The sequence below is a fragment of the Hyaloscypha bicolor genome, assembly GCF_002865645.1.
Source record: "Hyaloscypha bicolor E unplaced genomic scaffold K444scaffold_190, whole genome shotgun sequence".
In the NCBI taxonomy this organism is placed as follows: Eukaryota; Fungi; Ascomycota; class Leotiomycetes; order Helotiales; family Hyaloscyphaceae; genus Hyaloscypha; species Hyaloscypha bicolor.
In genome coordinates this window covers 34,614-150,028 of record NW_020194692.1, presented here as the reverse complement: position 1 = coordinate 150,028, position 115,415 = coordinate 34,614, and the positions used below count along the sequence as shown (strand labels likewise).

General features: G+C 48.4%; 42 protein-coding genes across 42 annotated transcripts; 20 read left to right on the top strand and 22 right to left on the bottom strand.

Annotated features, from left to right (window-relative positions):
* Window positions 1-1,137: 1,137 nt before the first annotated feature.
* K444DRAFT_577291 (acetyl-CoA synthetase-like protein) lies at window positions 1,138-3,712 on the bottom strand. Its single transcript, XM_024877567.1, has 5 exons — window positions 3,270-3,712; window positions 3,063-3,218; window positions 1,861-3,013; window positions 1,673-1,810; window positions 1,138-1,549 (listed from the first exon to the last, which is right to left on the bottom strand). Exons 1-5 carry the CDS (start codon window positions 3,520-3,522, stop codon window positions 1,381-1,383), a joined length of 1,869 nt encoding a protein of 622 aa, XP_024726460.1. The 5' UTR covers window positions 3,523-3,712; the 3' UTR covers window positions 1,138-1,380.
* A 187-nt stretch (window positions 3,713-3,899) lies between these two features.
* On the top strand, window positions 3,900-5,588 carry K444DRAFT_605024 (putative peroxisomal 3-ketoacyl-CoA thiolase). The gene is made up of 4 exons (XM_024878837.1): window positions 3,900-4,065; window positions 4,116-4,211; window positions 4,256-5,169; window positions 5,219-5,588. Exons 1-4 carry the CDS (start codon window positions 3,964-3,966, stop codon window positions 5,367-5,369), a joined length of 1,263 nt encoding a protein of 420 aa, XP_024726459.1. The 5' UTR covers window positions 3,900-3,963; the 3' UTR covers window positions 5,370-5,588.
* A 1,885-nt stretch (window positions 5,589-7,473) lies between these two features.
* Window positions 7,474-9,201, bottom strand: K444DRAFT_648828 (carboxylesterase; the record flags this gene model as incomplete). Its single annotated transcript, XM_024885513.1, has 1 exon — window positions 7,474-9,201. One exon carries the CDS (start codon window positions 9,199-9,201, stop codon window positions 7,474-7,476), a length of 1,728 nt encoding a protein of 575 aa, XP_024726458.1.
* A 2,230-nt stretch (window positions 9,202-11,431) lies between these two features.
* On the bottom strand, window positions 11,432-13,046 carry K444DRAFT_670785 (uncharacterized protein). The gene is made up of 3 exons (XM_024887673.1): window positions 12,990-13,046; window positions 12,467-12,938; window positions 11,432-12,417 (listed from the first exon to the last, which is right to left on the bottom strand). Exons 1-3 carry the CDS (start codon window positions 13,035-13,037, stop codon window positions 11,621-11,623), a joined length of 1,317 nt encoding a protein of 438 aa, XP_024726457.1. The 5' UTR covers window positions 13,038-13,046; the 3' UTR covers window positions 11,432-11,620.
* Window positions 13,047-13,611: 565 nt separating this feature from the next.
* Window positions 13,612-17,294, bottom strand: K444DRAFT_577286 (phosphatidylinositol 4-kinase-like protein PIK1). Its single transcript, XM_024877566.1, has 5 exons — window positions 17,054-17,294; window positions 16,812-16,998; window positions 14,298-16,755; window positions 14,046-14,250; window positions 13,612-14,000 (listed from the first exon to the last, which is right to left on the bottom strand). The coding sequence occupies exons 1-5, from the start codon at window positions 17,131-17,133 to the stop codon at window positions 13,961-13,963; spliced, it is 2,970 nt and encodes a 989-aa protein (XP_024726456.1). The 5' UTR covers window positions 17,134-17,294; the 3' UTR covers window positions 13,612-13,960.
* Window positions 17,295-17,651: 357 nt separating this feature from the next.
* K444DRAFT_605019 (uncharacterized protein) lies at window positions 17,652-18,895 on the bottom strand. The gene is made up of 2 exons (XM_024878836.1): window positions 18,661-18,895; window positions 17,652-18,610 (listed from the first exon to the last, which is right to left on the bottom strand). Exons 1-2 carry the CDS (start codon window positions 18,739-18,741, stop codon window positions 17,786-17,788), a joined length of 906 nt encoding a protein of 301 aa, XP_024726455.1. The 5' UTR covers window positions 18,742-18,895; the 3' UTR covers window positions 17,652-17,785.
* A 713-nt stretch (window positions 18,896-19,608) lies between these two features.
* K444DRAFT_290364 (uncharacterized protein) lies at window positions 19,609-20,574 on the top strand. Its single transcript, XM_024871648.1, has 3 exons — window positions 19,609-19,756; window positions 19,863-19,908; window positions 19,962-20,574. The coding sequence occupies exons 1-3, from the start codon at window positions 19,702-19,704 to the stop codon at window positions 20,383-20,385; spliced, it is 525 nt and encodes a 174-aa protein (XP_024726454.1). The 5' UTR covers window positions 19,609-19,701; the 3' UTR covers window positions 20,386-20,574.
* Window positions 20,575-21,073: 499 nt separating this feature from the next.
* Window positions 21,074-22,650, top strand: K444DRAFT_290391 (uncharacterized protein). The gene is made up of 3 exons (XM_024871649.1): window positions 21,074-21,653; window positions 21,723-21,869; window positions 21,918-22,650. Exons 1-3 carry the CDS (start codon window positions 21,467-21,469, stop codon window positions 22,463-22,465), a joined length of 882 nt encoding a protein of 293 aa, XP_024726453.1. The 5' UTR covers window positions 21,074-21,466; the 3' UTR covers window positions 22,466-22,650.
* Window positions 22,651-23,066: 416 nt separating this feature from the next.
* Window positions 23,067-24,508, bottom strand: K444DRAFT_622628 (NAD(P)-binding protein). The gene is made up of 3 exons (XM_024882138.1): window positions 23,759-24,508; window positions 23,331-23,708; window positions 23,067-23,281 (listed from the first exon to the last, which is right to left on the bottom strand). Exons 1-3 carry the CDS (start codon window positions 24,401-24,403, stop codon window positions 23,225-23,227), a joined length of 1,080 nt encoding a protein of 359 aa, XP_024726452.1. The 5' UTR covers window positions 24,404-24,508; the 3' UTR covers window positions 23,067-23,224.
* A 450-nt stretch (window positions 24,509-24,958) lies between these two features.
* Window positions 24,959-26,137, bottom strand: K444DRAFT_622627 (uncharacterized protein). Its single transcript, XM_024882137.1, has 2 exons — window positions 25,385-26,137; window positions 24,959-25,316 (listed from the first exon to the last, which is right to left on the bottom strand). Exons 1-2 carry the CDS (start codon window positions 25,889-25,891, stop codon window positions 25,167-25,169), a joined length of 657 nt encoding a protein of 218 aa, XP_024726451.1. The 5' UTR covers window positions 25,892-26,137; the 3' UTR covers window positions 24,959-25,166.
* A 432-nt stretch (window positions 26,138-26,569) lies between these two features.
* Window positions 26,570-31,759, bottom strand: K444DRAFT_670779 (DUF1709-domain-containing protein). The gene is made up of 6 exons (XM_024887672.1): window positions 31,481-31,759; window positions 31,278-31,397; window positions 28,757-31,213; window positions 28,267-28,639; window positions 27,487-28,220; window positions 26,570-27,434 (listed from the first exon to the last, which is right to left on the bottom strand). Exons 1-6 carry the CDS (start codon window positions 31,499-31,501, stop codon window positions 26,979-26,981), a joined length of 4,161 nt encoding a protein of 1,386 aa, XP_024726450.1. The 5' UTR covers window positions 31,502-31,759; the 3' UTR covers window positions 26,570-26,978.
* Window positions 31,760-33,590: 1,831 nt separating this feature from the next.
* On the top strand, window positions 33,591-34,645 carry K444DRAFT_622624 (uncharacterized protein). The gene is made up of 2 exons (XM_024882136.1): window positions 33,591-33,825; window positions 33,965-34,645. The coding sequence occupies exons 1-2, from the start codon at window positions 33,640-33,642 to the stop codon at window positions 34,280-34,282; spliced, it is 504 nt and encodes a 167-aa protein (XP_024726449.1). The 5' UTR covers window positions 33,591-33,639; the 3' UTR covers window positions 34,283-34,645.
* A 604-nt stretch (window positions 34,646-35,249) lies between these two features.
* Window positions 35,250-35,819, bottom strand: K444DRAFT_290293 (uncharacterized protein). Its single transcript, XM_024871647.1, has one exon. The coding sequence runs from the start codon at window positions 35,667-35,669 to the stop codon at window positions 35,364-35,366; it is 306 nt and encodes a 101-aa protein (XP_024726448.1). The 5' UTR covers window positions 35,670-35,819; the 3' UTR covers window positions 35,250-35,363.
* Window positions 35,820-35,970: 151 nt separating this feature from the next.
* K444DRAFT_638583 (uncharacterized protein) lies at window positions 35,971-38,270 on the bottom strand (the record flags this gene model as incomplete). The annotated part of the gene is made up of 3 exons (XM_024884280.1): window positions 35,971-37,289; window positions 37,340-37,402; window positions 37,451-38,270. The coding sequence occupies 3 exons, from the start codon at window positions 38,268-38,270 to the stop codon at window positions 35,971-35,973; spliced, it is 2,202 nt and encodes a 733-aa protein (XP_024726447.1).
* A 228-nt stretch (window positions 38,271-38,498) lies between these two features.
* K444DRAFT_670777 (uncharacterized protein) lies at window positions 38,499-40,390 on the bottom strand. The gene is made up of 3 exons (XM_024887671.1): window positions 40,186-40,390; window positions 40,085-40,135; window positions 38,499-39,984 (listed from the first exon to the last, which is right to left on the bottom strand). The coding sequence occupies exons 1-3, from the start codon at window positions 40,242-40,244 to the stop codon at window positions 38,991-38,993; spliced, it is 1,104 nt and encodes a 367-aa protein (XP_024726446.1). The 5' UTR covers window positions 40,245-40,390; the 3' UTR covers window positions 38,499-38,990.
* A 763-nt stretch (window positions 40,391-41,153) lies between these two features.
* K444DRAFT_638581 (ubiquitin C-terminal hydrolase-like protein) lies at window positions 41,154-49,367 on the top strand (the record flags this gene model as incomplete). The annotated part of the gene is made up of 14 exons (XM_024884279.1): window positions 41,154-41,796; window positions 41,847-42,006; window positions 42,057-44,754; window positions 44,806-44,964; window positions 45,016-45,166; window positions 45,215-45,512; window positions 45,569-45,788; window positions 45,837-45,943; window positions 45,992-46,212; window positions 46,262-46,828; window positions 46,874-46,925; window positions 46,979-49,113; window positions 49,167-49,223; window positions 49,273-49,367. 14 exons carry the CDS (start codon window positions 41,154-41,156, stop codon window positions 49,365-49,367), a joined length of 7,563 nt encoding a protein of 2,520 aa, XP_024726445.1.
* Window positions 49,368-50,288: 921 nt separating this feature from the next.
* K444DRAFT_670775 (cytochrome P450) lies at window positions 50,289-52,513 on the top strand. The gene is made up of 9 exons (XM_024887670.1): window positions 50,289-50,480; window positions 50,550-50,717; window positions 50,770-51,140; window positions 51,185-51,409; window positions 51,477-51,594; window positions 51,651-51,884; window positions 51,941-52,107; window positions 52,159-52,206; window positions 52,252-52,513. Exons 1-9 carry the CDS (start codon window positions 50,412-50,414, stop codon window positions 52,358-52,360), a joined length of 1,509 nt encoding a protein of 502 aa, XP_024726444.1. The 5' UTR covers window positions 50,289-50,411; the 3' UTR covers window positions 52,361-52,513.
* Window positions 52,514-52,600: 87 nt separating this feature from the next.
* K444DRAFT_648821 (uncharacterized protein) lies at window positions 52,601-53,421 on the bottom strand (the record flags this gene model as incomplete). Its single annotated transcript, XM_024885512.1, has 3 exons — window positions 52,601-52,733; window positions 52,798-53,209; window positions 53,352-53,421. The coding sequence occupies 3 exons, from the start codon at window positions 53,419-53,421 to the stop codon at window positions 52,601-52,603; spliced, it is 615 nt and encodes a 204-aa protein (XP_024726443.1).
* A 1,349-nt stretch (window positions 53,422-54,770) lies between these two features.
* Window positions 54,771-56,079, top strand: K444DRAFT_290007 (NAD(P)-binding protein). The gene is made up of 3 exons (XM_024871644.1): window positions 54,771-55,466; window positions 55,517-55,644; window positions 55,696-56,079. Exons 1-3 carry the CDS (start codon window positions 55,016-55,018, stop codon window positions 55,831-55,833), a joined length of 717 nt encoding a protein of 238 aa, XP_024726442.1. The 5' UTR covers window positions 54,771-55,015; the 3' UTR covers window positions 55,834-56,079.
* Window positions 56,080-56,656: 577 nt separating this feature from the next.
* K444DRAFT_290074 (uncharacterized protein) lies at window positions 56,657-57,958 on the bottom strand. Its single transcript, XM_024871645.1, has 2 exons — window positions 57,705-57,958; window positions 56,657-57,650 (listed from the first exon to the last, which is right to left on the bottom strand). Exons 1-2 carry the CDS (start codon window positions 57,746-57,748, stop codon window positions 56,753-56,755), a joined length of 942 nt encoding a protein of 313 aa, XP_024726441.1. The 5' UTR covers window positions 57,749-57,958; the 3' UTR covers window positions 56,657-56,752.
* K444DRAFT_290092 (uncharacterized protein) lies at window positions 57,659-58,252 on the bottom strand. The gene has a single exon (XM_024871646.1). The coding sequence runs from the start codon at window positions 58,163-58,165 to the stop codon at window positions 57,785-57,787; it is 381 nt and encodes a 126-aa protein (XP_024726440.1). The 5' UTR covers window positions 58,166-58,252; the 3' UTR covers window positions 57,659-57,784.
* Window positions 58,253-60,898: 2,646 nt separating this feature from the next.
* Window positions 60,899-62,745, top strand: K444DRAFT_670771 (uncharacterized protein). Its single transcript, XM_024887669.1, has 2 exons — window positions 60,899-61,689; window positions 61,768-62,745. The coding sequence occupies exons 1-2, from the start codon at window positions 61,298-61,300 to the stop codon at window positions 62,510-62,512; spliced, it is 1,137 nt and encodes a 378-aa protein (XP_024726439.1). The 5' UTR covers window positions 60,899-61,297; the 3' UTR covers window positions 62,513-62,745.
* Window positions 62,746-63,133: 388 nt separating this feature from the next.
* Window positions 63,134-63,816, top strand: K444DRAFT_289979 (uncharacterized protein). The gene has a single exon (XM_024871643.1). The coding sequence runs from the start codon at window positions 63,347-63,349 to the stop codon at window positions 63,755-63,757; it is 411 nt and encodes a 136-aa protein (XP_024726438.1). The 5' UTR covers window positions 63,134-63,346; the 3' UTR covers window positions 63,758-63,816.
* Window positions 63,817-65,804: 1,988 nt separating this feature from the next.
* On the bottom strand, window positions 65,805-67,951 carry K444DRAFT_289970 (uncharacterized protein). The gene is made up of 5 exons (XM_024871642.1): window positions 67,620-67,951; window positions 67,505-67,567; window positions 66,853-67,398; window positions 66,012-66,805; window positions 65,805-65,931 (listed from the first exon to the last, which is right to left on the bottom strand). The coding sequence occupies exons 1-5, from the start codon at window positions 67,716-67,718 to the stop codon at window positions 65,901-65,903; spliced, it is 1,533 nt and encodes a 510-aa protein (XP_024726437.1). The 5' UTR covers window positions 67,719-67,951; the 3' UTR covers window positions 65,805-65,900.
* Window positions 67,952-69,507: 1,556 nt separating this feature from the next.
* Window positions 69,508-70,321, bottom strand: K444DRAFT_548844 (uncharacterized protein; the record flags this gene model as incomplete). Its single annotated transcript, XM_024876403.1, has 2 exons — window positions 69,508-69,827; window positions 69,898-70,321. 2 exons carry the CDS (start codon window positions 70,319-70,321, stop codon window positions 69,508-69,510), a joined length of 744 nt encoding a protein of 247 aa, XP_024726436.1.
* Window positions 70,322-70,857: 536 nt separating this feature from the next.
* On the bottom strand, window positions 70,858-73,768 carry K444DRAFT_670768 (small oligopeptide transporter-like protein; the record flags this gene model as incomplete). The annotated part of the gene is made up of 7 exons (XM_024887668.1): window positions 70,858-71,459; window positions 71,510-71,678; window positions 71,724-71,775; window positions 71,827-72,010; window positions 72,088-72,890; window positions 72,944-73,499; window positions 73,552-73,768. The coding sequence occupies 7 exons, from the start codon at window positions 73,766-73,768 to the stop codon at window positions 70,972-70,974; spliced, it is 2,469 nt and encodes an 822-aa protein (XP_024726435.1). The 3' UTR covers window positions 70,858-70,971.
* Window positions 73,769-74,850: 1,082 nt separating this feature from the next.
* K444DRAFT_648817 (3-oxoacyl-synth) lies at window positions 74,851-76,254 on the top strand (the record flags this gene model as incomplete). Its single annotated transcript, XM_024885511.1, has 3 exons — window positions 74,851-75,255; window positions 75,309-76,031; window positions 76,096-76,254. 3 exons carry the CDS (start codon window positions 74,851-74,853, stop codon window positions 76,252-76,254), a joined length of 1,287 nt encoding a protein of 428 aa, XP_024726434.1.
* A 1,844-nt stretch (window positions 76,255-78,098) lies between these two features.
* Window positions 78,099-78,977, top strand: K444DRAFT_670766 (uncharacterized protein; the record flags this gene model as incomplete). Its single annotated transcript, XM_024887667.1, has 3 exons — window positions 78,099-78,161; window positions 78,213-78,311; window positions 78,366-78,977. 3 exons carry the CDS (start codon window positions 78,099-78,101, stop codon window positions 78,837-78,839), a joined length of 636 nt encoding a protein of 211 aa, XP_024726433.1. The 3' UTR covers window positions 78,840-78,977.
* A 1,878-nt stretch (window positions 78,978-80,855) lies between these two features.
* K444DRAFT_622604 (phytanoyl-dioxygenase family protein) lies at window positions 80,856-82,521 on the bottom strand. The gene is made up of 6 exons (XM_024882135.1): window positions 82,418-82,521; window positions 81,999-82,346; window positions 81,861-81,951; window positions 81,689-81,800; window positions 81,309-81,641; window positions 80,856-81,204 (listed from the first exon to the last, which is right to left on the bottom strand). Exons 2-6 carry the CDS (start codon window positions 82,249-82,251, stop codon window positions 81,010-81,012), a joined length of 984 nt encoding a protein of 327 aa, XP_024726432.1. The 5' UTR covers window positions 82,252-82,346; window positions 82,418-82,521; the 3' UTR covers window positions 80,856-81,009.
* Window positions 82,522-82,577: 56 nt separating this feature from the next.
* K444DRAFT_622603 (uracil permease-like protein) lies at window positions 82,578-84,765 on the top strand. Its single transcript, XM_024882134.1, has 4 exons — window positions 82,578-82,987; window positions 83,035-83,315; window positions 83,373-84,203; window positions 84,266-84,765. Exons 1-4 carry the CDS (start codon window positions 82,794-82,796, stop codon window positions 84,709-84,711), a joined length of 1,752 nt encoding a protein of 583 aa, XP_024726431.1. The 5' UTR covers window positions 82,578-82,793; the 3' UTR covers window positions 84,712-84,765.
* An 880-nt stretch (window positions 84,766-85,645) lies between these two features.
* On the top strand, window positions 85,646-86,958 carry K444DRAFT_622601 (uncharacterized protein). The gene is made up of 3 exons (XM_024882133.1): window positions 85,646-85,761; window positions 85,809-86,172; window positions 86,229-86,958. Exons 1-3 carry the CDS (start codon window positions 85,696-85,698, stop codon window positions 86,756-86,758), a joined length of 960 nt encoding a protein of 319 aa, XP_024726430.1. The 5' UTR covers window positions 85,646-85,695; the 3' UTR covers window positions 86,759-86,958.
* A 4,972-nt stretch (window positions 86,959-91,930) lies between these two features.
* Window positions 91,931-92,566, bottom strand: K444DRAFT_549009 (uncharacterized protein; the record flags this gene model as incomplete). Its single annotated transcript, XM_024876416.1, has 2 exons — window positions 91,931-92,380; window positions 92,429-92,566. The coding sequence occupies 2 exons, from the start codon at window positions 92,564-92,566 to the stop codon at window positions 91,931-91,933; spliced, it is 588 nt and encodes a 195-aa protein (XP_024726429.1).
* Window positions 92,567-93,231: 665 nt separating this feature from the next.
* K444DRAFT_289804 (uncharacterized protein) lies at window positions 93,232-95,336 on the top strand. The gene is made up of 2 exons (XM_024871641.1): window positions 93,232-94,626; window positions 94,677-95,336. The coding sequence occupies exons 1-2, from the start codon at window positions 93,422-93,424 to the stop codon at window positions 95,110-95,112; spliced, it is 1,641 nt and encodes a 546-aa protein (XP_024726428.1). The 5' UTR covers window positions 93,232-93,421; the 3' UTR covers window positions 95,113-95,336.
* Window positions 95,337-96,221: 885 nt separating this feature from the next.
* On the top strand, window positions 96,222-97,432 carry K444DRAFT_549030 (mitochondrial carrier; the record flags this gene model as incomplete). The annotated part of the gene is made up of 5 exons (XM_024876420.1): window positions 96,222-96,288; window positions 96,356-96,403; window positions 96,461-96,709; window positions 96,761-97,220; window positions 97,279-97,432. The coding sequence occupies 5 exons, from the start codon at window positions 96,222-96,224 to the stop codon at window positions 97,430-97,432; spliced, it is 978 nt and encodes a 325-aa protein (XP_024726427.1).
* Window positions 97,433-97,701: 269 nt separating this feature from the next.
* K444DRAFT_648812 (actin depolymerizing protein) lies at window positions 97,702-98,802 on the bottom strand (the record flags this gene model as incomplete). Its single annotated transcript, XM_024885510.1, has 3 exons — window positions 97,702-98,085; window positions 98,137-98,726; window positions 98,784-98,802. 3 exons carry the CDS (start codon window positions 98,800-98,802, stop codon window positions 97,702-97,704), a joined length of 993 nt encoding a protein of 330 aa, XP_024726426.1.
* A 153-nt stretch (window positions 98,803-98,955) lies between these two features.
* Window positions 98,956-99,897, top strand: K444DRAFT_622593 (uncharacterized protein). The gene is made up of 3 exons (XM_024882132.1): window positions 98,956-99,050; window positions 99,253-99,395; window positions 99,445-99,897. Exons 1-3 carry the CDS (start codon window positions 99,014-99,016, stop codon window positions 99,622-99,624), a joined length of 360 nt encoding a protein of 119 aa, XP_024726425.1. The 5' UTR covers window positions 98,956-99,013; the 3' UTR covers window positions 99,625-99,897.
* A 164-nt stretch (window positions 99,898-100,061) lies between these two features.
* K444DRAFT_670757 (Nucleotidyltransferase) lies at window positions 100,062-101,987 on the bottom strand (the record flags this gene model as incomplete). Its single annotated transcript, XM_024887666.1, has 1 exon — window positions 100,062-101,987. One exon carries the CDS (start codon window positions 101,985-101,987, stop codon window positions 100,062-100,064), a length of 1,926 nt encoding a protein of 641 aa, XP_024726424.1.
* Window positions 101,988-102,474: 487 nt separating this feature from the next.
* K444DRAFT_638558 (uncharacterized protein) lies at window positions 102,475-103,748 on the bottom strand (the record flags this gene model as incomplete). Its single annotated transcript, XM_024884278.1, has 2 exons — window positions 102,475-103,615; window positions 103,669-103,748. 2 exons carry the CDS (start codon window positions 103,746-103,748, stop codon window positions 102,475-102,477), a joined length of 1,221 nt encoding a protein of 406 aa, XP_024726423.1.
* Window positions 103,749-104,389: 641 nt separating this feature from the next.
* K444DRAFT_548931 (pseudouridine synthase) lies at window positions 104,390-106,320 on the top strand (the record flags this gene model as incomplete). Its single annotated transcript, XM_024876406.1, has 3 exons — window positions 104,390-104,610; window positions 104,658-106,109; window positions 106,164-106,320. 3 exons carry the CDS (start codon window positions 104,390-104,392, stop codon window positions 106,318-106,320), a joined length of 1,830 nt encoding a protein of 609 aa, XP_024726422.1.
* An 887-nt stretch (window positions 106,321-107,207) lies between these two features.
* On the top strand, window positions 107,208-108,325 carry K444DRAFT_622587 (membrane-associated proteins in eicosanoid and glutathione metabolism). Its single transcript, XM_024882131.1, has 3 exons — window positions 107,208-107,344; window positions 107,391-107,711; window positions 107,764-108,325. The coding sequence occupies exons 1-3, from the start codon at window positions 107,313-107,315 to the stop codon at window positions 107,852-107,854; spliced, it is 444 nt and encodes a 147-aa protein (XP_024726421.1). The 5' UTR covers window positions 107,208-107,312; the 3' UTR covers window positions 107,855-108,325.
* A 656-nt stretch (window positions 108,326-108,981) lies between these two features.
* K444DRAFT_622585 (uncharacterized protein) lies at window positions 108,982-111,451 on the top strand. Its single transcript, XM_024882130.1, has 3 exons — window positions 108,982-110,556; window positions 110,611-111,063; window positions 111,112-111,451. The coding sequence occupies exons 1-3, from the start codon at window positions 109,089-109,091 to the stop codon at window positions 111,276-111,278; spliced, it is 2,088 nt and encodes a 695-aa protein (XP_024726420.1). The 5' UTR covers window positions 108,982-109,088; the 3' UTR covers window positions 111,279-111,451.
* Window positions 111,432-112,611, top strand: K444DRAFT_548987 (uncharacterized protein; the record flags this gene model as incomplete). Its single annotated transcript, XM_024876411.1, has 2 exons — window positions 111,432-112,174; window positions 112,224-112,611. 2 exons carry the CDS (start codon window positions 111,432-111,434, stop codon window positions 112,609-112,611), a joined length of 1,131 nt encoding a protein of 376 aa, XP_024726419.1.
* Window positions 112,612-115,415: the final 2,804 nt, after the last annotated feature.

The window sequence follows — 115,415 nt, the reverse complement described above, 5'->3', positions numbered from 1 at the left end:
AGTGATAACTCCTTTGTAAGTACAGAGGCGAAGCCCTGGAAAGGTGGAATAGCCCTTGTCGAAGGCGTAAATGCTGCTTTTAGGGGAACGGCCTGGAATATAGGGTCTTGTAGCGAGTTTGCTATCTTGATCTGTACGCTAGAGGGTTTAAAAGTCCCCCAATGCTCTGTATTCCCGATACTTTGTGCCGCGATCTCCGTGGTGAGTGGATAATTGGGCTGAGGCCATCGAGATGGCGTGGTGAGGATAGACTTCTTGACCTGCTTTAGCAGGCGGCGCAAGGCGAGGAGAGGGTATCGTGTCCAGCTAGGTACGAAGATTGCGGCATAAAGTGACGGGATTACAGGGCATTTACACTCGCATAGGGGTGTTAGCGGACTCCAGGGTGTGGCTTAAGGTACTGCGCCTGCTATAAGCCTTGTAACTCTAGGCCTGAACCCCTAAAACAAGGGCTGTGAGACATTTCCAAGGTGGTGGAAAATCTTCAAGGGTTATGGTGTTGCTGGCGGAGCAACCGTAGCGCTGGGGCGCTGTGAGAGAGCTATTATAGGACCCTTTAGCGAGTCTGCCCCTGTAAGTACAGGGGATATGCCTTCTAAAGGTGTGGTACCCCTTGTTTATAGTTTATAGCGTGCTTATAGGAGAGTAGCCTGGAAATATAGGGGACTTTAGTGGGTGAGTGTAGTAGAAAGTGGCCTGAAAGTGGACTTGCGGTACAAATGCCCTGTAATCCCGTCACTTTATGCCGCAATCTTCGTAAGCGTGGGCGGGGTGCAAGGGAGAGAGGGAGCGAAGCGACGGAGCAACGCTTGGGTTCAGATGTGTGGCTATCGAATGAGATGTGCTCTTTGGTGTGTGGTATTGGATCGATGACCTCAGGGTAGACAAATACGGTACAGTACTTGTGTAGTCCAGAGTGAAATAAAATAAAATACTTGCTATTCCCTACTCGAGCCCTTCGAACTGGAGAGCTGACTTTGAGTGTGGGGGAAGAGAGGAGATAGATCGGCCTTGTTGATCTATGCTGCTAGAACATACTAACACTCCGGAACCTTAGGGAAGGGTAATGAACACAACTGTTCACATTCCCTGGGCAGACCGTCTTGTTTGAACTTTCCAATTTTAGGGGCAACTCCTCACGTGATTCTTTGTTGATTTCAATACAAGGTCTAGAAGCCAGACGAGGGTCACTATTCTACACATCCATTTCTCAAGATCTCCTCTATTTAACTGTTGAAGAACCGCCGTCAGGTCCTGCAATCCATCGCTCTTATCGACACAATGCGAAGACGTCAACCCTCACGAAAAGGAGAAAAATCCGGCTAATAGGGCCTCATCCTGCGCCTTCTCTTCTCTCACTCTCACCTCTTCCCCTTCCCCTCACAACTTTGCCCTCCCACTCTCAATACCACCCCAAGCGACCTCATCCAGAGGCCTGTAAGTTTGCCCATCAAGCCAGTACAACTTATCCGTCCCTGCTTCGGCTTGCTTCCAAGATTTCTTGATCAAGTCGTTCTTGGACTTTTTGAAGGTTGCGTTGGCTTCGATTCTAGTTTGCTGTTGTCAGCCTTTGTTTATTTTGAAGGGTGAGGGTTGTGGTCTCAAGCTCGCAGGGGAAAGGGGTAGGAGAGCGAGAGAAAAGGCGTGGGAAAGAGAAATGGGGCCGACATACTCTTTCGTAACTCGAATAAGACGGGGCATGGCATAGCCTGGGAGACCGGTCTTCTTGAGGCTCACGTAGAGGTCTTTCATGAACAGGCCTTCTGGGGCATCGATTGTTAGGGCTGCGGCTCCTGCTTGGCCGTCGTAGCTATTCGTGTCAGCAACTACTTTTCAGATCTGTTCAAGAGGAGGAATTACCTAGCAAGTTTCACCCCATAAACAACCGCATCCTGCACCCCCACCAACTTGGCAATATGATCTCTCACCTCGCCCGCGCTAACATTCTCGCCCTTCCATCTGAAAGTATCACCCATCCGATCGTGAAACCTCACCCACCCACTCGGCTCCATCACCACCAGATCCCCCATCTTCTGCCACATGTCCCCTTTCGTGAAAACATCAGACAGGAGCTTCTCGTTCGTCGCTTTCGCGTTATTCAGATACTCCGTCAACAGCGCTCTACTCTTTACTCTCCCAATAGCCTCTCCTGGCTCGCCCAGTCCAACCTTTTCACAGAATCCAGTAGTAGGATGACGCCAAGGTTCTCCAGTCGACTCGTCAACTTTAATGATAAAGGTATCAGTCTCCATATACCGCCTTATCGGCCCTGCAAAGCCTACCTTCCCCGCTCCCCACGCACCAGAACCCATATTATCAAACTTTGCAAGGCCTTCCGTGGAGCGGTAAAACTCTCGAATCTCAGGGATATTGAACCGTTCTTTGAATTTCTCCCATATCTCGCCGCGGAGACCGTTCCCGGCTGCAACGATACAGTTATGTGCTTTATCATAAGGGCCCGGAGGACTGGTGACGAGATACCGACATAGTTCGCCGACGTAGAGGATACGTGTGGCTTTGCATTCCGTTACGTCTTTGAAGAATCTTGATGAGGAGAATTTCCTTGCGAGGCACAAAGTCCCAGAGGCTCCGAGGGAGGCGCAGATTCCGGTGAAGAATGCTGTGCCGTGGAAGAGAGGGAGGGGTGAGTACGTCCGGAGAGGGAAGTACTTCTTTGGGTTTGACATGTCCCGCGAGGTGGGCGTGGCAGTTACGCACATTTGGTGGTTGCGTATTGCGCAGGCTTTGGGCTTGCCTGTTGTTCCGGAGGTGAAGATTAGAGCGGAGAGGTCACGGGGTGTTGCTTTTGCCGGGAGTGAGATGGTCGCTGGCGTGGGAAGGTCGTTAGAGGTGAGGTAGGTGATGGACGTATTTGGTAGGGGGGAAATGCCATCAAAGTTTCCTAGGTTGAGAGTGAAGTGTCGTCTGTCTCCCACGACGAAACTGGCAAGGTCGGGGGTGGAGATGATGGTGTTGGCTGTTGAGACCTCGAGACAGTATTTCAGTGTGTCGTCTATTCGAAAATCAGTTTGAGATGCTGTTGAAAACGATCCAGGACACACCTCTCAGGTTGATATTGATCAATCCAGCAACAGCACTCAGCTTCGATAAAGCCAAGACGGTGATATACATCTCTGGCGAATTCGTCGTAAACACCGCAACACTCTCTCCTTTCTTGATCCCTTCGGCTTCCAAGAAAGCAGCAAGTCGATCGACATCTAAAAGTCATTAATATCCCATATTCTACGGAAAATCGGATGAAGGCTCACCTTTCTTCAACTCCCCATAGCTCCAAGTCTTTCCCTCAAACCAAAGCGCCTCAACCTCCGGACTTACCCTCACAAACATATGATAAATCGTCACCGTATCCCCCAACGCCTCAATCAAAGCCCCCAATCGCTTCCCCCAAGCACGATCATGTTGCAAATTCCTTACATCGATGCCAACCGACCACTTCGCATTCAGGTACGCCCCGGCCGCCAACGCGGCACTAGTTCCTACAACGGCCGTAACGGGATCCATGTCTCTCTCTATGTCAACAACCCGAATGCGTCAAATCACGAGTCAACTTTCAACTCAGCCAACAACGTATGATCAATCAGCAGAAAAGAGGGGAGGGGAAGCCGAGGACCAGATATTTCTCAGCGCTCGGCAATCTCGTAAGCGGGCCTCGGGCGGCGGTTATGATTTTGAGTTACTTTGCAATTTCAAAAGTGAGTTATTGACTGCCGTGTATTTTAACCGCGAAAGATGCAGGCTGCTGGTTGGTGAGGTGGGACGGGCAGGGGAGGCGAGGCCCCACATGTGGGCGAAACACCGGGATCAAGTGGGGGTGTGGGGATGAGGATTTATGCGGCGACGACGTCTGTCTTTCTTCTGTATAATATTTTTGTTGTTTTCGTCCATTCGTCTTTTTGATTGAAAAATTGAGGTTCTTTTGTGGATTTTGTAGTAATAGCAAATATGGCAGCTACGCAACGACTCTCTTCCGTGCTTGCACACCTCAATCCCCTCTCAGAATCAACCGGACGGGCAAAGCTCCTCCAGAAGAATCCAGATGATATCGTGCGTCCCCTTTCTCTCCTAAGGTAGATAACTCCAGCTAAAGGAACCAGGTAATCACCTACGCAGCACGAACATCTCTCACAAAAGCCAAAAAGGGTGCTCTTAAAGACACGCCCATTGACGACCTGCTCATCGCCCTGCTAACCGTACGTTTCCTCCCCCTTCCTTTCTCTCAAACTAACACCCCCAGATCGTCCGCGAGCAATCCAACCTCGATCCCTCCCTCGTCGAAGATGTTTGTCTCGGCAACGTCCTCGCCCCTGGCCAAGGCTACATGGCACGCTCTTCCGTCCTCGCAGCTGGCTATCCCGTAACTACCGCCGCCAGTGTAGCAAACCGCTTTTGTTCCTCCGGTCTCCTCGCCGTCCAACAAATCGCCAACCAGATCCTCGCCGGTTCCATCGAAGTCGGGATCGCCATCGGCGCAGAATCCATGTCCACATGCCCCGACGACGGAGCCCCAGTCCTCAGTAAAAAGATAACCGAGCATGCTCTCGCAGGCCAGAATCTCCAGCCTATGGGGCAAACGAGCGAGAATGTTGCCGCACAGTTTGGGATTACCAGGGAGATGCAGGATGCGTTTGCGGCGAGGAGTTTCCAGCGTGCGGAACGGGCGCAGAAGGAGGGGTGGAGTAAGGATGAGGTTGTGCCGATTAAGGTGACGGTTAAGGACCCGAAGACGGGGGAGCCGAAGGAGGTCCTGGCGGATAGGGATGATGGTGTTAGGTATGGTACGACGAAAGAGAGTCTGGGTAAGATCCGAGCTGCGTTCCCGCAGTGGAAACCTAGTGCCACGACGGGCGGCAACGCGAGTCAGATCACGGACGGTGCAGCTGCTGTTCTGTTGATGAAGAGAAGTAAGGCGGAGGAATTGGGACAGAAGATTTTGGGGAAGTTCGTAGCGGCCACGATTGTTGGGCTGGAGCCGAGGATCATGGGTATTGGGCCTAGTTATGCGATTCCCAAGATTCTTGGGAAAACGGGATTGAAGGTGGAGGATGTGGATGTCTTTGAGATTAATGAGGCGTTTGCTAGTATGGGGGTTTATTGTGTGGAGAAGCTGGGGCTGGATCCTGAGAAGGTTAACCCGAGGGGCGGTGCGATGTAAGTGCCCCTTCAGGAATGTTGTTGTGCAGGGCTGACTTTCTTGCAGTGCTCTGGGACACCCGTTGGGCTGCACGGGGGCTCGCCAAGTTGTTACTGCTCTCTCGGAGCTGCGGAGACAGAATAAGAGGATAGCAGTGACGTCGATGTGTGTGGGAACAGGAATGGGTATGGCAGGTGTCTTCGTCTCGGAACACTGAAGGTGTTAGGGGAGAAGTTGATGCGTTGGATAGATCGACGCTGAGGGGGTGTACAGTATGTATTCCACAAAGAGTTATTATCCACGAGATCTCGTTCTGCACAACGCCCCAGCCAGCTGCGGGATGTTTTCAACTGCTTCCCGCAAAAGTCGTTGTCTTTTCCATTCTGAAGTAACAAGGAATACATGCTCTCGGCAATAGTTAATTATCCGTTCTTTGATCCCTTCAATCTCAATATCCCTCGGGTTAAGAGGTACCTACCTTGCGTAAGTTCAAGAGAGTGTGTCACGTGGTTTTATTCTTCGCTCAGCATCCTCCTCGAACGTTTTCTGGTTGCACTTCTTATTAAGAGGTATTAGAATTCAAAAGACACTTCTTTGTTGGAACCTTCTCCGGCAAGGAAAGTTCCTGCTTTGATGACAACATCTCAGCACCAAGGTCAGATCTGCCTCTCACAAGCAAAACTACAAATAAGACACTGCACAATATATACTTGATCACAAGGCATGGTTGCCTGCCATGCTGCCTGCCATTATGGAGGTATAAGCAATGCCCCCTTGAATATCTATTTCTCGACGAAGAGAGAAGCACATAGGCCAATGGCACTTGCCTCGTAACAAAGATGATTGTTCCTTGACTTGAGGCAGTTCTTCATTTTCTCACGAAGTGACAACAAGATTAGAGATGGCAGCAACTCTAAATCTGAGAGCAAATATAGAGTCTCTATAAGATTCTTGAGCCCTTGGACGGACTTATCTGCAAGTTGAAACATGAAATTCGTGGGCTTGGCTTTGTTTCACATTGGCATCTCGGAAAATAAAACACTACTACTTTCATAAAGCAATATGCGATGAGCTTTTTGTGGTGAGAGAACGCAGTGCTTTTGATTGTTTAATGTTAGTGGAAGGGAGATGTTATATACATGGGCGGAAACGAATCTAGGTATTCACTTAGTCTCGTCGCGACTCAGGACCGTGGAAGGAGTCATTCTATGCATGGGCAGACAATGAATCCAATTAGGCAGTGACTTAGAATTTTCACCACCTGGGATAGTGCAAGGCAATTCACTAACACAATTACCATTTTCAAAGACAATACTCTTCCTAGATATGAAGAGTGGTATACATTTTCCAACCTGTATACTATGTGAACAAAACTGAGTTCTTCTCTGGCGATACTCATTCTCGAAATTTTTAACCTTAATGAGAACGGCGTTCCAGGCAAAGGTTCCAGGTTACTAAGTAGACCCGCCGCTTTCCATTATCTGAAAGCAGTCTCTGGTCCTTTAAAGCTTCAGTGAAGTCTAAAATAACAGCAGTGTCTAGTTTGACAACAAATACAAAGTTCAATCTCTATTAGACCTACGAAGGTCGCGGTCAAAAGTCTGGAGACTACAGCGTCCAAGGGCTATACTTCCCTGTAATCTTTCCTGTCGCACGCTAAAAGTCACTAAAATTATAGGCTTTTCAGCCTATAAGGTGCCCGGAAGCGTCCTTGTTGATTTGCGCACACACCACGTCACGTCTTAATACCGGTAGCGTAACACTCGCTAAAGGAGCCTATAAGTCCCTGGGGTTTTAGCGACTTGCTCCCTGTACTACATGGGGATGCCCTGTAATCTCCAGACTTTTTTGACCGCGGCCTTCGTACAGCTTTTTTTTTCTTATTTCTAATACGATAGAAGATAACCTTACAACACTTGCATACATGATTCTCCGCATTTCACAAATCTTCACCACCCAAATTTTCCAACCCCATCTACTTGGAATGTCTTTATCTTTTGTATCAAGTCAGTGAAAGGTGCTCCTTTTACACATGGGCGGAAACCGAATACATGGAAGGCATTGGCCTGGCATCATTGCGAGGCATGACGTTGCATGGACAGCCTGTAATCCCAGCCTAGGCTCGAGGTCAGACAATTCACTTCTGCCTCATTCTCCTTCCGTATTGCACAAGTTCAGTTGCACGATCATCAACTTCAAGGCCAATGCATTCTCAATAATTGAATAATGAAATACCCACTCCAACCTTTGCATTTTGACTTCGAGGATTGACCCATTGGCCCGAATACAACCTCACCTATAATTCAACATGCTTCTCAAGCTCAGTATACGGGCCACTTGGTAAACCATTCCTTTACAAACGCAATGTTTGACGAGTTCGCAACTGGTATGACCTCAAAAGCATCACCCAGCTCCATCGTCACAGCACTATCCGCAGTACTCGCAGGCCAAGCCACCAATCCGTCTCCATTCGGATCTCCATTCTTTATAAAATTCGCCCAGTAACTCGACATCGTATCCGCAATCACATAATCTTCCGCCGTCCACGGTGAATTTGTCCCGTACAAGTTGTTGAAAGCATAGTTGATCTCGCTCATGTGGTATGCTCCACGACTTTGCCCCGGAGGCGCATGGGTCCAGTAATATGTGTACGCTGTGAAATTGCCTGTATTGCTAGAGAAGTTTTGGGAGCCAGAAGTGTACTCGCTTGCCCAGAGCCAGGTGCCGGTCCGGCTTTGGTCGCGGTAGAAAGCATTGCTGGAGTTGTCTGCGCTGGTAGAGCTGTTGCCAGCAGGGTAGAGAGCGAGGAACTCGTCTGCAAGACCAACACTACCGAAATCTAATTGATTAATGGAAGTGTAGTTTGCTACACTGAGTCCGGGACTGGGACTTGCACCACTCTCGTCTTTGTTGTTTCCGGTGAGTACTGGGACGATAGAATGATTTCCCGAAGACAGGAGGGACTGGTATGTTGCCGGGAGGACATAGCCATCTAGAACTGGGCGAAACAGGGGAGGTTCCATGTAATTAGAATTGTTCTGAAAGACTGTGCCAACATAGGTCGTGTCACTTAGGCTCCCAGATGACAGGAAAGCCTCAACAGGCAGGTCTCGAGCTTCGTTTATGCTGCTGACGTTCAGCGTTGTGATGTAAGCCGCGCCTTGCGTTTCTGCTTCAGCTAGTTGGCGATAGCTTTGAGCGAGACTTCCAATAAGAGGATCAGAAGGGTAACGGACGCCGCTTTCTGCAATGACTTGAGTGAAGAGACCAGCTGCAAGCGGGCTATTGAGGTGTTCGATGACTGAAGCTGCGCCCGCGGACTGACCTCCAATGGTAATTCGGGTGGGATCGCCACCAAAGGCAGCACAGTTCTCAATTGTCCAGTGGAGAGATGCTTGCTGGTCAACGAGGCCATAATTACCAGATGTGCCGCTAGATGAGTTGGCACTCAACTCTGGGTGTGCAAGGAATCCAAGAGCTCCAAGACGATAGTTCATGCTGACAACAACAACTCCTTTGGCTGCAAGTCCAGCACCATCGTAGATAGAATCGCTGGAGGCACCACCTGCAAATCTTCCTCCATAGATCCAGACGTATACAGGATACTGGCTGTTGGTGGCATTTGGCAGCACCCCTGCGCCAACCGTGCTGGAGTAGACGTCGTTGAGTGTTGCATTTTCTGGCGTCCATACGTTGAGATAGAGACAGTCTTCACTGTAGTTGCCGACGCCTGGCTGTGGGCAGGGTAAACTGAACTGAGTGGCATCTCGAGTGTCATTCCATGGGACTGGATGTGGGGGATGTTTCCAGCGATATTGGCCCGTGGGTGCAGCAGCATAGGGAACGCCCTTGAAATTGTAGACCGAGTTTACATACTGTGAGCGATTGCCTTGGAGTGTTCCGTACCCATGAATAGAGACAGTGGGCTCATCAACGAAGGTGGTGGATGAGGGAGTAGGAGTTGAGGTCGAAGTTGATTGAGCAGCACAGACGATGGTGTAACAAAGGGAGGCGAGAAGGCTTGCGCCTGACGCAAGTGAGACTTTCATCTTGTGAACCTTGAGTAGTAAATATGAGAATGAGGGGGCACCTACACTTCCACAAGATACATTGTTCTTGGGCAATATATACAATTGCGAACACTTCGGTCCCGAGAGCAAAATTATCTTCATTGTTGCCCCGCAGAAACTGTCTATCACCCGGAGGCGATGACGACTGTCTCTTTTAAAAACTCCAAAGGTGGAGACCGTGGAGACCGTGGAGACCGCGGAGCCGGCTTGTGGTGGACGGTGGAAACTAGGTACAGTTTCCCCAGCTTATTGAAGGTGGCATCTATACTTCTGCCAAGATCTTGCTGCGGATCCAGGGGAACCCTTGCAAGGGCCGCGTCACACTCTCTGCAAACCGATTTCTGCACTCAGGGTACCTTCCATGCTGCATGTTTCAAGAACGCTGATCTTCTTGACATTTTCTTGAGTGTATAAAAAGAAACATACCATTCAACGGAGCCCACCAACCCCTATTCAGTCCCCGGCCATTTTCGCTTAGCAAAGACACACTTAGACCACTTCAAGAATACTTCGACAAATTCTTATCAATTAACTTTCTTTCTATGAATTGAGCTCTCACAGGCATTTTGGTTCCAATGCCATGTCTCATCTGAATTCAAGTGTGGCCATTCATTGCCAGATTCTAAGTGTTCAGAGTGTGAAAATGGGCAATAAGCGATGTTGAAGCGAGGAGCTCGGAACCTGGACGTTAGCGTCAGCGTCCCCTCCTTGTACCTATTGCCCGATATCAATCGGGGGCTAGCACACAGATCTCACGTCTTCCCCCTTAAATGTGAAGAGTCGTTGCTCACGTGACGTAAAATATATATAATATGCTGGGTTTAATACTCCGCCGAGGGTGGACAAGTTGTCGGCTAGCAGGCTTCTAGGATTCTCGGCCTGACTTTGAGAATTTCGGACCTTCCTTGAAGCTTCTCGCCCTGGATTTGATATCACCATGTGTCCCGTCAGAAGTGGAGAGAAGTGGAGAATCACGGGCTATAGTCGATTCAAAATGGACATGTGACCTGTGACAGCATTTACGGAATTGACAGCCGTGGAAAAATGATAGTAATAGCAGTGCGATTCGAAGTGAATTCTTCTAATCAGAATCCTACTTCCTTTAAATACCGTATTCACATCCAAAAACAGCAAAAAAATATCCTAAAAATGCCCGTGCTTGCAGAAGAACTATGGACCCCTACTCATCTCGCAAACTTACTGCCGCTCATGGTGTCGATAAATAAGCCGACGGAGAGAGTCAAAGGAAACGCAGCTGCCTTCAGAAGAGAAATCCCTCTGAAATCTGCCGAAATGGGCTAGAGCTACCATACCTACAAAATTGGCAAGGTCATGGAATTCAACAACGGTAGATGTTTGTAGAGAATCTAATAGCAAAAGTGAGTTGAAGAGACTCAATACAGGACATCGAGAAAGTGACATCTGCATAGATTTAATCCTACCTCTTTCTTTAAGTCACTTTTTAGCACAGTGGCAAAAATTCTCGGAATATTAAAACAGACTTCCTTGTCCACGTCACATAACCTATCTCTCTGTAGTCGTCGTCGTCGTCGTCGTCATCGCCAATGATAACTTGCCATCACAAGCTGTCCAGCTAGCGATCCCATCAAAACTTCCTCCTACAACCCACAATCAACAGAAGGAAGCAAATTCAGCTTTTAGTCTTCTCCTAGTTAAGAAATACCTCTCTCTCGTTTTCAAAGCAAGGGGGTTAAGACTCAATGTCCTGGAAGCAGATAGAACATTCAGACGCCTTTTCCTGGCAGCTTGCGAGTTTGCGGCAAGGGAAGAGAAATGACAGCCACACAATATCGGACGACAAACCGATCTCTGATAACAAGAACATGTCACATCCTCCTATTTAGTGTACTAATAACCGCCGGATCATTGAACCACAAATCTGTATTTCAGAAAGGCAGAAATTATTCCCGCACCGACTTTCACTTGACTAATATCCCGATCTTGGATATTATATAATTTTGGTTGGGGACAGCGAGTACCTGGTGATAGCAGCCAGCGAAGGTCGTTAGAAGAGCAACTTCACCCATAATTTAACCATTTGACACATTTTAGGAAGGCCGAGATATATTGTAACACGTCAAAGATTTGACAGATAGGAAAGGTCAAGGGATATTCATAAAGATCATCGCATTTGCTGCCTGTAAAGAATCTATGTACCTGCCCCTCATAAACCATTTCCGTTTGTTATGAAGGTGCCGCCCATTCCTGCTTAAGGCAGGTAAAGCTGCTTCATGCATCGTTTATTCGTAATTTCGCATCCATTGTCCTACTAACGCCGTGCGCAATGCAATGGGTTGTAAAATACCGCATTATTCATTAACTTGAGAGAGAGAAAGAGGCAAAGGAAGGGTCAACATCCCCAAAGCAGAGAAGAAAATCAATAAGCGAAGCCTCTGGCAGAGTCCAAATCAGCCCAGATTTGTCCCTCCTCAAGACCACCCATCTCAACCTCGCCTCCCTCACCAGCAACCTCGGTGGAGGAAACCTGCTCTGCAGCAACTTCGTTGGAAGAAGCGACAGGACCAAGTCCCTTGGCAAGGGTATTAGCATGGCCATCATTGAGATCGAGAGGGGTCATGTCGCCAGAGTATTGGAGACGAGGATGATGGCCATTGGATTTGATAGAAGTGTTGGTTAATGTACCGATACCATCAGAGGAAGAGTAGTCATGGGTGAGACCTGGGGCGAATTCGGAAGTTCCTTGAGCATGAGCAGACATGCCAGAGCCATGTTGGGGGCCAGAGCCGGAGTAGTGGGAGTTGATGGGTGGGACGTAAGACTCACGGGTCGAGCGGCTGCGGGAGGAGCTGCCCTGACCATGATGATCTCCTGAACCTCGAGGAGACTCCACACTAACGTTCTGGAAGGCTGCAATAGCAGCAGCGCCACGAAGACCTCCAAGAAAGGCTTGTTGGCGTGCTTCAGGGTTGGCCCATTGGAATTTGCCTGCGGAACGGACATTGGCCGGGAGAACATTGAACGAGTCAAGCTTTGTCTGGACGGTTTTGTCGCTTGCCGTGGTGGGGGCGTCTCCTTGATCTGCTTCATCGATGACATACTTATCAGACAAAGTATTTTGCTGCTGGCTACGCCATTTTCGCGCAGGGAGCTTCAGATTCCGACCACCACGAGCATCGCCAAGGGGCCCACCTTGGTTCTGTTTCTCAATTTCCTCTGTCTGTTTGTTAGCTATCTTCATTGTTAAATGTGGGGAGAGACATACCAGCAAGCTCCCGCTCAGCATCAACACTCGCAAGCAGAGCCAAACCCAACCTAGCGCGGCGTTTGTTCTCAACGGCCTTGCGTCTCCACTGGTTCCACTCCGAGATACTGCCATCGAAATCAAGAGAACTAGGCACCCCAATGTAGTTCTTCCCGGTCTCAGCATTTTGGCCCAAACTTCTCTGCCAAGCAAGCCTCAAAGCCCTGGTAACCCGACCACCATATTGTCTCTCAGCCAAGCCCCCTTTGCCAACAATAGCCTTATGCTTGAGAACGAGGTGATTGAGCATACGCGTAACTTCCTTCTTGTGGATATCGTGCTCATAGTCGGTACCATGGAGGGCGTCGTTGAGGGTGGTTGCGAAGGTCAGATAGGCATTTCTCTTTGCTGTGTTGGGATCTTCCGATCTCTTGACCTTGCCATGACCTTCGAGGTGAACACCTTTTGTGATGAGGCAGAGCATGGTGTGCATCTGTGATGTCTTTGTCAGTAATAATCTGTAAAGGAGAGTGGATAGACTTGCCTCGAAGTCGGTCCACTCATGGTCCATGTAGTTGCGGATGGGAGGCATGGTGGCTTTTCTTGTTCGGCAGTCTTGTCTGATAGATCGAGGGGCATCGATGAGGTGTCGGTGACAATGTTGCTTGTGAAAAGGAATCAAGACGCGCCGATGACCGGGGATGGATGACGGATGGGGGAGATCGATGCAGGCTGTCACACGGTGGATTGAGAGAGTATCTTTAACGCGAGATCGAGGGTTGTAAAAGCGAGGAAGGATTCGGAAGGCGAGGAGAAGGTTGCGGTATAAATAGAGCCGCCTCGAGGGTGACGTCGAGGCTGGCTTTGTTGGCGCGTGAGTGGCAACGAGGTCGTTAACCAAAACAAAGCGTCTCCGTTGCGCAAAATTGATACGAATGGTATTCTGAACACTTCGAAATGACTAGAAATTGAGATGGTGATTAAAGATGAACCCTTTGTATTCCTTCGGATAGTGGCGTTGAGGTTGTGCAACTGTGAAGAGCGATGTTGGCTCCAGCTGGAAGGGCAACAGGACTGGAAATTACGGAAGCGATGTTGGTGCCTTCCTCGTTGACCGAAATTCACTAATTCATAAATTTGAGACCAGATATCAGATGAAAGCAATTGCCGTTTTGGGACTGAGAACTCAGCTCAGACGCACTTGCTACCCCTGGTTGAGAAACACTGCCAGGTCACGTTTCTGATGGAGGTCCTAGTCGCTTCAAAGTTTCAAGACAATCACTTTAAAGCCCACAACACGTTCGAAGTAAAGACAAGGTGAAATTCTTCAATGATTCATAATCATTCGACATGGTTTGCAATGCAGTCCACTCACCGGACTATCCCCACAGACGCCAGACAAATCGAGATCTCCCTCCTGATTATCTCATGCTCCCGGATCCTATCAGCCAGTGTAAATGCAAGATATCCAACGCCGCCAAGATGCATTCCAGTTCTTAACAGAGCAACAACCGCCTAGTATATACCTTGACTACGGTATTGAAATGTATCGTATCTGGCAATGTCAGCAATGGAACGAATGACAAGGAGTTGGACTTACAATCGTGTGTAGTAGCTCCCTAAAGACTTCCCTATCAAGTCCGTCTCGACATATTGCTCGGCCTCATCAGCGCTGAGCTGGAGTTGAAACCTTTGGCGCAGGCTGTTCGTGGCTTGTTGGACGCCATATTGAAAGCATGGCATCTTCGATTCGCGGCCCATAATGTGGACAAGATCGATTAAACTATCAGCTGACCGCCGCAACGCTAGGTCAGGTCAGCAAAGTGCAGCAATCATGGCTGGAGAAATTTACCCTGGAAAGCTTGCTTGCATAATTTCTTGTATTCCGCAAAATCCTGTGAGTTCACACCTCCCAGAACATCCACATAATCTTGAGTCAGCTTGAATGGAGCTGCTTCAAAGCCAACAGAGCCTGGAGAGTTTGAAAGCATGAATCCGAAGTCAATATGAATGATATGTCCTTCATTATCAATGAGTACATTTCCGTTGTGCCGATCTTTGAGTTGAAGAATGTACGAGATGATGCTGTAAGCTGCGAGAGATCTCTTGAACGCGTCGACGGCCGCTCTGTAGGCATCGCTTTCCGGAGCTCCAAAAGCCTTGACGAAATGGTCTTTCAAAGTAGCGATTCGTCTACGAGGGTTCTGTCCAGATTCGATGGTGGCCAGGGTCAAACTACGCTTAAGCGAATGCAGCGAAACACCATTCGTGATGGTTTCGATCAGGCCAGAGGACTCTCCAGTAACCAAAATCCGCATTCGCTTGATCCAAACTGGAGTCTGAGCCTCTTGCCAGATCTTGTCACAGACACGAATCAACTGGCAAGCAAATGCTTCTTGCCGGAGATCCGCTCCAGTCTTAACAATAACGCTCAAAACATCCCAATTCTTCATCCAGCCATAGGGTGATGACTTCCGTATTCGTTCCTTCTTCATGTTCCATGCTTCGCCAAAGGTAGCAGCACTAGGATCGTCTCGATCCCCTTTTCTCTGTACACCGCCAGTCTTCTGGTCGTTCTCCATTCGAGCTGCTCCAGCACCACTATTCAAGGCCGACTCAGATGCAGCCTCTTCCTCGATATCTTCAGGGCCGATATTCGCGGCCACTGCGTTAGCGTTTGCTATGATCGTATCGAACGTGGGTGCGGTGGCGGTATCATCCACGTCGAAGCTCTGCTCCTCCATGCTCTGCATGCTGGCAATAATCTTCGCTCGAATCGCAGCAACTTCCTGTTTGGGTCGCTTTCCACTTGTTGAATCGAGCTGAGCCAGCATTTGTGAAGCAGTCCGCATATGTGTCGCCAAAGCAGAAAAGTCAGGCTGATCCGCTGTACTTGATCTACCAATATTTGGGAATGTAGGTTTCCGCCCAGGACTGCTAGATCTTGACGTCGACGCCCCTGAAGTTCTTGGTGTAGCAAGACCAGAAAGAGTCGTTAAAGCTGCACCACCACTGGAAAGCCGCGGTGGATGCGAAGGTGGAGCGTTCTCCTTTTGTGGAGGAGTATCATCCATTGCCTTTACTAGGGGGGAGCTTCCAAGGTCTCCAGAAACAGGTTCAAAGACACTGTCTTGAGCAGCTTCTACGGACTTTGTGGTTCCATTCGAGTCATGTACTGATTCCGAGAGGTCAAAAATACGTCTTCGGCCGGAGCCTTGCTCTGATAAAAGTTTGGCTAGTAATGCCTCATTGTCGCTCGTCGTTGGATCAAAAGAAAAGTCCTCTCTTAACACCTCCACCATGAGCAGATATGGCACTTTTTCTGCACTGTTCAGAACAGTTGCTTCAGCTGGGTTCAGTCGAACAATACGATGATGTCGACTCTTCCCAGGGGCTCCATCCACCAGAGTTGCTGGGCAAATGACCGGAATATCAACCTCGGCTGGTAGGTCCTGCGCAATCAAAGCAAGTTCAGCACGTAAAGCACTGAGTCTTGCAGGCTTGGGGACAATCACTAAACGATTCGAGATATCCTCCAGGGCTGTAATAAACTGAGTCTCGCATCGGAAGTAATTCTGTCTCAATAATTTGACCTTTTGTGCATCAGTCAGGGCAGAGGGAGTTAGTGGTCTAACGGGATGGGTAGGCCTTCGATGTACTAATTCGGGGGGTCGTCTGGGAAGACCAGCAGTCGCAGGTGTAGCAGGTCTTGTAGCCGAAATTCTCGGGGAGCGAGCATCTGGTAAAGGCAGAGATGAAGAACTCAATCGCGGGTCGGCAGCCTCCAGGTCGAGGCGGGGAGGGCGTGGCCGAGCCTCCAGAGGTCGTCTCCGACTTGTCGCACCAGTCCCAGAAGATTGCGATCTTGTGAGAGACACTGCTCGCGCTGATTTTGGGCGCGAATCTGCTGGTCCCGCCCCATTTGCAGGAGCGCTTGTGATCCTTCCTGCATCCCTAGCTCTTCTTGTCCGTGTCGATCCAGGCGTGGTGGTATTACTCCGAACAACCTTCTGCTGCGTCTGGCTTGCATCTGATATGACATCCCCCTGTGGCTGAGGCTTCCGCGCCTGAGCTATAGCCAATGGTCCCGCCCATTTTGGGAGAAATGGCACTGCGACACTGGCCAGCACAAAGCTGGCAAGAACCGTGACAGGCAGCACATTCTCCTTTATCTTCTCATGCCTTGCAGGTTCCGCAAGCCCGAACACAATATGCTGAACCTTGTTGTAAATCCTCCTACATGTCTTGAATGCCTCCGATTGGGGGTTCGATGAGAGATCGTGGAGATATGTTTGGAAGAGCCAAAATGTCTGTTCCCCTATTGTCAGCATTTCGGCGCCTCACTCCGGACACTCGCGGAACCCACAAGCAACGCCGCGTTCACTGATTCCTCGCACAGGTCCAGTATGAATTCCTCCAATGCCATAGACTCATTGTTGACGCTGATGATGAGATGGCATAGCTGCGGCAGGAAGAATTCGATTTCTTCGTAGGTAAATTGGCGGAGCTTCTGGCAGAGGATATAATGGATGCCCACATGATCGGCATAGCGTCTAGAGCTGGGGCATCAGCTTTAAATCCATGAAGAGATAGGGAATAGCTTCTTACGAGAGGTAGGCTACCGAAAGGAACGGGTTCTGGTTGAAGACATCACTCTCAAGGAACCGCTTCAGAAGCTCCCATGACATGGCGGCACCGGGCGGTTATAGAAGGCGTGGGGCTTGAGGCGTAATGCCCCAAATGGTCTCGACATCAACAGGATTGTTGAGTGTCGTTTATCATGGCTGCTGGGGCCATGTAGCGCGGTAGCGTTCGAGTGAAGTTGCCAAGTTGATTTTCTTAGCTTGGCTGTATTCTCGTCCATCCAACACGAAGTGAGACCCGAACTTAAGGTTAAATTGTTTCGGATCACGTAATTGGACAGCAAAATCCACGACTCCACAAGCCGCTGCATACCTTAGTTGGTGGTTTGAATACTGTGCTCTACATCCGTCTATTCTTTATTAAGAGATGAGAAATCGAATTTGGCAAGTTTCACAGTTCGATGGCTTCTCGACGCTTCGTCTTGATTTTAGCTTTTCGAATCAGCCAAAATCACAACAAGTTTGACTTCAGATCATCAGATCTGAAACCCAGTCAGGGCTTTTCAGCCTCAAGGTTCGATCATACATCGGGAAAGATCAGCGTGACAGCCACATTTAATACAGGTTGAAGTAAATTCGTGAAATCTTGAGTAAAAAAAGTCGCAAATGATTCTTGGCTCTATACAAATACAATGCTTCACAAAAGAGACACCCAAATGCCTTCCCAACCCCTGAAATTAACGCCGAAATCTCGTCTCTAAAACTCAGCAACATATGCATTCTCCTTAAACATATCCCCAACCAGTTTCTTATCGTCCAATAATCCCCGTCTCCGTGCACTACTCCTCAAAGCGCCCCTATTAGCATCCAACAACGGACTGATCCACTTCTCCTTAACCTCCCCACCGACCAACTCCCCATCCTTCTTCAAATACGTCGTCTTCCCAAGCAAAGTCGGCTGGAAATTAATATAAACACCCTCCCACATCCCCTTGTCCGCCTCATACACCTCATGCATGAATCCAATGTAATCATGGTGCTTCAGCGTCGATTCCCACCATTTCCAGGCTTCGCGGTGTGCTGGCCCATGTGCGTATTTATGCACATCTTCGATTGATCGCCAGTACGAAATGAGAATGAATTCGATAGCGCCGTTCGCATCCGTTCTTTGAACGGAAGTCTGTCCAAGAAATCCAGAATCCTGAGTCGGATCACTCTCCAGCTCCTTCGTCATCTTCCGCAATAGACCTCCCACGTAGGAGAAATCAGGCGCGAAGATACCGAGGGGGTGGTTACTCTTTGCTCCGAGTAAGAGGATGGCAACCTTCTCTTTCCCCGGACCGGCGAAGTTGCCGTTGCGGTCCATGACTTGGGCAGTAGATTTCTTGGGGATGCGGCCCTTGAGATAGGGGTTTGGGATAATGTTGTAGGTTATTAGCATGGTGTGGGTGAGGCGCAGGACGAGGAGGGTGATGGCTGGGGAGAGAGCATAGGTTTTGGGAATGGGGAGGAGGGCGAGGAGGGTTTGAAAAGCGGCGCCGATAAGGAGGAGCGTGCTGAGGGAGAAGTTGCCATGAAGTGCCTGTTGAGATCAGTTTGGATGATGCGAGAAATGGATTCGAGTGAACTTACGGTGAAAAGTGCTGTTGCCGAGCTGAAGTTGACTCCGCTCGGTCGAGTAGGAGATGGGGAAATGAGAGGTTTGAAGTCCATCCTGAAATTTGGAGGCAGAATTGAAGTATACAATTGAATGGAGGGGATTGAGGGGTAAAGTTCGTCAACGCTCACTTGAAGACAATGAATGAGAAAAACGCTGATTGAATGTTCGATTGCTGTGGAATGTGAGATGTGAAGGTGTGAAATAATGAGAAGTCAAAGAACTGCAAGATACTTATATAAAAATTAAGGAAGTTGACAGGCCTCTCACAATATGGTCCGTGCCGCGTACTACGCCTTGCAGGATCAACGAATTGTCCCGATGTGAGGGAGGGTTCATTGAGGGTTTACGGCCGAGATGGGCATTAGTGGGGTTGGTGTGAAACCGTACAGCACAGCTTTTAGTGCCGAAGAGACGGGAACAAGTTGCGCAAAGGACTTCACGAAGCGATGAATTTCGCACGTTTACGGACGAAAGACGGATGAATCATGGCGCGGGCCATTTGTTAGGCGCGCAGTCGCATTCGCGAAACCACCAAAAAACCTGAAGCCACAATGACATAACCAAGCAACCCTCGAGGCGAAGATGCCTTTGTGGCGGGAGGCACTAGCTCCCGATTGGTCTGGTTCCAGCTGAAGCTGTGAAACTATGCTTGCCTAATGCTGTGCGTGGGACAACCTGCACGAACAACCTCCAACTAATCGCTTCCTCCGCGATCTCCTGGGTCTTATCCGTCGTCTGGGTATTGCGAATTTCCGGATGCCATATCCAATCATTTCCTTCTCTCTCTGCAGACGGCTGTACTGATGCAACGCTCCATTCTCCTTAAAAAGGGTGCAAGGCACGATTACCCCAAAGGACGCGGTATCTCCAAGGAATGAGTGGCTGAAGAGTCCGAATCTGACGCTTCCCTTCCCCTGGGGAAGGCAGCCGTATCCCAACTGGCTTTTTCCAGTTGGGCCTCAGCCTCGCAGCCCCTTCGTATCCATCGCAGCAGGGCCGGATGACCATCCAAGATGCATAACCTCCGCAAGACTTGTGGTTGTCCTAGTATTCCGTCGATTCTCAAAGGTAGGCTTATCTCTCATCTCTCAGAGTACCATTTTCATAGTTCAGAACGTTTTTTTGGGATGCCTTCAGTGGTTCCCCATCTCAGCACCGAGGATGACCTCTAAAGCATCAACAATTCCTACGCCAATTTCTGTCTCAATAAGTGAAGCATGGTATTTCCTCCGTCCAACTGCGCACGATACGAGAAGCTAACGCTTCCAAATAGGGACAATGACGAAGGAGTTTTCTGGAACACCTTCATTGTCGAAGTTGCGACTCCCCCACAGCCAGGCCACGCCACTATTAGGACCGCAACAGACGAGACTCTGTTTGTCATTGAGTCAGGATATCCAAGCATCGATGGAACCACATATAGCTTCACTTATTACAACCCCTACCGGTTTTCTCTCTCTATTAGTATCATTGTATCAATTCGAATGGTAGTAGTGCATGCTTTTCCTGCTCTTGTTCTTGATGCTGCTGGTAAAAGGATGACTAATCAGCCCCTTTTCTTCTGGTGCTTGTTGCCCGACCTCGCCGACGACATCTCTCTTCCAACCTCAATCTCAAAACCTTATGCGACTGCACAACCAACGCATAATGCGCCAATTGATAGGAGTGGATGCCGCGGGCATCCTGTTATAATATGAGCGAGCTCTCCAATACCTCGCGAACAATTCGACCTCGATTGCTATCCACGATGAAACCGGGGTCCTGCGAGGCAGACAGAGTCGAGAGACACACACAAAGACCATGGACATAGGGCGCCTGGAGCCGCAATCTCGGAAAAATTGGCCAGGAGATGGAGATATCAACACGATATATTGCCTTGATATTGATAGCGGGATTGGGAAGGATACCCCTGGCGTCACGTATGGGAGAAGAACCCAGCGCGATCCCAAGCCAGAATCTTCTCTTTGCTTTTCAATGCTCTTTCCATACATTACAAGATGGTTCCCCTTTCCTCGAGTTACTGTGCTTGCTTTGTCTTACCCTACCCTATCACCGCTTGTTGCTTTATTGTGCTCTCAAAAATTTACGTGCCTTGTTATAAACTCTTGATTAATTCTCTCAAACCTCTTGCATTGCCTTCCCTCCCTTCGATACTCGCAGAGAGCGAAGAAAGAAACTAGCTTACAAAAGTTTGGCAAAAAAAAAAGTGCGCATTCAGATGAGGAAAATGGCAAAACTCTGCTACCAAGCCCGAATGGTTGGAAGTGAGCTAAATACAGCATGATCTGGTTTTGTTCGATCTCTGCAAAGGAGATAGGGCGACTAAGTTGATAGTTCTTTCTGCTTTGTAGCCCTGCCACTAAAGGCGGAACTCCTCTTTTTATGTTTTGTTTAAACTCTGGCTTTCGATCCCTGTCAGTTGTTAGTCACGATTAATGGAAAGGGTTCCTTATTTGTGTATATAAGACCCTCTTTTGCGAGGCTGCCGAGCCGGAATAGCCTCACTTCCGACCGCCGGGCAGAAATTTAAGGGATGGTCTCTCCACCTTTCGATTCTGGGCCAACAAAGTCGTTCAGTTCTTGCTCCTGTGCTCCTCCTTTTTATGATGCTACGCCTCCATCGCCTTAAACCTACGAGCTCAGGCCGAACTCAGAGCCACGAGATGAGATCGTGCAGATATAACACCAACATGTGGGTAGTTCCCTCTATTCACGGTACACCTTTCTACCTCATCCACCTTGAATCGCATATCAAGAGACGCTGTAGATGGCACGATCATGACTCTGTCTTGCGCAGGAACTGGGCATTGTGAATCACTGGATGCCCTTGAATCAGAGCACATGGAAAGACTCGGGATATTTATGAGGTCGAACACTGGCCCACATCGATTCATGTCCTCCACCCTTATCATCGAGCCTACAACCTACTCTGCTCTTTGCACAGTTTACCTTGAAACAATCCAAAGTATTCTGAACCTTCTCCTCACACCTCTTTCGATCCAGTCCACAAGCTTATTTACCACCATGGCCTCAGCTCAGAGTCAGCAATCTACGGACTCAGAAATAAGTCCACAGGCCGGCCCTTACTTAGAGTGCTCCCGTGTTGATGTCGAGTCAGAGAGTATTGAAGCCCAAGACGAGCAATACAAAGAGCTCGATTTCTGCGCCATCCCAATACACAGTTTGTTCTCACCCCCATCCGTTGACCTCCCCCAACTAACAGCCACAGTCCTCACTACGGCACAAAAATACTTCCTCGAAACCGCCCCCGAACCCGGAAAAATAATATCCATAAACCTAGTCTCTGTCGACGAACCAGTCAAGATCAATCTCTCCGACCTTCAATTTCTCGAAGTCCTTGCTATCCCGGAACATGTCTTGTTGCCATTGCAAGAATATTTCCTTAATCGACGCGCAAACCCGAAGGATTATCCGAAGTACGTTGGGGTTAGGATCACACAGGAAGATGCGAGGCTTTATGATAATGTTTTGAGCTGCTGCTCGCGGGGGTGTGCTCATGAGCTATCCAAGGAAGTTGAGTCTGAGATGGAGGCTAAAGAGGCGTTTCGTGAATCACATCTGGAAGATCCTGATGGGACCACCGAACATGAGTCCAGCGAGGAGCATCAAAGAGAGGCTCCCGCGAATACCGAGTCAGTCTGCTCAACACACCGCCGGGGTAGTGATAATGTCGACGTGGATAGGGAGGAAGATGGATCGTCAGAGGAGAATTCCGAAGACGGGGTTTGGATCATTGGTTTAGGAGCATCTGGTTGATTTTGACAAGCAACCGGTTTGGATTGGGTTGACAAATCCGAGCAATCTTTTTTCACTCTTTTCCCTAAAACTGAGTCGTCCCATGTTGACACAGTCTTTCACAGTCCAGTTACAAATCGCGTGGGCATATGGTCACTGATATTTTACTACGATTTCTTTCAATTTTAGTGTCCTCAATCTCCTTTGGCATTTTCTTGTCATTCATGCCTGCCCCTCTGAGAGTAACAAGTCGGGTTATTGTACAACAATTCCCATTGTCTCTCTGTCTGTGTAAATTTCACAGTCTCCGTTTACACGAGCTTAAGAGGATGAGCCTCCAAGCACTCTTCCAAAGTGGACAGTCTGCCTTTAGCGTTCTCCACAGCCCAAGCAATCAAATCCGCAGAATCCGGGCCAAAGTATCCGAAACTCAGGGGTTGAGGGGACTGAAAGGCACCTTGACTGAGGTAATTAATATGGATGGCTGTATGAACAACAGGGCCAAGGTAGAAATCAGATGGTTCGGTGTACTTTTCATGAAGCTAGGTGTTAAACCAAAGCTTTCGGGTCGCTACGAAGTCAAAAGTCTTTCTCACAGTCGGTGCAAGTGTAGACCCCTTACAGTATTTTCACTTCGTATTGATGATTTTAGGCAAAAGCTTATATTTTCCATGAACTGGACGATTATAGACGGAGCAAAGTGGCTGAAATTTGAAGGTCGACTGGATGGTATTATGGACAAAAATTTGAAGAGAAAAGAGATCATTCATTCGTTAGTCCTCACATCTTCACAACAACCTTCCCCCGCGCATGCTTGCTCAGCATAATGTCATACGCCTACAGCGCAAGTCAGCACAGAACACCTCCTAATTCCATCAAAACATACCTTCAAAGCATCCTCCAAATCCCAACACGAATCAATCGGCACCTTCATCCCCTCCGCAGCTAAACGAGCAACCCTCTCCATCCCAGGCAAATCCGGGAAGCCCTTGGCAGTCAAGTACGGTCGATCCACACCACCAAGCCAGGTCGGTAACCACATATTGCTTATCGTAATACCAATAGTACTCACTATACCGATGAAGTTGTAGTCCTTCGGAGTCGTGCCAACAGTCACGAAAGGCTTTCCTTTCTTCAAGTACTTTGGGCAATGGAGCCACAGGTCCTGGACTCCACGGCAATCCAGAATGGCATCGAAAGGCTCTGCGCCGAACTTAGACTCCAGGTATTTCCAGACAGGAGCATGTTCCTGGTAATCAATGACCTTCCCAAACTTCAGCAAAAGTCATCAAGAACAAGGGAGATCAAGCCCACCTCATCTGCACCCAGTCCCTTTACCATCTCCAAATTCCTCCCCGAGCAAACACCTACCACCATCCCCTCATCACCAACAGCACCCTTCGCCATCTGCACAACCAAACTGCCAATCCCGCCACTCGCCCCATTAACAAGAACCCTTTCGCCCCTCTTCACCTTCGCCAGATCCATACAACTCGTCGCCGTGACACCCGTAATCGGCAACCCCGCCGCCTCCTCAAAAGACACATTGCTCGGCTTCAATACCAGATTCTCAGCTGGTACAGCAACATACTCCGCCAACGCCCCCTTCCCACCCATCACATGCTGGCTCATCGGCACCGTCCCAAACACTGCTGTCCCAGGCACCAGTTCTCGTGAAACCGGCACAGACTTGGAGGTTTTGATCACGGTGCCCGAGAAGTCCATGTCTGGGATTGAGGGCTTGGTCCGGAAGGGCATGGGGACCATGCGGGTTATGATCGAACCGCCGGGGTTTAGGGATGCATGGGAGATTTTTACGAGGACATCGGTGGGGGCGGCGAGGATGGGGATAGGGAGGCTGTGGGAAAGACGGAGGATGGCGGATGGGAGGCCTGATGCGGTATGGGTGAAGGCTTTCATTGTGCCGGCTGGGCTGGGCTGGTCGTTGGAGGATTCCATGGTGTTTGCTAACGAAGCTTGTAGACTTCGAATGAACTTGCGAAAATGAGTTGATGTGAGTTTTTAGAGGATGACATACAATGGAGGAATTAAATGGTGGTTGGATAATGGTGCAACTGTGAATGTGAAAGGTGGCATGTTTTCATAAGGCTGCCTTGCTGGGCGCTTTCCAGCCACTCATGTGACCGGCTCAACCCAAACACTTCATCAGACTGCCATCAACCGACGGTCAGTTCATCCCAAATCGAGTGAGTGCCATCGAGTTTCGAATGTATTTTTATTCAACATATTGAATTCCACGTCATTGTTTTGTGGACAATGAGAATTGGATTTCGAACACAGGATGCTGATCACGTGTCTCCTTTGGTTGAAGACTTCAACATTTCTGTCGGTGATCTCATACAAAGGCCTTCCATGGACTTGTAATGAAAGAGTTTAGTTCCAAACTTACTTTTAAGTTATATTGAGATTTCGAAAAGAATGGCACATTAATCTTGGTAAGGAGGACAACACCAATCCGTTCAAATGATATGGACGTGAAATATAAAAGGGCAAATGAATTTGACTTCGAGTCTTTGTAGATTTGATCCATTTGCATGTAAGACATATATCGTAGTTAGGTTAGTAGAGAAGATGCCCACCCAAATTAATATGTACTCCCTCAGAAACTCTACTCAATACACCCATCTCACAAATCTCCTTTCCTTCTACACTTACTCAATCTTTCAACCTTTCTTTCGCTCCCCATTCTCCATCTCAAACCTCACAAAAAGGCCAGCATCCCCAGCAACCCCGCCAGAAGCCCGCCACTCACGATCTCACTCCTCTTCTTCCCATCACTCGAGCCGGGCAGCAGTGTCGGACCTATGCTACTTGTGGGCGTCGGTCCAGTCCTGCTCACAACCGTTGTACCCTACACTATCATTAGCTCCCTTCCCCTCAAAACTTCCCCCTTGCCCCTTTTCTTCATTCTTCACTCACCGTAATAGTAGTCGTGCCACCCCCCGGCAACTGCGCCGTACAACTCGGCTTCTTGGTACACGTAAACGGCCCATTGCCACCAGACCAAGTCGTCTTCTGTCCTGAGCACGTGCAAGTCGCCGGACACGCCGTCAGCGTCGTGATACCCGTGACCGTCGTCGTGACCGTCGTGTTACTGTAGCTATACGGCGGAGACATCAGGCACGGTGGATGCACGGTAATGTACGAGACCGGGCATTTCGTCGAGGGACAAGTGGTGACGCACTCGTCGGCCGTGAAGATGGAATCGCAGCCGCAGGACTGCGTGATAGTTCTGAGCTCGAGGCACTCTAGGGTCGCGCACCCGTCCGGGAGTGTGATGGATTCCGTGCAAGCTGGTGGGTTGGTTTGGGTTATCGTGTAGCAGGTTCCGGTTGGCCGTGTGGTGATGCTGGTCCCTGAAAACTTGTCCCAGGCAAAGGTGCTGCTGGCGAGCACCGCAATGGTAGCGAGTATAGAGAATTGCATGCTCGGTCTGATGTTTGACTCAAGAGCCTTGACTTCTTTCTTTTGTATACGATATCAGTAACGAGTGATTGTTTGTTCAAAGGCGGATTCGAGCGGGCTGTATCGTGGCAGGATCAGGTTTAATGCTCTTGCGCCGCATGGCCCGATCCTGCACGATGTGCTGACTTCGAGCTACGAAGTGGGATTGGAACCTCTTGGTGGTCATCATCGGAGAGATTCAATGTTTCCTCGTATCGAAGGGTCTTGGTGGCACACGACAACGAGTTAACCTTCTGATGTCAGAAACAGTTGCGGGGTAGTATACCCAATCAGTGGGGCGTGTGGGTACGAGGTGGTGTGCCACGAGGTGGCCCACTGCGAATTATGCATAAATGCAACCCTGAAGCTTCCCTGGAACATTGCATGAGATGCTTGCAGCTGGGCCAATCGACCCAAGCAAAGTTCGTATTTGAGGAGGGGGGACGGCATGGCTGAAAATTATTCTGTAGATTCGTACGAAATAAGTGACTCTGGTGTGAGAATGAACTAACCTTGGTAAGATTTTCTCCTTCTTACGCGACACCAGGACAATAACAAATCCTTTCTCCTGTCCAATTGGTGGAGAATGTCTGCTCGGAAATATACCCCCTGGGTGGGTTATTTCTGAACGGCATCAAATGCGAAGTCTGTGTTCGAGGTGAGAAAATCAATTGCACTTGCGCACCGAATAGTTTAATGCTTTCATTATCCTTCCTCATCGTCCAGTATACAAGAACAGACCAATCCATTCCTTAACCCAAACAACAAGAAAGCAAGTAATTACGCCTCAAACGCACCCTATAGCACAATACGACACCATGACTTCTCTCTTTCTCACCGCCTTGTGAAACTCTTCAATCTACTTTGACAAAGAACATATCCCTCAAGGAATGTTGTGTATGTAAATAGACGCCGCCAGGGCTGGAAGACAAGCTGACTGCGAAGTCCATATCATATAAAGCCGGACGGGGGCCTGGAGCCATGATCGAAGAGAAAACGTTGAAACAACATCGTGGATCGTAAGCCATGCCGACATTATTCATCAAAAATCAATCGTTGCCGTCTCAATTCAAATAATCATGCTCTTTGTCCGTTGATGATTTCTTGACGTCTTTCGGGCAGTTCCTGGCTCGTTTCTTCTTCTCAAGCTCTCCTCGCGCTTGAGGACCAAGTTACACCAACCCCCCTTCGCATTTTCTCCCTCTTTACCAACGCAAGCATCGAGAACTTTCATCCAGCCTTCTTTGTCAGTTGCTGTATCGGCGTAGAAATCGATGACCTCGCCATTGTTGAAGCGAATACGGAAGCCTTCTTCGACGAACATGTAGCCTTCCTCTTCTTCTGCGAAACCAGACTTGCGTCGCTTACCTCCTTTTCCACTGGTCTCTTTCTGAGTAAGAGCGCGACGATCGTCAATGAGCTTGGAAGCATTGGCAAGATTGATTGTGGCACGAGGCTGCCGGGTAGACTCGTGGTAAGCGGTGAGCTTGCTTCCAACGAGCTTGAAGTAGCGACGGCGCCAGTACTGATTAAGTGTTAGTAGGAACTTTCTGGCTCGAGGCTCATTCCGAACTTACAGGACAATCACCACCCTGCTGACTCAAGTGGCCTTCCCAATTCCGTGCAAGCGCCAGCTCGGCCTCCTTCATCTCTCGAATGCAGGAGTTCATGCTCTTTGGCATGTCACCATCAGTAGCACCCTTGGGCTTGGGGACGAACAAAAGTTGTAGTTCAAGCTTTGCCACCTTGTAAGGAGCTCGTCGTTGGACGACAGTATTTCCACGCTTGCTCTTGACGCTGGACGCATGATTGGCTTCTTCAGTCGCCCATTCGTTGAAGCAGGCAACATCGACAACGTAAGGACGTCCGTAGCAGCGAGCCTCGTGATCTTTGAGACAGACATATGATCGACCAAAGCTTCCATCCTCAGCAGCCAGCGGTGATAGCAAATCCCAAGCTGTGGGCTGAACAGAAATTCTCTTCGCTACTGCGTCTTGCTGTTTCTGTTGAGCAATTCGCTGCTGTTCTTCCTTCTGCCTCATTTCCAGCTCCTTCCGCTTCTTCGGTGATGCAAAAACGCGGCTGAAGGTAGATGCTTTGCTTGACTTATGAGACTTTGTTGGAGACTCAGGCACACGCTTTGGGGCCGGCTTCACCAGCTTGGCGTTGAGAGTCAACTGGAACTCAAGCTCATTGGGAACAACAAGTTCAAATTCTTGGCCAATTGGGGCATTTCTTCCAAGCTCCAACCATGCTGTAGTGACACAGTGCACGCCGTTATCCAGGGTCAAACTGAACCACGATTGTTCATCTAGAAATGTCAGTCACTATCAAGGCTGGGTTGCATCTATACATACTCTTTGGTAAAGGCAAGTCAAGGTCTTTCACCCCAATCACTTTCACGAAAAGTCGTCCTCGTTCAGCACCCTCTTCTGGAACAGGTTCGGCAACGCTGGCTTCCTCGGTCACTATCCCCAGTCCAGTGACGTTGCTGTCTTGACCAGGCATTGGAGGCATTGGGCCAGATGCAGGTTTCTTGCGAGGACTTGACCTATCACGCATGCTGTTCTTGCGCATCTGGCCGTTCCATGGCTCGACTGTCCAAGACTGTGGACGATCCTTCTTCACAGGAGAATTACCGCACGAGCGAGTGAAGCGGTTGTCATCTCCAGTATCGATGTCACTGCTCGCTACCACGAGCTTGGTATTCTGTCTCATTAAATATCCGCGCTGTTTTCGAGGAGTTATGTTAGCATATACTTGATACAGAGGAATGTCGCTGGAGCTAGACGCTTGTCCATTGTTGTTGAAGCAAGTCGAATTTGAAGAAGATAGGTCAAACACAACCTTTTGGGTTTCGATCACCCGGTCGAAATCTTGATCAAGACTCAGACCGAGATCGTTGCCAATGTCCAGAGTCAAGGATCTTTTCTTGAAGCTTGAATGTCTCTCAACTCCTCCTTCGTCGTTTGGAGATTCTTCGAATTCTCGTTCCACGCTGAGAGGGCGGTTGCGATGGCGTTCTGGAATCGGAGGGACGGAAGGTTTCTCGCCACTGACATTGCGCCTTAACTCTCGCATGGCCATGAGATCTGATGGTGTAGCTGATGGACGCGTCTTCAGTTTCGAGCCAGAAGACGCTTTGATTGTTGCAATTTGCTCAGGAATGCTTGGAGAGTCACGGGCAGGAGATGGCTCGAAATTGTGACGAATCACGGAGTCTGGAGTCCCAACTTCAAATTCGTCATCTTCCTCAGGGCCCCAACCAGATCCATCATATTCAGGTCTTGATGTTGGCATTGGTCGTTCCTCCGGTGTTTCTGGACGCTGCAAGTATGCTTGCGCGTGAGACATATTGGGTGCCTCGTTCGACTGAGCACCTTTCGGTAGGGGTGGAGAAGGCGTCATGTATGATTGCAAGCTCAAGCCAAAGTCATTGTTAGTCAGAAAGCCAGTGAATTCTGGGAGTGAGCCTCTATTTCCAGTTTTGACGGGATCTTCTGATGAGTTCTGCTGTGGGCTGTTCTGGCGCGGGGTTGGTGGGCCATCATCCTCAGAAGCACTGTTCGATTGCAATTGTGCAACTGGGTTTGAAGGCGTCGAATCGGAGTACCGTCTATCAGTGTCATCTTCGCCATCTTGTTGATTGTAATCCTCAAGTCGCGACTCTGTGCGTTGATACATATCCGGAATAGAATAGACGTCAACCTCATCTTCGTCCTCTTCTCCTGGGTCCCGCTTGATGATTACGCTGTCGTCATTCTCGAGAATGGATTGGTCCTCAGTAGAAGGGATAGGAGTATCAGGATCCAGAGGCAGTTGTCGCTCAGGGCTTGAGCTGGGCATGGGAGATGAGAAGTTGTATTCCGAATCCCGGGGAAATGCGTCAGAGCCACCATTGACCTTGCGCAAGATAGACTCTCTCGAAATGCGAGGAGGTAGTTGGTACGTGCCTAAATCAGGAAGATCATCCAGGGTGTCTTCATCTTCGTGGATATTGATGGGTTCCCGTTCAGGGGTGGCACTGCTTCGCTCCTTCGGACCTCCGCGTCTCATACGGCGTTCTCGCTGCTTTTCCGCCTCTGTCTTCGGCTTGTCCTCATCTTGGATCATCATCAAGCGGAGTCTCTCTTCCAAGGACATTTTCCCACCACTCATGCCTTGGATATCAGACTTGCTGACTGAAGCTGCTGGTGGAGGGGAAGGCAAGTTCCTTGGGGAGTTAGTGGCCCGTTCTGCAGCCGCAGAAAGACCAACCGAGGAAGCAGAGCCACTGCGTTTACGCTGGCTCATACCGGGTAGAGGTGGCAGAGGTCTATTTTCTGCTGAATTGGTGCGAGTTGTTGCAGGTCTTCCTGTGGCAGACGATGGTCGAACATCCGGCATTGGGCTCCCTTCAGGTCCACTGAATGGGTCTTCAAGTTTCCCTGACATGGTCGCATTGTTATGCTCAGGAGTAGCATGTCTCCAATCATCGGGTCCAACAACGGGTGTTTTATCCGTATCCTCAAGTGATGCATCAAAACTATCATCTTCCTCGACCGAATCACCACGGTTGTAGCTGTCCTCGTCTTCATCCTCACCAGAATCATAGCTATTTTCGCGTGACCCGGTGCCAATAGATGACATATCTGGCGTAGCCATCTCGTACTCGTTGACTTGAGGAGGGGCTGCATCGAAGGTGACGCTCTTGGCATGTCGGTGAAGAGTTCGGCCAGGTGGCAATTGGCGCTCATCGCCTGAAGGGTCCTCGTTCCACGCCCCATTCTCTGAATCAAAGCTGGACTTGCCATTGAATCGTCCCGTAGCTAGTGATGATTTTGTGGGGGAGATTTGGTCTTTGCTGGGTGAGTGTAACCCGTTTGCGGTGCTGCCCTTGAGTGGGGTTTGTGTGGGACTATAAAGTGGGATGTGGCTCTTGCTCTCATTTCTGTGGTGACCGAAAGGATTTCCGCGCTCTGCTGAACGCAGCCCGTCAAATCCCGCTCCCCCATACGCATTTCCTTGTAGCTGCTTTGCGAGAGGTCGTTCGATTGCCGGCACCGATGTTGGGTCATACTCTTGCTTCTGTTCGCGGGCGAACATATTGCTATTCTTGACTCGTGAAGCTCGCTGCAGTCGTTCGATCGAGGATCTTCGGGTGGGAGACGGCGATGTTTCTCTGCCAGCAAACAAGTTCTCCGAGTTAAATCGATTGGGCGTTGTTGGTTCGCGGCCTTGCCAGAAGAGTCGTGGTGAGGAAGCGCTCTCCGAATTGAACGGGGACGACTGAAACGGGGATGAGTCCGTGTTGAGAACCATCTTCTGCGTGGTCAAAATTAGCATTTAAATCTCCGAAGGCTGACGATTGACGATTGACGAGTCCTACCTTTGTGGCTTGATTGTAACTGGGCGAGTTTCTCCTCTTCTCAGTAGGCGCAAGCTCAGACAGAGGTCGCGGAAGCTTCGTGGGCGATGGAGTTCCCTTCTGGATGCGCAGAGGATGAACCTGTTAGTAGTCAGTCACCCCTTCGAGGGAGCACGACAGGCTGTTTATTCAAAGTAAACAACCCGCAGCCATTGGATTCTCACCGGCTGCGAAGGCGAAGCCATCTTTGCGGCTGCTCTGCCAGCTGTACTTCTCTAGGCCCTGAGACACAGATCTGTTATTCTTAGAATAGGTGTCGCTCGATGTAGTATGGCATGGAAAGACGGCTGCAGTGTTGACCTTGCAACGCGAGGAATGCGCGTCAAGTAGCGAGTGGAGGAAAGGCAATCGCAATGAATTCAAAGTATCTTCAAAAGTCACTGCTGCGCAAGAAGTGCACAGTAAAAGCGGAAGAGAATGGCGCTCAGCAAATGCTGGTGACGGTGGTGATATGTGCGAAGTTATGACCAGTTGTGGACGAGCGGGCTTTGATGAGGGTTGTTTGGGGCTCCACGCGTTGCCTGTAGCAACCACTAGCGTTGGCGCAATCTGAAACCTCGTTTCCGCACGTGAACATGGCTCGAGAATCTTCAAGTCTCTTGATATCAGGCTAAAACTTGTCAAGCTGGCCCTGTTCGGGTCCTGTTTAGCTTTTTTAGTTGCCTCCTTCAAGGCTGTAGATGGCCTCACGCCACACCCAGTGTGCCTTGTTTGCAAAGCCCCTGATTTCTGCTCATTTCTTTGCTGCTGAGGAGGTAAGTCGAGCAAGTCCAGTTGTCTTGCAAGACCAAATGAGAGTTACGAGTGTTTATGATCAGGGCACCACCTCGCTAAGGTCAATTTGGGCGTAATGTCACTTTCTAGTCTGTCTGCAGGTGTTGATATCGGCCCGGCAATGCTGCATCCATGAAGACTACCCAGGTACAGCAGCACTAGCTTAAGCGCAACGAGAAGGGTATGCTGACCCTTCTCAAAAGTGATCCGCCCACGCTTTCCAATGCTTTCAAAACCCTTCTCCCCGCCGCAAAATCGGCGCTCATATTCATCCGACGCTCAATTCTGTCAACCAAAGTTTATTCGAGGCAACGAGCATCAAAGGGAATTTAACAAAGATCAAACAACTGCATTCAAAGTAAAAGCTGCTTCTGGAAGTACAATGAGTGTACGAACGCAGACGAAACTTTTCCCCCCCTCTTAGCAATCTCTCATCTCATTGTCCTTCTCCACCTCACTTCTCAAGCTCAGCATCTCAAGAGTACATTTAGGACCAAGCAAACCCATGCTTCTCCCTCTGATAAGCTCGCAGTTTCTTGAGACGGCAATATCTCTTTCCACCTTTGTTGGAATAGCCTGCCCCGTTATCGCAATGGTACTTAATGCCAAGATGAACCGACTGCTAGTGTCGTTTGAGATCGCTACGGGGAGCAAATGTTTCTGTGCATAATGGGCGCGGTGCACGCTGGGGAGCAGGAACATTCATCAGGGAGCTGAGCGTTCTGCCTGAGATTATGCAGGGGTATAGTTGCGGCTGCATCATGGTTTGAGCTGGCATCAGAGATGGATTGTAGAAACCGAAGCTATTTGTGAGTAGCTAGGCTATTAAGTGTCGTTGGTCAGTCAAGGTAGTTAGAAGGCGCAATGGCTGGATCGCCCGAACTTTCCTGGGCATTCAAGCAATTCGCGATGAAGCTTGAGAGAATGGCTTCCTGCTCCGAAGGATTACTACCGACGGTGAACTCCCTCTGGTGGCCGATGGAAAGTGTGGACATGCGGTCTGGCAAAGTAATTCGAGGCCATATGGGAGTCTCGTCTTGCAATTCGCGATGATCTGATTCGAGAATATCTGGATCGCAGCTTCCGTCTCCCTTCTGAATATCTCCATGTGGAGGATTCTGTAAAGGACTATTGGTAGCATGAGAACTCGACGAGAGGAGATTAACAGCACCCGCAAAACCTGGACTTTCATTGCCGATAGCGTATGGCAATATTGCTCCATATTCGTGACCAAATTGACATAGAGCTTGGTTGTTCGGTTCGTCCTGTGCGGCTGGGGCTCTCTCTCCAGTTCGGAGGACATTGCTCACCGCAGCGGCATCCAGAAGTGGTATGGCGCTCGGCGAGAGATTGTAAATCGAGGCCCTTTATCTAATAAGTAAATTAAAAGGGTAGGGGACTCATCAGGCTTCAGCTGAGCCATGGAGTCCCACGTGATAATGAGTTTCATTGGCCGAGGGTTGCTGAAAGAATGAGGCAGGCGACACCAGTGAAGGCGGTGGCGAGGGTGAGGGTGAGGGCAAGGGCATGGGCATAGTGCCAGTCAGCTATGGCTTTCGAGCCAATGTGCGTGTGGAGTTCATGCCGGGTGTCTTGGTTGGAGGTAACCTATGAGTGGACAAAGGTCGAACTTTCAAATGAATCCCGAGGGGGGAAGGAGGCCTACTTGTACTGGAGCCCGCACATTTGGTTGGGTTCCTCCACAACCTTGTTTTGTGCTCGGGTCAGGAAAGGAGTAAGCTTGCTTCCGGATTTCTCCCTGTTTCATTCCCTTCTCATCAGCACAGTCACACATTCACCGTTGAGACATTACAAATTCAAAGCGTCGTTCTGTCAATCTCAACGATCAACTCATACTAAGATCATCCTACTAGTCACAGCTTCAAAATACTCCCTGGGACAGAGTCGAGGTGGGCAAATACGCAACGTACCACAATACACTGGTCAAAGAGCTTCCCAACCGTAGTTTCAGGTCCACCTCCACCATATATATGCAGCTAGGGCACGGGCAAGAGGTTTTCAAGAAAATGTTCCCCGGCGTTGTGGGCTCCGGTCAGTATTTTCTACTCCTCATACCTGACCAGGATCTCATTATTTTCCAACGGCCACCAAAAGCATCACATTCGCCCAGCAAAATGTCATCAGTGCAACAAAGGCTTCCCAACTCGGAAGGATCTTGCGAGGCACGATAACAGCGTACACAACACCACTATCAAGTACTTCTATCCTCTCGACTTTTGCCAGGACTCGTTGAAGCCCGAAAAGTTGCGTTGCCGGACGCTCGGGTGGAGTAGGAAAGATCATTGGCGGAAACACATGAGATCTGAACATCATGCTACTGAGGATCAGTTGAAAATACACTAGAGCAGTGGGATCTCGATGGCGGTTTTAAAGGACGGGGTGTGGCGTCTTGCCTTACCGCACAGCAAGGTACCTGATGAATCGATATCTGCGGAGCAACTCACTGAGCTTGAACGACAACGTTTCTCTCAAATTTTATAGCTTCGAAGAGTCATTGTTAGAATCACTCTTTGCCCTGTGAACAAGTTCGGAAGAAGTTAGATGATATTTCATCATGCAATTAAACTCTTTTTCAAACTATCAAGAACAATTCCCAGCATCCCTGTCAATTTCCATTTGCAGTTCAATCTGAATCATTCCTCGCCCCTTCCCTGCCATAAAGAACCTTAAGGTCAACAACCACATCCCCTTCCTTCCTAACTGAAAGCCGTCAGAAAGCCTCTCGCCCCATACGATCAACAAACAAAAGTCTTCGGGAAATGAATCATTGTCTGCCCCGAAGACGCCGCGTGAAACGATCGGCATTTGCGATATATCAGCGTCGTTCCCGAGGAACTTATTAGTTTAGAATGAGGCTCCTATGCAATGAATTGAGGCGACTAGGAAATTATTTTCAAATATCTCCTGTTCCTTCTCTAATATGTTATTTTGCATCAGATCTTTCACGAGTGTGAGAAGAGGTATCGTGTGATACCTTGATAAAAGCTAACGTCTAATGAGGGCGGTGTAAAATGATGACGTGAGGGGTCTTTGATGAGGGGTGCACAAGTCTGTGTTATTTGGCAGAGGAAAGGGTGAAATGAAAATACTGCAATTGTTGTGTAAGTTACTGGCTTGAAGCCCGAATCTCTTGTTTCCGTCTCAATGAAGTTTGGGTCATCGGACATTTATTTTATGTGTCTTGATTCATTGCTATCAGAGTGCTGAGCTAGTTACATCCCCCTCTGGCCACAGCTATCTGACTCTCATGTCTCATCGCCATGCTCGCCATTTTTGGAAAAGAAAAGAAAAGGCAGCAGGGTATTCGCAGCATGTGCGTGCAATCGACGGGAAATTTGCAAGCAATTCCGCCACACCATGCGTGAACATTGCATCCGTGACCGAACTCCCATAAATGCATGCAATTGGTAGAGAGAAAACCTGCAGATCCTCCGTGACGTGCGCGAACATGCATCCAGGATGAATACCGAACGCCGACCAATGCGTGAAAGTATGCAAGCTTTTGGCGTCCGCAACGCCATGCTCATGAATGAAAAACAGAAAGAAGATAAACACCATTTATTGATCGGTCAGCAACGCAAAAGATGCTTTTGTTGCAGAATGAAAAGCTGCCAGAAGATCAGAAGCGAATAATAGTGACCGCGAGAACACCCAAAGTTTTCACTGCGGCACTGTCTTAGTCGTATCCGATCTGCATCGACAAAATATGTGCATTGGTACTGTACAAGAAGAGTTGTCGAGCTCGAAAATATCAGCCGCTGATAAAAGCGAAGGCTGAGACGATGCTCGATATTCCCCTTGCAAAACCCACTTTTGATTGTCAGTAAATTCTTCTGTGGAATGGCAGAAAAACTTGCTTTCAGTGAGCCCACCGAGAGTCCTTCAGGTATTGGACCTTGTCCTCCTTCTTTGGTGGAGCGTTTTCAGTTGGCCGGCCTGGAATGGTTCGGTTGACACCCTGTGGAGCATTCCGGAGGTGTGGTGGACCGTAACCAGCAGGTTGAGGTCGCTGAACAGGTTGCAAAGGCTGAGCAGGTTGAGCAAGAGTGCTACCACTCCTAGAAACCTGCATGAGCTCCTGTGTCACACGATTGTTGAACTCAGCGACATTGAAGGGAGCAGCAAAAGGCTGAGCTTGTGGAGGAATAGTGGAGTTTGGCCAGCCACTGCCTGGAGTCGCATGGGTTTGGTTGATTTGCGTATTGTTGTACGAGAAGCCGCCTGGAGCGGTCTCGGACAAGGGTTGTCTGCCAGTCTCGAATGGGCGGTTGGATGTAGAAATTTGGGCATGGCCCTGAGACTGACGACCAGAGGCAGTAGCGGGTGCATTTGGTGCATTCCAACTTGGCGTAGCCCATTGAGAATCCGCCAGAGATGGCATTGCATTTAACACCTGGTTCATAGGATCATTTGAGAGGTTGAGCTCACCGACTGGTGTGTCCAGTAAGGAATTGCCGCCAGTCATCTCAACATCCGACGTAGATTGTGATGGAATCCGAGTATGGCCAGAAGTAGGGGCAAGAGTATCAGGATTCTGGGCAGGAACTCCATTATCCCAACCACCGTTGTTCGCAGGAATAGGTTGAGCCGCAGCTATAGTTTGCTGACCCCATCCAGAAGCAGCCTGAGCCTTCTGAACAGGAGCAGTAGGAGCCGTACCCCAACAAAAGCCACCTTGAGTCGGAGTTGTGTTACTAAAATCACCCGTGTTGGATGGAGGAACTGGGGCCGATCCGAAACCAGCAGCCTGAGTCAGAGTTCCGCTGCCAGAACCAGCATCCAGTTGCAATTGAGCCCATCGAGTTGTGCCCGCAGTATCCCATCCACCGCCAGTTTTAGCAAGAGTGGGCTGAGATTGAAACGCAGTCTGTTGAACAGAGGCTCCCCATCCAGAAGTTGTCGGTGCTGAAGGTGCCGGAGTAGCAGAGAACGCGAAAGCAAAACCGTTTGATTGAGCCGTGTCAACAGCAGGTGCCCATCGAGACTCGAAGAGCATTGGCTGCGCATTTGCGGTATTATTGGTCATGCTTGTGTTACCAGCCATGTCGGGCGCATCAACAGACGAGTTCGCCTCGGTGCCTTGCTTTTTGTTGCTGACCAAGTTGAGCCAGTTTTGTTGATCGACATCCGCCTGACGGCGTACGGGAACAGGGGCGAGGGTGGAACCAGGACTTGTCACTGTATCAAGTCAGTACAGAATGGGTGGCAAGACAAGATCATCAACATACTGTTGATAAGATGAGAAGGATGAGCAGGAATCGACATGCCATCGGAAGTGATCTCCAAGTATGCTGGAGGTTGTTAGAAGAAGTAGGATCCAGGTTGGAGGGAGAACTTACGACGACCTGTCATCTTGGAGATATCCTCGAGAGCCTTGCGGCAGGAATCCTGACGAAGATGTGCCGGAATGAATGGCTTCGAAGGATCATCAGGGCTCCAGTTGCTGACAATACGTACACGACCTGGTGGGGTCGGAATGCGACTGACTGAATTTTGACCTGGCTCGACATTCTGCGAAGTTTGGAAAACTGGAGCTGGCTGTTGCTGGAACGTTGGTGGGGTCGATTGAGGATCTTGCGTAACCTGGCCTTGCTCGACATTTTGCAATGGTTGGAAGGTAGGAACTCGCTGCTCCTGAAGCTTTGGCGGGCTTGGCTGAGAACATTGGGTGGTCAAGATGGAGCTGCGAGTCGGAGATCTGCTGCGAGACTTGGGAGGAGTTGCTACAGAGTTCAAGGGACCGATAGTATGACTACCCAAAGTACCGGCTCCACTGTCGTCCAACTTGGCCCATCGGGTCTTGGAGACATCGACGCGGCCTCGAAGATGAACTGGAGCTGCTTCTCGAGCAGTCGGCTTTGCAATTGGCAATGGAGTGCTTGGTCCAACGCTGTAAGAGGCTCCGCCACCATATCCAGCACCGCTGCCAGAGCGAGGAGTGCTGGACGCGCTATAGCTTCCACCGCGGCCTGGTGAAATACCAGATCCAAGGCCACGGTTGAGACCACTGCCGCGAGAACGAAGGGGACGGGACTTGTTCCCAGCCTGAGTCAAACCTGCATTGAAGGACTTGATTTCGTCTAATTGTGCCTGGGTCACCCCTTGGGGAAGACCTCTAGGGCCGCCAAAGCCACCACCTCCACCGCTGAATGAAGCCATAATGGCGTAGATCGATCAAGATGCGTGGATGCGTGGATTGAAAGTGATGTAGGGTTGAACGCAATTCAGGGGATGCAGAAGGTGCGAAGGGAGGGTGGAGTGTTGAAAAAAGAGTGCTGAAGGAGGAAGGTGTTGGGATGGAAAGGTTGTTATGGGGGAAATTTTGTAATTGAAAGGAAAAGCGTGGAAGGGTGATATCGGCGGCTTGATGTGACAAAACAGTGAACCGCCAGATCCTCCGAATGGCTTCAGAACAATGGGATCCGCTTTTCTGACTAAACCTAAATTCGAGTGACCTTATTTGCTGATTTCAAAGAGGGGTAGTTGAGGCTAGCGGGGATGTTTGGTCAAAACGGTCTGATGGGCTGTTGTTGACATCGCCAACTTGCCTCTTTAGTTGAGACTATCAGCACCTCAGCACGATTGGGGCAGCACAACAAAGGCAAGGCAAGGCAAGGCAAGGCAAGGCAAGGCAAAATTGAAAGGCCTCTATGATGGCAATGACCAATTGACATTCATCTTTGATCTCAACTGGTCTCTTCAACGCACCGAAGTGTCAATTCAAAGGTGAACACGTGCCTCGCACGTGCAAGTCACGGGACTGCTTCACTTTGAGCAGACACCTCATGGCCAATGTTCAATGACTGCAGGAAGAGATTCAAGTAAAGAGGAGCCGATTTCTATTAGTCCATATTGTTCGTTGATGCCTGAGAAAGCCCCTCAAGCTGACTTCTCCACTTTCTTTGCTGCTACATGTACAAAGCTCTCGATAGCATTGATCTTCAGAGGCAGATACTCAGACTTCTTTGCCTCTTCTAGCCAGGGTATCTCTATAACAGGCACACACTCTCGAGCAAGATCTACAAGCGACTTAGAATGTGGAGCACCATCCAGTATACCAATGAAAGAGACTCTGGGAAGAGCAAGAGCTTCGGAGAGTCGGGCCTCGCAGCCCTTTGGGAGTTGGACAAGTCTCGTGACCGGTAGCTCCGGATTTGCAAGAGACGCAGTGGTAACGAGTTGAGGTAGATGCGCACGTAAAATTGGTGGCTGCGATGCTTGAGTGACGAAAATGGCAGAGAAATGACGATGAACATCCTCAACGAGAAGCTCCTTTGCAGTCTCGCCTATATCTTCAGAAGCTGGAAGCTGCGTAGTGTCGCTCTTCTCGCTCTTTTCCTCGGAGATGGAGGATTGCATGTTCTGAGCAGCAAGTTCCGGAGGCTTTTCAGCGTCGTTCAAAGCTTGATGCTTCGCTCCCGACGCCAGAGGGTGCGAAGTTTGGCCACCAGTTCTCTTTTCGCTCTTTTCTGCAGAGGAGCCAGGCGATATATATTGGCCAGCACCATTGAGGGGCTTTTCAGAGATATTTAAACCCTCGGCATTTGCTTCAGATGCGGGACGCTGGGAGACTTGACCAGCATCGATCTTGCTCTCAGCTGCTGGCTTCGGAGACTGTGGACCTCGACCAGCATCATTCTTCTCGCAGTCAACGTTTCTCAACGCCTTTGACTTCTGCGACAAGGTTTCTAGACTTCGAGTAATACTGTTCAAGCCAACCACAACAAATGAAGAAATTTCTAGTGGCGGAGGTCTCGGAAAATCCGATTCCTCTCCTTTCAACTTGTCTTCCTTCCTCTTCCGCTTCTTACTTCTCTTGCCTTTCGATGGCGTGGTGTTGGTTGTTTGGTATTGGCCAATCGGTGATAAGAGGCTGTGAAACACTGGTCAGACTATCTGGTCTTCTTTGATAGATGAATAAACAATGACTGTGCCATTGTGGGTCGATGCTGGGGATGGAATGTTCTATGTACCTGCAGAGAAGCTCTAGGATCATGTCCTGGTTCTGGGGCGAGATTTCGGGCCTAAAACACGTTAATTTCACGTTCTATAATCAACTATTGTGTCAACATACCATTTTATCTCTGTGAAAGGGGATTCAGACTGAAAGATGGTCTTTGGTTTAGTGGCCATGGCTGGATGACGCAGGCAGCAGGTTGCCGATCGGCGAAATTTATTTTCGGCAGGCTTTCGTTTGTGGAGTGGACCTAGGTAAATGGGACCAGGACATCACGAAGTATCAGGGCAGACTTCAATTGATTTCCCCTTAAAGAATTGAGAGTGTAGTCTTCGATGGTGTGTCGCTTTCTTATGTTTGCCCTGGCACGACATCCGATAACATCCGCCAATAATTTATGGCGATTCGGTGCATCAATTGATCGTCTCGGCATCACCTCCACCAAGCGGCACTCCTCAATATCCCAAGCCAAGTTGGACATTTCAAATACTCCCTATCTTATATTCCTCTACGTTATCACACGTTCAATAGACCACTGCTCTCTTTAAATATCATGCATATTCTAGAATATTAAAGACCTCTGCCCAAGTACGATAGACAAATGTCCGACTTTGATAATCAATGCTGCTTTGTATGTCCATCTTGCAGCCTGGAAGTCTCTTGTCTGGTTTGCTCGCTTACCTGTTTGACAGCCCCGCCTTACCCCTTTGCGTTAGCGTCGATGTTAGTCGGTAACGCGTTGAGTTCGTGGAGGGGGAAGCTCTTCGATAAGCAATTCTGAAGTCGAGAGCTTCACAACCCATCTTCAAAATTGTCCTGGATGCTTCCATGCAGCTGGCCTGGCCACACCCCCAGAATTACTTCTAGATCTGCATCTGCCATCTGCACACCTACCAAAGGGCTCCTCTGACACCAGATACCCCTCCAAAAGCTTCTCCGACCTTTTCCCTCTCGCCTAAAACCCGTCAACCTCATGGGCTTCCTCACCTTATGCCATCCCTCTTGATCAGCTTCTGAGCTCTTCAGCTGCAGGGCTATTACTGCTCACGACACTCCCCGAAGCAGTTGCCTAGCGTACCTGCCAAATGGATGAGGCTCGGCGAGAACGTGCGATTTCCTCAGAGCCTTGCTCAGGACGCCCAAACCCCTTCGACGACGTCACCGAGCAAGTTTCGCGAAAACGACAGCGAGTCTCCAACGGAGGATCACGGAGTCGGTCGGTGGACACAGCTCGGGATACGGACGTTGTGCCGGATTCAATGTTGCTGCGAGAAGAAAATCCCAAGGCTGAAGCTGACCCTCCTCCTTCCACCCCTACGCGAGAGCCTTCCGAACAACCACCTACAGAGCCAACCTCGAGTCGAGTCACCATAAACCTGCGAACCAACCGACCTCTCGAAGCCATACCCTCCTCTCCGCCATCTCCGTCAACTCCCTCCAAGATGGTACATGCGGCAGACGATGCTGGTACCCGCATCAGCGTTGAATCAGAGAGCGATGCACTATCCACTATCCCACCAATAGAAACTCCATCATCTTCTGCATCCCCAATAGGAAGTCCACAAGTTGAGCTTGTCGATGATTTGGAGTTCATCAACGATGACCCGCCGGTGGCCATCATCAACGATGATCCTGTCTATCTCGATCCTATGTTAAACTTCCCATACAATGCTGAAGGAGAAACACTGGCCAATACGATCGGTAGACTTGCTAGATTTCTTCAATATGGTACGTGGATCCAATACCAATATGTAACCTACAATTATTGACTTCCGCAGATGCGATTGATGACGATATAGCCTTTTGCAAGATCCGTGATTGGATTGAGCAATACCTACTTGCGAACCAAGATCTCGAGTCGTTCTATCGAACGTATGCTAAGCATCGGGAATTCTGGGGTGTCCTTCCGGATTTAATATGGGCTTTGAGTTATCGCAGGTGAGCCTCCTTCTTCCTAGTCCTCCGGAATCTCTTGCTGACTTCTTAAGCCGCTTCTTTGGAGACTTCCTTCGTAAGAGCCGCGAGAGTCGCCAGGCGCTGACTGAAATGCTCTGCCAATTTGCTCGACTTGCTGGTAAATTTTTGGCCATGGATGTCCGAACATTGGAGTACTATGCGCGGGCGAACAATGATCAGGAGCCGGATCTTGGATCTCGTGTCTACCTTTGCGCCTTCAGCTTTCTGCTCCGAAAAGAGGAACATTCGCACATTGGCCGCAATCTCGAGACGCATTACTCGTGGAATTGGGATGATGATGCTGCTCTGATGTCCGACAGCTTTCAGACCGAAGGAGGCACCATCTTGGCTCTGACTAAGCTCGTCCGAGGGCAGTTGAACTTTATGTCACGCAATCCAAAGGTGGTTGACACCTTCACCGATCCTTGTCGAATCGCTTGCAAGCTCTTTATTGATGCAGCTGCGAATATCGAGGATGGAGATCAACAACACCCACAAATCAACCAAGCTGCTCGGCAAAAGATATCCCAAGGGTACGACTTTTACACCCTTATGTCCGCTGGTCTGGAGACCATAATTGATAAACACGTTACCTTCCTGAGCCAAGATGCTGCGGCTGCTCACTTGTATAACCTACCACTCTTCTTGAAGGTTGCCATAAGCCAGGAAGTTTCCGCAGCCCGCGACCTCCTTGAGACCAAGCGACGTCAGCATACTATGCTAGTTCGAAAACAATTTCCAACGGTCATATCCAAAGAATGGAAGTTCACCATATTGAAGAAGCTTATCACTTCAGCGCAAATGCAGTTGCGTGTGATTGGGGTCACAACAATGTGTTCGGATTTGCTCGAGTTATATCAACGCAACAAGGGACCGGATCCAAGTTCCAGCCCAATACTCCTGTATTTTGCTGAATTTGTCCTTGAAAATCAACTTGTTGACTACATTGTTGGCATTGGATCTCACCCAGAAATCATCAATGAGAGTAACAACATCCTCGGGTTCTTGATTGTCACAAAGACCTACAAGTCGGCTCAGACCGATAAGATCTGGCAGACTGTCATGACCAGCCAGGATCCTAGAGTGGTAGAGGCTATCCTGCGAATGGTCATGCGTTGCCTGAACTTATACGATTATCGCTCTCTCCTCTACCTTTGCAAGAAGGTGTGCGATGTCCCCATTGAGTCCTTCACTGTTCCGATGCGGGAGTTTAGTCAAAACCTATTCAAAGATCTTGTGGTTAAAGCGATGTCCGATCAAGTTCATTATCTTGGAGCTCCGCCTTACGATTTGTGTGTACGACTCATCCGCGAGTCCTCGATCATCTCCCCCGAATGCCCCACAGGATATCCTGAGATACAAGCCTTTGCAGCTAGCCGATTGCGAGAGCTGCTTCAGCAGGGTCCAGGACCTGAAGCTCGCACTGCTATCTATCTCAGCTGCCTAGAGGATATCTCGAGTAGAACCCCTACGGCACCGGGAAGCATATGCGTTATCAATGCACTTCTCCGGCAAAATAATCCAGACCTGCGAAGACTGTGCAACGACCACAGCCTAACACAACTGGTGGTTGAGGAATTGGAGTCTGCTGTTGCCGCAGATCGTCATTCTACGGCGAGAAACAGCCCTGCTGGCAATGCCCGCCGTGAATTACTGATGTCTCTCATTATTCACGAACCAGCCACAATTAATCCAGATCTTGGCAAACGACTCTGGAACGTTCTCGTCAGCAGCGGATCGAAGTCTATTATCGAGCGCAATTCATCTTGGTTAATTCTCAATAGCGCGACAAAGAAATCCTCGACCAAAAACGTCTTCATTGCGTCGTGCTACCGGGACTACCTCCCAAAACTCCCTCCACATTGCTTTACCACCGGAGCTCTGGATTTTGCAAGAGAAGCCATAGTTGCTTGGCTAGACGAGATCCGACCTGACTTTATTGCAGAAGACCGGACCTTTGAATCTCAGGCACTGGAGCAACTTTGGCGCATGATCTTGACCGCCCCACCAAACACCATTGATGCGGCTGCCATCAACATTCTTGTGGAGGTCTACGTCGACCATTCACTCATTTTGGCATTGCCACGAGCAAAAGCAAGAAGCATCCATCTAGCGTTGGTTGATCGTTGTTTGGATCAGTTGAAGACAGCTGCTTCTAAGTTGAAGACTTTCAGTGATGGCGCATCGAGTGGATCCGATGAGGGAATGGTGATTGTGGCATCAGAAGACCAATTTCAGGAGCAGGAGAAGATTTTTGCCCGATCGTTGGCCGTATTGCGAGAGTTTTTACGTGCCTACCAATCCAAGCCGCAGTTTGCTACTCCTAAAGCAAGATCGCTGACGACAATTACGACGACCGACGTCGCAGGCGAACCTCTGACTGTTAAGTATCAATCCTTTGATGGCAACAAACACACAGAGGTCAAGAGTTTGACACTCGGAAAGTTGAATACAGCTGCAGCTCTATTCGCTAGTCTCCAAAAGGTCACCGGATTCAAGAACTACAAAGTATACTGCGGTGGCAAGGAATTTGACCCCGACGAAATCGAAGTATGCAAGTCTTTGGATGATCTCAACCTGAACGGTCTCGTCCTTATCCAGCGCCGCGAAGACTCGGATGGAATCCCAATCCACCTTAATGGGACGAAGCCAACTCTCGAAAACGAGATTATGAAGCACTTTGATGACTTATGGGGCTATCTCAGCATGCATGAAAAGGTGGCTCAAGAGGTACGATTACATCTTCCACCCCTCCTACAACATACTAACTCTTTGCCGAAGATTTACTACTTCTTGGTCAAATTCCCAGTCTACGAACGATTGCTGAGAGATTTTGACACCGACACACTACATTCTGAAATCTTCCCGCTCGGCCAACCATTCAAGTCTCTCTATGCAATCCATGCGCTGAAGGAGTATATTGTTGGCCAGACGCAAAAGGTTAGTTCTGCATACTTGCGTCAGCTAGGACAACTAGCTAATTTCAAATAGGGAAGTGTGAATGAGACTGCACTTACGAGAGCTGTTTCCCTGATTGTTGCCGCACTCTCAGATCGAGATGTCTTAGATCATTGTGCCAGTGACGACTTGAGGGATTGTCTTGCCCTGCACCTCATTGACTGCCTTGTCCACTTTCTGAAGGGTATATGAACCCAGAAATACTTCGATACAGTGTGCTAATCATGTGTAGAACCCATACCACCAGCATCCATTGCTCCCTATCTGAACGAAATTCTTCTTCAACGCCTCTTACAATTATTGCACGATGCAAAGGGGATTCAATCGTCACAGAATTCGGTACATCTGACCTGGAGAGCATTTGAAGCAATCCTAGAAGCTTCTATTCATAATCCAGAGCTTTGGGGTCACTTTGCTTCACATCTCGGCAGCAACACATTGCTGCGGGAGCTTCTTTTGGAAGATCCTCGTCCTCTCATCAGAAAGAGCGTTGCTAAGCATATCATGAGCAAATGCACCTTCAGTCCGAGGTAAGATCCGGATTTTTATTAAGTCTCTACTTTGGCGGCAACTAATACATTTCCAGTCTCGCTCAAGTCTCCACGACAAGCTTTGTGGTTGCTTTCTGGCCAATGATTGAGTCATTGATCATCGAAGCCGTTCTATACCCGTACCAGTGTGAAGAAATTTTCAGCCTAGCCCACACATTATTCAAGAGACTTGCCGAAACTTCAACCGACTTCCTGGATCTGGAGGATTGTGTAAAGCAGTGGGGTGGTTTGTTACTGAATCACAACTGCCAAGAGGTCGGCAACCCTATCTCGTACTTGTCGATTCTACTGACTATTTTGCAGAGTGTTGGCCATCCGGAAAGCATTGATTTGGTGGCCCAAGGACTTGCAAATCTCTTGTTCGATGCAACAGCCCTGGCGAAGACCTCCCAGAAGCTTATGTCCTGCAGGTAAATTTCTCAAGCCGAACCATAGGTTGCACGAGCTGACATTAGTAGCACAATCGGAAGTGCTTTGTTTCGCCACCACCTTTTCCCTGATCTCTCAGTGGACGAGGACGAGGACGACATCATTGTCCCAAGAATTCCTCTCCTCAACCCACTGACTAGGCGCACATTGACGGAAACCATCTTCTATCTAGTGAAGGATGACGAAGCACAGTACAGAAACATCCTGGTACAGTTGGCGGTACTAGTTCCGTATGCTGCGATTGAGGATGGTATGTCACTCCTCATCATATGGTTTGTACATTGCTGATAATCCAACAGGCCCTTATGTTTACGACTTGGGCTTCCAATTTGACCGAAGCAAAGCTATCAGATCTCATACCGGTTATGTTGGTCTCCGCAACCTCTCGAACACGTGCTACCTCAATTCCCTCTTCACACAGCTCTTCATGAATATCCCCTTCCGGGATTTCATGCTGAATGCTCATGTGGCTGACGGTGGAGCATCTCAAAAGCTTCTTTCCGAAACACAAAACCTATTCAGCTACATGCAAAATAGTTATCGACGATTTGTTGACCCCGCAAACCTTGCCAACTCTATTCGAACCTATGAGGAAACTCAAATTGATGTTACTGTCCAGATGGATGTGGACGAATTCTATAATTTGCTCTTTGATCGCTGGGAGAGTCAAATATTGGCTCCAGATGCAAAGCGCAAATTTAGATCTTTCTATGGCGGCCAGCTTGTGCAACAGGTCAAGTCGAAGGAATGCTCGCACATCTCTGAACGTTTGGAACCGTTCTCCGCTATTCAATGTGACATCAAGGGGAAGAGCAGTCTTCAAGAAAGTCTTCAAGCTTATGTCGATGGTGAGATCATGGAAGGAGGTGAGAATTCCCGGATGATTGTTTGAAAACAAACTAATGGTTTAGATAACAAATACAAATGTTCTGGCTGTGACCGCCACGTCGATGCCGTTAAGAGGTACCTATCATTTTTGGTCTTTCAAGTTCACCAAAGCTAATTTAATTCGATAGGGCATGTCTGAAAGACATTCCAGACAATCTGATCTTCCATTTGAAGCGATTCGACTTTAATCTACGAACTCTCCAACGCAGCAAGATCAATGACCATTTCTCCTTCCCAACGAAGATTGACATGAGGCCTTACAAAGTGGAGCACCTGATGGACAATCCCGAGGAGACGCCAGAAGATATCTTTGAGCTAGTGGGCATCCTTGTTCATTCTGGAACCGCAGAGTCAGGTCACTATTATTCTTTCATCCGCGAGAGACCATCAAACGGAGTCAAGGAGAATTGGATTGAGTTCAATGATGACTGTGTCACCCCGTGGGACCCGAATCAGATGGAGAATAGTTGCTTTGGAGGTCCAGACTACCGCGGCCCCGTCGACGGAGGCAACATCCAGTACGACAAGAGCTGGAGTGCATACATGTTGTTCTACCAGCGATCTTCGGAGCTTGCAGTACAGAAGCAAGGCTTGGAACGCTCAGGATTGGCAAGTCCGTTACGCTTACCAATACCCTCTCGACTGTCCAATCACATCGCTATGGAGAACGAGCTTTTGATGCGCAAGTACTGTCTATACGATCCGTCACATGCCAACTTTGTTACGAAGATGCTCTCCCATGTCAAACAGATCAATGGTGGTCAATGCTCTCAATCGCATACTCTGGAAAAGCTCGCTTTGACTGCTTCGCTCAATCACCTAGATCAAGTCATCGCTCGAACCAAGGATCTTCCGGATTTTCCAACTTTCATGGTAGCACTACGTCACATCTGTCATCAATGCGCAGAATGCAGCCGCGACTATCTAGAGTGGTACTGTGATCTTCCCGAGACTCTTCGTATGTTACTTCTCCGAAACCCTGATGCCTTAGTCCGGAACGAAATCGCTGCATCGATTATTGCCGCTCTGAACAAAGTCAATGCGGATGCGCCGTACGCATATGGCTTTGGCGATGATGACGAGGTAGACGCCGATGAATTGGAAGGAAGCGACCCACAATTGATCCAGCGGGTTGTGAAAGCCGTCAACAGACTTTGGGACATATTCCACTCCAATTGTCGTGCTTGGCCCGAGTACTTTGGCCTCCTCGCTAGTATCGCTAAGATGGGAAAGTGCGAAGCGACTCTGCTTTTAGATGCTGGCTACCTTCGCCGCACACTAGAGATGGTCAGTGCAGACGTGCAGTTGCCAATCAGCCCTCAGTATTCGAGGATGCTCAATATCATCTCTAAGCGGATTGCGACACGCCCAGTGTCATTCGAGAGTGTGATTACACTTCTATACAGGCTCGTCGATACTTGCGATGCCTCGATTGACACCGTTGCCGATGACGATGACCGAATTGATATTGCGATGAATAACATGCCGATTCCACTTTCGGTCAGTGAGCGCCATTTGCTGCTGCAGCACTGGACAAGAAATAATGCCCACATCGTGGTCGAAAAGCTTGTCCAAATCCATCAGAATGACTATGATACAGAGGCTCTCATCATTGCCCTTCTTGATTGGCCGGAGTCGTTGGACCTCAACATCTTCGCAGCCATCACCCATGGCATCAGAAGAACTGTCTCTTCAGCTCCTTGTGGCCCCTTCCTCAAAGCAGCTCTGACCTATTGTCAACACTCGAGAGAGCCTAGAGCTCTCGTAAACATGGTTATGCATGTTACCAAGGTTGCGACTCATCTTGACAACACAGAGGGGAAGGAGTTTCTACAATTCTTCAAGGAGGTCATGCAACTGCAGTACGATCATAGCGATATGGAGAAAGAGGAAGTCTACAGGTTCTTTCTTGAGCAGGCCACCCAGTGGGGCCCGGGTCTGCTGACGTACTACGATACTATCGTTCGGGCTGACACGGAGGACTTCCTTCAGGAGTTCATACTCAGGCCTACCTCTGACGCTATCGAAATCACAGTGTTGGAGGACGAAAACGAGGGCGAAAAGATCAAGGTGATGATGCAAGTTGGTCAAAAATTGGGAGTTGCATGTCTTGATTACCTGCAAAACACCTATGTTCAACCACGTCAAACGGTGGTCAGAGCAATGCTGGCAAATATCCAGACTGTGATCGAGGCTTGCCAAGAGTTCTTCGATTTCGACAGCAAGGATAACCTGACACGTCGATTCGCTGAGATGTCTGTCTGTAAGTTGTTCAGCCACCCTTTCTCTTCCAAATTGTAGCTGACGACTATCTAGCTGTTCTTCCAGCGATCAAGAAGATTATGGTTGAGGAGGCTGATGAGGAGGTTTCTGGTAAGCATATCCGCATACCCAACTTGTTAACTACCGCTAATTGTTGCAGACTGGGACGGCTCAGAAGGAGACTACGACGGTTCATCCGAGCCCATGGACAGTGTCGCCGAACTCGGCCCAGCTGACGACGATGCAGCACTATGATATCTCTTCACTCGCAACGAATTTACGACTTTGCTTTGCTTCTCGTGGTTTTGCTTGGCGTCGGCAGCGAATGGGGAATCAAAACATAAACTGGCTTGGACGCCTGGGGATAGCTCTGGCGCAAAAAAGGCGTACTTTATGGCATGCGGGCGTACTTTGGGATTGCTAATTATTCTGCCTACGCGGCTTTTCTTTGCATTTATGACTTCTTTGATTGGTGCGGGCAAGATTGGTATGAGTTTGGCATATTCTCATCGAGAGCAATGGGCAAACTGGTGGGCTTTGCTGAGGGTTTTCTCAAGAATACTTGATTATGCAATTCGGACTAGATGGGGCGTTATCTTGCTTTCGTGCGCCAGACTGGCAGTAGGCGGCACGAACCAAATGAGAATCAAGTGCCACCTGAACTCCTTTCCCTGTCCCCAGGTGATGCTCCACTTCTGTCTAGCGGTGAGAGCCGAGTCTTTCCACCGCAGGAACTTTCCACATTTAAACTGCTTATGGGAATCAAGATCGCTCATAAATTAAAGGTTCTAGATCAATAAACACTGACAAATCCACGATAAATGCTTTGCAGTCAGTGTCACTCACGGGTTTCTCTTCCCCTTCTGGAGAGTAGCAATTCTCAACGATGCCCTTCTCGCATATTGCGAAACTCCATCATCACCAAATAACGAAGCTTCGGCACAGGAGATCCCTCGGGGCAACTTGTTTGGTTTGAGAATTCCACCTTTGAATCGCAACAGTCAATGCCCTCATTCGGCAACTGCTCGAACTCCTTGGGACCCGCAGCTTGCGTCGCGGAGTCAGCACTAGACACGGCAAACCACCTATCGGACTGTTTTCGCTTTTAAACACCGATAGGATACGAATTACCGCGTTTCAATTTCACGATCGAGCACGACGTATATACTTCCAGGGGCGCCGACCCCGTAGCTCAAATTCAGTGCTGATGTGGTGCAACGGAGATCCTGATAACCAGGTCATTCCTCGAAACGAGATCTGAACTTCTTCGACCATTGACACACTTTCGCTATCTTCAACATGGCGTCTATTTCCTTTCAACCCCGATCCCTGTCAGTTGTGCAGGTAGGACAATATCTGGCTGGGTTGGTAAGGGTTCCCCGAAACTTGGAACATCATCGATCGAAAAGACGAAAAGCCATACTAACAGAGTTTTAGACAGCCGTTTGCATCCTGACGGTCGTAGTATACAGACTTCATTTCCATCCAATATCCAAATATCCTGGCCCAAAGTTATGGGCAGCAACAGCGCTCCCTTCCGCATACTATGCTATTGTAGGTGCAAAGGCTTCCAAAATGTCGGAACTGCACAATCAATACGGGCCAGTGAGCTCCCCATTCTCTGAACTAAAGTTTTTCAAATCTCAAATCCTTTCAGATCGTGCGAGTCGGTCCGTACGAATTATCCTACGTCAGCGAGGTCGCCGAGAGGGATATATATAGCTCTCACCGAGCTTCGGGAGGCAAACAGCTTGGCAAATATAAATTTACACCACCGAGTCGTATTGGCGGAATCTTCAACAACCCAAATGACGCCGACCATTCTAGGCTTCGAAAGATTCTCGGAGTTGCGTTCAGCGACAAGGCCGTTCGGGAGCGAGAACCCTTCTTGCAGGACTACACTACGCTCTTCATCAAAAGATTAAAAGAACAACCAGTTGGGAAACCAATTGACATGACCTGGTGGCTGGGTTGTATTGGCTTCGATACGGTGGCACATCTCACTTTCGGAGATTCATTCCACGCCCTGTGAGTATCAACCCCACTCCAAAATGACAATGCTGACTTGGAAGTCAAACCACTACACTTCCAGAAATAGCATCTCAAAACCATGATCTCCTCGTAACCTCAGCCAGGCGAGCAGCGCTAGGCCCATTCTTCTTGGGCAGGCAACTGTACAAGTGTTTTGGGGAGCCTCCCAGTTTTCCTATCCGGAGGAAGATCTTCGCAGGACTGTTCGAGGGTCATGAAGCCAGGCGAAACGCAGGCAAGAAGGGTGAAAATGAAGTCGAGGATTTGTAGGTTTCAATCTCCTTCGTAGACTGCGAAGGTGGAAAGGTTAGAGCCGACGCTGACTGAAATCAGGGTCTCTATCATGTCCAAAAAGATCGGCAGTCAGAAGGGCCTCAGTCAAGGTGAGATGGCAGTTGTCAGCAACGACCTCAACATTGCCGGGAGCGATACGTCTGCTTCTGCTCTCTCTGTAAGACACGGATTGCCCCTTGTGATTTGACACCTTAACACTAACCAACTCTCCAGGCTATGATCTACCATCTCCTCCAGAACCCTTCAAAGCTTCAGATCCTAACCAAGGAAATACGCTCCTCCTTCAAAACCGAAGAGGAAATCAAGGGCCCAGCAATAAACAACCTCAAATACCTAAACGCTGTCATCAACGAGTCTATGAGACTCAGCCACCCCGCACCAGAAACGACCAGGAGAATCACAAATCCTGGCGGGAACACGATCTGCGGTGACCACATTCCGGGAGATGTATGTGCTCCCTCTCAAGAATCAAATTCATGCTGTTTGCTGAAGAGTGTTGATAGATTCGAGTCGGCGTCTACAGATATGCAGCAGGACACTACGCACCAGCATGGAAAGACGTCGAGTTCTTCGTTCCTGAGCGCTGGCTAGGAGACAAGGAGTACGAAGGCGATAATCTTGGTCTTGTCAACCCGTTTGCCATAGGGCCGCGGAATTGCATCGGACAGATGTGAGAGTCCTCATTTCTAATGTTGAACGAGAAGCTGACTTGGTGGAATAGTTTTGCGATGGTTTATATGAGGCTTGTTCTTGGAAGGCTGTTCTGGAAGTGAGTGCCCCGAGGAGTGGGAACGGGAGGAGCTGACTGTGACAGTTTTGATCTTGAGCTTTGCGTAGAGAGCAAGAACTGGCTTGATATGAAGATGTATTCGTTGATTATTGACAAGGCACCTCTTTTCGTTAAGCTGAAGTCCGTCAGGTGATGCGAAATAGACCCCTTGATCATCGGAAATGCACCAGGGCATAGAAGTTCTGGGAGTCATACTTGTTCTACTCCTCGATCGAATACACACGAACAAAGAGGAGATAGTCTCGAAAGAATAGAAAAAAGAGTTAGAAAATATCTATATCGCACCGAGAATTTTTCCAGTTCCCTTGTTCGTGAGTCCCGCTCAACTTCTGTTCTTGCACTTACGCCGGACTCCACATGCATCTTCAAATTCTTACACAGGAGGAGGCACCGCGTCCGCAGCAGGTATGGAGCCCATCACGCCGCCCTTGCAGTTAGCAGCAGGGACGTTCTTCTCTGCCTTCGCTGCTGCAGATTTGTATGCTGCGAGTGTTTCGTTTCCATTTCTGTTGAGTTTCATTAGATTATTTGTACGAGGGGGGATGATCGGGAGGGAGGGAAGCGACGCACGCATTAACAGCCATCACCATCCCCAACTGACAGTGCGGGCCCTGCGCACAATAAATGAATATCGACTTCGTATCATTCACCGGGACATCAAACGTCGTGACCGTGCTTGCACCAGCCGTCACCGGCACGAAGCCGCTATGGATCCCAGCCGCGGTCGGGTCTGATGCTTGGATCGGCTGGCATGGCTCCGCGAACGTGGATTGCGTGACGGTGTGGTTTATCTGCGAGAACTGGAACTGCAGGATGTCGCCTGGGTTTGCTTTTACGTCGGCGGGTACGAAGACGAGGGATTTGTTGACGGTGGGGGAGCCGACGGTTATGGCGATTATTTTCGACTTTGTGGTCCCGGAGGCAGGGGCAGATTCCGTGGCTTTGGGTGCTGTGCTTGTGGCGCCTTTGGTTGCAGATTTGGCTGGGGATGGTGTCAGTGCCTTCTTGTACGGGATAGTGCGAGATGAGGGGCAAGGGGTGAGATCGACGGAAGGCAAGAGGCTCAGTAGAGACCTCCGGCTGGCTCAGGGCCTCTCGGCCTGCTATTGAGCGGAGGAACGAACCTGCGGAAGACAACTGCAGCAGCGACAGAAGCGCTAATGCTGCCAAGAAAGGGACCCGTTGAATCTGCATAATGGAAATATTGATACTGACTAGGACAAGAAAAGTATGATACAAGAAACTTCTTGTTGCAAGGTTGAAAAGGACACGAGGGGCATATATCATGATATCAACACCTAAATTTGGATTCAAGGACTTCCTTGACAGTTGAGCCTCGTGACCTTCGCATGTGGTAAGAGGCCAGTTTGACGCATCCCAAATTCACTGAGATTGTAAATGTCGGCTTTCATCAAGACGCCGAAGAGCGATGCGAGTTGGGTTGTGGAAGTTCTCGAACAATGCAGGTCCCGAGGACTCTCGGTGTTGAGTCGTGAGAATCAGACAAGTCGCTGCTTCAAAGACACATGGAAGCGCTCGGCTCTCGCGCTCTCGGCTCTCGCTCAGAAGTCCACAGGGACACTAATCTCCTGCATAGCTCCATGAGTGCTTCGCAAAGGGGACGCATGAAATGAGCTCGACGTCTGTGGGTACACTGGGTAAGGTGTGGTCGGGTTCCCCAAGACAAGACAGATTTCCGGCCCGCCGATCTGTGCATCAGATCCGGATCCGTCCGTGCAGCCCGTCCCCAGGGTCCAGTAAGGTTAAAACGGTAGCATGCGAAACCTGCCGCTTAGCGAGGGACTGCAATGGCGGTGCATTTTAGTGGATGGTTCGCTGACTCGGATGAAACGAAACATCGAATTCTGGACCCTGACTTCGGAGGGAGGCACTTTGCCATTACAGTACTTGATTGCGATGAAAGCTCTCACTTCACATGAAGAGCTTTCCGAAATTGATTGCACTCAACCTGAAATAAAGAGTCCGAATGCGATGGTGATCCGTTGAGCCACGAGCCCGCGCCAAGCCAGGACCGCTAAGCGAGCCGGAAAGGAGGGATGTAGACTACGGATGCATCCATCGCATCGCATCGCATGGACTGACACTCGGTGCCATGGCAGTCAGACACAGACAATTCTCGATGAACACGTACGCCGAATAGCGATGGGCACGGGTGACGAGATGTTCTTGGCTGTTCAGTGGCTGGTAGAGCGAGATGTTGAGAGGGCGGACGTCCGAATGGCGAACGTCCGCATAGATAGAGTTCGACTCCACCAAAGTCGCCGAATCTAACTTCATATAAAAGAACGAGCTTCTCGAGGACTTCTCTTCATTCTCTATTACACTCAATTGACATACCTCCCAAATTAGATTCTGCAATCCAATATTTCTCGAATTAAGTCGCCAAAATGGACGCTACAAATGGACACAGCAATGTCGAAGCCCCATTGGATGGACACACCTATGGCGAGGCCCCATTGAATGGACACACAAAAGACGAGGCCCCATTGAATGGCCACACAAAAGACGAGGCCCCATTGAATGGTCACTCCAACGGTCACTCCAACGGACATGCAGCTCCAGCAGTTCCTGAGGTGTCGGCACCAGCAAATGGAAGCGCTCATGTTGAGCCAGAAATCACAAGAGTTCGGGGTCCTTTGGGACTTGGATCTGCAAGCCTTGCCGGGAAGGTCGCCCTCGTGACTGGTTCAGGTATGTGATCTTTTTTCCCTCGCTTGAAACATGTCGGATTCTAAATTCATGGACAGGACGAGGGATTGGACGAGAGATGGCTCTCGAGTTGGGAAGAAGAGGAGCCAACGTTGTTGTCAACTACGCCAACAGCGCCGAGGCGGCCGAAGAAGTTGTTGCTCAGATCAAGAACTCGGGCAGCGATGCAATCGCCGTCATGGCCAATACGTCCAATGTTAAGGATATTATCTCTCTGTTTGCCCAAGCCGTTGCTTATTTCGGACATCTTGACATCGTCTGCTCTAACTCCGGTGTTGTCTCATTCGGCCACATCAAAGACGTCACAGAGGAGGAGTATGACCGAGTCATGAGCATCAACACCCGTGGACAATTCTTTGTTGCCAGAGAAGCGTACAAGCACCTGTCTGTTGGCGGCAGTCTCATCATGATGGGAAGCATTACCGGGCAAGCGAAGGGCGTGCCAAAGCACACATTGTACTCCGGTAGCAAAGGTGCCATCGAGACCTTCGTTCGTTGCATGGCCATTGGTTAGTTGATTCTGGATTCGTCTCGGAAACTTGACTGACAACCTCTTTAGACATGGGCGATAAGCAGATCACTGTGAACTGCATTGCTCCAGGTGGAATCAGGACAGATATGTACCACAAGGTCTGCAGAGAGTACATTCCTAACGGTTCTAACTTGAACGACGCGGAGGTTGACGAGGTAAGAGAAATTGACGCTAGAGTGATCTTCAACCGCTGACAGTGATGGCAGTATGCTGCAACATGGAGTCCTTTGCACCGTGTTGGTCTACCAATTGATATTGCGCGGGTTGTCTGTTTCCTTGCAAGTCAGGATGGTGAATGGATCAACGGAAAGGTTCTCGGGATTGATGGCGCAGCTTGCATGTAGGGAGGGAGTTAAATATACCATAATAATGCATAGAATTCCTTGATAGTACTGCCTTGTAGCATAGTATCCGAAGTCTTTTAATCCACGCGAACATTTTCGTCCTGTGATCTATAGAAAACACGAAGATACAACGGTGGGTCTGTATATATCGCACACCTCGAGACTTCTAAGTAAGCGGCGACAGAATCTATTGAAAGGACTGAGCAGCAGTCCGTTGAAATCACGTATCAAAGCAGATGACGTTGATGGACATTGAGGCACCAAACGACGATGGTTTCACATTTTGATTAGATCTGGGTATGACTTGCCCGAAATCGCAGCTTGCATGTCCAAGGATTGCCGCTGACATCAGGCAGTCAGATGGCTCCGCGTTCTTTCAAATTCCTAGTCCGTTCGTCCATGTTGGCAGGGTAGCCCTTCTGATTGAAATTATTATATACTATAAGTAGTCTGGAATACGTTAGTAGCCGGCTTCATGATAAGGAGTAATCTCAACATGAGACCGCCTTGCATCTCTTCATTTGGCAGAAAGTACAAAAATGTACATACCCTGGAGTGAAAGCCTTTGTCTTATCTTGGATTGATTTGGGATTTCTGGGATTGGCATTCCTGGCAAGTACAGAGAGACCATGTTGGGCAGGTGAGAGTCGCAGTCTTACTTGGAGTTCGACTGTCGGAGCCGATGCTGGAAAATGTCGGCCTCTCCTGAGTTCCCACTCGTGGCTCATTCATGTTTGCGTCATGGTCTTCGTCTTTCCACAGCTCATCTTCCCAGTCTTCCTAGTCATACTTGGGATAACCGCTGTCGGGGAGGTTGGTTGGGAGGCTGGCATTTATCGAACTCTCCCGGGCTTCAGCGAGTTTCCCCTTCAACGTTGTATTATCGGCCTTGTGTTTCGCAAGCTCACCATACATACGCTCAAAGCAACTTCTCGGTGCTTTTGACATAATGTACGGCCGACTGGTAATCGCTCTCAAGCTGAGTCAACTTTTCTCGATAGGTTTTCTCGGTTTCTTTTTCCCTGGCCTCGTAGGTCGCTTTGGCTTCTTCTGCCTCCTCCTTGATCTTCGTATAGTCGGCCCTACTTTTATTCAACTGGATTGTCACGTAGATCACTTTGGCTTCCATCTTCTTCATATCAGCTTTATATTTCGCCAACTCCTCTTTCATACGCTTGAGCAGCTTCTCAGTGCCCTTAACATAGTGTACTGCGGATTGGTAATCATTCTCCAGCTGGCTGAGCTTCTTGCGGTTGGTCTCTTCGGCTTCTTGTTCCCGAGCCTCATAGCTGGCTTTCAGTTCTTGGTGAGTTTGAAGGCTTTGTGAAAGCTGTAGTTCCAATTCACGTAAACGTTCAGTTTCTGTTGGGATTGGCGGGGAGGACGTGGTGTCAAGGGTACCAGGTTTCTCGCCGCCCTGGTCTGTCCACTTTTGTAGAAGGTAGACAGACTGTCGCGATGAAGTTGAGGATTGTCGCCATGAATGCGTTGAAGTCCAGTTGCTCTCCAAACTGCGGGGGCGAGGGTCTGCATCGATACTGCTACCGAGCAGGATGTCATTTAGATATGCTGATCTTCTGTTTGCTTCGTTCCTTGGGCTTGGAGGAATGGATGGATGAGTTGGTGCCGTGGCTGATTGTCCCTCGGAGTTTGGATTGATTTCCTCGTCCGCTGACAAGGGGTGGTCGATGTCCGTGGATTCTTGCTCCTCTTCGAGTCTCTCAAGTTCGGCAATAGTGGCCTGTTGAGCAATGATCAAAGTTTGAGTGACAGCTTCCTCTTGATCATCTTCTTCTTGCGACTCAATCGTCGAAAGCCTATTCAAAGAGTGAGTCAAACTAATACGATCCAAAAGAAAGTATTGCACTCACTTTCTCGTTGCAATCTTCTGTGCAAAGTCCAAAGTCGTAAGCATAATATGTAACGTGATTTTGCATGATTCGAGTCTCGTTCACAACAACTGAAGCTTCGATTTCTTGGACGTCCATCTGACGCGTGAGATGAACTGCGAGGACGGCTCCAGGGTGGCAGCCTTGCGCTTTTGCAACCCATCGATGATCGACTCTATATCCTTGAAGATTTCTTGGCACTGATCTAGAACCTCATGGATCGTATCAATTGCACTGATCGATTGTCTGAATGACCTCGCGTTGGTAAAAGTGGACTGTAGCTGCTTCAGGACAGAGCAAAACAAGGTTATCTCGGTACCAATCGTCCTGGCTTCTGTACCAGCCGAGCCAATCGAGGCTCCGAACTGGAACAGGGTGAAAGAGACTCTAGTGCCTGCTCCGATGACTCCAATGATGTTGGAAATCGTCCCTGTTTCCGCCATTTCATGTGTGGAACGGAAATATATCAAGGAACTATATTGAGGCAAAGGATGAGGAACTTCTTGTCTCGTTGTGAAGGGCGGTTCAAATAGGCGCGGCAACTGGTTCAAACGAGGCGCAGCGGACCCCTTTTTCACACAGGATGGTTATCATTGGCTGGATTAAGATCACGGGATTTCCAAGAGCTCCAAGATTTTGAAAGGCACTGAACATGACTAGAACTAACCTGGATTTTTCCTGGGGCTATATAAATCCTGATATAAGCCTTGGTATTGTTATAGAGGGGGAGAATCTGGAGTGGGTGGTTTAAGTCACGTGATCAAACTACTGTGATTCCCTTTCGTCGAGTCGATTATTTCTCAGCTGGGGATGGATTACTAACAATGCTGACCATTATCCTCCCCTTCTACGCGAGTCTCAATCTAAGTAAGGGACTTGAAGCTCGGTGTTCAATCGGGATGCTATTAAAATTATTTATTGACTATCTCCGAGCTCACAACCCTTCTACTGTAGCTGGCCTTGGTGGAAATGGTGTGGTCCAGGTCGCTGAGGGGAATGTGAAATGTATACGGCGACGAGGGCCGCGAAATTCCCACTGCCCAAAAGCAATTCTGAGCTTGGAATGTGTAGGAAAGGTTTTGTAACTGTCTGCGAAACCAAGCAACTCATCAGCGTTGAAGCGCAGACAATATCCACATCATCGCCTTGTCTGAAATCCACTCTTTTCAGCTACTTCAATAAACTTGAATATGAACAAGGACAATCTCTAAAGAGTGGCCTACGAAATTCCAAAGCCAGTAAATTCAGCAACTCAGCAGAAGTCCATTCTCAACTGGCCTGATGTTTATTAGAACTTCTTACAAGCCCCGGAAGCAGTCATTCATGATGGTCCACAGGCACTCCATAACACGAGCCCGATCGCAATTGAAAGTGGGTCTCCTGGCATCACAATAAGGCGACTCGGTGATAAGCGTCTTCGTTCTGGTTCCTGCTTGGTCTGGTTTGCGTTGTTGTCATTGGAGTCGCTGTTGGTGTGGAGCTGTCGGTGGATCTATCTCAGCTGGGAAAAATCACTAGAGTCTAGGTGGAGAATCTAACTCAGATCGTGAGTCCGAGATAAAATTCCAAGCAGCGATAGCGACTGTTTTTCTTCTTTTCCCTCAAAAGCCAATAATGCTTAGCGGTACGAAGACTCGGTCTACATCCGCAATAGCATCCACTTCATTTGCGACAGGGACCGCAGTGGCATCAAGAATTTGTCCCGCATCTAACGGCGCAATTCACACCTCCCTTTCTACCATTGGGTCTCCTCCCTCGGCGGGCTTGACTTTCACAAAACATTGCAGGAGAGATGTGCAAGTTGGCTTCAATCTTGCATCATCTTTCATCCTTGCCTTTGACGCATGCATCGAGCTCTGCGCGTCTTTGAATTGTATAACCAGAACCAAGATTACTTGGCCGCAACTTACCTGATAACGGGAGCGGCGCCATAGAACTGCTGGGTTCACAATGTAACGACAAAAACACTCTCTAATCGAGATACAGATACCGCTGTTTCGGTAACTTCGGTTTGAAAGATTTCTATCGGCGAGCGGCAATCCGATGTGGTGTTTGAACAAGAATAATTAGCTGATACTCTTTCTGAGCTTGTGATTTGAGCTTGCGGTGAGTGTCTCGGGTGTATCTCTCATACTCGTGTGTCTGTTAAACCGAACAGAGGTGAGGATGTTCGAAATTTCCGTGGTTTGAATCAAAGCGAAGCTTCACCCATACTTGAGTAGCCTCGTTCTATGACCGCAATGTCAGACAGGGCAAGTGCAAGACAGTGATTCCAGAGTCCCACTCCTCGAGTGTTCCGGTTCGTGGTCATGGCGAGTATAAAACAGAACCAGCAGAGACCACTGGGCCCCCCAACCCGTTGCCCAGTAATGAAGCACTCTAAGTCAAGCAGGTACATTGACGAAATTCTGCCGGCATGCAGGCCGTGTTTGGGAAGCGCTCGGAATCCTGAACCCGAACCCGGCACACTTGAGCCTCAATCTGGGGTGTCCAAAGGCCGAACTGGAGAGATCCGTGAGGGCATCTCGCTGGTTGGTGGTAATGAAAATAGAATTAAGGTGACACAAGGTTGTATGCATGTGACTGCCACGTCGTCGACCTGATTCTGACCAGAATGATGCAATGCAGCAAAACGGTCCTCATTGTCATCTCCTCGAAACAACTCCTGATATCGAAAAAGAAGCATATGCATCCTAACCGCTGGGATGCGAGGTCACGGGCGGCTCTCGCCGAGGTGGCCCGTCCAAGATGGGGCGGAGATGGATGGTTATCGGTCTGCTGGGCGATCTCTATCCAAGCCCAGGGAGGTGTTGAGCATGAATGTTCCTATCTTGGGTTGCAGCAGCATGCGCCTATCCGTGTTGATGGTCCAGTCACAGGTCGTGGATGTGCTTCAGGGCTGCGATGACGGGGTCCAGATGGGCGCGCCTTGCAGATGCGGGAGAGCTGCGAGCTAAAAATAAAAATAGATCTCGGCTGCTATTTCCACGTAAGGCGGTAATATATCCACTCTGGCTGGGAAGAGAAGAGGCCTGGCCATTGGCGAAGTATGAGTGAAATAGCGAGCTTGGGCAGACTTCTATCAACAACCCCGCTCTGGGCCTGGCCCTCAAAGCGCCACGTATCTATTTTTGCGCACATCGACGTAGTCCCCCCATTCATCCAATCAACTTCTCGTTGCGTCCCGAAAATAGCATCATCTTCTTCCCGTATCGCGTCTCCAAGCGCCTACTCTCCAGGTCTTCATCTCAATGGTCGATGCGGGAGCGGCCGAGGTACTTCTATTTTGGATAGCTTCAATGCGCTAAACATACTTCAAAGGTAGGGTGTCTCGCGTTCCTCTAATGTATTCTTGGTAGCAGCGTCAACGAACTTTTGCTCGTGCTCTTTATATCTCTTCAACGACGACTTCGAGACCTATTGTCACGATACTCAACCTCTCTATCGCGCATGCGTGAGTTGAGTGCGAACCTTCGAAATCCTATCATCCCTTTTCCCATAAAATTTCCCGAACTGCACAGCTCGACGTCATAGATCAACGAGATCATCACCAATATTGAGAAAATACCTTCATTATGCCGATTTCAAAACAATACATATCGTCGCCGCTTGAAGCGGGACCTTCTCTTCTCGACATCAAACAGCTTCCTCCACAGCTATTGTCTGCTCTCGAATATGTTTCGAAAAGACTGGCAAGGAAGCGTTTACATATTTCCCTGATTGTTGTCCGCAAAGACATCAACATCCCAGGAATACCATTATCAGAACCACCGAAAGCACCTGAGCCACCGACTCCATCTGTTACCATATCTCCAGCCAAGGCATTCTTCAGCAATGCTTCATCCACACTTGCCAGGACAAACAGTAATTACGGGCTCAGTTTGCTACATATGAGCACTTTGACAGAAAAGGCCGAAAAGATACTCCGCGCCACAATCGCTAAAGCAGAAAATAAATTCCCCATTGGGTAAGTCATCACCTCGCCTTCCCCCCCCCCCTTTTTTTCTATGTCTTTTGTCACAAACAAAACTAATTTTCTCCCAAGATCAGGTTGGCTCTCCTCCCACCCTCTCACAAACACCATCACCTGCCCCGCAACCAACGACCTTATCCGACGCTCCCTCACCCAAAATGAGGTCCTCTTCTCCTCGGAAGGCCTCACCCTCCTCTCCCTTGACCACGTCTACACCTTCAAATGCCAACTGCACAGCTACTCGCGCACGCTCTCACCCGTGGACCTGACCTCCGCCGTCGACGAGCTGCGCCGGCTGGTCCTCGCTCAGAACGGCCGACGAATCACAAAGGGGTACTTGATGCGCGCATACGAATGGCTAGGCGTCAGTCTCGCGGCCCTCGTGGACGTGAATGAAGGGTACAAGACCGCATATGGCGGACAAGCCCGCACCGGCGGCATCGAAGTCGCGAACGAGGAGCGCAAGTCGCCGCCTCCTCTCAAGACGAGCTTCGCTATGAAAGACATCAGAAGGATGAAAATTTCCGTCGGATTCGGAGACCAGAGTCCCACCGCAGAGACAGATAGTTCTAGCAGCAGCGAGAACTCGAGCGACTGTGACGAGGAAGGCTCTGCGCTCGTGGAAGTTGGCGAGAGCGCCAAGGGGAAGGACGCAGGTGTCGATGGGATGCGACCAGATCGCGGACCACACCGAAGAGGTCCTACTACGCCCAATGGCTTTGAAGATATCACTCCCGTTACCAAGGGAGAATGGTGTTTCCTGATGGTAGGAGATGGGTGGAAGGAGGCGAAGACAGCAGCGGTGGTGACTTGTTGATGCATTTTGCAAGCGAAGCGAGCATTGTAAAGGGGCATCCTCATCTTTATTTTTAGGTATAGGGTTGGTTTAGCGCTGCATCGGACTCTAGCGGTTTTTCCTTGCCAGAGCTGAAAACAAGAGCTGCGATCAGATTTTTCTGGCTTTCATTTTGGGTCTGGGTCTGGGTCTCGGTTTATAAATATATACGCATTTGGGAACCGGCGTCAAACAAAGGTTCAAGAAATCAAAGCATATCTTCAACTTACTTCCCTCCCCTGGCTCATCACGTGTAAAGAATTTCCAACCGCTTCTTTCCAAGAGAGATTCTAGAAGGCTTGGGATGAGTGAAAGTTGGTGAAAAGTGTGCCGTTCCGTCCCAGAACTCTGGTTCCCCGACGACAAGGCCGGGTCTAAAAATATACTTGGCCCCCAGCGGCCAGTTTTATTGGCCCGCAAGACTCACGAATGGCGTGCATGAGTGCTCACGGACACCATATGCACAACACCTCCCCCCTCTGCTACTTGCAACAATACCGTACTATTGGATCGTTGTTTGATCACGTGCCCCACCTGGATACCGCAGTCTTGGTTCAGCCACCCCACCATCACACATCGCATGAACAGTCACATACCTTAGGTTGGAGATATTCAGTTGATTTGCTAAAACAGATTCAATTCGTGCCTCCATTCGGTAGCGCTACCCTGGTTCACTGAAGTGGTTCATTGGTTCACCTCCTCTCGCCCGCCAGCCTTAGCAGTTTGCCAACAGAGGCTTCTTCTTCTCAACTTTCACCACTCACTTTTACTCTCTACTGTTATAACCTTCTTTTCTTGAAAATACTGCGCCTTCTAATGCCCCGTCCTCGGTCAGACAGTCTACTTCCCACCCGGCCAATGCATCTTCAGCACCTGTTTGCTCGTATCGGCCACAACCTGCTCCGTCAAGTTCGAATTCGGTATCCACTGTCACAATCAGCATTCCTCCTTCGTCACCCCCTTTCTCCTTCCACTCCCCCCTCTCTCCCTTCCACTCCCCCCTCTCTCCCTTCCACTCCCCCCTCTCTCCCTTCCACTCCCCCCTCTCTCCCTTCCCCTCGTGAAACAAAAAAAACAGCACTAACACCTTCCAATCCCAGATACCCATACCCGAAACCCCAATATACCTCGCCCTCCCACTCGTCCAAACCGTCCTCCCATCTCCTATGCAAAACAGGAGCCAGCGGCGTATCCACCGTGATATTCTCTACGATCGCAACAGTATAGCTACCTTCGGCTTGATGTCTGGGTTCATGAAGGAGCCGGGGTTCATGGCTTGCCAGAGGGCGATGAGGCGGTCTGTATTGGCGTGGTGAAGGAAGCTGTCCCAGTATCAAACACCAATTACCAATCGCGAAATTGGGGTGAGAGGGGAAAGGAGGAAGGGGAGGGGGAGGGGAGGAACAAACACAATCGGATCAAAAACCAAGTAAGAAAACGTAGCCATGTGTCCCGGGTTACTCGGGTTGAAACCCCCGATTGCACAATGCACTTGATTATGCACGAACTCAAACGCGGTGCTTCCTGAGAAGCTGGTCGCCATTTCGTTGTAGTTTATTACGTTGAAGCTGAATTCTGTGCCCCTCGTGATCTTTTCTACCCTAAATTCGGTGTGAAACGGAACTTATAGTATTCGCCTTCAACCCAGAGCCTCCTAGGTTGCTGTTCACGCTGTTAGGGTTAGACGTCCCGTTATCTAGGGGTCTCATTGAAGTGGGATAGATGTTTAGTACCCCGTCTCCGGGATAATCGTCATGGAACAAAATTGAATTCAGAGGGTACTGCTGAAGTTTATATAGGAGAGGGTTTGGAACGTTTGCTTGTCCTGCTGGTGTGGTGATGAGCACTGTTACTTATTGATAACTTCTGGCATTCTGCAGTCTGATGCCCAGTCCCAATATGGGATTCAGAAATTGTCTGCTGCAGTTTGGTACTCCTTGGAATTGTAGGTTTTGGCAGGAGTTTGAATATGGACTGCAAGAACTTGCTGAAGATTATTAGAGGAGTCTTGAGTTTACGCAGCTTGATATTACCTCAAATAAAGCCAGGTATGGTCGATGCCACATTGGAAAAGAGGACTGTAATGGGTGCAACAGCCGGACACCATGGATTTTGGATTTCTTTGGACATTGTCTAATGAAATCCATGCCTTTCCATGGATTCTTGCATCAGATGTTAGCTTGGTGTAGAGGTTTAGAGTGAGCTACTGTCCCAGAAATTTAGAACCAGGAGAATTGATTATCTTTTGGAGTCTGTTGAAGAATTATAAGTGCTTGGATATAGAGACACCTAGAAAATCAGCGGCTCTCCGCTTTATAATATTCTCTCATTCTCATACCAAAATGGAATGTCTTTCTGGAATTCATTGATATTCCTTATCAATGGTCTCGCACCCGTCTGGTTATTGATTGCTGTATAGACCCCAGAAATCGGATAGTGCTGAGCAGCTATAACACTTAAAATACTCTCCCAACACCAAAGAAAGCCAAGAAGTGTTTGAACATCCTGGTAGCTCAATTCATAGAGCAGTTGACTCGATTCCATGGAGTCGTGGGTTGCGAGGTACAATTTGCTGTGCTCTCAAATTAATTAATGCCCTAAAGACGTGACTAAACTAAACTGGAGGAATACATATATTCTTCGCATCTCAATCACGGATTTCAGATCTCATTTATTGCTGATTCGGTAGCAACATATCTACGTTGCACAAACCGGGCCCTTCAAGACTTGGCATCAATGTAGAATCGATGCCAAGACGAAGAATCTTCATTGTTTCGATTGGGGTGTATCAAGTCTCAATTAACCATCTCCCGCCAAGCCTAATAATCAGATTGAACCACTTAATGCGAATGAAGTTAAGTCTAGGATAAGATATATTATTTCGAGCTCCGGCAACTCTAGATTTTATCCCTGAATTGCCGGCCAGCCTGAGAGATCACAAGATCTGATAATAGCCGAAATGTACACAATTGTGGGATACAACGGAACCCTGACTGCTGAATCTGCTGCTCTAGAAATAACGAAATGGAGTGACAGAAGCTGTGTGTGGAAGCCATTTAGAAAGGAACTGCTGTTCGATTGCTCTGTTCTCCCAAGCCTGGAAAACGTTGCCTCCTGCATTACGCCTCAAGTTTCAAAAATAGATTTCTCAACCACTAGTTCTGCCGCATCAATAATGGTCGTGATTTATTGTAGAAATTAGATATATCCTACCTTTCGAGGCCTAATCCCAATTAAGAGTCACCCATTGAAAACATAAATATTGCCTTCTAGCCCACACTCTTACAGCACAACCGCCGCCAAAGCCGCCGCCCCCAGCATTGTGATCGCAGCATGAAACTTATTCGCACCTCCAGTAAATTGAGCGGGGCTACCGGCCGTGGTTTCGCCAGGAAGTGGTCCTGCAGTCGGGCTTGCGCTTCCTAAACCACCCGATGAACCGCTTGCTGCATATCCTAATACGCTTGAGGAATTCCCTGACCAACTCCCGGAAGCATTTCCACAACTGTTCCCTGGTGCTCCTCCCAAACTGCCTTCCGAGTCGCTTTCTGAACCGCTCCCTGATTTATAACCCGATCCGTTCCCAGGCTTCCCCCATCCACCAGTTGAACCGCTCGCTGACCCACTGCCGGATCCTGGTCCTGATCCTCCCCCACTACTAGTGGAATTGGATGAGCAGGATGGAGTGGAGGAAGGATGTGAGACTGGCGAGGGCGAGGCTTGAGAAGTGGTCTTCACAAAATGCGAATGTGAGGTGATCTTCTCCGAGTGCGAATGAGAAGTGATCTTCTCAGAGTGTGAACGGGAGACCGGGGGTGTGACGTGCGTAGTATTCAAGCATGACGACGTCGAATTGGTAGGATACGAGAGCATTGTCGAGTTTGTAGGGTGTAGAGACGACGTGGAATTGGTAGGATGTAGAGAGGACGTCGAGTTAGTAGGATACAAGAGCGTCGTTGAATTGGTAGGGTGTGGTGAGGACGTTGAATTGGTGGGATACGATACCATCGTCGAGTTTGTGGGATGTGGAGAGGAGGAGAACGTCGAACTTCTTGAGGCAACTAGGATTGTAGCCGAGCTCGAGCAAGCTGGACTTGCAGTAACACAAGCACACAGTGCATTGGCAGAGTTCAGTACTGCAATTGCTGTCAAGCCACAAGCTCCCACAACACAACCGGCACCGGCAGCTTGAATTGAGAGGAAGTTGGAGCATTGGCAAGCAATATCAGTAGATGAACAGCTAACCAAAGAGGCAGCAGAGAAGAGGCAGGATGTCTATTTTGGTCAGCAAGTATATCAAAAAGAGAGACCACTCATCTTACCCCACATGGTGGAATTGCCGATTGCTGTGCCGCGCAAGGGCTTCCAGCTATACAACTAGGAGGTGATGTGATTGTCCGGGGGGGTGTTGCCGATGAGGATGTGAAGGTTGTATTGGGGCTATAGACTGGCTGGCTCGACGAAGAGGAATTGAAGGTGGAATTTGAGCTATAAACCCGCTGGCTGGATGGCGAAGAGAATGTGAAGGTAGAATTTGAGCTATAGGTCGGTTGGCTGGATGAGGTGCTTGCTGGCAAGATGGTTGTCGGATACGAGGTTGATGCATTTGTTGTGGGTGCTAATGTGCTGGCACTCGCGGGGCTTCCTGGGGAGGCTGACGACGTTGAAGAGTTCGTAGGAATTGCTGTTGAAGATGTTGTAATGACAATCGTTGAACTTGTTGTGGCATTCACATTGGCAGCAGAAGTAATGCACGAACAGACAGCCCCAGCATCAACCTTGGCAGCAAGCGCCGTTACCAAGCCGCAAGCGCTCGTTGCGCATCCCAGAGCCTTAATAACTATAGAATTTGATATAGCTGGTTGACACTGAGACGTTGTCAGCAGGAACTAACGAACCGGCTCTCCCAAGAGACGGGATTGGGGTTCGATAGTAAAGGCCCTTAGATCAGCAGACTAACAGATTTGAACTTACTTGACAGGAGAAGTCTCCGTCAGCACAACCAAGGACCGAAGCCGCTGAACTAATACAGCCCGTCTTCACAAGGTCAGCAAACTCGAAGAGGAAACGAAAACCGATAGAGCCTCACAGCACAGGACGGTACAAGAGTAGCCAGGGCTGTACAGCTTTCTTGGGCAGCTGTGACGCCAACGAGGCTCAGGATTGACAAGGCAGTGATCAGCTTCATGGCTCGCGAGGCGACAGGTCCTAATGAGAGTCGAGGAAAATCTGTCTGTTGGAGAAGGTTGACGGAGAATTTGGGAAGGTGATACTATATTCCTGGCTTTGCCTAGTATGCCATCACTTGTATGGTTTCTGCATGGCTACCCAGCCTCGGTGAAATGATATCCATCTTAGAGAAACTCAGAAACTTCCTTGTGATTACAGTGAATGCAAGTGCATCAAGGATGGGAGATCTTGCAGCTCGCAACGGGTGCAAAGAGTGCAGGAACCTCCGCAAAACCCTGTCTCGGCGTGAAAAAAATGTGATGAGTGTGCCTCTGTGGTTGACGATGGGTAGCTTGTTCTGCTATCTCAGCGTTAGATGTCTGCACCAAGAGGTGCAAGGAGAACACAAGCATATGTTTAGAACGCTGACGTAGAACTAGGAGAGCCAGACTGAAATAAGAAGTTACGCCGAGTTACCCGTGAACATGATCTTGAATCTAATGCTCAAACCAGGAATAGTGCTCTGTGGAGAACCTGGGCAGACCTGGTTGCGAACATACACCGTAAGAAGTATATGTGCAGACGCCAGGAACGTTGGTACTGGGGGAATCTTGTTCATCCCTGTCGGCAATCGCGGCCGTGCCCTGTGTGTACAGAGGCACAATGAAGAAGCAAAACGCGAAGAAATCTTTTTAAAAGAAAACAATATTCCAGCTGGTCATCCGGCAGTGCTCGAAGCACTCAGACCCGCACTTGAGGAAACAGGGAACAAAGTCCCTAGTAGATATTGGATTCAGATTGTCCAGCAGCGCCAGAAACTCGCCCAACGAGCAAAACGCAGAAGCATTGCAAAGATGGAAAATCCCAACGTTGCCAGCACTGGATTTACAGACGGCAAGGACGCCCGGACTGTGCCGGATCGCCAGAACCAAGTCAGGACAAGACTACGCAATATCTGACCCCAGTTGCATCTTTTCCTGGGTCGACTTTCCCGTGGGTGGAGGATGCCTGTTGATGAGGAAAGCGGAGTTGGACAACAGAACAAACGTTGTCGCCTTAGAGCCAATCAATTGTCGCTGTCGAGAAGGGCAGAGCATTCGAGGAAGTATCGCCGGCTTCCTTAGTTCCATTGTTATTACTCGAGATGCGCCTTGCGGTGTGGTTGTGGCACGACGGGGTCAACTTCGGCATCACATGTGACGCTGAGGAGTGGTGAAGCCTGTCAGGAATGAGGGGATGTCAGAACGGATGTGATTGCGGGGGTCTCAATCGGGTTGTCTGGAGAAGAGCTTTCGATTCGCATGTGCTCCATGCGAGGTGGCGATGTTGGTTGGAGAGACGCTGAAAGGAAGGAAGGAAGAGGGAAAGGCCATGGAGGGAAACCACGTGCAGCGGCGGGTTAGGATTGGCGGTCACGTGAGCACCATCTCCCTTCCATTTGCATTGAGCCTTGCTCTTTTTATCATAAGCCTTTTGGCTACTTTCACAAATAAACGCTCTCTACATTACCATCGTATACCCTAAAAGTTTGTGTTCGAATCCTTTTAGTGTGAACTTTCATTACGGTATTCTACGTCTTGCCTACAACCAATCAGGCGCACTCTCAATGGGGACGCTGATCCGTTCCTCGGTGGGTAGCAGTGCTAAACAGGTCTGATCACAAAAGAGACTTCTCCAAGACAATTGCCTTAATGAGTACCTATTTCTAAACCGGGACCTCATGTCCATCTCCCATTTTCCACCCAGTTCCAATTCAAGCTTTCACCTCGATCCTCATCCCCCCCCCCCTTCAACGCTCTCAAATGTCCTCACTTTCTGCAACTCTTCCTTGAGAATAGGTTCCACAATCTCGGTTCCACAATCTCAGTTCCTTCCTTCGTAAATCTTGAAAAGAACATTTCTCTTGCAAGCATCATGTTCTCCGTCATTTCATCCAAGCTCGTAGCCATCGTGTACGTCACACAAGTCTTGATTTCCACATTGTTGCCGGAGCCTCTCTCTTCAAGCTGTTCAATGATCCATGAGGCATGGGGAATCTCAGGCTTCAGTGCTATGAACGAATCGGGTGTTTCATTTGGGCGGACTGCTCGTGCTGCGTTGTAGAATGCTGTCAACCAGACTCGATCTTCTGGAAATCAGCATCTCTTTCCTCATGTGAAGAAAGAATTTCTTACCAGCTCAGGTAGAAACCAGAGCACCTCCTCCTATCTTTGAGTCTCGAAAAATCTCGTTCACGATCTTTGTGCTAGATTCTAGGTCACCAGGCACAGGCAACCCCAGATTGGTGATGACATGCGTGAACGTCTCATCTCTCAAAGTAGAAAGATCGCGGACATCCAGTATTTCGGTATACATGTTGCTCCATCCATTCGCCTTTATTGTTTGCTGAATTTCGTCGATCATTCCTGGAGCTATGTCCGTTACTAGGATTGTAGCGTGTGGATGCAACAGTTTGAATTGCTTGCTGACGGTGCCGAGACCGCATGCATTGTCGAGTATGTAGGAAGTGCTCGTGATAGGAGATTTGGCATTTGAGATCATTTGAGCGGCAAGTAGTCGGGTGCAATTGTCGGACACGCATTCATAGTTGGAACTATATGGTGTTGCTGTGTTCGAAGACATGGTTATGTACGCAGCACAATAGTCGACTTGAGACTCGTGAAATTGTCTTTACGAATTAAAGAAAGATTGCTCTGCCCATATTGTAGCATTGGTATGCAAGCGTGTTTTATAGAGTCTGAAGTTAGACGGAGGACAGAACGCAGGCCCCCGGAGACTTTGGCTCAAATGTGTCCGAAGGGCTGTCATCCATTCAAATCTCCCTCAACAGAGATGTCAAATCAGTTCAATGACTAATTTTCGATGACTTAGAAACTCCTCGCTCCCCCATAGTCTACAGAAAGCAGGCCAAAAGCAGATTTGCACCGCGTACCTGCGGGAGATTAAAGACTGTCGAAGTTCTGCTGTCCCAATCAAACCCAGTGATTAGAAAGGCGTAGGAAGTTGGTCATCAAAGCAACGAATACAAAAACCAGCTACCCGAGGGTAAGTTTAAACAATATTTATTTCAATTAATGATTGGCTGGTCTGACCTTCCTTCTCTAATGTCCTCCTCGACTAAGTACAGACAACAAGAATTAAATTATGGAAGTAATGAACGTGGAACAATATCTTAAAATTACAAAAGGCTAGGAAACAAACATACAAAGATCTGCAATAATATAAAACTGGAACGAAAGAAATACCTCCTAACATATACACCTATTCCTCCATTACCAAACAGCAGGGCCAAAATGCTCTCCAGCTGCAACGGTCGCCTGTACAGCCGTATCCTGCGCATCCATCGTCGCGCTGACGATGGTGTTTCCCCACCAGTTTGGCGCTTCGATATTGCCCATTGTAAACGCAAAGAAGATGAACAGTGTGCTCAATGCCAGTCCCAAGTCCAACCCAGAGCTGGTCAGGTAGTTCAATCGCGACCACCATCCGAAGTATTTTGTCCTGATATACTTCTGGAACACATATCCGACGATACCCCAGGAGAGATAGTTGAGCGGTGTTGCTGGAGGGATGGAGGCTGCTCCTCCAAAGAGCAAAGGTGCCATGAGGTACTTGATGGGGGATTTGGGCCATTTGCGGGCGGCGAAATAGAAGATTATGGGAGCTATTGCACCGGCGAGAAAAAACCAGAAGAGCCCGGAGTACACTTGGCCTGGAGAGAAGATTCGTGCAGGACCGATGAGACCCCAGATGACGGAAGCTAAACCGATCAGTCATTTGAATTGTTGTGGGTGCCGGGGCGTTACTTACCCGAGAAGAAGACTCTCCCACCTGGACATGTGAAATGTTCAGGTTGATGAGGTGTGCATACGTCTTTGATGTTGGTGAGTGCAAAGTTAAGTACAGCGACTTGAATGAAGCACGAGAACGTCGTGGCAACGACTTGGGCCATGAACATGGTGCGTGGCGGGATCTTTGGCTGTCAGCAAAATCCCCACAGATAATTCATGGCTTGATTACACACCTTCATGTAGTGACCGAATTTGAGATCAGAAACAAATCCAAGTGCTTGCGACCTAGTTCATTCCGTCAGTGGGGAACGTTGGAAACATTATTTAGCCGCTTACATCGTAATATATCCATATGTCTTGAAGATCATCAGAGCCAGAGGGCGACCCGGCTGGATGTATCCGAAGATAAATTCGGTAAGGACGTTCAAGCCGATTTGAGTGTTCGTAATTGCTTGAATGATTCCAATGGGAAGAGAGAACGCGAACGAGATACCCAGCGCAAGCAAGAAGGCCCACCACGCTGAAAGTCTCAATGTCAGCATATTTTATAGACCAGGCATCTCACACCTTGAGGAATAAGGCAGAAATTGTACATACTCAGGTTTGTAGGAAACGCCAGGACAGTAATGAGACTTAGTGCGACCATAACAGCGAACAGACTCATGTACCACCATGTCGGAGCTTCTCTGTACTTTTGCATCATTTTCATATGAATATCAGGCTCCTCTTTGGTGCTGTTTCGGAATTGCTGCCAAATTTGCTTTCCGTGATTGAGATAGGTGTATACAACCAATGAAGCAATGGCTGCGAATGACAGTCCGTAAGACATAGCAAAAGTAGTTGAGAGGAAGAGCGGCGAGTACGCTTTGTATGCTGCCAGGTCGAGTCTAAACTCAGGAGTGAGAATCCTTGTCACGTTATAGGAAGAACCGGTGTTGTCGTAGGTCGCGCTGTCGCTCATGGGCAGGAACTGCGCACTCCATGTGCCAGTATAGTGCAACGCTGAGGCGCCAATGATGTAGAAGACCACAACACCGATCAAGGTGTTCCCAATGGCAAACCACGGGGGAATCAAAGGGCTGCCAACGAATCCAGAAATCTGAGTCCAGTCGAAAGTGATTGGGATAAGTGAAAGTCCTGTTGAACCTCCAAACATCTGGTTGACGACAGGATTGTTGGGTGCGATCCAGGTAGCGAAAGCAAAGACGCTGAGGAACTGAGCGAGAAATCCAGGGATAAAGTAATACACGAAAGCTCCAGCACAGACATATCCAAACCATCGATAGCGAGCAATGCTTCCTCCGAATACCGTCGGATCCTTTTTGGCACTATTTTCGTACATTGCATTCATCAGAGTCACACTCACAAGATTTCCAGGCCAGATCATGGCGGCGGGATATCTATCTGTTTGTTAGCGAGCCCACCCTAACGAGGTGTAACGAAGAGAACTCACACTAAGAACTTGCGCATCATGCCAGCAATACCATATCCAACTGATTGTGTTGAAATAACCAGCATGAGTTGGAAAAGAATTCCGAAGTCTTGCTTGTAAAATGCGATCTGCGCAAGCAAAATATCGGTAGCGTAAGCAGCACTGAAGGAGACACTGGCCATGACCACGATGATAGAATGCTCTTTGATGTTGAATGGTCCTGGGTTGAGAGACCACTTCAAGCCAAAAGCGTTAAACTGTCGGGTTGGCATGACCTTTGCCCAACCATGACCAAGAGGCCATGCAATGATTTGAGCGACCAAGGCGCCCAAGCCAATTGACGGACTTCGCAGCGAGAAGAGGGTATTCATGGAGGCTCCAACAATCACCAAGGTCATACCAATGACCCAAGCGCGGAAAGTATTGGCTGGTACATCTTCATCGTAGTTGTGGACTGCAGCACGAACTTCGGGATATGGCGAGTCTTCTTCTTCCTTGTTGGAAAATATTTCCGCATCATCGATGGACGAACTATCGAGCATCATGGACTCCCTCTTGTCCTCGGGATAGTTTGGGTCTATAATGCCATTAACAGTCCGAACATTTCTTCAGAGGAACATTGACTGTACCCCATAATGTCAAACGTTGCTTGAGATCGGTGACCGGATCGGGTCTCTCGTATGCCTTCTCGTGTCGAGATATCGCTGTGCCTGCGTTGATCTCACGACTGCTAACCTCAACGTCATCCATCTTAGGATTCCAGTCCTTATCATCCTCCAGCCTTTCATAAGCTCGTGTCGATGGAGGAGCCGTTCCTGACGGCTTCTCGTCGAATTGTAAGGCCATGGTAGAGAAACGACCGTCAACACGGAGATCGATCAACGGTCTGAAGAGACATTTCCATAAAGCATGGACTGTATATAGGACAAGAAACTGATTGTGGCTACCCTGCTCCTCGCCAGGCTAGACAAAAAAGTGGCGTCGACAAGGGAAGATCTCTGACCTACGTGAAGCACCATGGCTGTGGGGGAGGGGTCGAGTTCAGATAAGATCCAACGCTGAGATTCGCCTGAATTTGAAGTCCAGCTTCATGGTGGCTGAATCACGGGCAGCTGTGTTAGCTTCTGGTCAGCTTTGACGAAGTCTCAGTTGCAATAAACACCAAAAAAAAGCAGCGCCTTCCATGCTATAGGACTACCCTAGCCCGGGTTTCTAGAATGGATAGTGCCACAGCCGGAAGCATCGTGAAAAATCGCCCTTGCGATTGGATTCTATGAAAACTACCGCCGAAAGAGGCAGAGAAAGATAAGGATGCAACATATATTATCTATGCAAAACGCTTGAAACAATGCTGCGGCACAGTCGAAGAAACATTGTGTAAGGCTCTCATGCGTTAGTGGGTGCTTGCACACGCATGCTCTGCGAAAACGAAACAAACTTAGCTATCTCTGCCCAATAGCTTCATCGATTGATCTCGTGCTTAAGGGTCAAATAACTTTGGTGGCGGCCGCACTTGCTGCCCAGGTGCTCCTCCACATTCTTGCCCGAAACAAGCAGAGATCTGTGAGGTGTCCCTGACTCTCAAACTTGATCGTCGCTGTCAATGTGGCACAATTGCACGCTGCAGCAGTGACATGATTGAAGGCACGGGCATCACGGAGCAAAAATAAGGTTCTTCGAGAGCACGCAGACCTGGAGCAGAAGATGTCCGAGATATTGTCTCGGAATTTGAGATAACCGAGAAGCGAAAAGGCTTCTCAGGGGTAAGGTCAAGCACGCTAATTTTACGCGAGCTGGATTTTCCCGAAAATTGCCAGGATCTGCAAAGCCGCAGAAGACAAACTCGACCTCGGCCTCGACCTCACCTCACCTCACCTCACCTCACCTCACCTCACCCGTCAGACACACGAGAAGAGTATGGCTAGACGATGCGACGCGTGGTAGTGACGGGCCTCGGTGCCATTACACCCCTCGGCGTGGGCATCCGGCATACCTGGAAACGCCTGCTGGCCAGTGAGAGCGGCCTGGGGAGCGTTGCCCACCTCGAGCCGGCTCCAAGATGGCGGGAACTGCCCAGCACCGTTGCTGGGATCGTGCCACAGGGTAGCAAGGCGGAGGGCAAGTGGCAAGCCTCGGACTGGCTGGATAAGGGGGATGAACGGCGTATGGCGAAGTTCACCCAGTATGCAATTGCTGCGACGGAGATGGCCTTGGTGGATGCCGGTTGGCGCCCACATACACAAGAGGATAGGGATACCACTGGCGTTTGTTTGGGCAGTGGCATAGGGAATCTGGAGGAGCTCTATAATACCAGCATAGCCTATGACAGAACAGTGAGCTATATAGGGATGCCAATTGCGAGAAGCGTGCTGAGATCTGTGCCTAGGGTTACAAGAAGGTCTCTCCCCTTTTCGTCCCCCAACTCCTTATCAACCTAGGTGCTGGTTATATTTCGATGAAGTATGGCTTGCAAGGGCCAAACCATGCCGTCACAACAGCCTGCACAACCGGGGCTCACGCAATTGGCGATGCCTCACGGTTTATTGCCTTTGGAGATGCGGACGTCATGATAGCCGGCGGATCGGAATCTTGCATCCACCCCCTTGCTCTCGCTGGATTTGCAAGATCTCGTTCGCTTGCAACGGCCTACAATCATGAACCCACCTCTTCCTCCCGCCCATTCGATAAAGACAGGTGCGGCTTCGTGATCGCCGAGGGGGCAGGTGTCGTCATCCTGGAGGAGCTGGGGCATGCCAAAGCTCGGGGTGCTGATATCTACGCCGAAGTTCGAGGATATGGATGTAGTGGGGATGCATACCATGTCACGGCGCCGAGGGAAGATGGGGGCGGGGCACTGCTCGCAATGAAAAGGGCCTTGCAGAATGCTGGCTTGCGACCAAAAGAAATCGACTACATCAATGCCCACGCCACAAGCACACCACTTGGAGATGCGGCTGAGAATGCCGCCATTACAGAGTTAATGCTTGGTGAGGACGGCGTCCAGAAGGGGAGCCAGATATCTATCAGTAGCACGAAAGGTGCAATTGGCCATCTACTCGGAGCGGCGGGAGCCGTCGAAGCAATATTTTCAATACTGGCAATCAAAGAGGTATATTCCCTGGTAACGAATGTGGGACATTGACATTGACATTGAGATTGCTAAATCTACTTAGAACGTCATGCCACCGACGCTCAATCTCCACAACATCAGTGACGGGTTCCACTGCAACTACGTTCCTCTCTCTGCACAACAGAAAGAAGTCAATGTAGCTGTGTCAAATAGCTTTGGCTTTGGAGGTACCAATGCTTCGTTAGCATTCTCGAAATATTGACAAGAGCCTTCGCACGAGAATTTATTAGCAAATCCGCTTAGATGGTGGTGTACAGATGGTATTTGTGGAACTTCCCCCAGCGCCTCGTGTATTCACAACCCACAGGCTCTTTATGTCTTGTGCCCATTAATCTTCCCGTATTTCTCCCCTCTGTTAGTGTACCATTTTCCAAAGGTGTCCCAATTACGGCAAGTGTGAACTTGAGGCTCTCCAATATAGGTTTTGCGATCTCCCTCGCCATATGGTCGCATGGGTACAGGAGCCATATCCCGCACAATGTATAGTCCGTCAAATTTGCTCGAAGCAATGCTCTATCACGAAATCATCGGTCCTGGAAGTTTCCTCCATTTAGACAGATGGCTTACCGTCGTGAACAGTCTTTAATTGTGGGGGCATTTTATGTTTCTCATGAACCGAGTAGTACTCTTGGTGACAATGCAACGAATGCATGACTTCCACTCTAGGACCTTGTGAGCCTTCGCCCTCATGGTCTGGTCAAGTGCACATACTCCGCGACGAAATGGTTAAGTATGGGCACAGGATCGTCAAGTTGCAGCCCATCTTCTCCATCCAGAATGGGATATTAGCCTACAACAATATCAGCTCTGTGGCACTTCTAGTGATGATTCACATACCGCCCAAGAGTTCTTCCCATGCCTGGTCGATCTCTGGACTCGGTGGTACGATACTCTGCGGCCCAGTAAGATCCTGCTCGCGGTAATACGCTTTCGAGGTTTCATTTTATCGGAAAGCCCCTCCAAATTTCACTTTCGAAAGCTCGGTTGATGATTTCGCTGGTTCTAAACTGAGGTTAGCTTCGAGAGGTGACGAATAGGTGGAGTACCCTGCGTCGAAGGCTGTCGGTCCGTTTTCAAGACAAGCACAGTTGGCCTGCAACGATAGATATATTGAATGACGCCCAAAGATTAATGTTGCGATGGAGGGAACGATGGTCGATATATTTGGCCACCATTTTTGTGGATCGCGATCTTGAAGATCATCATTATCGGTTGGGCCATCCTCCTCAGAGCCCAGTGGTCTGCACGTTTGCTTCGTGGTTGCCATGTTTCCAATTTCGAGGTATGAGTTGAGCGGTTCCAATTTCGCGGATCGTAGAAGCGTTAACGTCCGAGTTGTGGTGATTAATTGAAATTTAGGTGGAACAAGAAGTACGAGCGTGAATCATCTGGTTACATTCACCCTCATATGCTCCGTCCACGCAAGCGTAAAGGATTTCTCGTCACACATCGGTCGCTCGGTATTTCGGCTCCCTGATTTTGGGATTCATATGTCGCACGCTTCCAAGTCAGAACGTCTCTCGAAATCTCAATGTGATTGTTTCGTGGGACATGGTACGTCGAAAAGTGAATACAGATAACTTATGATGATCGACGCGTAGTTACGGTAAAATAAACCCTTAAAATTTGCCTGAAGACGAAGTTTCGGCTTGAATAGGATACGATCTGATAAGGGGTAGTCGTTCAGGCAATTTACACAAGGCCCATCTTGTGCGACATAGCTCAAGAGCCAAGACGCGATCATAGGGGCGAATCTTCTGATGGCTATCGCAACGTCCCAGATCCTACTTGTGACATGGACGAAGTTGAGGCAGTGAAAGGGAATGAAATTTCACTGGTTCCATTTTGTACATCAGGAAAAACATTTTGAGATACACCCGAGACAGTCAAGTTACATTTCTGTGTCCTGGAGATGTTCAGGGGAAACCGATAATATTTATATTAATATCCCCATCTTCCATCCATTTCCCCTGCCAATCCTTATTTTTAGTCACTCGTTTTCATACACTCTCTCAACTGCCAAAAACTACTGTCTGCCCTAATATCATGCGTCTCTTATCGATTGCGGTGTTGGCAAGTCTGCCAATTGCCTTCGGCTTGCCGGTTCAGGTACACTATTTTCGATTTCTTGAAATTGATATATGTCTAACTTCTAGAAAGACCGCAGAGATCACAGAGGTTGCAAACGCCAAGCGTAATGAAGAGATTGCAGCCATTTCAAAAGCTCTGATTGCTATTCGAGATGCGGGGTTGCAATCCGTAGGCTCCTGCAAGTCCCTCGGCCTCATCTGAAGTGCTAATATTGCCAAATAGGACGAGAAGGTGAAACGCCAATTTGGTAACTTACTTGGGGGACTTCTTGGTGGATTGGGTGGTTTGACTGGAGGTTTGGGTGGCTCGGGGGGTGCTACACAAGCCCCTCCTTCTCAAGGAAGCGGCAATAGTGCTCCTCCTACTTACGGGGGAGATTCCCAGGGCGGTGGATCTTCCGGCGGTTCCTCGGGAGGGTCGGGTGGCAATTCTGGAGATGGAGACCCCCAGCCCGACGGAGATGGCGATGAGGACGACCAACCTTGGTTCCAAGGAGGTGGTAATGGAGGCAGCCAAGGAGGCAGTCAAGGAGGAAGTCAAGAAGGCAGTCAAGGAAATGGCTATTACGGCGGTGGCCAAAACGGGGGTGGAAATGGAGGTGGGGACGGAGGGAACGGAGGTGGAAATGGGGGTGGAAATGGGGGTGGGAACGGTGGTCCAGGAGGATACGGGTACGGGGGCAGCAATAAAGAGTAATTGCTTCGACGAAGGCGTAATTGGTGGCCGAGTACAGTATTGTAGACTTGTTTGAGAGTTGTTCGTTCGTTTTTCATTTGTGTAATTGGTAATCCGGTAATTATAATTCAAGCAAGTGGCTTGGTCCACACTTCGCAGATCTTAACCGTATCAGATACGTACCAACATAACTGATCCCTCGGTGTGCTGTTATGTCTTTGTGCGACAGGGGGCAAGTGTGAGGCCCTGAGAGGTAAATTCGAAGGCAGTATCGGTCACGTTTGGAAAATCTCGTACCATCCCTCATACTGTTCAATAAAAACGTATCCTTTTATATACTCCCGCCACCCAGTGACTCGGTACCGTACACCTAGATTCGCCCCTGATTATTTCTTAGCTGGAAGCACCCTTGTGCTCATAGCAAAGTTCCTTCTGGAGGTGGACGAGCTCCAGCACGGCCAGAGCCCATCGAGGTTTACAACCGTCCAGAGCCCAGACTATATCAGATTTGTTTCTATTCGTGTGTCTCAGGTAGATCGAAGATGGAAACACAGAATACGTAGGTCTGGGATTGTGGAGGACCAAATCTGCTATTCATTGAAGTTATGGCGGTGTTACGTTCCAGAAGATTGAAACAGGAGAGATGAAAGAGGGTAAAGTCAGACACATGTGCAGAGTCAACTTCGATGACTTCATCAGCCAGTAGTTTCTTGATGTACGAGTCTCTCACCAATGTAGGGTTCTTTTGCCCCTCTGTTTTTGCTCACCGATTGAGAATCTAGCTGCTGTCCAATGCTTCTCGAGGACAAATAGCAATAGCAAGGAGTCGCAGAAGTCAGAGGTCGAGCTTCAGTTCTACCAGACAAAACCACAAAGAGTTTAAAATTCCTCGCTGTCGTCTTGTCAAAATTCCCTACTGCACTCGCAGTTTCCCAAGCACAGCGACAGAAACGGACGTTGTGCAAACTTATGCACCCAAAAATAGGAGGGAAGCGACCTATCAAATAATGCTCACCGCCTCGCAAGAGCAGTACAATTAACCTCGACTCAGGCCCACACTCATCCCTCTTCGCAGTAATCTTACCCACGGTACCAGACCTCCCATTTCCAAATCCAGGCCCCCGACCTCGGATCTCCCGCGCCGCAGTCATGTTCCCGACGTTTGTCGCTGAGCATATATTCAACCCCACTAGCTCACACAATGCATTGTACCCCGCCAAACAAAAAGCCTTGCATCGGTGTTTTCCTTTTCCCCAACGTCGAGATAAATGAGCTGACAACGGGAGGCAAGATTAACGAGGTCAATCAATGAGCAATTCTGGCTATAGGGAGACATCGAAGCTGTTGGTAAGTCGTATAGAATGAGAGAGTTTTTGGGTTTAGGATTAGAGAGAGTTTACGACATTGGTCGGAAAGTGGAGTGGTGTTGGGTAATATTACTGTATTAGATGGCTTGTTAGTGGGTAGTGGGGCTGCTTTTCATCCATAGATAGGGGATTGTTGGGAAGTTCGGTGATTGCCATGCTGTAATGAGGCGGGCCGTGCTATACTACCCAGCAGCCATCACTCACAAGATCCGTGTGGTAATGCTATTGGATCTGTAATCCGTCGGTCAAAAGCAGCAAACGAAGACGTTGGTTGGCCCAGAAATGGTCACGTGGAACGCTATCGCCCCCCTTTAGAAGTGTGCACCAGCCAACCGCCCAAAAAATAGTTTTACTATAACCACACCGCAACCACATCCTAAAATGAAGAAAATAGGTTAATATTCGTGATCTACGACCTCGCTTTAGTCATTCCACATATTTTCTGGATTTTCTGAGCCCTTTGAAAATTTTCCAAAATTTTGCTTGGGCGGTTGAGACCGTTGAGTGATTTGGGCGGTTGGCTGGTGATCCCTTCTACCGGACCGAGCGTGCAGTTTCATTATTTCATTACAACCAATAGTTGGGACTCGTAAAATACTGTGAGTGTAGATAGGTCTTACCTTAAATATGCACGAAGAGCTATGCGGTACGATCATCCTAGAAGAGATCTCACGTATAGATATAAGTCTGCTGCATTTCTACGCGCTTCAAACAGTGGATAGGATGAAACAAAGATTCTCTTCTCCTGTACAATGTGGATTACGAAATATCTCTCTCTATTCTTTACTTGTGTAGGAAATCTTACTTCGCAAGATGGGGGGTTATCAGAGCCGGGAGCGAGCCACACTCGTGGCAACTGAGCGTCGAAACTCGAAGACATCGTTCAGTTTCCCGAAGTCAGAGTCGTCTGGTAGTAGATCTGCTCGGACTTCTATTGGCTGACCGCCATGCTTCATGAAGAAGTTTCCTTGGCTGAGAGGAGCTTTGAAGCGAAGAGTGTGGTTCGGATACCATTGCGCCTGCAGGAAGAACTCAGCGACTTGATCATGGCTGAAGATCAGTCCTCTAGGGGGAAAGAATGCACGCTGTTGTATGCGAACCCCAGAGGGGCAGAGTGACTGACCTGATACCCAAGAGCCAACATGATTCTGTAATCTTCACTCTCATTCGGCATACCTGCATGCCACGTCCTCAAATCTCTCAACATGATGTCCCCCTTTTCGCAACTCGGCTGAATAGGAGGCCTGACCTGACGCCTGGCCTCGACCACATCGGGAAGAACATTGCAGATTGGTTCTCCTACCCGTAATTTCGCATTTGACAGCCTTGATTCTGGGGTCGCGATGACTTGCTGCTGTCCAGAGGTGGAAGCGTGGGAACCGAGCCAAAACTCGGTTGAGCCCGTACTTGGGTTGAAGGAACAAAGGGGAATGTTGGCAATCACGAAGAATGGGCACTGAAAGGTTTAAGAACAGTACTGAGAAGCCTGGAAGATGTGTGTACCTGGGGATGGAAGAAAGTGATGTCTTTGTGCACGGGCTGACGAAGCCCATTCGTTCGCGGCAAAGCATTATTTCCAGTGATGAAGTTGAATATAGGGTTCGCTCCGAGATATCTGGACGTAGGAAGAGATCAAACTCAAAATCGGGGAGACTTAAATCGACGGCAGACTCACGCATTCATGATCTGAATTACGAACGGGTTGAAGAAGACATCATTATAGAGGTACCCCGGATCTTTCAACGGAGGACCTTGGAGGATGTTTGCTGGGAATGATTCAGTGTTGTGTTAAAAGACTAATTATTGTACGTACAATCGACTCCTTGGTTGAAAGGCTTCGCGTTGTTCTTCACCAGGGCGTCTGCCTCTTTCGCCATGAACGAGTTAAGATGGTCAACATGAGCAATATCAACGACCTTTTTCAAGACCACAAATCCATCTTGGCTAAGGGCTTCAAGGACAGCCTCGATATTTAGAGTATCGTAGGAGAAGGCCTTGAGTTCCTCTAAAGTGGGGGTGATGGTTCGAGGTCCGTTGGATCCGCTGGAGACCTGGGTAGAAGCCATTTCGCAGAGAGGAGGAAACTAATGGCTGTGATGCTAATAGTGGAGAATGGGAGTTAACAAGTCCAGGGCTCTGGGTTATGCTCAACTCCGGGTCACTAAAAGATCTCAGTGTCAGCCTTGACATGATTCGGCAGAACTCTGGCCGACGCGGTGGGTCGCGACGGACCATCAGGAGGGAACCATGTTGGAAGGAATTGTCCCCATTGGGAAGCTGCGGGCATGGGTGATCTTCAAGCAGCAGCGGCCAACCCGAGGACTCTGGGGACGCAATCGTTTGCTATCTGCAGGTTTTCGAGTCGATATCTTAAGTGGAGTGACGAACTCTAAAAGAAGTCAAGCCCCGATTAGAGGGCGCGGTGACCCATGCCTTAAAAGCTAGCATTGTTCGGCACCTGAGAAAAGTCCTGTGTTGTTTCTCCCTCCAGGCGATCTTTCTTCTCTCTACGGTGATGACTGAGGTCAGATATCAGTCAAGCTTGTAACTTAGTCTTGGGAGATCCTCTTAGAACTACCCCGCAATCCACCTGCCAAGCTCAGCCACCATGGACGCCACAGGGTTCCGTGCAATGCTTGGCGCAAAAGCCACCACATTCAGGAACGCCTTCCGCAGTCGTGAAGGCTTCAAGTTCTTCATCGAAACCCACGACACCGCATTGGACAAGCATGGCCATCCAGGAACGAAACAGTCATGGAGCAACGAAGATTTGGATCCCACGCCGCCGGAGAAGAGGACGTGGTATGAATTCCATGCGCTCCAGACACACCTCGTTGACATTTTGACAGGAGATGGTGGAATTTCGTGACCTTTTATCTTGGGTTGTCCTTTGGAAATTGGACCTTGGGTAGTACCATGGTTGGAATCGGGCTCAATTGGTGGGAGAGTATACTTGTGATCTTTGCCAGTCAGCTCATATCCTCCGTCGCCATGTTCTTCAACTCGCGTTGCGCAAGCGTCTACCACATTGGATATCCCGTTGTCGCGCGAAGTGTCTTTGGCATGTGGGGAAGTTACTACTTCGTGGGAGCTCGAGCGGCATTAGCGATCATCTGGTACGGAGTACAGCGTAAGCTCGACCTTGGTACTAAGAGTGAAGCTTTGCAGCATACTTAACTGTAGTCAGTGTATTCGGGAGCCTCGTTCATGGCGAATATCCTTCGTTGCATATTTGGTCACAGCTATACCGATATTCCGAATCACATCCCGGACTCAGTGGGCATCACAACCCAGGGGATGTTGGCATTCTTCCTGTTCTGGCTGGTACATTTCCCATTCTGCGCTTTCCGACCATACCAATTGCGGGGTTTTTTCTGGTTCAAGTCCATCATTGTCCTTCCGGCCGTCTGGGGATTATTCATCTTCTGTATGGCCAACACCAAGGGGAACGTCGGATCCGTTTATGCTTCCAAGATTACTGGCAGCAAAGGATGGTTTATCATGTATGCAATCAACAGCGGGATGGGAAATACTGCAACACTGATCACCAATCAGCCAGACATTGCTCGATGGTCCAAGACAGAATCCGGAGCCCAATGGTCGCAACTGGTAACTCAACCCTTGTCTGTTACTCTTTCGGCATCACTGGGTATTCTCGCAACTGCCGCAATCAATAATACCTGGGGCTTGGATCTGTGGAATCCTTGGGACTTACTCGGTGCGATTCTCGATAGATATTGGTCCGCGAGCACCCGATTTGCGGTCTTCCTCTCAGCTTTCGTCTGGATGGTGTCTATTCTTGGAACAAATATCGCTGCAAACATGATTCCGTTCGGCTCGGACAGCAGCATGTTATTCCCTCGATACATTACTATCCCGCGTGGACAGTATATTGTCGAGTTTCTTGCGTTCGCCATCTGCCCATGGAAGATTCTGTCCTCCGCTTCTGTTTTCACGACTTTCCTGTCTGGATATGGTCTGTTTATGGCAAGCGTTGTTGCTATTATGATCTGCGATTGTAAGTTTACTTCTGTCGGAAAATCTATATCGTGGTATACAATCCTAACTTGAGCCGTACAGATTATCTCCTTACCAGAGGTAACGTTTTTATTGGATACCTCTATGATGGAACCAGGTCAAACAAACATTACTATTATCATCGCGGATGGAACATTCAAGGTGTCATTGCCTACCTCTGTGGCATTGCCCTGCCATTTCCAGGCTTTGTCGGTACACTAGGAGCGACGGTTTCAACAGGTGCGACCGATCTTGGCAGGCTCGGATGGCTGTTGTCCTTCGCTGTCAGCTTCGTGGCTTATTATGCTCTTTGCAAGGTTTGGCCGACTAAGAATCAGAAGTTAATTAAAGAGATGGGATTGAGATGGGAAGAGCAGAAAGGTGATACTGTCGTGGCTGCTGATGGGACCCGGATTGTTGAGGAAGGAAAGATTATACGTGTACTGGGAGAAACCTCAGATGGTACCGAAATGGGTCAAGAGGCTTATGTGGTGGATAAGAAGTATTGAAGAACGGGGTACATGTCAGAGAGGGATTCAGGTGTGAGGGTACTTGTTCCGCCACTCGATCTGGGTGAGTGGGACGAGAGTTCTCTGTTGCATCCATTCTTACGGAGAAACTCTCGAAGTACGGCAAATGCAAAACAAAAGCTTGATCTCAAGTATCTCTATTCTATCTTGCGCGATCTCCTGAGATTGCTCTTGACCGACGCGCAGGTGAGAACTTGTTACGCCAAATGCTGTGACGGCTCAGCGATCAATGTCACGTCATGTGATTAGTACTTATTTTGAGGTTGTTTATAATTAAATAAGGCGTTTGTGTTTCAACTCACTGGCTTCGTGGCTGAACGGCACTTTCCCAAGTACGTTAACGACTGTCCGGTGAGTTAGAGCGCTTAAGAGAAGCTCGTTAACATCATCTCTACCTAGAAATCTAGGGCAGACGTAAGCACACTTAACATAAGACCTTTAGAAGAAGGCGGTGTGCCGAACTGTTTTGCCACTCCGAATGATTTTTCTAAGTTCCTATGTAGACATTTTTTGAAGCTTTTGATAAAGTTGTTAAGCGACATGGGCTGGCTGAGAATAAATGGGGCCCTGACCAATTAGACATTGCTGTCAAGCGAAGGAATCGGATGTGCCAAAACCATGACAAGAAAACCACCTGCCTGCACTACCAATTGGTGATCAATTCATTAGATACCGTTTTTAATTAATAGCGGTGATTGGGCGATCAAATTAAGCTACATAACTCTTATGATAATTGTGTGGTTGATTTAGAAAATCTTTATTCGTACCTCCCAAACCTATAGCCTCCTCCTGCACTGTAATTTTAGCGTCAACGGAGCGATTGAATGGGGCTGGGACAATAGTTGATCCGGCCGAGGACCCTTGCCAAGATTTGTAGGTGACTTCATGACATTTTGCTACGCTCGTAGGGGAGAGAGCATTCATTCTTTTTCACTCAACTTCAATCGGTGTATTGATAATATAATGGCTTCAAAGACCTGCGCATCCTGTCTACGGACGTTACACAGACAGTCACAATCAATTCCTCAGGTATTTCTAATGTCCTTACAGGAATATCATTCTAACCTCCTGCCCAGAGAGCTTCCAGCCTTAATGCATCCCGAGCATTCACGGCCACTCCTCGCCGCCATTTGGATCTCAATCCAGGCCCAAATGCGACTCCACGCACATCTATACCTCCAGTCGATCCTGTACGAGCAGAAGGGGAGCCCAAAATTGGCACGCCAATGCCTGCGAGCATAAGAGCTGCAGCCGGCTTGAAGAAGGTTGCGAGTAAAGCAACGGAGACCTACACCGCGTATGGATCTACGGAGGTCTTGTACAAGGAATGCGCGCTGCAGGCAGATTACTCTATACCCCAGGCGGGCAAAGACGATGAGGAAATGCCCAAGACTGAATCTGGGGAAGACTTGGGGGTCGGAGAGGGCTGGTGGCTCAAAGGCAAGTCTGCAGGGGCAACCAAATTCACTTAATGGCCAAAGCTTATGCTGCAACAGAACTGGGGCTCCAGCCAACTTTCAGTACCTGGTCACAAGTGACAATGCTCCACATGTACCTGATCGCCGCCCGCTTCCGATGTTTGCCTCACGGCTCACAAACATGGCAACAGCATCTCCTCGATCACTTCTTCTACGACGCTGAGAACCGGATGATGGTAAATCATAACATGCACGCCCGAGGCACGCGGAACAAATACCTGAAGGATCTCTTTATTCAATGGAGGGGCTTGCTTGCGGCGTATGACGAGGGTCTGGTTAAGGGTGATGCTGTTTTAGCAGCTGCTATTTGGCGGAATGTTTTCAAGGCTAAGGAGGATGTTGATATTAAGGGCTTGGCGCAGATCGTAAGCTATATGAGGAGGGCGCTGAAGGGGCTTGATTCGTTACCTGATGAAAGGCTCATGTCTGCGGAGCTGCAGTTTGGATCACCGAAGGACGAGGCTAGTATCGTTGCATTGAAAAGCAAGATGATGGATCTGCCATTTGAGAAGGCGCCTGGGAAGCCTTTGCCTGCTGAGAAAGCATGATACGGCCCTTGGGAAATGTTTGCTGTATTATACGGGGAATGTTTGATTATATCTGTATTATGACGGATGTACGAATCTTTGCCATTTGGTAGACTTGGGAAGGCAACCAGCAAACATCTCAACTCGAAATGCGATTCTGTAGTTATTTAGACGAAGCCGGCCATTTTTTTGGTCCGTCTGCTCCCCAGGTCCTCTACCGGTATACTGTTTGATACATAGATAATCATGAATCTTTCAATCCAAGCCTCAAGGCAGGCCTCGTTTTTCTTCTTAATCGCCGAGGTCAGAAATAAAATCTTCGGACCTTTTAATCTCCCAATACCATCTATCTGCTTAATCACTCATAAAGTCCTTGGAAATGATCAAGGGATTGTGGCCGTTGGCACTGGATTGTTCAAAAGAAGACATCGAGTGGTGAATAGGTCAAATTTGGCACAGAAATTTAAAGTTTTTTTTTGGGAAATTTCTTGGACCGTTTAAGGAGGCCCTCTTGCCTTCCAGTTTTCCTCAAGACATCGACACCAAAAAACTCAACGTCTTCAGTCCCTGGCCGAACTTGATACCTGCCTCTTTCCCACATTTCCCTCATCACAAAAAGTAAGTACTGCCAGACTATGTTCTAGATCGTTTGCGTTCCAATACCTGTCTCTCCTGCTCGTGGCCCTCATGGCCTTCGCGTTGTTGTCAAGAGTCATGCTGCTGTCAAAATCATCAGAAACTCGCTGATTTGTTTTGACTGAAGCACAAGACAAAAACAATTCCAACCCGCCCCACAATTACTAGATTTAAGATGTCGAACTCGTGAGTTGACCTGCATGTCAGCTAGCGTTGGTCAAATTGCTAATTGTACAGTTCTAATCTCGCATTCTTTACGTCCAACTTTGCGGACTTGAGGCTTGGCAATTACTCGGTGTCTGATTCAGAGTTTACTGTCATTAGCAAGCCAAACCAATCCGAAGCAGATACCAGTTCCGCTGTTGAGGTTGCCTCTGCCAGCGATGGAAGCCAATTCGAGCTCATCTCAACCGTCGATGCCTCCGAGACGGACGAAAACCATCTCGATGCTCCATCCAAAGTGGGTAGCCTATCCGTTCGTGCTTCTAGCCCTGGCTTGGACACTGAGGCTGCGAGTCCAACTCGCCCGTTGACCCTCCAAAACCTCACATGGAAGGCCGTAGAGGATGTTGCAAGAGGAAGCGTCCAGACATATGCCAACATGATGATTGCCGACATAAAGGCTGGAGGTGTCAATTTTCGCCCTGGCGATGGTGTTCCTGCTAAGGGCGAACTTATTGGTGATCAACTTCCTGGCTATGCGGACATGAATTTGGGCGCACAGATTTGGTCATGGTTGACTCGCAAGCAGCGTGCAGTGATTGATGGTCAGATTCTCAAGGAAATCAAGCACCATGACAAGGATCAGGAATGAAAGGATCAGAAGAACTTTGCCGAGAATCTAAACAAAACTTAATCTGTAAGACCGAGTAAGTTGGAATCTCCCATGCTCGCTCAATGGTTGGCTAATTACTCGTTTGACCCAGACCAGAGCTGACCAGCGGGATAGATTAGGATCTAGGCGAGATAAATTGGGAATGGGTCAGATTGTTTCTTTTGGGGGTAGCAGGCTTGGGTTAAGGGTTTCTCCTTTATTTGGGACGGGAGTCCTATCTTTGCATATTGTATGTGTAGTCTGGAAATTAGCCTAGGCACTTTCACAAATGCAAGCGGCGTCATAACATACTCAGAGGCATGAGTCTTGAATCATATGACATGATGAGACCCATTTTGACAGGTCGTGGATACCCGATCCAGATCTTCTTTAGGTGGTAGCTATGGGAGGGCAAGCATCACGCAAACCAAGCCAAACTGCGATTATGCAGCTATATAAAGAAGCTCTCGGACAGGATTGGTAGCTCTGGTGTCAAACCTTCCGGAGCGACGCCAGCCTAGCCTATTCTGATTTATACATAGAGAGTAATAAATTCCTCGGTCGAAATCTCCAGGCCTACCTTTTTTAGTGAGAGAGAATGCTTCGAGATCTTAAACTTCTCTATGCTGGTTGTGTACCACATGTCCCGATTAGCAGGCGTGAGAAATCTGCTTGGAAATCTGCCAATGAGGTGGCAGTGAATTCTAAGATCTCCTTGCTGGAAGTGAGTGGAGCGGAATTTATGAATTTGGTACGGAAACTGGGGGTTCGAAAAATTTCGAGATATATTTAAGGAGCTCTTGCCTCCCTTCCAATTATCACACCAAACATTCAACCAAAATTGATGGCGTCTTTAGTCCTTTACACAAACGAAGCAATAATCTGCCCCCACAGTAAGTTACCAACAATTACATTTCCCTGCTCCTCATTGGGTTTGAAGCCATTTGCCCTCCTGTCAGGGATGTTCTTGTTGTCAAGCTTTCCTTTTCGCCCTTTACTCGAGAGCACAAACCTGACGCCTCATGCCAAGCTAATAGTTCCTCTATAGACACAAGAACTTAATATTTATCCAATTACCAAAGTCAGGATGTCGACCAGGTAGGCTGCTACTCGTCCCAACAGCCTTTCTTAATCAGCTAATCCAGGCTCCAGTACCCACAATTCAGCTGAGACCAACTTCGGGGACATCGGCCTGGAGGCCTTGTCATTGACAGGTAGCGAATTCACGATCATTCAGCCTATGCCTAGTACTTCCGGTACCTCTGAATACGAGATCGTATGGAATCCAGATTCCTCGCCTGAGCGCCCACAAGCCCGCCCAAAGACCCCCGTTGAAGAGAATTCTTCTACCATTCGCCCAAGCACTCCAAGCACCATCGTTGGCAAAGGTCCCTCGCATGCATTGACCCTTGAAAACCTCAGCCTCAAGGAAATCGATGAGGTAGCAGGCGGATCTATCCAGAGGTATCAACAGTTGCTCATTGCAGATCTGAAGCGCAAGAAGGGATTGGCCTTCACGGCTACGTCTGCTATCCCACCCCCGGGCGAACTTATTGGCGATAAGTAGCCTGGCAATGCTACCATGTCGCTAGGAGCCAAGTTCTGGTCCTGGTGGACCAAGAAGGAACTTCATATCTTTGAGGCTCAGGTCATCGGGGAGATCATGGAGGAGCTTGGTGAGCAAAAGGCCAATGCTCAGCCAGCTGGAGTGGTTGGCAAGACTTCGCCCAAGAAGTAAAGCCGAGAACAGAGGGTAAAGAGAGACGCGATAAATAACAGTGAGTATAAGCATCCTACCTCTGGAAGCCAAGAGCTAATGAAATCTTAAGCTACTGAGAAATACGACGAGAGGCGACTAGAGACAATGGCTGGATTCTTTGGATGGATGTTTGGTTGGGGAAATGCATAGTAGTCATGGGAGCATATTAGGATGCGAACAGGAAATTTTCTTTCGGTACGAGAGCCGTCTTTCTTGTATGTTCCACGTGCGTAGCTTGGTTTTACCAAGTAGCTTTCGCAAATACAGTAGGTGTCTTATGAATTGATTCTTTGTGACTTGGATCAAGTGACGATTGAGAAAGTGCCATGAAGGTTTGTGATATTTCCATAAATGGACGAACAATCGGCACTTACAAACACACTAATTTGGTGCCTCATCGTGTCTTTCAAAGTGACAAGGAAAGAGAATGTGCAAGTAAAGCAGTCACGGAAGTAGAGGAAATGTCTAGAGCTATAAAAACAAGACAACATGAATAGGAAAAATTCGGCATAAAAACCCACGTTTGCGGAAAGTACTTGAAGCCCGCCGTTTGCCTTCGAGTTCATCTCCCTACAAACACAAAACAGCTCTTAACATCCGGTGAAGATCTACATCGCCGTGCCAACACCCACCCACAAGGCAGGTTTGATTGCCCGTTGTCATCTCCGTCCGCTTTTCGTTCCTTGCTTGGAGACAACACCCTCAGCTCCTGCAAGCAGGATGCTGCAATACTGTTTTCCGTGTAGCAACAAACGACACTCGATCTGTCGACCCCACCAACCCGAGATGTTGCTGATCAAGTTGCTCTAATAGAGTCTAAACGGCAAACCCATGTCAGCGAACGGAGCCGAATACCTTCGAGATGGATAACTGGTAAACACCTCACTAATTCCGGTACAATTTGATCCGCTGCTGATCCGTCCTTAGGTCAGATGTTTAGTCTGCCGTCTCCGACATCAAGTCCACTGCTGTTGCCTGCGACTCCAACTCCGAATCGGAAAGTCTGACCCCAAAAAATCTCTTTCTGACACTGATTTCATGGACGATCTTGCGACACCCTCTGAACTTGGCAGCCTCGATCCTCTGCTGATACCTAGCAACTCTGATGGCTGTCTAGATAACAACAGTACTTCTAACGGTCTTCTAGAAGACTCTGCCTCGTTTATTCTTCTACCTCCGGTTCCCGACAACCAGTTAACGAATGAAAATGCAAAGATCAATGAAAAGGCTGGCGGCAGCATGAGCGGTACCATGAGATGGCTACACAGAAGATGTATAACGGCCGAAGCGGTATGATCTTTCCTCCCGACACCGCAATCCCAGACGAGGGCGAGTCTGTTGGAGACAAGAAGCCGGGCTATGCAGCCATGACGTTGACCGAGAAGTTTGCTGCTTGGTGGACCAAGAAGCAGTGGAAGATCTGGAATGACCAGGTCCTTAAAGAGGTAAGTTACTACCGAGAAATAAACACGGTATACTTGCTGACAGAGTTCAATATTAGATTCATGAGGCTCGTTAGAGATCGGCTGAGACTGATGCTACTGTACCTGCCGAGGAGACTACCAGCGATGTGTGAGACTCCCAAGGTCACTTGGCCAGGTCTCCTGGAGAGAAGCCGTTGGATGGAGGGTCTCTCTCCCATTTTGGATACTTCGTCATCTCATCCTTAAAACTTTCGAGTATTTGCCATGAATCGAATCAGACAAGGCCCAAACTTCTCATTCTGAGGAATAGAAACCAAAAACTGTGATTGACCAAATGGGGTGAGAACGTTAAGGAATCGCTTCCTTGAAATGCGTATATAGCGGCTGCAAGACATAAGTCCAGCAGTCAGAATGTATGAAAGTTTCGGGATTGAGATATCGACTTCGATCCCTGGTGTTTCTTCGTCGATGCAGGCAGAGGTACTGCCTCAAAGGGAAGGTTTTCAAGAATAAGCATCCAAAATAGAATTCCAAAGTTGGGACACTATTGGGATGTGGCATCATGAATCGGTCTTCTCCCACATCTCAAAAACATATCTTGTCCCGTTCTCTTCCTGTACTCCTTCCGGAACTTGCTCTCCCGTCCATCTATCAAGCTCCTCCTTACTCTTCCTCTCCCACCCCCCAGTCTTCCCAGTCTCATCCAGTTGTACCGGGAAGAACGTATCGCACTCGAAGTCGCTCAGAACCCTCGTAAGAAGTATCCTCTTTGCTTCTTTCCTCTCCAGTGCAGCCTTGTAAATCTGCGCTCCGCCAATGATGAACGCCCTTTGTGCCTCTGCCTTTGCAACTGCTTCTACCGCTCCTTCCACAGACCCAACTAAAGACCCGCCCTCAGCATTCAATCCAGTGGACCGTGTAATGACGACGTTCATTCGGTCCCTCAATGGCCGGAACTTTGGAGGTATGCTCTCCCATGTTTTGCGACCCATAATCACTGCATTCCTACTCTACAAAGCTGTCAGAATTGACAATCCGACTTTGAAAGAAGGACATACTCCAGGACTTGCGCGTTTGGTAACCCGGGCGAAATATGCCATTTCTTTCTTCAGTCCCGTCCAGGGCAATGTACCGCCTCGTCCAATCCCCATTTTGCTCGTTGCTGCGACGATTAAGGTTAGTTCTCTGGGAGTCATGGTAGAATCGCTTTCAAGGGGTGAGGATTCGACGGGCTTGGACATTATGTCAAGAATGAAGAGTAATTACGTCGTGGTTGAGGAGCAATTGAGATGAGATGTCGAGTTTGGAAAGATCATGGCGGGGCAGACGCGTGAAGATTGAAGATCGACGCGACTCTTCCGAGAGAGGCTTAGCGCTTTCTTCCCCCTTTACCAAAGCATTTTACGCAGCGGCAGCTCTCCACACTTCTCTCTTTTCTGATTCGTGGGCTCACAACGACTTCCGAAACATTTCAAACACCCACCACTACTCTACAGTACTTCCTCAGCTAGCTTCTAACAACAAGCTTCGAGTTGAAGATCTAATGGCCGAACTTGACCTTTCTATTTAAAAATCAGGGCTTTCGCGGAGACTTCACGAAGTGTTTCAAGGACCAAATAGCGCCATGCATGGTAAGCGGAGGCTCGTTCAATTGCAGCCATTGGAGCCAGCAGAATTTATCGCAGGTTCAGCGATCTGCAAATCCATGCTGACAGCCTGACACTTGACAAGTTGACATGCGACGAGGCACCCAATAGGCCTGGCGATCCCGACGAGTAGAAGCGGCACAGCCTTCGAAGGCGGGAATGAGTCCCATGGATCCCACTCCTCCGCATCCGTGCTTGTAATTCCAGTCTCAGCCTCCCTGACCCGTTGTTAATAAGTCCCGACATGGCCAACATTTGATTTTAAATTGCCCTGGTCCCTCTCACCGCAGAGAGGCGATTCAAGTCAACTAACATTGCACCTCCACCTCAGATGCAAATCGTTGCAACAAGGTGGAGCTTCTCGCCTTCTTCTCTAATACCATATCGTCACGTTAAGCCAAAAACATGGACCTGCACTCTCCCACCAGCCCCATAATGTCAGAATCCCAAGACTCCACGGAGCTCCAGCCGTCCAAGACGGTTGTCTTCGATGAAGAAGATTTCTCTGAACAACCCACCTCAGAGCCCGATCCCAAAAGTCGCCCGTGGGTCCGCAGAGGGACAACCCTCCACACAGTAGAATCCAGGGTCTTTCATCGTGCCTATATCATCAGACGACCTCGCACTCTTCAGTTCTACCACCCTGAAATCAGCGGATCAACGACACCGCTTGAGAAACAGCTCAGCAGAGAGCCAACCAGTATGAACAGGGAACCTAGCAACATTAGTAATGAAAGCAGCACGGATAGCCAAAAGGAAGAGCGATCCACGGGCGATCCAATCAAGCAGTATGAGCGAGTAGATTTGTTTATCGATCTGATTTGGGTGGGCATTATTGCAAACCTTTCAGCGTCCTTTGGCGAGCAGGCTTTTGGCGAAAACACTGGTCTGACCATTGGAGAGGCCACTGGAGAATTTGTCCTGCTCTTTATTCCTATCTGGCGAATGTGGGACTATCTCCGCGAGTACATTGGCAATTTCTACAAGGACGACTTGACAGACCGAAACTTCATCGTCTGGATTCTTATTCTCTCCGTCCTCTACGGCGTCAATGCACCCTTCGCTTTCAGCCCGGTAGATGAAGGGAATTCTCTCAAGCTACTTATTGCCATCTATCTTGTCGCAAGAGCATCATTCCTCGGAGCTCAACTGATACAGGCTATGTTCATACCCTTTCTACGAAGACAGTTTTTGTTTCAACTCGTCTCAACCGTGGTCACAGGCGGCTTATGGATTGCCGCCATCTACATTCAATACCCCAGCAAATTTGCACTTCTCATCCTAGCCAATGCACTGGAACAGCCACTTGCAATGCTCCATGCCAGTCCAGTTGGTGATAAGTTACTCTCGGGGGGCTGGAAAAGGACTGTCAACGTGGATCGATATGTTGAACGACACGAAGGGTTTTTCATCATCATTCTCGGCGAAGGCGTCTTTCGCCTGATTGAAGGTAGTCCTTCGGGGATGGGGATAAATTCGCACACCGGAACGGTATTGACAGCTCTTCTGCTTTACTATATCCTCCACTGGATTTATTTCAACGGTGACCAGTCGAAATCATTCGTCCATGCAGTGCGTCGGACTTGGTGGAAGCCTTTTCTATGGAAATTGTAAGCTGCCGCTTGCCCAGAGCCATTCGTCCCGAATTAATCAAGCTTAGTCTGCATATAATCATGTTCGGAGCGCTTCTCATCCTCGCAGCATCCGTTTTGTTCATTGTAAAAAGCAACAAGATATCAACTGCCATCGGTGAGGACGGCACTGACCCCGAGGTTGCTATTGAGAGGTCGACTCACTATGCCGTGTGGTCGGCCTCGGCAACCCTCGCACTTACAGTATTCTGCATGACCTGCGTTGCACTCCTCAACCGGGCTCTCGATAAGCCACATACCCTTGTCGTTAGTTCGAGGTGGATACGACTTGCGCCGAGAGTGCCTGCCATCGTTTTGATCATGTGCTTGCCGTTGATGCATCTCACTGGGTCGGCGTGGTGTGGATTGGCGACTATCATAGTCTATGTTGTGTTTTTGTGGGAGTCGTTTGCGGGGTTGGAGAAGGATTGGAGATGGTTCGAGCCCAAAGATGAGGAGGAATAGGTGGGGTCTGAAGTGCATTTGAACCAGAAATCGGAGGATGAGAGGAGAAATTTAGGTTTCAGATCAATGCATTACAGATATCTCAAACATTACTTCCAGTATCATCCACTCCCGCAGTAAAACTACTTTTCCAGTGCCAGGCGTAGAATAATCAATAGATTTCTTCTCATTCAATTCAACTTCAGATTTTTCTCCATCCCATCATCACCAACGGTCAAATCTGAAGCTGTTCTGTTAATACAACCCCTTTAGGACTTGGGCTTTCTGCTCCCTTACCTAAGGTTCCATTTGGATATACACCACGTGACTACCCCCTTTTCCTTCCAATCTCAGCCGAGCCTCGGCTCAAGCTGGACCGGGTTCTTCCGAGTTTCGGCGACAACCCTGCCTGTGTCTTCCCCGCGAAATCACAAGCTGGACGGCGCCGCTGGTGCTGCTGCAAGGCTGCAGCTGCCACCGCACCAAGCTCGGCAGACAAAAAACGTCATGCAGGACCCGGCAAAAATGAGAGAGGGAAAACGAATGAAGGCGTGCTGCAATAGTTTGCAGCAGTGAAGCTTCACTCTCCCTGGTCAAAGTTGAGATCTCCTGGCCTCCATCCGCCCAGCCGCCCAGCTGCATCTTTCAAGGAAGTTGAACATCCAAGCATCCGAAGCGTCATCCGATGTTTGAATGGCGTCCCGCCATACCTCACTTTCGAGACCCCTCCGCTGCGCCGAGCTAAAGGATCTTTGCGGCCACGCGCTGAAGCTCCCGGCTCCACACAAGGCCATCGCCTTCCTAGCTTCCATGTCTGCATCAGGGCAAGTCCCAGACCGACCGTTTCTGGAACCGCGGATCAACTGCTGATCTGGAGCACTCATAAGCTCACCCTGCTCCACTAATTCTTGTTTCCTCTCATCCCGTTTTCTCTCTCACAGTCCTACCTTCTTGCTTTTGGTTCCTAGGTTCCGCTGAATATATGGAAGTGTTTATTACATTTCACTTGTGCTAGAGAGTGTGCGATCGAGGAATTGAGAGTGAGACAGTGGATAGGTCCGTTGACCCGAATCAGCGGCATCACAGGAGCAAACACGCAAACACCACAACCCCCAACACAAGCATTCAGGATGTCTGCGAAGAATGTTGGAGGTTCAAATGGCAAGAAGCCAGCTTCGGCTGCCACGAATTTGATCGGTATGCCCATTTTGCTAACCTTTTCTCTATTTCTGACTCAGGAGCACATGCTAACAAAGCATCACAGCTGGAGGAGCAGCAGGTATGATGGAAGCACTTGCATGCCACCCACTTGGTACCTGAACTCCCTCCAGAATGTATTCCCGAACTTAGTTCTAACAATGGTACCAAGATACCATCAAAGTACGAATGCAGCTCTCCCGGCGAGCACGAGCACCAGGAGCAAAGAAGCGAGGCTTCATCAAAACCGGAGCGGAAATCGTCAAGAAAGAAACACCCCTGGCTTTGTACAAGGGATTGGGTGCTGTGGTTACGGGGATTGTTCCTAAGATGGCAATTCGGTTTACGAGTTTTGAGGCCTACAAGAAGATGCTTGCGAATAAGGAGACTGGAGAGGTGAGTGGGCAGGCCACATTTTTGGGTAAGTAGCGGAATTGGAAACATGAGAAACACTCACTGACAGACGCATCAGCTGGTCTAGGAGCAGGCGTCACCGAAGCCGTCGCCGTCGTAACTCCCATGGAAGTCATCAAAATTCGCCTACAAGCCCAACACCACAGCATGGCCGACCCGCTCGACATCCCAAAATACCGAAACGCTGCCCACGCCCTCTACACCGTATTAAAAGAAGAAGGGCCCGGGGCTCTGTATCGAGGAGTTTCTTTGACTGCGTTACGGCAGGGTTCTAACCAGGCAGTAAACTTCACCGCATATACCGAATTCAAAGAGCTGCTCCAGAAATGGCAACCTCAATACGCCGACTCCCCAATCCCCTCTTATCAAACAACGCTCATCGGTCTCGTATCCGGAGCCATGGGCCCACTCTCCAATGCGCCAATCGATACGATCAAGACGAGGTTACAGAAACAGCCTGCGCAGTATGGTGAGACGGCGTTGAGTAGAATAACGGCCATTGCGCGAGATATGTTCAGGTATGTGAAAGAGGTTCTGGATGCGTTCATTGAGAGTAATTGGCTGATGTGAGAACAGACAAGAAGGATTTCACGCGTTTTATAAGGGTATCACGCCCCGTATTATGCGTGTTGCTCCCGGTCAAGCGGTCACGTTCACAGTGTATGAATTTTTGAAAGAGAAGTTGGAGAATAGTACGATGCCGATTGTGGGTGGGAAGTATGAGGAATGAGCGGATGAATATACCGAAGATATGTGGATTGGAACAATAAAAAAATACGAGGCATATTTCGCTTAGATAGGTAGAATTTGGGCGGTCCAAGTCAGCTATTGAGGAGACAGCAGGCGTTGCATTACTGGATTGGATCATCGAGGTTTGATTTTTTGTTCTCTAGGGGCGAGTTCTGCATAGCGTCCAAATCAAACTCTTTTTACCGCCAAGCCCACCATTTTTCTTTTCCAAATCATGTTTTGTCATTTCATGATAAGTTCAGTCCAAGTCTACTTTCTGCCAGGTCTCTTGGGCCTCTCAAAGGCCTTCTTTACTTCGACCTTGGGATGTAAATCACCACCAATACTCTCTTCGCTGATCTCATCCGGCGAGCTGGCTTCAATCTTCTTCTCAACTTTTAATCCAGCTTCCGCTTCAGCTACCTGGATAGCAGACCGCGACGATGCTGCGTAAAGCATCCGCTCCTTGATCTTGGAGCCAGAGGGACATGTATAGATGAACAGTATTGGGGAGGACGATGTCCCATTATAGGTATGTGTGTAGCGGTAAAACGAATACCGTGGTTCGGTGGATGAAATAGTGGAAGAGAGCGATGAAATAGGTGTGGATGTGCTTGAGGCCAACTCCATCGTCTCTGTCGCTATATTGATTTTCTGCAGAGATTAGCATAACTTATACATCAAAGAAATTAAAAGGAAACCTACCAGTTGGACCAAATCGCTTCCCCCTTCACCAGCGAGGCTTTTCAACGCTTGTAGTGCCTCGTCAGTAATTGGCATGCTCACCCCAGAACTGACATGACCCCTCCTCTCATTCATCCCCCTACCCTCCTCAGCCTCCTTCCTCTTGACATCCCCTAGAGTCTGCTCCTCCTCCGTTAACGGCGCCTCTAACGTAACATGCTTATCATGCTTCTCGAAACCCTGCGGGGTCAGCTCCTCCTTGGTCGTTGCGAATATCGTCTCACGAAACCTCTCGATCCCTAGCTCGCGGACGAGAGTGAGTCGCGTGGATGCGAAAAGCATCTTTTGGCGGACGGGAGCGGAGTCAGGGACATAGGTCACGGCGACGAAAGGGGCTGATTCGGAGCTAGGGTATCGTCGAAGGATGATGTAGAGGGCTACATTTGGTTGCAGGTGGGGAGCCAGGAGCGAGAGATCGTCAGAGAATGAGGATGTGGCCGGGCTGAGGATTGTAAGGGGAGTGAGCGATTCTTTTGTTATAGTGCAAAGGAGGCCTCGCTGGTTCTCGGAGGACACGAGGGTGTTGAACGCGGTGTGCAGTTCTTGCGAGGCTTGGAAGCTGGTTAGAACCGAAGAGCTTCAACAGGAGGCCGAGGAACAAATTATACCTGATATTCCGGACTGCATATTGAGGATTGCCTGTATTCGGAGTGCTTTCTTCTTCTTCTCGTCCTGGATGGGATACTAGAAAGTTGGTACTGCAGTTGAGTTAGAGTTCGGTGGCGGGGTTGCATTCAAGTCCGTGCAGCGGGGCACGAATTCAGCATCTTCACTTGACATTTTTCGTCCTCACCTTCTTATATTCACTGTACGGATTTTTCATTTTTAACCTAGCAATATGGAAGGCGGGCAGCGCACTACGGGCGCTCTTATAGGTAGGCACATTCGCTTTCCGTGACAATATCATCCGCCGCTCTGGGGAGGGAAGAGGAAAGCACCCACGCAAGACTCCTCATCGAGAATCTACAATCACAATGGCTGCGCAATCAAACCCCCTTTCAGATTGGGCTAAGGCCCCTTCCAAAGAAAAGAGCTCCATCAGTTACTTCGAAGAGCCCAAAGCTGAGACTATCAAAGACCGTCAACAGCGCGGCGTAGCTGCCCTCCTGACCCGATTTAAGTACCTTGTCGACCTAGCTGCGACGCCTGCAGAGGATGGAGCCACGAAGGAAGTAGCTGCCGCAAATGCCTTCCGTATGGAAGTTGAGAGCTCTGCTTTGGTACGTCCTGCTGAGTCTTACCCAAGGGTAAATGCTGATTCTCGGCCAGGTTCGCGCCGCCGAGGATCTCCTTCAGTTGACTCGTGAGCTCAAGGAGATGTGGCTTTTTGGTCCACTGAGAGGCATTGGAGAAGGAGAGGGTGAAGGAAAGATGGATGAGGACTCCAAGAAAGTTGGGGAAATGGTCGAGGCGCTTTTAAAGAGAAACTCGGGGGTGTCGCGGCCATGACTGGGAATCTGGTTAAGGCGTTTGGATGCGAATTAGACTATGGATGTGAGGAAAGCATTTCTGGCGTATGGGTGTTTCGGAGGATGCTATGCTTGCGAGTTGCATATGGATATCAACGTTAATCGGTCTTTCAATTCCCCGAGCTCTCATACCAGTGTAGGGTACTTCGAGGGCTTTATTTGACTTGACAAGCGTTACCTTATTCTCGACTTTCATGCAAGTATTCTCCTTTTCTTCTAGAATAAGGCGCCATGCTTCTCATTGACGTACGGCCATGCCATTGCTTCTTTTATTTTCTTATGAAACCCAGCAGGCTCGTCTAAGATACTTCTGTTAAAGGTACCCAGAAAATTGGTTATTTCTGGCCCTAGGCCTATCTACTGTGCCCCTGATATGGATGAACAGGGCGCTACTATGCCAAGAGTATTCTCTAAGGACTAGTCCGTACACCTCTCAGTAGGTTCTCTCCATTCGAGCCCCAATCCGCCGAATACTCTCTTTTCCTTCACCAATAGATCACCATCTCCTTCCTCCAAATCCACCCATTCCCCATCCCCCTGCCTCCTGACACCACTACTGTCGAATTTCAAACCCAGTTTCTCCTTGCAATATCTTCGAAGGTCCCGCTCGAACATCGTCCCGCCTGACCAACCAACGACGGCGCATCCTGCAGTTTTCCAAGGACTAATGATAATGTCTACACGACGGTGAACATTCGGGTTCTTTGCGTCCGGATCGCACGTCAAGTCTTCGGCTTTTGAGGGCCAATTGGGGTCCTGCCAAACTAAGAACGCGTGGTCAAGAGTATCGAAGCCTCCCTTCCCGCGAGGCATACTACCTTTCCAGTTCAGAGTATTTTGGCCCCTATCACTGTTCTTCATCGAAACGTTGAGCTTGTGAGTTATGTATTCATCGTTCTCCAAACTCTCCAAAAGATCCACAAGGAATCTGTGGGTAGCATTCTCATTTGGGTGACTCAAAACGACGTCCACGTCTCCAGAATCGGGTTTTCCTCTTCGGTAACCTCCACATACCACCATCTGGAAGCCGTCTCTGATCTGGTTGGCACGATCCAAAACCACATTACCAATGCTCTCTACCTCTTCTCGCGGGATTCGTTGGAGGAACTCATCGTAATATTTAACGCCAATCTGCTGATCTCTCGAAATGTTATCCCAACCGTGTTCAACAATGTCATCGAGACGTCTCCAACCGTTGTTGAAGAATTCCCGGGCACTAACTTCGCCGACACCATGTATGTTCCAAAATAGGTTCAGCACTTGCATATCAGGATCTGATCGAATCTCATCAGCCTCTTTGACATGGCCAAAGTCTTTCCAATCCTGCCAATGCTTTGCCATCTTATCACCGCATCCGGGAAGTCTATTTATCTCGTATGCCGAGGTCAGAGAATAGGGGTACGATGCTACTGCAGCAACTGCCGCTGAGTATGCACGAATTCCTATTTGATCCCCTTTCAGAGTCCGCGCCTGCTTGATGACGCGGAGTTCAGAAAGAAATCCTTCGTTAGGGCAATGCAATGGAGTTGGGCGCTGACAAGAATACTGAGTGTGCAGATATTCAGGAACTGGTGGGAGCTTAGAATGAGCTTCATCTTCGGATGTGGTTTCATGTATGAGCTTAGCAGGTTGACTGCTGCTGTGACCGGATTGTTGTCCAAATTTCCTAGAGCCATGCCTGGAGTGGCGCTGAGTTGGGGAAGGAATTTTGACTTGGCGACGAGGCTCGACTTTTGCTGACAAGACAGTCGGGTTCGACCTCGTCGGAAGACTTTTCGACTTGACCCTACCCTCGTAGACCAAGTAGTCATCGATGGGGAGTAACTTGCCGGCGTTGATAGAATCGGTATACCAAGCAAGAGATAGCACCTTGATGGTCTCGCCACTAGGTTGAATTGTGGACCCAGGAGATGATACCGGTCTTTTCTCAAGAGGACTACTCTTTGCAGGGGAACTGCCTCGAGCAGCGCTCCTCTTCCTCTGGAAACTGTCTTCGTTGCTAGTATCGGGTTCTAACGCTGTCTCCGAATCCAGGGTGATGACCTCCTTCCCATCAACAGTAATGCCGTCTATCTTGCGGCGCTTATTCGAGTGTGGATTTCGGGCTTTTGCTTGTCCTCCCCCTGCTCCGTGTTTCTGCACCTTCACCACCTCTTCGGTGTCTAGACCGAGTTTTCGAAGCTCGAGAGTCGCTCTACTCTTCGATTTCACTATCCCGAGAACCAATTTTGCCTCCCTGATATCCCACACCACATGGATAGCTTCCTCGAGCCGGTGAAGCTCCTTTGGATCGCGCTCAAGATGAAATTTAAGAAGATAGATGGGTGGAAATGTGAGAGCCATGGCAGCTATTGTGGGTTAGAAAAGATGATCATGGCGGGGTTGCTGATTTCCAGTGATGGCGGGGCAAATCTGGCGAGATAAAGGACGCCTCACGGGAAGAGCGCATATACGTCATGCAACTCGAACGCGAAAATCCGGTGGTTTCCGGAAGATAACTTACTTTGAGGAGTATTCTGAATGAGAAAAGAAAGTTGACGTCGGGCATACTCCAGAATCGCGTCTGCCAAGCAAAGCGCTGACTTCGTCGCACCCATTCAATCATGCATTCATTGAAGTCACAGTTTGCAGTAAATGAGGGTACTTCAAGGCCTTATTTTACAGTCTTGTTGTATTCGCCACCGATGGCAGCCTTTCTATATTTCTCTAGAGCCAAAGGTCTGCAAAACGCTAGAGGTAAAACCGCAACGCCGTGATAGGCACACATCCCAGTGTAACGCCACATAAAAAGGTTTGCTAGAGACTTGCGACGGAGTGGGAGTTTCGGGTTTTAAACATCCTCAAACTCCATATCTTCCTCGCTTTCGTCTTCTTCTTTCGGCGTTGGCTCTTCGATTCGGACTTTCTTCGTTGGCCGGCCGTCTTCATTTGGTGTGCCAGGTCCTGTTACCGGACTTGTTGCGCCTGTGCTGGTCCCACTCCCAGACACACTGCCACTCTTCTTCAACACTCCAGATAAGCCGGATGGAGCCGAGGTGGGTTTGACATCCCCAGCTGAGCTTGCTGGTGTGGCTGCACCTGATCCTGTCCCGGTCGGAACGACGTCCTCAAAACCAAGGTCATCCTCATCCTCGTCATCAGTCTCGTACTCCTCGTCTTGCTCACGTTCTGCCTCCTTTGCCTGTTCAGCCTTTAGACGGGCAAAATAGTCATCGATTTCAGCACCGTCGCCATTGACAGAAGGAGTGTCGAGATCGAGGTTTTTCTTGTCAGCCTCGAGAGACTGGGAAGATTGGAAGTTCGGTTGTGCACTAAATTTGACCTGTTCACCACTGATTGTGCTGTGTGTGAAATGCACTGGCATGGCATTTTGTGCAGCAATCTTTTCCTTTCTCGCGTGCTCTGCGGCAATGTCGGCTTCTGTAGGACCTTCGGAGGTTGTGAGAGTAACGGAGATAGACGTTGGACCAACGTTTGTCATTCCTCGGACTGCAGTCGGCTTTGCAGCCGAGTTATCTACAGGGGCAGTCTCGTTGGCTGGATTAGTCTCATCTCGAACAACCTTCCGTGCCGAAGCAAGCGCCCTCTCGAAAGTGTTCTCGGGGATCACAATCTCATCGATTTTTGGCAACAGATCCGTGATAAATCTGAACTGAGCATGATATCTTGTAGATTGTTCGTGTCCTCCACGATTGTTGTCTGGGTCGTGTTCGAGAATGAAGTCACATTTGTGACAAAGGAATCCCTCGGGTCCTTGCTTGTCTAGCACCTCTAATACCGTCCACTCGGATTTGCATCTCTTACAGAAATACTCCTTTCTTTCGCTCTCGGGGATGGTATTTCCTTGGACCTTCTTATTCATTTGATACACGCGCCACTTGATCGCATCGATAGACGCCCGGTAGTCGATGTAGTAGTAGGTGCGATTCATTGGGCGCTGCTGCCCTTCCTTTGTTTCGGGGCGGGTATGGCTGCAAACCTGCTGTCAAAAATATAGAACAAAATAGCTTAGGTAAGACCTTACACTGCGAGAAAGCGATCTTCCCTCAGCCGCCCACAAAGCTTGTGGAGCTCCTTCGTGTTCATGCCCATGAGATAGGCCATGTCATCATCTCGTAGACTGGCTCTCTGTCAATATTTTTTTTCAGAGTAGCCCTAATAATACATCAGGAGACATACGCTGAATGAATAATCAGGGCATCAACCACCAGGATATGCTTCGTGTCATAGAACGAGCGTACGCAAGAGCGTACGAGACTCTGTGCGAGCTCCATGTCTGTAAGGTTCAAATCCAAAGCCCGATGACTGCTCAAGGATCTGCCAAAGACTTGGCTGTGAGACCAAACGTGAAGTCGAGCTTCGATTTGGATCAGAGGTTGCGTTGGGTAGGCGACAGGCTGGAGAAAGAATCGAGGGTTTGACAAGGGACAAGGAAAGAGCGTTACCGAGCGTTAAAGGCGCCCATTATTCACGCCAGACGTCAGACAGCAGCCGCGTCGGAGGGTGAGTAAGGGTTGTACAGAATGTTAATGGTAAAAGAGCGAGGAACAATGCTTCGGAAGGAGGATGGCTTTTGATATTGTCGGCGAACTTCATAGCTTAGTGACGAGGCTGCGCTAATTTTGGCGCTAGTGCGCACGGTCTCGCGAATAAGCTCGTTGAAAATATGTTTGGAGTCGAGGCTGACAGAATATCAACATCAACTGCCGATTGAGGGCTATGAAAATCCTCCTCCGGCTCCAAACATGGCAGACAACCCTCCTTCAGCATCCACTTCCAATCAGGACAGTGCTGTTTCGGCGACTGGCGACAATTCCAGGAGCCAAAGGGGAGACCGGGATCAAGGCGGTCGAGGCAGAGGCAGAGGCAGAGGAGGCAGGCAGGATAGGGGTAGAGGAAAGGGCTTCGGCTCTAAGGACTCAGGGGAACGTCACAAGAAGCGCGATATGGGCCGAGGCGAGTATTTGTACGTAATCTGGAAGCCATTTCTCTTGCGTAACTAACTAAACAAAGTCGAAACAATCCAGATCGACGCGCTCGAAACGACGAGCAGCATGCTGCAAAGCGGCGGAAGACCGAAGAGGGTGGCCAAATTGCTACATATTCTACAACGTTTACCAAGGAAGAGATCGAGGCCGAGACTCGTAGACCGAAGCGCAAAGTTGCCGTGATGATAGGTTATGCAGGTTCCGGCTACAAGGGTATGCAAATAAATGCTCAAGAAAAGACCATCGAAGGAGATCTTTTCAAAGCGTTTGTGGCTGCAGGTGCTATATCGAAGAACAACAGCGATGACCCGAAAAAGACAAGTCTGGTTCGTTGCGCTAGGACTGACAAAGGTGTGCACGCAGCCGGGAATGTTATATCCTTGAAGCTTATTGTGGAGGAGTCCGATATTGTAGAGACCATCAACAAGCATCTGCCTCCTCAGATTCGGGTGTGGGGGATCGAGCGAACAAATGGTTCTTTCAGTTGCTATCAGACTTGCGATTCCAGATGGTACGAATACCTAATTCCGACTTATTCCTTTCTTCCGCCACACCCACAAAGCTTCCTTGGCAAGAAGTTAGTCGAGTCCGCGGAGCAAGAAGGCGTTTTTGAGACTTATCAATCTCTGCAGGAGGATGCGGCTTCATTTTGGAAGGACGCGGAGGATACTTATGTTAAACCGGTACTCGACAAGCTCGATCCGTCCATGAGAGAAGCCGTGATTGCAACAATCCATAGCTCTGAGGAAGAAGAAGGAGAAGACGGAGGACCCAAGAAACCAACGAAAAAAAAAGTGAAGGAGGACAATAAATCGAGGCTTAAGGAAACCGATAGCATCGAACCTAGCGTTGAAGCCATGAGAGGAGAAGAACCGGCAGTGAAGGAGGAAGAGCCAGCACCCGAGACTGTATCGGTTCTCACGCCACTTGAAATGGCTGCCAAAGAGGTCAAGGCTGCTTACATCACTGCTAAGAAAGCCTACCGCATCTCAGCGTCTCGCCGACAACGAGTCCAAGAAGCTCTCGATTGCTATATCGGAACTCGAAACTTTCACAACTACACGATTCAAAAGCCATTCTCAGACCCCTCCGCCAAGAGAGTCATCCGCTCGTTCAAGGTTGGAGCTGGTCCAATAATCATCAATGACACTGAATGGTTGTCCTTGAAAGTACACGGTCAGTCGTTTATGATGCACCAGATCCGAAAAATGGTAGCAATGGCAGCGCTTGTTGTCAGGTGTGGCACCTCAAAAGACATAATCCGAGAGAGCTATGGTCCAGCCAACATCAGCATTCCGAAAGCCCCCGGTCTAGGGCTGTTGCTTGAAAGACCTGTATTTGACAGTTATAATGAACGAGCGGTCCGAGAGTACAGCAGGGAAAAACTCGACTTTGACAAATATCAAAAGGAAATGGATGAATTCAAGAAAAGGGAGATTTATGACAGGATCTTCAGAGAGGAGGGAAAGGATCACCAGTAAGTTCACGCCTGCCTGATAAATCCTTCAGGGGTTATGGCTAATCTACCAAGATTCCATGCCTTCTTCCACCACATCGATCATTATCGAACAGACTATTTTCTTTGGGTTACTGCAAAGGGAATCTCTGCTGCAGCTCAGAGTAAGAAACCGGCTAGGACAGATGATCCGAGCGATGATGAGGTTGATATCAATGGTGAGGAGGGTTAAAAGACCAAGGCTCATGGTCACTGGAGGTGTATGTGCCCTCACGCGGGAAATACAATCGAGATGGCACATGTTCGCTGTTTAGATTCCCATTAAATGCGACAAGTCAATAGGTTCTATACCAAACCACAACCTCTATACGCCTCCCTAGGACGAGTACTTACTTACACACCAAGAAATTTGTTGCATGGGCTATACTCACAAGAAATCTCTCTGTACCCCAATCCTTGTGGACTGAATTGGTCATAATGAACGAGGCGAAGACTTTCTCGTTCCGTGAGAAGCAAGTTGCTTGGCAGGTGAGAAATCAACTAAAAAGTATTGGGTTATAGTGTAGATTTCAGTTCGAAGTTCCCAATTGAGGGGGGTCACTAATCAGCACCGTGGCCCTCGATTGCGTGCTCTGGAGATCCTGGTTTCAATGCAGGGCCATGCCGAATTTGAGTAAGCATGGGATGTTCCGTGCTGCAGGCCAATGAAATATAAATGGCATGGCTGCCACGGATGTGCAAGAAGCTCTGGTTGCATTCAGACACTGTATGTCGATATCGATGTCGATGCCTCGATGCTGTTGGCGCAATGGCCCGCCTTTCTTCAAGTAAGCAAGGTTGCAAGGAACATGGTGGCGCTGGTTGCGACGTCAATCTTCAGATTCCCAACAGCAAACATCATCATATCCTGCCGACTTCATTCGAACATGCGTCCCGGCTTCGAGTCAGACATTGTCCCGATTACCTTGAGACCTGGAAGTTTCCGTCGCACAACAGGCAGTCGGCAATTAGGTGGCCATGTACACGTGTGGTTGGCGCCGGAGACATTAATTCGGCCTCGGGACATCTTCGTTCCTTCCGTCTCTGCCTTCGAAGCCGTTTCAGAAGCTTCTTTTCAAGCTTTGAGGCCACCCCTCCCTCTTTTCCCAATCTCCATCTCTCAACTTCAACTCTCTCTCCCCCAATTCCTCAGCAAATTAACCAAATCCAAACATCTTCAGCAGAATGGCGACCGTAACCCTTGATCCCGCCTATGGGTAGGCGCTCCGCTTCATTGGTGGCTCGTCGCTAATGAATTTGCAGATGGGTGCTTCTCGCGGCGACCTCTACATTCTTCCTCAATTCATACCACAGTATCAACACTGGCAATTACCGCAAAAAGGCGAAATGCCCATATCCGGCTGCGTACGCACCAGCTGATAGGACTGACGAGGACGCCCACCGTTTCAACTGCGCCCAGAGAGCTCATGCCAACTACATCGAAAATCAGCCATCAGCTGTGGCAGCTTTGTTGCTCGCCGGCCTCCGCTTTCCCATTACTTCCGCGTTGATGGGTGCAGGCTGGACTGTATCGAGATATATGTATATGGTCGGCTATTCACAGGGAGGCGAAGGCGGCAAGGGGTAAGTTCCAATCCCTCGGAGCATGAACTTAGGGCAATTCTGATCGATTCAGACGTTACAAGGGGATTTATTTTTGGTTTTTCCAAGCTGGGCTTGCCGCCTTAGCAAGTTACAATGGTGTGGCTTTGCTAATGGGATGGTAGAGTGAGGGCTGATCCGATTGGGATTATGGATGTGGAATCAATTTGCAATTGTGAATTGCGCATAGTGATCCCTGGAACGGTTGGCGATCGAGGGTTTTGCGCTGGGGATCAATCAACAAATCGAAATCAAAACGCCTGGAAAGTATTGACAACGAAGTATCTTTCTATGTCTTTTCCGAAGCCTGCACCTTAAGCGCCATACGAAATTTGAAAGCGCATTCTTGGGGAAACTTTGTAGTGGCATATTTTAGCAGAATATTGGCCCTTTGACTTCTGGATTTCGTTTCCTTCAACTATGCAGTCAAGCTTTGGTTTTTTTAATGCGTACCTCTCTGGGATTTTCAAGTGGACTCCTAAGGATTTCTGGCTGGTGATAGAAGCACTTGCGATTTGAAGTCGCACATTTTTGCATGTGATAGGAGTTTCGAGACAGATCAGAATTTTTTGGCCTCACTCAAAAGAAGCTTGGAGGAAGGTCCAGGCACTTCATCCATCAATTGAGCACTATTTTGTTACGGTCCTCCACCGCCTATAATCTTTTGATTCCAGCCCCCTATCTATGACGGTCCCGTTCATCAACCAGCCTTCCTCTCTCTTGCCTTAATAATCACAGGTTTGGCCCTTGTTACCATCTGTGCAGCAGAGATCGTATGGATTTACGCAGGTTCCGGGGCTGTAAACGGTCTTCTAGTCATCGTCCGGATCGATAGAGCTAATGTTACAGCAAAGCAGATCACAAGGTCAGTCCTTTTCCGTGTCAGCAAAGGCAACAGCAGGAATTGGTGGTCAATATTACCAGGTAGACTGAACATTCTGCCCAGCAGGACAGCCGGTCTGAGGCCAGGCCAGAGCCGTGACTGATTGAATTGCACCGGCAGCAAGAACAACGAAAACGATGGGATAACGCATAATGAGAAGATATGCGGAGCCTTTGGGATATCAGAAGGTTGATATGGGCTTGAAAAGGGAATTCTCTTGGCGTCAGGAACGTCATTATAAGACTGTTCGTCCTCCTTACATTCTTCTTGCTTTTTCTCTCGGTTGTGCGCCCAATTATCACCCCTAGCTATGTGCCCAGTAGATAGAGGTGCGCCCAGCACCGCTAGGCTCTCTCATCTCAGCTGCAAATGGAACAAGGCTACATCAAAAGCGAAAGCCAGCGGCAGCAACAAAGACACGATTAGTCTCAGTACGCCCATGTCATTCCGACAGTCAATCTCGCCGCCATCATCAGATGGAGACAACTGTCTCGCGTCCCGCCGTTCACTCTCTCGAATGGCCGGAGGTTCCCCAAACCAGCTTCAAACACGAAGAGGTCCACGAACAAGTGCAATCAAATGCACGACAAAGAAACAGCGAGTCTCGTTCAAAAGAAAGAGTAAATTGGGAGGAAGATATTCAGGCAACGAATCAAAGGGCACACCTGGCGTTGGTTACTGTTACTATAGCAGACAAAGTTGTGGACTCTGCGACTCCAGCAGAGATCAACGCTCGGCCCGACATACAGACGCTCCCTCAGGAGCCTTCCTCGAAGACCGTGGAACCTCAATTAGTTCAGCATGGGTGGCTTAGACTTGGACAGCGATTCAAGTCGACAAAGCTATCTTGGCCGAATCCACAACTCTCTCTTGGAACCCAATGCCGTCGTCTGGCTGGCAATGACTGCTGGGTAGCTATTGGCCCAGCACGAGAGCTCTTTGCTCTCATAAAGAAGGAGATAGCCGATCTTCTCGACGAGCGTATTGACGAATTAGAGATAGCGGAGCCTCTGGCGGGGGATATTGTCATGTTTAACATGTACATGATTGGAAAGAGCGCGGCAACTGCGAAACCGATGATTCTCTTCACCTCCCAGAGTCAGAGTCGGCGTCGGAAAGCCATCAAATTTGTCAGAGAAAGTGACATACTCAAAAATTATCCGAAGATAGCTCTTGCCGAGGCCGCCATGTCTCCACTCACGGGCGGTAGTCGAAATATACAGCTTCTGGCAGGGCAAAATATTCCATACCCAAACGAGGAAACCTCAGCGACGACAATATACAAGAGAGCGAGATACTTTGAGTCTACTGGCGCAATTGCTGGGACTACCGTCGGTGCACTGGGCTTAGTCGCTCTCATCATTCTGTCGTTTTGTTTCTTCTTTCGTCGCAGAAAGCTCGCCCGCGGGAAAAGTTACCCCTCTCATTTCCCGACTGGTGATTTGGAGCCCCATCGGACCTATGTTCCAGCTCCACACAATCAGTTTGGCAAGCTTCCAGATAATCCCAATACCACGGGAATCTTTCAGAGCCAGCAGCTATTGGAGCTTGGCCCCGTTCCTCCGGTATACTCTCAATATGGGTCATATGGCGCTGCGTCACCTTTCCAACAGCCTCCCAATATTCATTTACCGCAATTAAAAATATCGGACGATACTGCGGTCTCTAGTAACAAGCCAACAGAACCGCTGATTAATGTGAGATCGCTCATTATATGCCCCTCGACACGCAGACGAGCTACGATTGGTGGCATCATAAGTTTGAACGGTCATCGATATGGACTTACCGTTGCTCATCTGTTTGATGTTGGTCCTCTTCCGATTAGCAATGCTCTTTCCACTGGTCCTGACGCCCAGGATGGCGACTTTGAGTTCGCATTCGATCAGGAGGATGGAGATGACATTGACACCATAAGCGATCTTACCATTGCCATTACCAGCCAAGGTATACTATAATTCCTAAAGTCTACAGCACCGATACTAAATTGTACCTCTATAGCAAGCAATTCCTCCGCAGCGTCATTGTCACAAACGCAGACTACGAACTCAACTAGCTCAAAAGTTCCAAAACAGACCCATTTATTAGGTAATAGCGATCTCGACATACCTATCGAACAGATGGCCAACTCTGAACAACCTCCTCTCAGCCCAATCCCTGTAACTTTGCCATTTGCATCCTCGATCCAAGATACGAAACTAGGATCAGACTGGGCCCTGGTTGAAATTAGGTCACTTGCGCCACCAATTGATATGAACCGTGCATCACTCGAACAACGTATTACTCACCCTAAACGGTTTGTGCAGGCCTTAGTCAATGAGTCTGGTATTATTGTTGGGACAAGTCAAGGTGGATTTATTAGAGGAAAGATACTTTCACATGCTACAATGATGCGACTGTCGCAGCACAGTTATTTCCAAGAAGTGTGGACGATAATACTTGACCGTGTTATAGGTATTTTGGCTCCGATTTTAGCTCAAGATTTAATCTAACAGTACGTAGCTGAAGGTGACTCTGGATCATGGGTTATAGATGGTATCACTGGCGACTTGTATGGACATGTCGTGGCTGGAGTTCCGGGTGGTCGTATTGCATATCTCGTTCCTGCGTCTCAGGTTCTGAAAGATATAGAGCGGGTAACTGGACAGAAAGCCAAACTCGATGGGTAGGCTAACTAGGTCGACCTCACTCTAATACTCGGTATAGTGGGTTGCTAAGATATGATCACGTAGTTTAGAAGCCCGTTTCTTATCCTCCTAGAGTTGTGGTAATTTGTATTTAGAAAAACCCCAGCTTTCGTCATCGACGAACTTGACCATGCTATGCAATACAAGAAAGCGATTCACTCCATAACGAGGCAACATCTAAAACAATCTGCAATCCGCATCTCGAGGCCTTTTAAAAGTTTGGACACTTTGTATGGGCGAGCTATACACGAGTTGGAGCACCTCAGCCTTCCCCTTGCAAGTCGGCGGGCGATTGTTTCCCAGTTCTGGGGAGTCGAGAGTGCACAATCTCAGAAAGTCGAATCCGAAGGTGATCCTTATTTCTCATACTTCGAAAGACAATGCCGAGATGCACGGCAACTAGACGATGCCGTGAGGCCAGTCTGCACGCAGCACAACATCTGCGACATTGTTGAACAACTGAAAACTGGGGAGACTCGAGAAAACATCCGTGAGAAACTTCTTCAGAAGGCAACAGATGACCCTTTTGGTGTGTTGAACACTCGATTTTTCGATCTCGCAATAGACCTGGCCGTGCGGCTCTGGTTGATGGTGCATGCTGAATATGTTTATCGAGGAGTGACGTCGCAAACGTCCATCACGTGGCAGAGCGGCACTCTCAACGAGGCGCTCTATGGACGTTTTCGTCACGAGCTGATTTTAACGGATCAGATAAAGCTCGAAAGAGTCTTCAACGCTATGAATATTGAACGCATAGCTGATGTAAGAATTCAGTGGACGCCGAATTTGGTGGACCATCTTCGCTTCATTGAGGATGGAAAGACTGCTGTTCTCAACATCTTCTACCATGCAACTTTCCTAAAGTACCACACAGACAGGTGAGTTCACTTGGTGCCCTAATTTGATGGAGAAGCTGACTAGTTTTAGTAAGATATATCCTCCCGGACTCATTGAAGAAACTCGCCGCACTCTGGCGCTGCTCTTGCCCCAACACGATAATGCCTGTAAGAAATGGTTTCGTAGTCACCATTCAAAGCTACGTCTCGATCCTGCGGCTATCAATTGTGGACATCTCAAGCTCGAAGAACGGCAGATCACAAGATTCAAGTATTGGCATGACCGTCTTGTCGTTATCAAGCAGTTCTTTGACGAGTCCGAGCCACGGACTATCAAGCAATGGTGGTACGATAATAGGAAAAGGGTGCAGTGGTTCTGGGTCGCTATTGTTCTAGTCATTTGTACCATTTTGTTCGGTATTATACAGTGTTTGAGGGGGGGTGGCAGATCTGGAAAGCGTATCATTCTTAAAAGATGAACAGGGCATATTCGTGATGGTTTACAGGTTCATAGCTATCGGGTTCGGGTGGAGATTTTACTCTCAGTTGTAAAATTTACTCTAATATTCGGGAATTCACTAGGGTATGTAAATCTACTTGCTAAGTTAGGACTATAGCCCTAGCTCCTAGTTTTAATCCGACCAAGCTTGGCGAAATTCCGGACTAATTAATTTGTTCTAATTTGTTCCAGGAATTAGTATTAGTTAGTATAACAGGTATTACCAAAAGGTAGCCAGTCAGGGGGCAATCCAATAGTATTGATCAACTGAAACTTGAAGAAGGAAGTGAGGTATGGGAGGTGCGAAGCCTTAAGGGCTTGCGTACGGACCACCTGCGCACGCACGTACTACCAAGGATGCCCGGGCACTCTTTGATACTGCCCCCCCCTTTTGTAACTCTCTCTTCCGAGAGGTTTCCGGGTCTAAACAAAGAGAATAACCAGTAACTCCACCCCCAAGTCCTTTCGACTTCCATAAACTCCTGCTAAACGAAGTGAATCTTCTCACCCTTGACTTTCCATCCTTCCAGATTACCTAAGACCAGAATTCCGATATTCTATTAAGAGATTATAAAAAATTTTATCCCCCAAAAAATTTTTTATTCTGCTAGAGAATTGAAAAGTTTCAAGGCTTGTTCTTCTCTCTTCTAACTACTTAAAGCCAGAAGCGAAAGTATATAAGCCAGGATATATAATATTATAATTCCGGGGTTATCCGGAGCTTAACTTATACTTGGGCTAGTTTGTCTTCGGATATATTACTATCTAATAAGCTAGATATAAAGGTATTATCTTCTTCTATTTTATTATTATTATTATTTAAATCTATTTCACTTTCTGGTAATAGGCTTTATATATCTTCTATATTAATATTAATAGGCAGGTATCTTAGTTTATTTATTTCCTCTTTATTAATATTAACTATTATTCTTCTGAGTATCTATCTCTCTCTATTATAAATTCGCAGGTCTGCTACTAATCTTACTAGTTCTATAGCTTCCGATTTTCGTATTTCGTTTAATATATTACTATTTGGGTCTAGTACTAGACTATTAGTAACTCGGAAATTTATTAATAATATTAATTTAGATATCTATTATATTATTTATAAAGAATATATAAGTTCGAATATTATTTTATTCGGAATATTATAATATATAATATATTTGTTTTATAGCCTTATTTCTTATATTATATACTATAAATATAGCTAATAGTATACTAATTATACTAGTATATCCTTATTTGTTTACTAATAAAACTTAGTATTTTACTTATTATAATTAGCTAGTATAAATAGTAAGTAGTCTCTAAATACTTGTTTTTTTTTTAGATATATATCTTTATTATTATATTAATATTACTTTTTATAAATAAACTCTAACTTAATATTAAGTTATAATAAAAAGACTTCTAGATAAACTATTACTTCTTTTCTTTATTCTAGTAAAGGCTTATAGCCTAGTTCTTCTAGGGCTTTTCTAGTTCTTTCTATTACTTTTCTTTTTATCTTATTATATATATTATAAATAAATACCCTATATAGAATAACTATATCTGCCGTAATTCTTCTTGCTTTTACTAGTCTATTTATAGGATCTGCTACTATATTCTAGTTACTTGCAAATATCTTTTATAAGAACTTTTACTTATTTAAGTTAGTATATTACTAGGCTAGTTCTATAAGATTATTATTATCTTAGTATAAGTACTCGATATCTTATTAGGTTAATTAAGTAATATCTTTAAAAACGAATCTTCTATAAGTATTATTATATTACTGGAATTATTATCTTGAATTTTTCTTATATTAGAATACCGGATTAACTTCTAGTATCTTATTATTTTCCTATAGCTTTTTATTCTATTTATTAATATCTATTTCTTTTAGAGAATTCCGGATTACTATTTAAAGCTAATCTTATATTCTTATTTTTGCCTTTTTCGGGTTTTTGGGTTTCTTTATTAATAGTTTATTTATCTAGTACTAGATCTTTTTTGCCTTTCTTAATTTATTTAATTCTGCCTATAATAGCTTTTTTATAAAGTTTATTACTTTATCTCGATATAGCTTTTATATTATAGCTTATTAGAGATTAGTTTTCTTAATTATCTTTTTAGTTAAGATTTTTATTATTAGATAACTAGTTATTTTTATTAGAGTTTCTAGTACTAACTTTATAGGTTTAGGCCGGTTTTTAGAGCTTTTATTTATTTTTAGAGATATTTATAAAGTTACTACTTCTGGTATTTTTGGTATTCTTAGTACTTTAGTAGGTATTATTGTCTTTCTAGTCTTTTCTGGGCTATTCTATTAGATTATTTATAGCTATTTTAGTAGTAGTATCTTTTCCTCTTTTTTAACTTCTATTTTATTTTTATTTTTATTATATTCTAATACTACTATTTTATTTATTAGGTTATTTTTCTTTAACTAGTTTTTAAATTATAACTAGCTAATATAATATTTAATTAAATACTAATTATAACTATAATAAATAGCTTTAGTATTTGCTATTAGAGAGTTTATATCTAGTTCTTTATTTCTATTAAACTTTCTTCTCTTTACTAGATATATTAAAAATCTTTAATTATTTTTATTAATAAAGTTCGGGCTTTATAGATTAATTCTTCTATTTACTTTTTATAGAACTTTAATACTAGCTTCTTTTATAGCCTTATTTTTAAAGTCTATATCCGGTTCTAGTTTTCTGAAAGTATTAAATAGATATACTACTATTATAAACTTATTTAATTATATAAAGAATTCGTTTTTAGAGATTG

Excerpts from the sequence above, each read along its gene's own strand:
- K444DRAFT_577291 (XM_024877567.1), bottom strand. The coding sequence starts at position 3,522 with ATGGATCCCGTTACGGCCGTTGTAGGAACTAGTGCCGCGTTGGCGGCC. Across the intron at positions 3,219-3,269 it reads CTATGGGGAGTTGAAGAAAG|ATGTCGATCGACTTGCTGCT; the intron begins GTGAGCCTTCAT and ends AATGACTTTTAG. Across the intron at positions 3,014-3,062 it reads GATCAATATCAACCTGAGAG|ACGACACACTGAAATACTGT; the intron begins GTGTGTCCTGGA and ends ATTTTCGAATAG.
- K444DRAFT_605024 (XM_024878837.1), top strand. The coding sequence starts at position 3,964 with ATGGCAGCTACGCAACGACTCTCTTCCGTGCTTGCACACCTCAATCCC. Across the intron at positions 4,066-4,115 it reads AGAAGAATCCAGATGATATC|GTAATCACCTACGCAGCACG; the intron begins GTGCGTCCCCTT and ends TAAAGGAACCAG. Across the intron at positions 4,212-4,255 it reads TGCTCATCGCCCTGCTAACC|ATCGTCCGCGAGCAATCCAA; the intron begins GTACGTTTCCTC and ends TAACACCCCCAG.
- K444DRAFT_670785 (XM_024887673.1), bottom strand. The coding sequence starts at position 13,037 with ATGCCTCCCATCCGCAACTACATGGACCATGAGTGGACCGACTTCGAG. Across the intron at positions 12,939-12,989 it reads ATGAGTGGACCGACTTCGAG|ATGCACACCATGCTCTGCCT; the intron begins GCAAGTCTATCC and ends AAGACATCACAG. Across the intron at positions 12,418-12,466 it reads TGCTGAGCGGGAGCTTGCTG|AGGAAATTGAGAAACAGAAC; the intron begins GTATGTCTCTCC and ends ACAAACAGACAG.
- K444DRAFT_577286 (XM_024877566.1), bottom strand. The coding sequence starts at position 17,133 with ATGTCATGGGAGCTTCTGAAGCGGTTCCTTGAGAGTGATGTCTTCAAC. Across the intron at positions 16,999-17,053 it reads CTTTCGGTAGCCTACCTCTC|ACGCTATGCCGATCATGTGG; the intron begins GTAAGAAGCTAT and ends CCCCAGCTCTAG. Across the intron at positions 14,001-14,045 it reads GGGAGCTACTACACACGATT|ATACGATACATTTCAATACC; the intron begins GTAAGTCCAACT and ends TGACATTGCCAG.
- K444DRAFT_605019 (XM_024878836.1), bottom strand. The coding sequence starts at position 18,741 with ATGGACTTCAAACCTCTCATTTCCCCATCTCCTACTCGACCGAGCGGA. Across the intron at positions 18,611-18,660 it reads CGGCAACAGCACTTTTCACC|GCACTTCATGGCAACTTCTC; the intron begins GTAAGTTCACTC and ends TGATCTCAACAG.
- K444DRAFT_290364 (XM_024871648.1), top strand. The coding sequence starts at position 19,702 with ATGCATAACCTCCGCAAGACTTGTGGTTGTCCTAGTATTCCGTCGATT. Across the intron at positions 19,757-19,862 it reads TATTCCGTCGATTCTCAAAG|CATCAACAATTCCTACGCCA; the intron begins GTAGGCTTATCT and ends TGACCTCTAAAG. Across the intron at positions 19,909-19,961 it reads GTCTCAATAAGTGAAGCATG|GGACAATGACGAAGGAGTTT; the intron begins GTATTTCCTCCG and ends GCTTCCAAATAG.
- K444DRAFT_290391 (XM_024871649.1), top strand. The coding sequence starts at position 21,467 with ATGACTCTGTCTTGCGCAGGAACTGGGCATTGTGAATCACTGGATGCC. Across the intron at positions 21,654-21,722 it reads TTACCTTGAAACAATCCAAA|CTCAGAGTCAGCAATCTACG; the intron begins GTATTCTGAACC and ends CCATGGCCTCAG. Across the intron at positions 21,870-21,917 it reads CTGCGCCATCCCAATACACA|TCCTCACTACGGCACAAAAA; the intron begins GTTTGTTCTCAC and ends TAACAGCCACAG.
- K444DRAFT_622628 (XM_024882138.1), bottom strand. The coding sequence starts at position 24,403 with ATGGAATCCTCCAACGACCAGCCCAGCCCAGCCGGCACAATGAAAGCC. Across the intron at positions 23,709-23,758 it reads AGGGACTGGGTGCAGATGAG|GTCATTGATTACCAGGAACA; the intron begins GTGGGCTTGATC and ends AAGTTTGGGAAG. Across the intron at positions 23,282-23,330 it reads ATTTGGAGGATGCTTTGAAG|GCGTATGACATTATGCTGAG; the intron begins GTATGTTTTGAT and ends CTTGCGCTGTAG.
- K444DRAFT_622627 (XM_024882137.1), bottom strand. The coding sequence starts at position 25,891 with ATGCAATTCTCTATACTCGCTACCATTGCGGTGCTCGCCAGCAGCACC. Across the intron at positions 25,317-25,384 it reads GTGGCACGACTACTATTACG|GGTACAACGGTTGTGAGCAG; the intron begins GTGAGTGAAGAA and ends ATGATAGTGTAG.
- K444DRAFT_670779 (XM_024887672.1), bottom strand. The coding sequence starts at position 31,501 with ATGGCTTCGCCTTCGCAGCCG. Across the intron at positions 31,214-31,277 it reads GTTACAATCAAGCCACAAAG|AAGATGGTTCTCAACACGGA; the intron begins GTAGGACTCGTC and ends TTGACCACGCAG. Across the intron at positions 28,221-28,266 it reads TGACTTGCCTTTACCAAAGA|ATGAACAATCGTGGTTCAGT; the intron begins GTATGTATAGAT and ends TGACATTTCTAG.
- K444DRAFT_622624 (XM_024882136.1), top strand. The coding sequence starts at position 33,640 with ATGGCTTTCGAGCCAATGTGCGTGTGGAGTTCATGCCGGGTGTCTTGG. Across the intron at positions 33,826-33,964 it reads GTGCTCGGGTCAGGAAAGGA|TCACAGCTTCAAAATACTCC; the intron begins GTAAGCTTGCTT and ends TCATCCTACTAG.
- K444DRAFT_290293 (XM_024871647.1), bottom strand. The coding sequence starts at position 35,669 with ATGGTGTTTATCTTCTTTCTGTTTTTCATTCATGAGCATGGCGTTGCG.
- K444DRAFT_670777 (XM_024887671.1), bottom strand. The coding sequence starts at position 40,244 with ATGGCCACTAAACCAAAGACCATCTTTCAGTCTGAATCCCCTTTCACA. Across the intron at positions 40,136-40,185 it reads CCTTTCACAGAGATAAAATG|GCCCGAAATCTCGCCCCAGA; the intron begins GTATGTTGACAC and ends AACGTGTTTTAG. Across the intron at positions 39,985-40,084 it reads ATCCTAGAGCTTCTCTGCAG|CCTCTTATCACCGATTGGCC; the intron begins GTACATAGAACA and ends AGTGTTTCACAG.
- K444DRAFT_670775 (XM_024887670.1), top strand. The coding sequence starts at position 50,412 with ATGGCGTCTATTTCCTTTCAACCCCGATCCCTGTCAGTTGTGCAGGTA. Across the intron at positions 50,718-50,769 it reads TGCACAATCAATACGGGCCA|ATCGTGCGAGTCGGTCCGTA; the intron begins GTGAGCTCCCCA and ends AAATCCTTTCAG. Across the intron at positions 52,108-52,158 it reads CGGAATTGCATCGGACAGAT|TTTTGCGATGGTTTATATGA; the intron begins GTGAGAGTCCTC and ends TTGGTGGAATAG.
- K444DRAFT_290007 (XM_024871644.1), top strand. The coding sequence starts at position 55,016 with ATGGCTCTCGAGTTGGGAAGAAGAGGAGCCAACGTTGTTGTCAACTAC. Across the intron at positions 55,467-55,516 it reads CGTTCGTTGCATGGCCATTG|ACATGGGCGATAAGCAGATC; the intron begins GTTAGTTGATTC and ends CAACCTCTTTAG. Across the intron at positions 55,645-55,695 it reads ACGACGCGGAGGTTGACGAG|TATGCTGCAACATGGAGTCC; the intron begins GTAAGAGAAATT and ends CAGTGATGGCAG.
- K444DRAFT_290074 (XM_024871645.1), bottom strand. The coding sequence starts at position 57,748 with ATGCTTACGACTTTGGACTTTGCACAGAAGATTGCAACGAGAAA. Across the intron at positions 57,651-57,704 it reads CAGAAGATTGCAACGAGAAA|GCTTTCGACGATTGAGTCGC; the intron begins GTGAGTGCAATA and ends CTCTTTGAATAG.
- K444DRAFT_290092 (XM_024871646.1), bottom strand. The coding sequence starts at position 58,165 with ATGGCGGAAACAGGGACGATTTCCAACATCATTGGAGTCATCGGAGCA.
- K444DRAFT_670771 (XM_024887669.1), top strand. The coding sequence starts at position 61,298 with ATGCCGATTTCAAAACAATACATATCGTCGCCGCTTGAAGCGGGACCT. Across the intron at positions 61,690-61,767 it reads GAAAATAAATTCCCCATTGG|ATCAGGTTGGCTCTCCTCCC; the intron begins GTAAGTCATCAC and ends TTTTCTCCCAAG.
- K444DRAFT_289979 (XM_024871643.1), top strand. The coding sequence starts at position 63,347 with ATGCCCCGTCCTCGGTCAGACAGTCTACTTCCCACCCGGCCAATGCAT.
- K444DRAFT_289970 (XM_024871642.1), bottom strand. The coding sequence starts at position 67,718 with ATGAAGCTGATCACTGCCTTGTCAATCCTGAGCCTCGTTGGCGTCACA. Across the intron at positions 67,568-67,619 it reads CTCTTGTACCGTCCTGTGCT|ACGGGCTGTATTAGTTCAGC; the intron begins GTGAGGCTCTAT and ends GACCTTGTGAAG. Across the intron at positions 67,399-67,504 it reads ACGGAGACTTCTCCTGTCAA|TGTCAACCAGCTATATCAAA; the intron begins GTAAGTTCAAAT and ends ACAACGTCTCAG.
- K444DRAFT_622604 (XM_024882135.1), bottom strand. The coding sequence starts at position 82,251 with ATGGCTTCTACCCAGGTCTCCAGCGGATCCAACGGACCTCGAACCATC. Across the intron at positions 81,642-81,688 it reads TCACTTTCTTCCATCCCCAG|TGCCCATTCTTCGTGATTGC; the intron begins GTACACACATCT and ends TAAACCTTTCAG. Across the intron at positions 81,205-81,308 it reads TGTTGGCTCTTGGGTATCAG|GCGCAATGGTATCCGAACCA; the intron begins GTCAGTCACTCT and ends TTCTTCCTGCAG.
- K444DRAFT_622603 (XM_024882134.1), top strand. The coding sequence starts at position 82,794 with ATGGACGCCACAGGGTTCCGTGCAATGCTTGGCGCAAAAGCCACCACA. Across the intron at positions 83,316-83,372 it reads CATCTGGTACGGAGTACAGC|TGTATTCGGGAGCCTCGTTC; the intron begins GTAAGCTCGACC and ends AACTGTAGTCAG. Across the intron at positions 84,204-84,265 it reads TGCTATTATGATCTGCGATT|ATTATCTCCTTACCAGAGGT; the intron begins GTAAGTTTACTT and ends TGAGCCGTACAG.
- K444DRAFT_622601 (XM_024882133.1), top strand. The coding sequence starts at position 85,696 with ATGGCTTCAAAGACCTGCGCATCCTGTCTACGGACGTTACACAGACAG. Across the intron at positions 85,762-85,808 it reads AGTCACAATCAATTCCTCAG|AGAGCTTCCAGCCTTAATGC; the intron begins GTATTTCTAATG and ends CCTCCTGCCCAG. Across the intron at positions 86,173-86,228 it reads AGAGGGCTGGTGGCTCAAAG|AACTGGGGCTCCAGCCAACT; the intron begins GCAAGTCTGCAG and ends ATGCTGCAACAG.
- K444DRAFT_289804 (XM_024871641.1), top strand. The coding sequence starts at position 93,422 with ATGGACCTGCACTCTCCCACCAGCCCCATAATGTCAGAATCCCAAGAC. Across the intron at positions 94,627-94,676 it reads AAGCCTTTTCTATGGAAATT|TCTGCATATAATCATGTTCG; the intron begins GTAAGCTGCCGC and ends AATCAAGCTTAG.
- K444DRAFT_622593 (XM_024882132.1), top strand. The coding sequence starts at position 99,014 with ATGGAAGGCGGGCAGCGCACTACGGGCGCTCTTATAG. Across the intron at positions 99,051-99,252 it reads CACTACGGGCGCTCTTATAG|ACCGTCAACAGCGCGGCGTA; the intron begins GTAGGCACATTC and ends AGACTATCAAAG. Across the intron at positions 99,396-99,444 it reads AAGTTGAGAGCTCTGCTTTG|GTTCGCGCCGCCGAGGATCT; the intron begins GTACGTCCTGCT and ends ATTCTCGGCCAG.
- K444DRAFT_622587 (XM_024882131.1), top strand. The coding sequence starts at position 107,313 with ATGGCGACCGTAACCCTTGATCCCGCCTATGG. Across the intron at positions 107,345-107,390 it reads ACCCTTGATCCCGCCTATGG|ATGGGTGCTTCTCGCGGCGA; the intron begins GTAGGCGCTCCG and ends ATGAATTTGCAG. Across the intron at positions 107,712-107,763 it reads GGAGGCGAAGGCGGCAAGGG|ACGTTACAAGGGGATTTATT; the intron begins GTAAGTTCCAAT and ends TGATCGATTCAG.
- K444DRAFT_622585 (XM_024882130.1), top strand. The coding sequence starts at position 109,089 with ATGGAGACAACTGTCTCGCGTCCCGCCGTTCACTCTCTCGAATGGCCG. Across the intron at positions 110,557-110,610 it reads CATTGCCATTACCAGCCAAG|CAAGCAATTCCTCCGCAGCG; the intron begins GTATACTATAAT and ends GTACCTCTATAG. Across the intron at positions 111,064-111,111 it reads AATACTTGACCGTGTTATAG|CTGAAGGTGACTCTGGATCA; the intron begins GTATTTTGGCTC and ends AACAGTACGTAG.